This window comes from Mesoplodon mirus, assembly GCF_964341445.2.
Source record: "Mesoplodon mirus genome assembly, chromosome: 18".
NCBI lineage: Eukaryota > Metazoa > Chordata > Mammalia > Artiodactyla > Ziphiidae > Mesoplodon > Mesoplodon mirus.
Genome location: NC_138994.1, coordinates 42,210,777 through 42,354,955, shown reverse-complemented (window position 1 = coordinate 42,354,955; position 144,179 = coordinate 42,210,777).

The following is a 144,179-nucleotide window of genomic DNA, read 5'->3' as shown; positions in this document are numbered from 1 at the left end:
AGAATTTCTGTACCTAGGAAATTGTACGCTTTGTCTTCTCCATTTAATAGTCATTTACCCACCATCCTTTCAGATGTTTATTTACTTTGGGGCACAGTAAGTTTATTTACTTATTGTGGGGCTTGGGCATGGCTTTAAAACAAAACCACCGACGAGAATTTCACAGAGCTTACTTGATGATCAGGTAAATCTTTCCCAGTCAGAACCGTACAGCCAATAGGAAAGAGTTTTGCACAATTTGGACTTAAATATTTGTTTATGGAATAGCTAAGTGAAATCACCTGTGGCATATAACATAAAATGTGACATGAGTAGGTTACCATTTTCTGAAAACAATGTATTCTTTTTTCCTTTTCATCTTCCCCACCTCCCACCTCAACCCCTTGGGTCAGTTTTCTTACATTTCTCCTACTCTCAGAGAAGAAAGAGAGATGCTTTGATAAACTGCTAGGCTACATGGTAAGGGCAAGTCTCTGCAATCAACCTGAGAAAAGCCGCCTTGCCATTGCAGGCATGGAGTGATTGCCCCCAGCCCAGCGCTGCCTGGGTGTAGGTCAGTCAGGCTGCCTATGTGTGTCAGTTCTTGTATGCCAGGGCATCCCTGGCCTGCACAGTGGCTGCTTTTGCAGAGTCCAGTGTTGGTCCTCTCCCGTGCACTGCGGATTCTGTTCCTTGACCTCTCTGAGTCTTTGAGGCTACCAAGCCTTTCCTCCTTAATCTCACCTCTGCTGCTTTCACGACACTTGCTCCCCTAGACAGGCACCCCATCTCTGACTTGTCCTGTGTCCCACACTGATGTCTATCTCCCTGCTTCTTGCTATGGAAAGTCCCCAGGGTTGTGTTCTCAGCCTCCTGCTGTTCTGCCTTTTCTCTCAGAAGACCCACGGCTCTGTGCTCATCCTCATTCTTTAAGAAGCCTAAATCAGAACCAAAAGCTCTTACATCCTGGAGTCTCAGCCTGCCATGTCCAAATGGACACTTCACCTGGAAGAATCACTGTGATTTTAAACTTAATGTACCATGATCAGAGGTTACCACCTGCTACTGCAGCAGTCAGTCTGAGTGCATTATCCAGGCCCTGTCAGAGGGGCAGAGGCACTAGGCGGGGATAGAAGAAGGGGTTCATTACGGGGATTTGACTTCAGCACACGGTGAAAGCTGGGTAAGCAGTCTGTGGACGTCAGTTGCTTCTGTCTCTGGTGTTGGAGCTTGAACTCAGTAGAGCAAGCAGTTGGGAAGGAATGATGGATGGTGAAGTGTGAGGAAGAGGGGGCAATGATTGACAGGCTGGAGCCCTGTGCCATGATCTAAACACACAGCTGGTCCAGCAGTTACAAAAGCTGCAGGAGGAGACGTAGCCATGTGCGTTCAGCTGCCACAAGCCCCTGGAGCAGCCAGTCATAAACACGGGTGCTGCATCATTTCTGCCTTCCAGATCTCACCCAGGACTCTCCCATGGCATCGCACTGGGAAGAGAATTCTGAGAAACATAGTTCTAGCTTAGTCTTGTTGACACAGTACAGACACTCCCCCCGGTCCCCCAAGGGCTATTACTGTCACGTCTACATCATGTGTCACCCTTCTACCAGGTTGACTTTTTGGAATGTTGAGTTTTTATTTAACCACCATGCTATTTAAGAACTTCCAATGGCTTGGCACTGCCCAGAGTGGTGGTGTTTTCCCTTTTTGAGGGATTTTAGGTGTTCTGGGGTAGGCGCACTGGGGGTCTCAGCAGAGTAAGCTCTGGGTTCTCATCCCGGCTTCAACCAGAGCAGTTTTGCCTTTATCTGCTGTAAGTATTGGACTTCTCAGTGAGATTTCATTTGTAGAAAACCTACCTGTTGGTGTTAAAGAAAAAGAAAAAAAAAAGGGAGAGAGAGAGAGACAGAGAGAGAAGGAAGGAATGAAGGAAAGAATGATCAAGTTTTGACCCTCCAACTGCAATTCTTATTTACCCAACTTTTACTACTGCCAATGGGAACCATCTTCTTTAATGTGACTGGGTCCCTTAGCCATCTCTCAAAAGACTGTGATCATTACCAATTTTGTGCGTTGACTCGTACTTTTTTTTTTTTTGGCTAGATTGACCCAAATCTCTTGGCTTTTCCTTAAGCAACTGTAGGCCAGTGTTGTCTCTGAGTCAAGATAGAGACGTGCAGACTTGTCTCCTAGGAAACAGGGGAGGATGCTGGTGGTGGTGCCATTTCATGTAAACACACACACATATGCACTATGCATCAGCATAAATAATATACATAATTTTATTTTAAGAATTTTGTGTAAATGACTGTATCTATAAATTTATATGTAAATGACTATATCATCAAAGAAGATAAATATATGTGAAAAACCATTTAGAAGAAAAGAGTAATGTTAGTAACATCTATTAAGTGCCTCCTATGTACTAGGTCTCATAATTTTTCCCTCATTTAATTTTCAGAGTGACCGTAAGATGTAGGAGTCGTGAGCCTTGTATAACCGGTTTCTCGAGGACTCTAAACTTTGTGGGACAAGCATGAGACAGTTTTATTTTTTCTAATAACCTCCCCAACCACATTCTCTATTCTGGGCAGCGAGGATGTTTAATGACATCTCAGATTCCATGCTTTTCAGTCTCTTTTGGGTTTTGAAGTGTCTCATTTGAGTTCTGAAGAATCAGTCCTGTTTATTTAAAGCCTTCAATCTAATGCCTACTAACCTCTGTCTTTTGCCTCCTGCCTGGGTGGGCTAAGCCTGTGGGCTGCAGGGGCTTAGGCAAGAGAAGGGACGGGCCCAGTGGTCTGCTCTCACGCAGCTCCCCTTCCCTCTCTTTCCCCTGCCCTCCTCCTTCCTCTCCAATTGTGGTTGGAAGGAAAGAGAGAAAAGACAGAAGTCTTTTTTACTGAATGCTCTTAATGAGGTCAGAGTCCCTGTCATGGATAATTATGTATGCCGGGTTTTTTTAAATTTTTAATTTATTTATTTTTGGCTGCACTGGATCTTTGTTGCTGTGCGCAGCAAGCGGGCTGCTCTTTGTTGTGGTGCGTGGGCTCTAGGTGCATGAGCTTCAGTAATTGTGGCACATGTGCTTAGTAGTTGTGGCTTGCAGGCTCTAGAGCGCAGGCTCAGTAGTTGTGGCCCACGGGCTTAGTTGCTCCGCAGCATGTGGCATCTTCCCAGACCAGGGCTCGAACCCGTGTCCCCTGCATTGACAGGTGGATTCTGAACCACTGCGCCACCAGGGAAGCCCATTATATATGCTGTTTTAACACTTTGCTTTAGACTCTACATTTATGAGTGATGGCTCCAACATGCCTATTTGACAAGGAACTCATCCCAGGCAATTCTCTTATGTATTTATGGTTGCTTCTAATGAGAAAAAGGGGGATGGAATGAGGTGTTGGCATTTACTGCCCTCTATAACAGTATACCACTGGGTCAGCGACGGAGTTTGCTGAGTCATTTAACAAATATTTATTAAACATGTATATAGGATGTATATCATTCTAATATCAGGTGTTAAATAATGCCGAAAATAAAAACCTTACCGGTATGCAGAGAGGTAGAAAATTTGAAAACCCCACGACTCAGATTTCAGATATACAAAAAAGGGTAGTTGTTTTTGTTTTCTATAACTGATAGAATTTTCTAATAAGCCCCTACCTGCTATCTTCTGGCTGGAGCCAGAGGGTGGTATCTAAACTTACCAATTAATATTTCAGGATTTGGGGACTTAACGTCTTTTTATACTTAATCAGATCTTTTGGGGGTAAATGCTTAGTCTGTCAGTTTCATCTCCCCTCCCCCACTTCTGTCCATACATATGGGGACACTTATATGACCTCCTGGCAATGACAGGAGGAGCCTGAGAGCTGTGTGCTGACCTCGCACCAGGCTGGTCTAATCTATTGATGAGGACTGATCATTTGTGGTACCTCGTGGGGACCCATAGCTGCAGCACATGATCTTGGTTCTTAACCTCTGGTAACTAATTTCCGATGTTCTGTGTCTCCATTTCATATCCAGTGGACCTCAGTCCCCTGATGCTTTTGGCATGTTGACATCATCGTTGGGGATGCAGAAACATCCGGATTCCCTGCCCACCGTATCTAGAACATGGGCTCCTTTCAATAGTGGTAGCTCAAGTCCATTTTTCTAATTGTTTCCATCCATCAATGCTGCACCTTTGATGATGGCTCCCCTAGAAACTTATGGTCTTCTGCAGAGCACAGTGGGAAAAGCAGGGCCCTAATCTTGACCTTCCAGGGTTCCCTACACTTTTTTTTATTTGACCACACCACATGGCATGCAGGATCTTAGTTCCCTGACCAGGGATGGAACCCGCACCCCCTGCAGTGGAAGCGTGGTGTCCTAACTGCTGTACTGCTAGGGAAGTCCCTCCCCACACTTACATGGACGTTTCTACAACCTCCCCTCCTTATGAATCAGCCCCAAGCGAGTGGAGGACTGGCTTTATGTCTCATTTCCTCCCCCTACCTCATTGGTCTTTTACTTCCCATATTCCTACCTCACATCCTTCTTATTCCTGGGGACAGTGGGCTCCGTGACTCAGCGGGATGATGTGGTACAGGAAAAGAGACCAGCTTACTGATAAAAAGGGACAGGTTAGCTGAGATTTCTTAAAATGTTGCTCTTCTTTCTCATTATAAAGAACTTTTCATGTATGATCTCATTTGCAGGTCTTTAAGACTTCAAGAAAATACCAGTGAGTTTAATAAAAAGAATTTTGGAAAGGAAGACAGATTTAAGTTTTTGTAAATTCTGTGTACTAACACTTCAGCCAACTCTGGAGAAGACCTAATATCTCAAACCAGTGAAGCACTAAGTTAGATGTGTTGCTTCTTCCTGATACCCAAACACAGATGCTTGCACACTCTTAGTGCAGAAATCTATCCCGAGATGCGTTTGAACCTTCCTTTTTGAAATTAAAATTTACAGGTGGTTCAATAAGAATTCCAATGAAGAACAAATTCAAGAGGTTGTATAAACAGGAATTCAAAGTATATCCTTAGGTAGTAAATGGTTAAATAAAGGCACAGTTTTCTTTCTGTGTGTGAGATAGAGACAGAAATCCATTATTAACAGTGTATGCTACTCCTTTTATACAACAGCTAAAATTATGGATTAAAACGGAGGGATGGAAACTTCATATTTAAAGGTTTACACTATTCACATGAACTAGGATTAAGAGATTGATAATGAGCCAGGTTTAACAAATCCCAGAAAATTGATGTTACAGTGAATTTACATGCTTGAAAGACTAAACTTACTCTTTGTAAGTATCCGTTACTTACAAAGGTGTGGTTTGCTTATGGCTGGTAGGAATTCAGTTAAATTCTGAGATCAGCTTCCTTACCGACACTGGAAATATAAATACAAATGCTTCTGTGTAGTTTTATTATGTAATAGTATTTGCTATGTGTTGCCATAGTTCCTGTCCTAGAGGAATTTCCAAACTTAAGGAAGAGACAAGTTGTTCAACCAAGAAACTGTTAAATCACATATTTTGACTATTGCATGCCTTATGCTGGTTTCTGAGGGTTCTATGGGGCTGGGTCATCAAGGGCTTCCAAGAGTGTGGCATCTTAGATTCACTAAGAGCAAGGTTTGTTTGGGAGACATTATTCTAGATGGCTGTTTTAATAATGGAGATAAAACTACCTGCTAAAAATGGGAGAGGGTGAAACTGAGTGCCAATATTTTGTGTCAGTGAATGAGAGGAGAGGAAGATGTGAAACCCTGTCCTGTGATTAAGACCCTGGATAGGAATAGGGAGAAAGTTTCAAAGAACACACTGCAGTGGACAGTGTGATGGGCCAGTGTGGAGAAGCTCTGAAGTACAGGTCAGTATCTATTGTAGTGTCTGCTTGACATATCAAAGGCATTCCAAAAGAAAAAACTCTGGAAAGATGCCAGCGTTTTTCATTTCGGGTTTGTCACAGATGCTGCCAATTTTCATGCAAACATTTTTGACCTAAATTTTATTCTATTCTGGCTGCTACTAACTTCAATAAAAAGCACGCTAGTTCAAAGATATAAAAATCTAACTAGAAATGTCATGCAATTCTTAGCAGGACACTGGACTAGTGTGGGGAGTTTGGTTGTAACTGAGGTGAGCAAAGGGGTAAATTGGGAGGCGTTTCAAAGGCAAAGTGTCCGGTCTTAGAGGACAGAGAGCATATAGGGAATAAAGAAAGCATATTGAGTTTTCGAATAACACTACAACTCCAAAGCTGTGTGAAAGGCATAAGAGAAAGAAAATTTGGGTTGTGGGACAGATTTTAGGGGGAAGAGAAGATGAGCTGGTCTGGGACTTTTCATACGAAGTGATGTCAGCGTCAACTTGGGATGTATGGTTGATGACATGAACCGGGAAGTAAGGGGTCAGGACTAAAAAACAGATTTGGCTCCTAAGGCTCTGCGGTAGGCTGAATAATGACCCTTAAGATGTTTACATCCTCATCCTTGGAACCTGAGAATATTACCTTATGTAGCAAAAGGGACTTTGCAGGTGGGATTAACTTATGGGTCTTGAGATGCTTTATCCTAGTGCGCTCAGTATAATCATAGGGGTCCTACAAGGGGGATAAAGGAGATCAGAGGGAAGTAAGAGATAAATGATGGAAGCAAAAGATTGAGTCACGTGAGGAAGGAGTCAGAAGACAATGAATGCAGGCAGCCTCCAGAAGCTCACAAAGGTGAGGGAGCAGATACCCCCTTAAAGCCTCGGGGGAGAACCAGCCTTGTTAATGTCTTGACTTTAGCTCAGTGAAACTGACTTCAGTCTTCTAACCTCTGGAACCGTAAAATAATAAAGGTGTGTTGTTTTAAGCCACCAAGTTAGTGGTCATTTGTTACAGCAGTCACAGGAAGCTTATATAAGATCCTAGTTAACCGTAGAGTGAGAAGACCCTAGAGCTGAAAAATGTCCTTTCCAAGACTTGGAGAATCTTTTGGTTTCTGTTTCAAGAACCCACAATGAAGTGGGGAGCCATGTAATCCCACTAAGGTGACCCAAATGCAAAACCATACACAGGCTTCGTAAGAACACAGAAGACCTTCTGTGATCCTCTTTCTCTTTTTGGAGACCAGGGCAGTCCTTAAAGAGCTTTGTAAGGGCTTCCCTAGTGGCGCAGTGGTTGAGAGTCCGCCTGCCTATGCAGGGGACACGGGTTTGTGCCCCGGTCCGGGAAGATCCCACATGCCGCAGAGCGGCTGGGCCCGTGAGCCATGGCCACTGGGCCTGCGCGTCCGGAGCCTGTGCTCTGCAAAGGGACAGGCCACAGCAGTGAGAGGCCCGCGTAATGCAAAAAAAAAAGAGCTTTGTAGGCCCAGGGCCTGTTATGGTATCTGTTACATAGAGAACATTTAATACAACAGCAGTTTCTCAAACTAAAGAGACTTTTTAACATTTTCTGTTGTCCATTTCATTAAAATATTAGAAAATATTTTTACCCATTTAAAAATGAAAGTTATTTCTATTTTGCATTGATTATTCTGCATTATAAGATATTTTCATAGAATCACATTTTAAGTTCTTAAGTCAGTGTTTCCCAAACTTGTCCATGTATATCCCTAGATGTGTCTGTGGACATATTCTTGGGAGTTTTAAAGAGGTTTTACATTTTTCAGGTTTGAAGGACATTGAAATATGTGCACATTAAATGAACAAAGGGATGAGGAATACGTGTTTCGGAAACAACAATCAGGTAGTGAATTCAGTGGGAAAAAATGTACAGCAGGTTGCCTGGTGATGTGGAAATCAAAGACTTAATGGGCATATTTAATTTTCTCCATCTCAAACTGTGGCAATTATGTGGCCATGGCCTTGTAACACTTTTTCTTCTTTTCTCTTCTGAGTCTCTTTGACTATACAAAGTGCAGGGCAGCCGCGAGGACTAATATCCCAGCACCAGACGACATCTTGCACCTATTATCTGTCCTGGCTGACAGCAAGGAGTGAATGGCGGCATCTCCCTTCAGGCCCCTAATAGATAGCACAGTGCTGTTTGAGAACACCTGAAAGAATGCCTGGGTGCCTCTCCCCGCACCTGACAAGGCAGGGGTGGAGGGCCCAAGAATAATTGCCTTGTCACTGGCATGTGATTTATTGCAATGCTTAATTATGTCTACAGGGCACCATCTGGAGACCCAATTTGGGTTCTTTACCAACAAAAATTAAAGTCAAAATGTTCCTTCTTCTGAGCTCAACTGAGTCCCACTTTGGACTTCTCACACCTGGAGAATATTACCCTATGCTCAGTCCCCAAACCACATCCTGACTTTTCCAGTCTAGAGGGTCCCAGCCACACAGAGCAACTCTCACTGTGAAGACTATGGGCTTCCCTTTCTTAGACCATGCTATCCAAGGGATAAACATGTGGAATGTTCTGTATTATACCAAAAACTCAACAGTAGAGTGAAATCACCTTCAGTGTGTTTCTGAATGGTTATTGGCCATCGGCCAAAAGCAGTATTGCATTTATTGCCATTTGATTGTTTTTTTTTCTAATTACCAGTTGGCTGGTAATTGTCCCCAAAATATTTGTTTAAAAAGGATGCTACCACATTACACGGGGAGATCAGCTCGGTGCTTTGTGACCACCTAGAGGGGTGGGATAGGGAGGGTGGGAGGGAGATGCAAGAGGGAGGAGATATGGGGATATATGTATACGTATAGCTGACTCACTTTGTTATAAAGCAGAAACTAACACACCATTGTAAAGCAATTATACTCCAATAAAGATGTTAAAATAAATAAAAAGGATGCTAGCAAATCAGTACTCAGTGATGAAGATTGTTTTTTAATATTACTCAGTTTTCAAATAAATGTTGAATCTACTCTAGGAATATTTTTTTAAAGAAACATATTACTGTGAAGAGTTGATTTAAGAAATGCTTATTCCTTTCAATTAAAACCCAGAGCATTAATCAAATGTTTGACACTGTAAATGTTTCCAATTAACATCTAGCTTAAAACCACATGTGTTCCAGTGAAATTCAAAAGATCTATCTGTACAGGTGACCTCAGAGAAACCATTAACACATGGCTAGAGATAGCAAGAAATATTCTCCATTTGTGAGACTGAGATGAAAAATCAGTTTATGACTGATTATTACTTCAAACATCCCTTTCAGATGTGGGCTTCCTCACTAGAAGTTGGGTATTTCTCATGGCGTTAAAAAGAAGAAGGAAGTAAAAAAAAAATATGTGTGTGTGTATACAGAGAGAGAGAGACAGAGACAGAGAGAAATGGGATTAGAAACAAACAGTCCCATCTGGATGAATAGCTAGTATCTAAGACAGTGGTTGGTCACAACATGAACCTCATCGATAATCTTACAGCCAAGAGAAATTTTCCAAGCAGTTCTTTGTTGCTTTCTGCTGCAGAGGTAGCAAACTCAAATATTTCCAGGGCCCAAGCAGATAGCAGAAATGGAAGAAATGGGGTGTCAGGTTGTAGTGGCGATCCCAGTAACCTGGAGGGCATGCCTCCCGTCTACACGTGAGAGCTACCACCCAGCTCCAGCTAAGTACTGTCTGTGCAAATGGAAGCCAGGTTGGACCAAACATACTGATATTTCAAGAGAAGCCAGAACTGAAGCTTTTAAATATGATCACGTGAATTTTACATGATGGCTATTAATTCAATTGAAAACAATAACATAGACCTCTTTGCAGCCAATTTGTAACCTTCGTGTCTGCTGCATACAGCATGGTCAGAGACAGTAAAGGGCACAATTGAGAGGAAAGCGAATCCGTTTCAGAAATATGTCAGCACATCACCAGCCTTGGAGAGTGGGCTCTGGCTTGCTCACTGTTGAATCCACCAGCTCCTGGCAGAAGAAGAGAGAGTGCATACTTTGCCAATAATTTCTCAACTGATAGGTCAAACTTAGTTAAATTATTTCAGGTGTACTATGCAGGAGGTTATTATGACCATAAGGAAAATGGTAACATTAAGACATGCCCATTTGCCCAGGGTCCTGATGAATTGCATTCTCTCTCTCTTGTCTTCCCTGCAGCCTATCAACAGCTGGGGTTGTCAATCGAACTGTGAGGGCTGCCAGCAAACACCTAGGGCTAGTCTGCGGTGGATGGAAAGGTACATATTTCTCTCTCTTTTTTGTTCTTCAAATATGTTTCCAAAAGAAAAAAATCAGAAGGCAGAAGATGACCATAATAAGATAAATGCCTGGCAGGTTACAGAGTGAAATATTTGACATTCAGAAACAATTGCAAGATCCAAAGAGCCGTTACATTCACGCTTGTGCAATGATTTTTTTTTCCTATAAAACACAAAACCAAGGTTTGTCTGTCTTTGGTGGAAACTGTTCAATGGCTTTAGAAATAAGAAAAGATGATAATTTTACCTTATCAAAGAGACAGTTCAGTTCGTAACTAGAGCCAGAAGACGCGGATTCTAGTTCTTTGTTTTGCTTCCTAACTAGCTAAGTGACTGTTGAGTAAATTGCATTGAAAGGATCCAGAATAAGCCACTGTGGCACGATTATTTTGAACTGAAGGCGTTTGAGTTCCTGAAATCCCTTATCTGCCTGAGAGCAGAGACCCCCAGAAGAACTCAATTGTCATAAATCCCCTTTTTTGGGAGCAAGTCTAATTTTCTCTTCTCTGAGAGAAGAAGTCAGTATCACACCCAAACAGACATTGTTACAAAACTAACATATCTCCCACTTGTTCTCCTAAGGGCTCCTTTATTTTCCCAGTAAGTCATTTGTTTTCTCAGAAGTGCCCTTCTCACCCTCTTCCTAACCTATTGCGATGGTATACAAGCCCCCATTTCTAACTGCCCTTTTGAGTCACATTTTTCTGTGAACTCCTGCGTTTATACGCGTGTGAACAAAAGTGTCCTTTCCCTTGCCAATCTGTCTTTTGTCAGTTTAGTTTGCAGGACACCAAGGACCAATCTAAGAAACAGCATCCTTTTTCTCATCGTGTTTTTTTGTTTGTTTGTTTTTAGCATCTTTATTGGAGTATAATTGCTTTACAATGTTGTGTTAGTTTCTGCTATATAACAAAGTGAATCAGCTATACGTATACATATATCCCCATATCCCCTCCCTCTTGCGTCTCCCTCCCACCCTCCCTATCCCACCTCTCCAGGTGGTCACAGAGCACTGAGCTGATCTCCCTGTGCTATGCAGCTACTTCCCACTGCCTATCTATTTTACTACTCTCAATGCTACTCTCTCACTTTGTCCCAGCTTACCCTTCCCCCTCCCTGTGTCCTCAAGTTCATTCTCTATGTCTGCGTCTTTATTCCTGTCCTGCCCCTAGGTTCATCAGAAACATTTTCTTTTAGATTGCATATATATTTGTTAGCATACGGTATTTGTTTTTCTCTTTCTGACTTACTTCATTCTGTATGAGAGACTCTAGGTCCATCCATCTCACTACAAATAACTCAATTTCGTTTCTTTTTATGGCTGAGTAATACTCCATTCTCATTGTGGTTTTGATATGCATTCTCCTAACGATTAGTAATGTTAAGCAGCTTTTCCCTTGGCTCACTGGCCATTGCCTATCTTCTTTGGAGAAATATTTAAATACTTTGCTCATTTTTAATTGGGTTATTTGTCTTTTTTTTTTTTTTTTTTTTTTTTTTTTGCGGTACGCGAGAGCCTCTCACTGTTGTGGCCTCTCCCGTTGTGGAGCACAGGCTCTGGACGTGCAGGCTCAGCGGCCATGGCTCACAGACCCAGCCGCTCCACGGCATGTGGGATCTTCCCGGACCGGGGCATGAACCCGCGTCCCCTGCATCGGCAGGTGGACTCTTAACCACTGTGCCACCAGGGAAGCCCCTGTTATTTGTCTTTTTATTGTAAGAGTTCTTTATACATTCTGGATATGAGACCCTTATTAGATACATTATTTGAAAATATTTTGTCCTATTATTTAGGTTGTTTTTTCACTTTCTTGATAGTGTCCTCTGAAGCATGAAAGTTTTTATTTTGGATGAGATTGTTGGGAGGAAAACTTTTCCTCTTACAACTTGGGCCCAGTGGTCTGGGGTATGCAAATTAGCTAACAGTAGATTAGCAGGAGGAAAATCAAGGTTTTTTTAATGCTCTCAGTGGAGAGTAACTCCCTCAATAGCCAGAGGTAAAAGTGTTGTAAGCAGAAGTTAACAAAGATTTGTTTGTTTGTTTGTTCTTGTATTTGCTTTTAGGGCTTCAGTGGGAAGGTATGAAAGGTTCTCTTGGACTTTTAAGTGCTAATGGAATGGGGTAGTCTGTCTGCATCTCAGCTGAACTCACAGGAAATGCCCTAAGAGTGGGGCAAATGGCAGCTGTATTTTCTGGAGGGTCTGCTTCAGTCAGATAAGGTAAGTTCAGATAAAATTTCTTTCTGCGTCTTCTTAGCTCAAATGCTTTCACTTACAAATAATTTTTATACTCTGAGTGGGTCCCCATGAGGTTCAATTTATCTTTTTTTATTTTTTATGTTTTGGTTGTTTGTGCTTTTGACGTGATGCTTTTGATGTGATATTGTTACCAAACCAAACTGGGGTCTGCTCTCCCGTGCCCAGTAAAGCCAATCTACTGACACTGGGTTGTGGTGAAGGAAAGTGCAGTGTTTATTGCAGGTGCCAAGGAAGAAGGAGTGTAGGCAGCTAATGCTTGAAAGACCTGGCATTGACCCACGGTGCTTTTGACTTTTGTGGTAAAGAAAACAATGTACTTGTATTGGCAAGTTGAGACCTCTCTGGTAAGTAACAGAGCTCATATGTGACACCAGGGTATTCTTCCCTAGTGCACTAGCTTTGCCTATGGCAGAGCATTGGTTGGGGTTCTCCCTTTTGGACTCAAGCTTGGTCATTTGGCTTTGTCTGTGATGAAGCATTGTTTGGAAATTTCCCTTTTGGGGGCTAGGGAACTGTGACCCTGGGAGATGATTTTGCATTGCATTGGTTTGTTTTCTAGGTATTTGACAACATGGGCTGTGAATAATTAAGTATGGGTGATCAGAGGTCTGTTCTATCTGGTAGTCCCCTACGGTGTATTTTATAAAATTGGTAAATTTTCAGCTGTGTTCCTATGAAAAGAAAGAAAGATGGATTTGAGATGATTATATGTCTCCCATCTTCCCGGTGGGCACCTCCTTGACTGATAAACCTTCCTCTGCGCCAAACTCTATTGTTTCAGTTTGTCTGGGCTCACTGTGTGTTGGGCACATGAACTTGGATTTGACAACAATATCTACGAAAACATTGCTTAATCCAAGACTTTCACCTGTTTTCTTACAAGAGTTTTTACGATTTTAGCTCTTACCGCTAAGTCTTTGATCTGTTTTTAGTTAATTTTTGCATATAGCATGAAGTAGGGGTTCAGCTTCATTGTTTTATTGTAAAGTCTATTCTCTCCTCGTTGAATTACCTTAAGGCCATTGTTAAAACCAAGTGACCATAAATGCATGAGTTTATTTCTGGACTCTCAATTCTCCTCCATGGATCTCTAGGTCAAGCTTTATGCCAGTACCACACAGTATTGATTAGTCTCTTTTTCTGTTTATATTTTTCAAATACTGCTACAGTGAACATTTGCAATAAAAATTCTAAAAGTCGTTATAATAATACAGTGAATCTCTTGAAATATGTTAGTTCAGAAAGAAGTAGCGTAACAGGGCTTTCCTTTCCAAAAGGCTACCAGCTGGGAAAATCATCATGTAAGTTATTTCACACAACATGCTTCAGTCTGAGAAGGAAGTAAATCTTGAGAAGCCCTTTATGTTCATGGACAGTGATGCTCACTCAGGGATCCTTTTCTTAGTCTTTCTTCACCTGAGCCAAGCACATCCACCTTCTGCTTGAGTAGACTGATTTCTCAGCTGGGAGCACATAGGTGTATTTACAAGATGACAGCAGTGCTTAGAATGAGACTTGGACGGATTTTCAGAGAATGGGTGATCATTGTTCTGTAGCTAGTGGCATTTGAATGGATCTTAGCTTAGAAGGGATGAGGGACCCTTCAACGTCCTGACTACACAAATGGCAATAATTCTGATGAGAAGGAAAACAGAAGGGTGTCTAAAGAAACCAGTGCTTGTCCAAGCATCGTTTTCAGTTTTGTAAAGATGGTGACCAAATTTGTCTTGCCTATCACTATATTTACATGGCTAGCAGAGACCCTGGCATAGAAGGCATAGAATTAGTGCTGATAAGTATTTGTTAAACAATGAGCCTACATTTTAATAATAGTTCTCTCTCTCTCTCTCTCTCTCTATCTCTATCTATCTATCTATCTATCTATCTATCTATATATATATATAAAATCAGATGGAAAGAAATGAGTATAAAGTAGAAGGGGAAAGAGGAGGCATTGAATAATTGGAAGAAAATAACTCAGAACAAGATACTAGAAAATATTAAATGAAAATTAAATAAATATTTGTTGGAAACAGAAGACTATCACAAAAGAAGTGGTCCCACTCATACTACCCGTTGGTCATGGGTCGATAGGTATTTTGCTCCACAGTCACTCAGGGACCCAGGCTGATGGAGGCTCGGCATCGTACACCTGCATCATTTGGACCACGCAGCCTCATCAGTCACTGTGGCTGTAAGAGATAACTTGGGAAGTACATGCAGGCTCCTGAAGGCTTCTGCTCAGCAGTGACACGTGACCCCACTGCACTGCAAGGAGCTGGGAAATAGGAGCAGACACCCACAGCCTAATCAATGTTTTATTTAATCTTTTATACATTGTAAATTTTTCAGCCGTACATTGCTTTATCTTCAGCCTAAAGGATAATATCTAGGAAATCATGGGTTTGGTCTGCTATTACATTTTCTCTAATACATATTAAAATGAATGACTTTTAGAAATATGGAAGTTCATTCACCTAAAATTATTTCACATATTACAAAATGTGTCCCTTTTAGAGACAGATGAGCTTGTTGCATGCAATCAACTGCAGTAAAGGGAAGAAGGGAACACAGCCTATATGGGGGGGACAGTGCACAGTGGCTGTGAAATGCTACAGGATTCCTGAGTGATCAAACTGAAGAACAACTATAACAATGGTGCCCCCAGACGAGGACTATTATTCTGACTTGGAAATATTGAACAAGATGGAAATGCATAAGAATTAAGCCGTAGGAGATTAATAATAATAGTAGTAATGAAATGCAACATAATGCAAACCCTCCACACTTGCTTTTTTTTTTTTTTGGTGACTTGTGTTAGTCATTTAATGACTTATTTGAAGGAAAAGTAAACTGGTTCCCTTAAAAATCACTTTGCTTTGATAATTGCAATCACTGGTATTGTTACCGCCTGCTGTGCTAAATGCTTTCCTCACCTTATCTCACTTAATCTTTTCAACAACTATACAAATTGGATTCTATTAATATTCCCATTTTTAGGACATCTGAGGCTAATTTACGTTAAGATACTTGCCCCAGATCACAGAGCCAAAACTGAAACCCAGGTCTTCATCTAAAATCCAAACCTTTGAAATCAATTCTTATTTTCCATCTTGTCTTAGGGTCCTTCTTCTTAATTCTTCTGTCATTTCTTTGTCTCTTACTATTCTTCTTAGAGGTAGGCAAGGTGTAAAAAACAATAGTTCAAAGAGGACTGTTAGATAGATTTTCTGAGTAGTTATTGTCTCGTTTTCTTACTTTCATATTTCTTTCCTCATCCTTCTGCTTCTTTTTAACAACTTTCCCAGTCCAAAGGCCAGAATCAACAGGATCAAAAATCAAACAAAAATCTTGAGCTTCCCTAAGGACACACATGGGGGATTTGGGAATCTCAGCTGTGCAAATATGACGCCATCTTTAGACAAACTGTCTGGAAGGATAGGGGGGACCAGTCCCTGTGTGTTGCATGCAGATGTCATGTAGCCATGCCTCTAGCCAGCTTTATTATCTGACAGATACAGAGCACAAATATTGACTTTTGCTATTTTTACTGTAACTGCGGCCATAAACGTTGATTACTGCAGGAGAGAGCAGACTGGGAAGAAAGCAGCAGTGTCTTCACAGCCCAAGAGAGCTTTTGTCTTTGCCTCAGGACGGAAAAAAGTAGGAGATGAATAAGGTCCTCATGGAATGATTCAATACAGGAATAATAAAATGGTGATGATGTGAAAGATCCCACAGCTTTGACGGACTTGGAAAAAAAAAATCCCTATTGATTCCGCACTGTCATCTGTGTTCGTTTAGTCCAGGCAAATTCTGAAAATAGGAAGGACAGGAACTTAAGAGAACTCAGCCAGCCTCCCTCCCAATGCTTTACACTCTTATCTAGTGGGACTTCTTCTTCCCATGGCAGTACACAATCACTGATAACGACACTTTCCAATCTCTTCCCATCCATATCCCAATGTGGCATGGCAAGGGAAATAACCAACACAAAGCATTTCCTTGGTCTTTTGTAGGAAATGAAGAGATTCCTCTTTTGGTGGCAATCTGTTCATTTGGCAAATGCACAAAAGCAAGGGGATTTTCTGATTTAGGGCTTGTTGTTGTTGTTTTTTAGATCCATATGTAAAACTTAGCTCGCCAGTGTAGAGTAACTTAGATTTCCTGTTTGATTAGATTTATGTGCATTGCATGAGCTTCGGGAACCAGCAAGATCAGAGTACTCATTAAAGACATTGACACGATGGAGGCACAGGCTGCCCTAAACCTGGGAGTGGGTACAGATGACTGGCTTCCAGATGCGAGAAAACGGGACTCGGCAGCTCAGCCAGGCACTCAAAGGCGTGGCGTAGTTCAAGGCTTCAGAGTCTCCACCTCGAGGTTCATCTGTCTCATGCCAGCCTCTCACCCCAGGCACAGATCAGCCCCAAGCAAACAGATCTGTGCCTTCTTGAGAGTTTCAGGGATGTAGAAATAAAATCCACCGAGTCACTGTCAGGGGTCAAAAATCACTCAAACAGATGCAGAGGAACAAAGTAATGAATGTGGTCTGGAGGTGGAGGGGTGCCTGTGTGTTGAAGGCGGGAGTCTATGTTTGTGCATGCTAAGGACAGACCAAATCCTATTTTCCCTTTAGAGTCACCGTCAGGAGACATAACGCATTAGTCCATCGCAGCAGCGCCTTCCATGGTCAAAGGCTGCTGGTATCTCCCTTGAAGAGTCATTCATTAATTGATCTAATGAGCTTGACTGAGGGGTTTCTACCCATGAGAGGTGGGGCAGAACATGTCACATCAAGGAAAGAACGTGGTTTTCAGAGTCAGACAGAGTTGGATGCAATTCTAGGTCCCAGACACATACATACACTTTGTGTGATTTTGTGAAAGTTTCTTGGGTGTTTCTGGGCTTTCTTTTCATTTTCTATTAAACAGAAACATGGCCTGGTTATTGGGAGTCTGAAAATAAATGACATCTGTACAGTGTTTGGCATATAAGCTTACCCCTCTTTATTACCATCCCCCACCCCATAAGAAATACCAATCAGGAGAATATAGAATGTTCTCTATCAAGAAGTTTATAGTATAATGCAGAACTGAGCATCAGTTCAGGGGAATTCAGTGGGACCAGTATCTTAGAAAACTGGCTGATATGTCCTATCTGGAGAGCAGGCTGCAGAAGTACACTTGTCTAAAATTCACATAAAATATTAATCTCCTGTCCACCTTTGTATGTACCTTATAGAACACCTTTTCTTTCAAGCTTTTTTGTAAGAAGAGTGAGGAGTGCCATTGATTTAGAGTCCTTCTCCACCACCCGGTTGTTTAAGCCATTATAATGGGAAGGTCTTTGCAAATCCCCAGCCTTTAGAGGTCTTCTCTCATTTCACACTTGGTGACATGAGCTTGTTCTCTGATCATCAGTTAAGTTTTTTTTTTTAACAAATTGTAATCTCCAGGATTTTCAGGTGAGATTGCATAACACCGTTAATCATCCTAGATCTACATTTTATGTCCCCTCTTAGAATCATGAAGTTCTCGAAGACCAAAACACATAAATCCCCATTCATTGTTATAAATACAAAGCAAGCCTCTCATTTTTCTTTACCAACATCCACCAAACTCCCTCATTTTGGATAATTATTATCCGATGACAGTAAAACCATTTTTGTGTTCACATTATATTTTATTTATATATTCATTTTGTTGATCAGACAACAAAAATGATGGCTGTTTTTAGTAGTTTGTGGAGTAACGTTGACATCAATCATTAGGTCAGTTGGTTGTAGTGAAAATACGTTTTTCTCTAGTCCTGCTCTTGACAAAATCAAAGTAACATAATGTGGTATCCTTTGATTAGATGGGCAGATGGAGGGGCCAGGCCAGTGCCAGGATATATAATAAACTTACATAAGCTCAGCCAGTAAGGAACCAGGACAAGGGCCCACCCTAGCAGGGAACATGCTGGCATAGGACAGTCATGAAGGCTGCTTGGACATGCAGTTCATAGGATTCTTGGGCCTAAGTTCATGTTCAGCTTTATAGAACAGGAAACGATTCATAGACCCTTTCACTCCAGCGGGGAAAGAGGTATTGTTTGTATTATTTCAGGGTCTAGCAGGCAAGTATAACCCTATTATGGTGGCTTGACTAGGATAGTTGTGTCCTAACACTAATACAGGGCTATTTAAATAATCAGGGAATAAACACTGCATTTGAAATCACAGTATCTGCCTCTATGTCATGTTCAACTATCTGAGCGACCTCAGCCAAGTCACAGCTCACTCAGCTTTGGTTCACTTATCCATAAAGTGGGGAAGGACATTTCCACTTCACAATGTCGATAGGATTAGGTTAAATTATGTATGGGAGTAGACCTAAATTAATAGTACAACAAAACATCCATTTCTCTGTTCTCACCCTTCTTACCTTCACCCACTTTTACTAAACATTCAGAAGTCTTTGATGACTTTCTGGTAAAGCCAAAGACATGAGCCTGTCATTTAGGGCCTCTACCTGCCTGCTGTAATTCCCCACTATTTCCTTATACACATTTTTAGCCCACAGCAGCAGATCTATTTTCCCCTACATGAGTCCATTGTAGTTGCAAGATCTCACTGGGACATCCAGTTGTCCAATTTAGCAGGACATCTCATCTGGTAGCATTACCAGAAAGAGAGGATTATTGGTTTTTAGGCATGGAAACTTCATTGTCAGAATCCTGGCCCAATCCCTGGGCTTGGGGTCGTGCTCAGAAGTTCACAAGAGCCAGAATGCCAGCTTATTAATTACCAAGTATTAATTGCCAACTGTTTATATTATGCTAGAACAACATCTTCATAGAATGTCACATTATAGTCATAGGTTTGCTGGATGACTGTGAAATCAGAGCAGGAGGAATTCATTTGATTAAATTATTAATGAGGGTGTCATTAATGCAAAGAGGTCCAGATCCCAGTGAAAAATAAGGTTGTGGGCACCCCGGAGAGGCTTGGGCTCTCCTGCAGACCTCATGGAGGTGCACGGTTGTAGCTGGGTGATGGGGCATGAATTCGTGGGACCTGGACCTGTTCTCAGAGGCAGGGTCTGGTGGACAAGGGGAACGCCTGAAATTTAGTGAGTGTGTCTGCAGAGGCTCTTACTAACCCATCCAGCGGCTGACTTGTATTGGAGAGAGATCAGCGTTATACTTAGTGGGCAATTATAGAAATGGAGGCTGGGAGAAATCCATGCAGACCTTTCCTCGGTTAGCTCATGAGTCATTTTCCCCCAATAAAGAAGAACCCCATCTAAAATAAATTAGATCACCTTGCTTTTCTTAGCAGCATGTCGTATGTTTTCTTCCCCTCTTGCCCATGTTCTGTCAACGATGAGAAATGGTCTTGCAGAGTCCCTGACAAAGCAGAGCTCACAGTAGAACCAGCCTGACCCAATAAGCTGACCCGGAAACCTCGTGGGAGATTCTTCTTGAAACATCCCAGCCCCGTTTCAGGACCTCTGTGGTTAATCTTCAGATAACAGGCTCAGCTCCTTACAGCATGTCCATCACCTCATCTATAGTGTTTGCCATTCTTAGTTTGTATCAAACTCTAAAGAGTTGGGGGAAAAGAAACATTTTCGGGCAAGCAGTTCAAAAGTCAAGGTGATTGGTGACTTCAGCTCTTTCGCACATGACACACCAGAGAACTCAACTCAAAATAGCAACGTGTACAAAAAGAAAATCACACCATCCCAGCTCCCTTACTGTGCTGAGTAACCATGGGGAATCTTGTAGGATTTTCCCATTAATTCTCAGGAATGGCCCACTCTAGCCTTCCTGATGAGTTTATCAGTCTGTATTTTATTAGCAGTCCTGTTATGTGTGCTCCAGTACTCTAAAATGCAGCTGTGTGATTATCAGTGTATGTGGAATATAAATGTCTAGTCACCTCTGAGCCAGAGACTAGAATATTCCCCAGGCATGCCTCGCTGCTGGGTAAAAGGGGCATCCCTACGTGGAGGGAGAGCTGTCTGCTATGTCCAACAAGCAGGGGCCGGGGAAGAGCAGTGTAGGGGGGTTGGGGTGGGGAGTGTAGTCTGAACGGTGTATTTCATGCTGCAATTGCTTATTTGTTTTCATTTGTAACAATTATTTTGAAATCTCAAATAACACTAAAAAAGAACTCAATGTCTTATATTTCCAAAGGAAGGCAGAACTTTAAATGGCTGGGAAATACAAGTCTAAACTAGTCTCAGAGCAAATACAGAGACAAGTCTTATACAAGTGCTTTACCAATAAACAGCCCTATAACAGAGAGAGTATAATGATAATAAGATACAGAACATGGAGTTTTAAACAGGAAAAGCTCACCGATATGCTCAAGGTCCTTTTTAATTTTTTTAACTTTATTGAGGAATAATTGACAAATCTAATTGTATATATTTAAAGTGTACAATGTGATGCTTTGATATACATATTCATTGTGGAATGATTACTAAGATCAGGATAGTAAACACATTCAAGGTCCTTTTTACTTTGACCATTTTTGTATTAATGCCCCACAAAGGAGTACTCTAGATTTTTAAATACGCCTATGAAAGAGCCTGAAACTTCCACTGTATTTTTTAAAATTATTTATTTATTTTTTACTTTATTTATTTTTGGCTGCATTGGGTCTTTGTTGTTGTGCGTGGGCTTTCTCTAGTTGCAGCGGCTTCTCTTGTTGCGGAGCACGGGATCTAGTGCACGGGCTTCATTGTTGTGGCACATGGGCTCGGTAGTTGTGGCACGCGGGCTCTAGAGCACAGGCTCAGTAGTTGTGGCACACGGGCTTCGTTGCTCTGCAGCATGTGGGATCTTCCCAGACCAGGGCTCAAACCCATGTCCCCTGCACTGGCAGGCGGATTCTTCTCCACTGCGCCACACCAGGGAAGCCCCCTTCCACTGTATTAACAGTAGTTTCCTCCGGGGAGGAAGCAGAAGACTTAAGAGGAAGTTTATTTTTAGACTATTGGACTATTTGTTAAATATTATCCTGTTAGAATGTATTCATGTGTTGCTTGCAGAAATTGAATATTAATAAAAGTTTAAAAAATTGTACGATAATCAGATGACCTCCCGGTAGTGCTCAGCCTGCCTTAGTTGAATACTTGAGGGCATTTCCTCAAGGTTTCTGGAGGCGGTTTCTCATCAGAAGGAGATGGTGCTTGGTCAAGATGAAGGAATTCCTCTCAGGGTCTGTGCTTTCCCTGGGCTGTCAGCCGAGACTCAGTGTCTGGGAATAGAGGGACAAGGAGGTACAGGAAGCCCAGAGAGAAAACTGAGTGAGTGAGTGAGTGAGTGAGTGAGTGAGTGAGTGAGTGTGTGTGTGTGTGTGTGTGTGTGTGTGTGTGTGTGTGGTGGTCCAAGACCCCAGCCCCGTTCAAATCCTTCCCAAGGGGAATTCCTGGATGTCCTTCTACATTAAGCCAAGTTTGAAAAATGCAGGGCTAAATAATTCTCTACTGATAATTCTAGTTCTACAAAAAGCCCAAACCAAACCAGATAGCCAGTAGGAGGAGCTTCTAGATCCACAGGTCGTGTGCTCTGAGCTGGAAGGTGCGACATGCATGGAAGGTGCATGGAAGCACTCAGCTCACATCTGGGCCACGTTCGGCCTGTTGAAGCCGGTGGCAAAGAAAGTGAAGGGAACCTCTGTGTCCAGCCACCCTCTTCCTGGTTCCTCACACCACCAGGCTGTGGGGCCTGTGCAGGTCTCATCCCGACGTGTTGTGATTCTTTAGTTTTAAAATTCAAATTTAGCACTTTTTTTTTTATCAGTTGGAACTCTTCCCGTGGCAAATGATAGAAAACCCAAGGAACTTTACAAACAATAAAAAGGATGGTGTTTTTTCATGTACCTGAGAAGCTGAAGGTTTTAGGCTAAGATGGGTCTGGCGCCTCAGGTGATGTAACTGGTTTCGTCTCATCTCCATGCTTCCTGTTGTCCTGTTCTCAGGTTCCAGGTGGTGACCAGGTGGTTGCCTCTCAGGTTCAATGCAGCATAAGACAGATCATCCCTTTCTGGTCTTCCCTCTCTGGTCACACCCATGAAAGTCCAGGATGTACTGATTGGGCCAGCTTTAGTCGTTGGTCCTGTAGATCCCAGTCACTGGGGAGGGGAGATTTGGTGCTCTGACTTAGGGCACCATTTCCTGACGTGTAGAAAAAACAATAGGTCTGCTGGTAACATCTCTGCTGGCTCCTCTGACTACTTAAACACAAAGTTCTGAAGACAGTAGGAAATATGGTGCCTTGGGTGACCCCTCCTGCAGCCTTGTCTGTCCTTCGTGAGTCTAAAGAAAGAATCAGGGACAAATGTCACCTCTCTGCAGCTTAAGTTTTCTAACATAACTTAATTGTAACCAAGGTTTTTTTTAAGCAATACACCTTTTTATTTAAATGTCAAATATTTTCAAATCATGCAGAAATATATCAATAATGTCTTTAGAAAACCCACATAAGCAAGCCCTGAAGACAGCAGAGGCTGCAGATTGAATCTCAAGTAGAATAAGAAGAGAATCAGTGACTCAGGGAGTTACTGCATGAAAAATCACACAATGGAAACCTCTAAGCATGTTATCCTTAACAAAGTGATTTTATTAAGCAAAGTCCGTCTCTATTTAGCACAAGGAACGCATTATTTTAGTTCATTAATAATCCCAAAAGTGTCTTTTTAATATTTTGACAGTAATTTCAAATGGAAACACTTTCATATGCATACATAGAAATGACTGTTTCAAAAGGTATATACACACACACACACACACACACACACACACACACTCGTACACACATAATTATTATTACTAGTTGAATCATAGCCTGAGATAATGAGGAAAGAAAAGGTCAGTCTTCCAAACACAAAACACATGCATGTTGAGAGCACCATAAGCTGAGAGGAAAAAACAAATTGATTCTCATATTTTTCATCAAGTTTTTTAGAGTCACGAATAGCAGAAACCCTTCTGATTGATTAAATTTCATAATTCTGAATTTGATCAAATCATAAAACACCAGTCAGACTGTAGTTTTTATAACCATTATAGATAATGAGGGAAAGATGGAATTAATAAGAGTTCACTAAGAGTATTAAATTATCCCATCTTTATCTTGTTAAGAAAAATTAGAAATTGTGCATGCATGTGTGTGTTTTCAATCACAAAGAAGGCTTTCTTCTTCTAAACTCGCAGAAGCCGTTTCCCAGCAATCTGAGGCAGCATAGTTACAGGCGAGAAGGATATACTCTCTTTTCCATGTGTTATGGAAACACATGTGTTATGCCCTCCTGGAGGACAGGGCTGTGTTTCCCTATTGACTCTCTGAAGAGTCCAGACCAAGCCAAGACCTTCCTCACATCCTTGGGCTCAGACCTGAAGAGTTTCCCTGAAGTGGTACTCAAATTCCTGCTGGCAGTCTCCTAAGAAATGCTAAAATCTTCTTAGGAATTTAAATTAACCAGCTCTTAGAGACGTGTCTAGCTCCAGCTGTGAACTTCTCAGCTTTACTCAAAGCCTCATCAGTGCAACAGGGGAGAGATTCAGCCGAGTTCCAGAGGGTCTTAGTGCTCTTTGCAGAACCAGCAGGGGGAGCCAGAGCTTAAAGTTATATCTTAGGCATTCAGACTTTAAAAATTGATTGTGTCTTTGGATGGATGATACACAGCATAGGTTACATAACTTGCGGCACACCACAAATGAAATCAGTGCCATTAACACGAGATTCTGGGATGAACATTTGGGTAAAGGTGGCTGTCTTTACATTCCCATTTATGTGACTAAGAACAAATAGAGAAAAATCTTCACCAATCTGCTGATGGTTGCCATCGATATGTCAGAAATCTTAAAGTGCTTTTTACAGCACAGATTGGAGAGGAGAATTTATTGGCTTGTGGACTTCACTGCTTGCAGCCTGGCTGAAGAATATGCTAGGACTCCCTGAAAGGACCCCATGTATCTGGGAGTCATGCGTGCTCATCCACCTGGACAGGTTAGCATCAGGGAAAGATGAGCTTTGTTTCTACCTTTGATGAGCTCAAAGCACCCAGAATCATATGGGGCAGAGAAACCAGCTGTGATTATTTTTTTTGACCTACAGTAGCAGGGATGGTACTAGTCATGAAGGCAGGCGCCGATCCAGCTGATTTCTGGTTTTACAACAAACCCAGAAGTACAACCTGAGGCCCGAAGGCCGTGTTGCCGCTGGCTGTTTCCTACTCCTTACAGAAAAGTGGACCTCAATTTCAGCAAAGCAAACCTAGATTTTTCATTTTTCCTTTTCCTAAGTCTGAAAGAGTTAAACTATTGTAGTTAAAGTGGTTCAAACTAAACCCCTGTCAGGTAGACTCACTTCTATAAATGTGAGCAAACAGAGGGAAACACACACACACACACACACACACACACACACACACACACACACACGATTCTGCCAAAGAAGAGAAACAATCTGAAAAATCCAGCCTGTGAAATGAAATTCCTACATGAGATAGAATAAAGTGTATGAAAATCTCTAATTGGTATTCTGACCAATTTCGAGAGGCAGTGGCATCTGTGGACCTAGAGGAGGTTAGTCATGAAAAGGTACAGATCTGAAGTCAGGCAGATTGTTTACAGACAAAAAGCCAGCTGGTTAAATGTTAAAACTTCATGAAAGAAGTGAAAGGAAGATCACTGCCATGGAACACTGAAGTGCTCCAGTTGAAGGAGGTTTAAGACAGTCTCTCAGAATTCAGAGGAAAAGCATATTGACACTAAATGGATGAAGAAAAGAAAAGAAACGTGTTTTGTGCATCATGAGTTCTAAAAGTATACAACAGAACAGATTAGGGAGAAGAAATCACCAAAACAGTGATGGAAGAGAAAGTTGCTAAAATGAGTAAGGGTTACCATCTTATTTAAAAGTTTTAGCAAATCCCAGGAAAGATTTATTTAATAAAGCCACTCATTGGATGAAAATGATCAAGCACATTTATATATTAGCTCTTAGCAAGGAAAAAAAAAATTAAACAGAATAGGCATGGTCCCTCTTCCAATAGAGCTGAGTCTACTTAGGCAAATCACAATCAGTGGTGTAAAGCATGGAAAGTGCTGGGACAGAGGTGACACGCTTACAAGAGGTGAACTTTAACTGGTTTAAAGGGATCAGGGTTGACTTTCCAGAAGAAGTGATATTTTAGCAGACTTGAGGAATATGTAGGCATTATCTGATTGAATAAAAAAGGTCTTAGTAGGGGAGCAGGAATGTAATCAACCTGGTTAAGGTCTTGAAACTGAAAGAGAGCATGGCACATTCGAATAACTAAAAAATTCCTGTAAGCCTGGAAAGTCAAAGAAAAGATGAATTAGTGAGGCTGATGGAAAAACAGGCAGTGTTACAAATGATCTTGTCTGTATGACTCACTTTAACCCTTTTGCTACGACTAAGGATGTAACAAAAAGATAAGGACTTTTGGTAAATAATGATTGCATGTGTATTTTCAAAAGGGTTCTCTAGGGACTTCCCTGGTGGTCCAGTAGTAAAGAATCCACCTTGCAATGCAGGGGACACGGGTTTGATCCCTGGTCAGGGAACTAAGATCCCATATGCTGTGGGGCAACTAAACACATGTGCCACAACTACTGAGCTTGCGTTCCTCAACTAGAGCCCACGTGCTGCAAACCACAGAGCCCACGTGCCCTGGAACCTGCATGCCGCAACTAGAGAGAGAAAACCTGCATGCCACAACTAGAGAGAAACCCGAGTGCCACAACGAAGAACCCGTGCACCACAATGAAAGATCTCGCATGCCTCAACTAAGACCCAACACAGCCAAAAATAAATAAATCTTTAAAAAAAAAAAAAACGGGTTCTTTAGTGATGAAGTGAAGAATGAGCAGCAGAAGAGCCAGACGAATAGTTGGGAGACCAGTTAGGAGGCCGTCACGGAAATTTAAGGAGGGAAAGGGAATCTAAACTAGGGGAGTGGCCAATGCAAATGGAGAGAAGTAGGTAGATGCAAGAAGTTTTTAAGAGGTAGAATCAACCTTAAATTAATTGCATGTGGGCATCAGGAAGAAGGAGTCAAGGATGACAGGTGTCCTGAGATGGGAACTTTCGTAAAAGGTTGTATTATTTGTTCCACTTTGAACTTGCTGAGTTGATGTGTCAATGAGACATTAAAGAGGCAATTAGATCTAGAAATGGGAAGAGGGATCTAGGCTGGAGGTAGGGCCTTGGGAGCGCTTGGTGTATAAATGGTAAATGGTGCCATGGGAGAGGATGACACTGCTTACGAGAGTGGAGAGTAAGAGAATGATATTCAGAATGGAAGAGAAATTCATTCTCAACATCATTCTTTTCTTGCTCCCCCACCCCGCCTCTTTACCAATGTCATCCTCTCCCACAGCATCATTTACCATTTATACACCGAGCTCTCATAGGCCCTCCACTAAAAGGATGCACATGATCCCTGCAACTGGAGTCTTAGGGAAGGCTCTGCACCTATTTTTCAGCAGTGAGGGGGTCACAACCAGGAGACTAGGCAGATGGTAGCTGCCAGGATGTGGTTGAAAAATTGAGGCTTTAAATGACATGTAGTAAAGTTTGCCTCCCTGCCCCCAACCCAAGTATTTGGAAAAACAGCAGGGAAGGGTGTTCTAAGGGGAGAACTACGTTTCAAACATGGCATGAAGGTGAAGTGACAGAGGATTTAGAAGAGCCCATTTCTCATTGAAGAGGAGCTCCAACTGGCAAAGTAGAAATTCCTTGGAAGAAAGGGGAGAGATTTAAGAGAAAGTATAAAGAAGTACGTGGAAGGGAGGTGATTAATGAATGGCAAAGTGTTACATCTCATGCCTTGAAAAGAGATATGAGATAGGAGACATGATGGAGAAAAAGGAGAACCACGTTGAGTTATATTATAGATATATATATTAAAACGTCGTATTTTGTAGAAAAAATACAGTAAGTATCTAAAAAGAAGGAGATCAACAACTAAAATGAGAGCTAAAAGCAGTTTGTCACCAGATGGTGACTCCAAGTATCAGACAACTGTGGGGAAACACTGTTACAGATTTTGAGATGGAAAGATTGTGAGACCAGAATTTTATACCCAGCTGTTGTTTATGTGAGAGGGTGCTTAAAAATTCTCAGATATGCAAGGATGCAGAAAATATAGCAACCAACATACACTTCTTGTGAATGTACTCTGAGAACTCTAATAAATTAAGAAATATTAGGAACATAGCTTCTATACCAAGATGGGAGACTAAGCATGTATATATCTCTCCATTTTCTCTTCAAATCCCAGGAAAAGGACTAAAGAAGGATAAGAATGTGGTTAAATCTTCAGCAGTCCTGGAAAACAGAGACAGTTTTATCTGCAGAAATTTTAAGGAATTTTGGAAAATTATAAAGTAGACTGGTTTGACAGGGAAAATAGAGCCAAGAAAATCACAAACAAATAGAGACATCTGCAATGGATCACTGAAGAAGCGAGTACCAGTCTTCCCCACAGAGCCCTGGAAAAACTCCAAGGTCATCAACAAGAGCTGGAAATATTTGTTGAATGATGTTGAATGAATGGGCAGCCTGTGTGGCAATTAGCAGCATAATTAATTGAAGGGTTGCCAGCCCAGCTGGACTGGTCCTCAGTTCTAGTACACAGAGGGCTGGCTGTGGTCTTTTCTCCTAGGAGGTAGCAGATGAGATGAATTCTGTAAATAAAGGGGAGGCTCTGTCTCCCAGAAAGGGAAAAATAAAAGGAAAGCAGCTCTGTAGATGAGTGAAATGCCCTAAAGCTTTCTGCTCCCAGAGGAATATCTGCTTGGCTTGCTCTGATTTATTGAGATGAGTCCTTAACCTGCGCATGTGCTCTCTGCTTGCCCAACCTGAAAAGAAGTCCGTTTGTGGGAACATCACCTCCCATCCACCCAAAGAGGACTGAAGCACGCTCCCATTCAGGGCAGAGGCCTGGGATAGGAATGGTCCCTCCACAATTGCTGGGGAAAGTCAGTGGAGTGACCAACAGTGGTCACTCTCATCTTTCAATAACAATTATAGGTGGACAAGCAGGCATTGAGGAAAAGCAAACCATTAAAGAGAAGCATCTATAGGCACAGTGGAGCAGATGGTCTCTGAGAGATTAACAAAGGCACCAGAGGATAACTTAGCTACTCAACTGGAATCATCAAAAATACATGATAGAATACTGAATAGATAGATAGATGATAGATGGATAATAGATGGATAAATAGATGGATGGATAGAAAGAAAAGCTTCTTTTGAAAATGAATCAAATGATGAATAAGAATTTGAGAACTTTTAAAAATTAATTTAAAAATTGCTTAAATTGTTAAAATCATATGTATGCCACTAAGAGCTGAACCTAGTAAATGTGGATAATTTTCCCTTCCTGCACAACTTTTTACATTACCTGGAATCAATAATTATCTTTTTGTTCATTTGTTTGCTCAGTTTTCCATGTATTTATCACCAATTTGATTCATATTCTCCAGCAATTATCTGGATCTTTTCTCAATAAATACGTTCACACTAGGTATTCTAATACTTTCATCTTTTTAAAGAAGTTTCTCCATGACTTGTTGCAGTGTGGAAAGGTTTTCGTCTGCAAGGGTTATCCTAGCGTCTCTGATCTTCTTCACTCTTCTGGGGATTTTTATTCACTTCTCTCTTGAGCTGGATACCCTGTTTCTTCGATCTCATGTCTTCTTTCTGGGTTTACTCCTTTGTTTTGGTGGAGCATGTCTTCTGGTGACTTTCCTTGGAAGGATATATAAAAGGTAAATTTTTTGAGACCTTCAATTTCTGAGACTATTTTTATTTTTGCCTGACACTTGATTGACAGTTAAGCTAGGTATCTAGTTTTAAGAATAGAAATAGGAACAGGAAAATATTTTTTGCATTTCTTCTAGTTTTCAATATTTGCTATTAAGAAATCTGAAGCCACTGGAATTCCTGATGTGTTGTATAAAACTTGTTTTTCATTTTTTTTTTCCTGTCTGGGAGACTGTAGGATTTCCTCTTTGTTCCCAGTCTTTTGAAACCACACAGTGAAAAGCCTTGATGTGTGTCTCTTTTCATTCTCTTTCCTGGTCACTCAGATGATAGTTCCTTTGGATCTGGAAACTTATGTACTCTGTTTTGCCAATGTTCTTGAATTATTTTGTTGATAATCTCCTCCCCTCTATTTTATCTGTTCTTTCTTTCTAGAATTCTCATCATTTGATTATTGGACCTCTTGGACTGTTTTTCTCAATTCCTTATTATTTTTCAATTCTTATTACTTTGTCTTTTCCATCTTTTTTCTAGGAGACTATCTCAACTTTATCTTCCTTTCTTTCTATTGATTTTTTAAATACTATTTTTAATTTCACAGAACTTTTTTTCTGAATATTTATTTTTATAGCCTTTTTAATGATTGCAATATGTTCTCTTATCTATGTGAGGATATTATGATAATTTTTGAAGATTTATTTTTTTCTATGTGGTCTCAGTTTCTCCAGTTACTTTTGTCCATCTGTCTGTTTTGGTGTTTAGTGTTCATCCTAGGCTCACATTTGAGTGGGAAGCTTACAAGTTGATTGGAAGCTCTGAGCTAGATACCCTGTTTTATTGAAAATCTCCAATATCTTTCCTCTTGAACTAGCCAAGCTCTTTAACAAAGACTCTGGCAAGTTTTGAGGCCCAGGGTGATGGAAGAGGAAGAGGTTGTGTCTCTCAGAATTTTCTGTGTAAGTGCTTACTTAATCCATCTCTCCATAGTCCAGAAGTTTCATTTATATTCCATTGCCCTGAGACTCTCTGGTTTACTGTCTTCAGAACATAACCCTCTAGTCCTCCACCAGAGAAGAGAAGAGCATTTGCCGAGTCACAATGAATAGAAACTAATTTCTAAAATGCTTTCAGGGAATTCCCTGAGGTCCAGTGGTTAAGACTCTGTGATTTCACTGCCGGGGGCCCAGGTTCAATCCCTGGTCGGGGAACTAAGATCCTACAAGCCACGTGGCACAGCAAATTAATTAATTAATTAATTAAATCAAATGCTTTCAACCCAGCCTTTTTATTTTAGCCTCCTCCCCTCCCTTTACATCCACTTCCAGAGTAGCCGGTTTGCATGCTCACTTAGACTTTTGAGGATTCTGTGTTATAACCTCAGTTTTCTCTACTGCTGGCTTAGATTCAGCCTTCTTAAGTAATATGTCCCTCAATACTTATCCACCTGCTTTTCAGATTCCAAAATTTTGTTGCTATTGTCCCCGCTGCTATATCCTTGTGAGTGTATGTCTTATAAAATCTCCCTTTATTTGCCCTTAAAATTTTTTTTGTATGTTTTCTTTTATCCACAGATGCAAATGGTTTAAAGAATTATGGGATATGTTATTGTTACCAGAATTAGATGCCATTGTTTTAACTAATCAAAACGATGTTTTGATTAGATAACGGGAAACGATGTTTCCCCGTTGTATTCTTGATTCTCTTTCTGTTTGGAACAAGTTACTCTCTTTGCCTTTTAATGGGGTTTCAGGAGGGAAGAAAAGTACATACTTACGTTAAATATGTCATCTTTACCTGGAAGTTGATTTTTTAGCATATTTGCTAATTGCAATAATTATGCAATATTGTACCTGATTATATCTAACTCTCTAAATAGTTGAAGTCTTGAGCATCTATTTTATTTAAAAAATTTTTTTCATCTTTATTGGAGTATAATTGCTTTACAATGTTGTGTTAGTTTCTGCTGTACAACAAAGTGAATCAGCTTATATGTATACATATGTCTGCGTCTTTATTTCTTCCCTGCCAATAGGTTCATCAGTACCGGGTTTTTAGATTCCAGATATAGGCGTTAGCATATGGTATTTGTTTTTCTCTCTCTGGCCTACTTCACTCTGTATGACAGACTCTAGGTCCACCCACCTCATTACAAATAACTCAATTTCGTTCCTTTTCATGGCTGATTAATATTCCATTGTATATATGTGCCACATCTTTTTTATCCATTCATCTGTCGATGGACACTTAGGTTGCTTCCGTGTCCTGGCTGTTGTAAATAGAGCTGCAATGAACATGTTGGTACATGACTCTTTTTGAATTATGGTTTTCTCAGGGTATATGCCCAGGAGTGGGATTGCTGGGTCGTATGGTAGTTCTATTTTTAGTTTTTTAAGGAACCTCTATACTGTTCTCCATAGTGGCTGTATCAATTCACACTCCCACCAGTGCAAGAGGGTTTGAGCATCTATTTTAATCAATAGAGGCTGATAATGTGCTACAACCATAGCAACCTCAAAACTTGAGTGGCTTAACAGAACAAAAGTTTGATTCTCGCTTTGTTGAATGTCCATCATGAGTAGGGGGTGGTTCTTCCCCACAGTCCCTGGGGTTGACAGAGGCGCAACCATCTTGGGGTTGAATGATCTGAAGCATACAGCCTTCTTCATTCTCATAGTAGAGACAGAGAGAGAAGGAGAATCTCACAGTAGCAAATGAATATTCCAGCTTAAAAGTGATATGCTCACATTTTGTTGGCCAGAAGGTTTCATGATCTTGATTTACTGAAATATCTAGGGAAATATAAGCCCCACTAGTGTTTGAAAGGAAGAGAGATTAAGGGAGCACAAGAAGTCTCCACCCTGGCACCAACTACACATTTTAGATAAATGTTGATGTAAGAAGGCATATTGGTTAGGATAATACCAGACTGTTATAAAAAGTAGATCCAACCCCCAACCCAATTCAGTGGCTTAAAAGAAAACATGGTTTGTCTATCTCTACTGTAACACATCAAGGTGAGCATCCAGTGTTGGTAGGTGGCTGTGCTCCATACCAGACGCTTTCCTGTGTTAGTACCTTTCTGCTCCTAGGACTCAGAGAAGTAATGTAACACGCCAAGAGTCCCTTCCATTTTGAGTAGGAAGTGTAGTGACAGAATTCTTACACTAATGGCTGGTAAGTGTGAAAGATTCTAACACTAAGTCCCAAACCTTTCCTCTGACACCTTTCCACCCTTCTTCCACGGGGAGATGTGCCACTATATTTGAAAACACCAGAAAAGGTGTTTATGGAAAAGAAATGAAAGCTGCTAGTAAGGGACAAGACAGAACATTGTAGAAGCCTAGTCATGGAAAAGATAAAAAAGATTGCATCACGAACTGTGATGCTTCTGTGATTACATTAGTGGGAACTTTGACTCAGTGTAGTGAAGGCTTGAGGGCTTTATGCTTAGTGCATGTTGCTTTCAAAGAATGTGATCAGTGGGCCATTTCTGCAAGCAGAAATTGCTTAACCATGAAATAAACATCACGTGATTTCAAATAATGTACAATAAATGGGAATTTTTCTTATTGGTGTTGCTAAATTCATTTTCTTTCAAAAAGCATCACCTTAGAGGCAATAAGCAAGCTTCTAAATGTATGGAGGCTAAAAGATGAAATCTTAAAATCCTGAAATACAGAAATGTTAGGGAAAATAACAAGAGGCAAGATATTTCCACACTGTCATCCAACTTCCCCTGCTGCCACAGTGCTCCCTAGTATATCCTGATAATCTTTAATATTTACTCAATTCTAATTCCCCATCGATTATAAGAAGCACCATAGGGTGGGGAAACAAACCCTATTAAATATAATCTCAGGGCTTCCCTGATGGCGCAGTGGTTGGGAGTCCGCCTGCTGATGCAGGGGACGTGGGTTCGTGCCCCGGTCTGGGAGGATCCCACGTGCCGTGGAGCGGCTGGGCCTGTGAGCCATGGCCGCTGAGCCTGCGTGTCCAGAGCCTGTGCTCCGCAACAGGAGAGACCACAACAGTGAGAGGCCCGCTTACCGCAAAAAAAAAAAAAATATATATATATATATATGTGTGTGTGTATATATATATATATATATATATATATGTGTGTGTGTGTGTGTATATATATATATATATATAATCGCAGGTTACAAGATGCTTAAAGTTTAAGGTCAGAAATCTTATAAGAAAATGTTAATTTTAAGATAGAATGAAGCATATTAAACGGATGATCATCACTAATATTGGGAGGTTATTATTGGTTGATTAATGATGAGCCAGCTGGAAATATTTTGGCACAATGTGGAATGGAAAACACTTCTGGGTAAGCAAGAGCTATAGATCAAAAGGGATATATTTTCCTGGGAAGGCGGAGGATGTTGTAGGAGTGAAAGAGGAATCATTTCTGCAGAAGTTGGGGGTGGACTTGGAGACATAAGGAAATGGGTTCTCAAATGTAGCCCAGACTGAGAGAAGGAAATAGCAGCTGGATGAGAGTGATTGTTCCTTCAGTCAGGAGAACAGGATTTTGATTAGAGTTTAAAATATCATGATATGAAAAAGAAATCCCAGATTTCTTTGAGAGCTAAAATCTGGGTCCTTTAGAGGGTTCCCATTATGTTCATAATTACTATTTTTTGGTCTTTATAACAAACTGGAAAACACAGTTGCTTTCATTGTTGAAAACAAAAATAGCTTCAGAAATTCAGGAAAACCAGTCACTTGTTCAGAGTAATTACTGGGCTTAGGTGTCTGAGTCCACCCTGATCAAAATTGAAGAGATGACACAATGGTACCCTCACTTCCTCTGCCATTGTCTCCATCCTCTTCTTCACCCAGGCACCCCACCTCAAAGGTTATCACACCTCCCAAGCTAATCCTAGGCAAGGCATGAACTCATATGCTTATTGATAGGACAGCTTCCAGACTATGAGTAAATTTCAAAAGAAAAGAGACTTCAGAAAAAGAAATGGCAAGACAGGCCTTTGGTCTAAGGTTGAATGATGTGTGTTCATCCAAAGTGTGGAATGAATTAAGAAATCAGACATTAGAGGGACTCCTGGGCGAATACTAAGAGTGGCCTGCACCCAATCATTGAGGGCCAACACCACATCAAGCATCATTTTATTTCACACTTAAAAAAAAACCTGAGATAGGTGTATTGCATCCTCTGTGTCACAGATGATCAAAGTCTATGGTGCAGGGACGCTGTTGTTTATTTAAGGCCATGTAGGAAGTGAGGTGGCCCAGTTCAGACTTGCCGTGCGTGTTGCCTGACGGCTGAGCTCATGTTCTTCCTTCTCCACAAGAGACTTGGGGTTATAGCACACAGCAGAGGCCAGCACCAGGCACCTTGTGACAGGCGCCATCCCCTGATGGTCAAGGTTGGCCTGGGCTGATCCTCATTAGACTGAGGAATTCTGTGATATTCTGAAGCATCATATTCCAACTGGAATCCAACAACAACTAATACTTTCTGCTGATTAAACCTATTTCTAAAAAAATTAAAAAGTAGAGTTCCCTCCTGACTATAGTTGATATTTTGTAGGCAGGAGGTCAGCCGCATTCTACACATCCTCCCCGTCCTCTTCCTGGCCCCACCAGAAACTGCCTGCGTCCATGGCCAAACAGAGATCTCAGAGCTGAGAATGGTCTGTGGAGGCTGGTCATGGAAGCCAAACTCTACAACTGTTCTCTGTACTTGTCTGTGTGATGGAAGTTTCCCCACAATGTCCCCTCTCGTCTGGGAAATAATTTCTGTTCTTAGCAAGAACACTGATTCTGGAGTGGATTACAGGTCACTTGCCATGAAAAGGGTAGGAGATGAGAGGAAAAGGACATGCATGCTTCTTTGCTACGTAACCCCATGAAGATGTGCAAGGCTTTGTGCGGTGGTTCCAACAATATCTTAAGAGAACCTCCTTGACCTGTCCAAGTACTTCCTCCGCTTGAAATCAACTTAGGGCAGGAAGGTCAGCTTTGGTCCCTCTCACGTGACACCGAGTAGTGAATGAGAGTCATCCAAGGACTTGCTGATATAAATACATGTGAAAATATTTTTTGTTTTACCATGAAGCCAATTAATATCTGTGACAGCACTTTGGACACTTTAAAGCACTGCTCAAGAGTGAGGTGGAGATGTGATTGTTTTCTTTATCTCTCTTTCAAAGGCCTGCATCCATTGGTTGGCCTCAATCGTATGTCCATCTTAAATTAATGTTCCTTTCTTATTCCAGTTTGGTAAGGTATTGACAAAGCCAGCACTGTAATTTTAGCAAGCCAGGGTAATTGCATAAGGATCAGCCCTTTGGAAGATCCCAGCTTTGCTAACTGATAGGTAATATCTCAGAAAAGTGACTCGCCAGCTAAGGCTGAAAAATCTTTGGGTTTCACGCAACCTGAGGAGTGGGATGGAGAAGTAGCCCCCAACATCGCCACCAACCTAGCTTTCACAGCTGGACCTCAATACTATTATTTTTTAATACATTTATTTATTTATTTTTGGCTGTGTTGGGTCTTTGCTACGCACGGGCTTTCTCTAGTTGTGGTGACGGGGGCTACTCTTCGTTGAGGTGTGTGGGCTTCTCATTGCGGTGGCTTCTCTTGTTGTGGAGCATGGGCTTAAGGCGCATGGGCTTCAGTAGTTGTGGCACGTGGGCTCAGTAGTTGTGGCTCACGGGCTCTAGAGCGCAGGCTCAGTAGTTGTAGTGCACTGGCTTAGTTGCTCCGCGGCATGTGGGATCCTCCCGGATCAGGGCTCGAACGTGTATAGACCTCAATATTATTATAAGCTCATCTGATGTTCACAGCAGGGCATTTTGTTTACCTGCAGCACATAATTTCATGGAACACCAACCTCAGACAAGGTTACCTTAGACCATGATAAAAAGAAACAAAACAAGGCCACTTCATAATTTTGTATTAGCATAGATAATAAAAAGGTCGCAGTGACACTTGCAAGATACCCAGTCGTAGAATCAATTGCCCCACTCTCTGACAACATCCAAGCTAGAAGGAACCTCTGAATCTTTAGAACATTCCCTGAATCACTCAACCAAAGCTCAGTTCCTGTAATGGGTTCTTTCTAACACCCTTCTACTGAGATACCTCCAGTTTTCTGTGATGCGTGTTCTCCCTTGTGTAATGAGACATAAACCCAATTCTTTCAACTCCAGGTGTTTTCTTATTGGACATGGCTCAGGGCATTGACAAACCTTATAGTTAGCCCACAACTCCACCACTTCCGAGCCAGAGTAATTGTCTCCCTCTCATCATCCTCCTTCATCCCCATCCAATGCCTGTGCTATTCACAGGTGGAAAGGTTGAGAGGTGGAACATACAATTTCCCCTGCACTCCTGAGGACAGCAGTTTTCTGCATCCTGCGGGTCATTTTAAACCTTTAAATCTTTCAAGCAGGCAGATGGTCAGGTGCCTTGCTTACCAATGTGGAGTGCAGGATCTCTCCCTTGCCTGTCATGGGGGCTCTCGTGTGGGCCTTGAGAATCATGTTCATTCCAGAAGGCATATATAGCCCCCTCTAGACTCCATGATGAAGGGTTTGTACACAGCTGGCTAGTGGAATAATGGGGGTACAGGCTATCCAGGTGCTTCACACACGTATAAATGTGTGTGTAGTTGGGCTCAGGGTTAGAAATTCAGTCATTGCAGGGGCAAAGCTACAGGTATGTGCATGAGGGAGACTGGCCAGGTCTAAAGCAGTACAAAGTCATGGAGTGTTTGGCAAACTGGCAAGGGTGTGTTCTTTCTAAAGAGGGGGCAATTTAATTGCTGTTCATTGTAGCCATAAGGCAATGGGGTCCCAGTGTGGCCAGACCTTTTGATTCTTCATGTGAAGTGAAAATGCAGATTTAAAATCATGAAGTCTCCTGGTTTTCCGATGCTGGCATTAAATTCAAATGTTTAAAAATACTGTGAAGTATTTTAAAAACTATATAGCAAAGCAAATTCAGCTTATTTGTTTCTGGTTTGTGACGCTGTGGTATCACTTTCTCCTCTTTTACAGAGTGAGAATAAATCATAATAAGAACACTTGAATGGTTATTTTTACCAAATCTTTTTTTTTCTCTTTCTTTCTTTCTTTTTTTTTTTTTGTGCTACAGAAGTAAGTTATTCTTTGTGGGTTTTTCTAAGAAAATAAAATTTTAAATATTTGGCTTTCCTTATAAATATATGCAATTCTTAATGATAATTACTTCCATCAGGCTAATCTGCATAAGCAATTCTATGATAACAAACCAGGATCTAAGGGAACTGAGCAGAATCACTACTTCTTAGATTGGAGACTGCAGTAACCAAAGGGATATATTTTGTAACCAAAGGGATATACTTTGTTTTAAAACTATTAAAAATATCAAAATCATATCCTTTGTTCAGTCAGGCCCTTTAATAAAGTTATTTGTTTCACAAGAATAAATCCTGTGAATTTATTTACAAAACATAAATTTATAAATTAAAGGAAACTATACAACTATAAAGTAATGATTTATGAACATCTCTTATATAATAAAATGCAACAAAAAGAGTTTTTTTCTGTTCCATCATGATGTTTATCTCTTAAGGTTATGACGCTGTCTGATGATGAGTCGAGATTTTGCTGACTTGATTGTCAAATCCTATAATCCTCTCATATTTCTTTTAGGAGTTTCTCTCTTTTATTTGGAACTAATTGTTTAGAACTTGGCAAAACTTCAGTGCCCCAAGGATTCAAGGAAGAACAATCTAGCCATAAATATCAACCCACTGTTTTATATGCTAAAAGTGGGGAAGGGTCTCTAGAATATAAAAATACATTACATAGCACTTGCCCTATAAGGGCTTATAATTAAGACTCAAACAATCTTATAAAGAGAACAGCTGTAATGACCATTAAGTTCAACTCCAGTGTCTGAGCAACTATCACCCAGTCTATTCTTAGCTCCTTCCAGTAACATACAAATCCCAACCCCTAGTTTATCTTGAATAGCTATAATAGAAAGTCCTCTCTTACATGGACTGACATATCTCATTATTTTGAACTAGTTTTTCACTTGAGCCATAAAAGTTAAGTACAGTCCTCCTTCCACATGGCCACCCTTTTAAATTGTTGAAGACAGGTTTCATGTTCTCTACTGGCTACACAAAACACCTGAGTTCTACAGCATCTTGGCATTATGCTTCCTTCAAACATATGCTCTGGTATTTGGGAGTCATCACTGTATAGTAGTACTGAGCCATTAGACTGGATGAGTGAGCTTACACAAAGAACAGAGATCTGAGGACTGAGCCTTAGGATCCTCTCTTCCTTAAGAGATAAAGGAGACTAGAAGGAACCAGAGAGAGAGAGGCAGAAGAGCTGTCTTTAAAGTAGGATGAGAACCAGGAGAGTAAAGTGTTCTAAAACCCAAGTGAAGCAAGTGTTTCAAAGAGTATGTCAGATGTTAGTGCTAAGACAAGTATAAGAGAGGGAAAAGATGATGCCTGAAAATTAGCATTGAATACAGCAACAAGGAGATTATTGATCTTGATGAATAATTCTGGTGGAATAGTGGTGGTGAAATTCTACTGGAGTAAGTTTTGGAGAGAATGAGAAGAGCCAGGTATTGGAGAAAGTCAGTTTAGACAGCTCCCTTGAAGAAATTTGCTGTTAAAGGGGGCCAGAAGATAGGATGGTGGTGATTAGTGTGATTAGAGAGAGGTTTTTTTTAAACGATGGGAGAAATAACAGCAAGTTTGTGTGCTGATTGTCATGCTCTCACAGAGAGAAAATCATCAGTGGAGAAAGAAAAATTACTGAAGCAATGAGTGTGAATAGGAAAAGCAGAATAGGTTGCTGTTTGTCTGCTTGTTTACATGCAGCAGAGTTTGCCTTAGAAAAGGAGCTTGGTCAGCTTATCTGTAGTTAGAGTAGTAAAAAACAAACAAACAAAAAAACACATAAGCTCTGTTTTCACCCTTCCGGTCATCCTTCCTTCTTTGTGCTCTAACAATGATGAAACCAGTAAAGAGTGAGACTGTGGCCTCAATTTTACTTCTGTATATCCAGCATAAGGTTGTATTAACTGTTTTAATGCCACTCACCAATAGTCGACTAAAACTCATAAGAATTTCCACTTACGTTATGTTCTGTTTCCAAGACGCACCTAAATGATGCTGCGTTTGTAAAATAAGTCCCTTGGATCCAAAGAGAGGATCTTAGCTCTAGCCCTGGTGAGTTTCATCTCGTTAGTCTTGAAACACTCAAAAGTGTTGCTTGGAGCTTAGAGCTTAGAGCTTTGTCTTCAGAAGGAATATAATGTCATGCTAGAAATTAATTTGTTTATGAAAGCCCCGCTTTTGAAACACCTAAATTTTTCATACTCTTGCTATTTTTCTCTTTCTACTCACCTTACACGTGGGAGGTTTTTGTTTGTCTTGCATTCAGAATTAAGGGACATTCATTTAAAAACTTGCATGAGTCTCTCTTCAAATATTGAAGGTCCAGATAAAGACAGTACCCTTTTGCACTGTTGGTGGGAATGTAAATTGATACAGCCACTATGGAGAACAGTATGGGGGTTCCTTAAAAAACGAAAAACAGAACTACTATATGACCCAGCAATCCCACTAATGGGCATATACCCTGAGAAAATCATAATTTGAAAGGACACATGTACCCCAATGTTCATTGCAGCACTATTTACAATAGCCAGGACGTGGAAACAACCTAAATATCCAACGACAGATGAATGGATAAAGAAGATGTGGTACATATATACAATGGAATATTACTCAGCCATAAAAAGGAGTGAAATTGGGTCATTTGTAGAGATGTGAATGGACCTAGAGTCTGTCATACAGAGTGAAGTAAGCCAGAAAGAGAAAAACAAATATTGTATATTATCGCATATATGTGGAATCTGGAAAAATGGTACAGATGAACCTATTTGCAGGGCAAGAATAGAAACAGACGTAGAGAACATACATGTGGACACAGGGGGGATGGGGAAGGTGGGATGAATTGGGAGATTAGGATTGACATATATATACTACCATGCGTAAAATAGATAGCTAATGGGAACATGCTATAAAACACAGGAAGCTCAGCTTGGTGCTCTGTGACAACCTAGTTGGGTGGGATGGGGGGGTGGGAGGGAAGTCCAAGAGGGAGGGGATATAGGTATACATATAGCTGATTCACTTCATTGTACAGCAGAAACTAATACAACATTGTAAAGCAATTATACTCCAATTAAAAAAAAAAAAAAAGACAGTAGGAAAGTTCGGACTTCTGCTAGCTTTGCTTTGCCAGATGAGGGTATCATCTGTGTGTGAGGAGTCAGAATGGAGCTACAGCTGGAGCCAGCTGTAGGATATCACCGCAGTGACAAATAGCTGATTTCCTTTGTTTGTTGTAGCAATGTGGACTGAGCTGGGACAGTGCCTGTGGTTGCTAACCAGCAGGACTTCCAGGGATTCTGAAACATTCCATGGCCTTCGAGAGTGTTCAGGATCCCCAGTGCTACTGAATTGCTCTCTGCATCAGTGGGTACCTTCTCTTATTTCTAGAAAACCTCCCTTTGGTGATGCACCTCTCATCTCAGCTTTGGTTTGGGAGAGTTTTCACTTGAGCCTCTAAAGTATATTCCTTGAGTTCTGAGAATCAGTTCCTATTGGTGTATCAAACTCTCATTAAGAAGCTTTGTTTATTATTATTTATCCTTGTTTAAGATTGAGTACCAAATGTGCTATTTGAAAGGAGCAGGACAGAAGAAAATAACAACAGTATCAAATGTACTGCGATAAGGAGACATAATCTAACCATGTAGAATAGTTAATTATTAAAATGATATGTTGCGGAGAGGGAGTCATTAACTAAGCAGTGGGAGATAAACACTTTCTGACAGCACTGTAGAAGAACAAATTTTGGTCATGGATCAGGACTGTACTAGAAAAACATCCTGGCATTTGGAGCTCATCTGAGATCTGGTTCAACTCTCAGTTCCTTGGGGAAGATGATCACCCTGACACCCCAGCTCAGCAAGGCTTGGTCCATGGACAGATTTACACTGTCTTGAGTCCTAGGCACACAGAATCTGTTGTGAGATACCTTTTCTTAGAACTGAAGGGATCTGACACACTGATCAATTGTGCTGACGGACAGCTGGGCTCCTCTTCAAAGTGCTATGCAACTATCAGCCTCCATGTGTTAGAGATTTTAAGATATAAGCTCTTCTTTTTTTCTGGGGCAGTTAGGCCAGCTATGATATTCTTATCGAAGGGAGACATAATCCATGGTGAGCCGTTCTCACACTCCACCCCGTAATAGTCCCACCTCAGGGACTAAGATATTTGACTTTGAATCAAACCAGGTGTTCTGGAGCCCAGAGAAGAGCTGTTATCTGAGAATTCAGAAACCAAAATAATATCTTGTAAATGAGAAGACGATTTTCTTCTGGTCAAACAGTACTAGTTTAACTTTAGGGAAAGTCAGATATTTAGTACTAATATCTTGAAGCCATGGCAAAGGCTTGGGTTTGTGTTGTTGGTTTTTTTTTTGAAATATAGAAATATTTATTTTGGCGAGTACACGTATGAAGCTGAATACAAAAGGCTAACATGAAAAGGTGAAATTAGTGCAGTAAAGGGAGGAAAAGAAAAACAAAATCTTACTTGAAAAAATATGAGCAGTGAAATAAACTTCTATGATTGAAGACAAAAGTAGAAAAACAAAAATATCTGTAAAGAGAAAGGAGCTATAATCACAAATAGTAATAATAATAGCAATAATAGTAATACTCTTAACACTCTAAGAGCATTTTTTTGTGTACCAGGCTCTGTTCTGGTTTTTTAAATATATTAAGTCTTTCAATCCTCAAAACAATTCTATGATATAAGTGTTATTCTTCTTATAGGTGAAGAAATAACATATAGAAATATAAAATACTTCTTATTTTATAGGTAAACTCACCAAGAGGTTACATTAATATCTCATGGTTTTAATGCCGATACATTTCTAGTCTTAGATACAAATACTTGTTTCAGGACTTACCACAGTTCTGCTGCTTTGATTTGTATCTTTCCTTCAACGACCGTGTCTGAGATCTCAATAAGTCCTGCAAGTTCTACCTCCAAAATATATGCTAAATCTGTCCCTTCTTTCCATCTCTCCCACTGCTATCCTAGGCTAAAGCACCATTATTTCATCTAGATGATACAACCACATCCTAACTGGTCTTCCCCTTGCTGCTCTTTCACTCACAATCTATTCAGCAATTAAAATACACTTGTGAAATAAATCAGATCCTATTTCTTTCTTGTTTCAAACTTTCCAGTGGTTCCTCATTGTACTTAGAGAACATTTAAAACTCTTTAGCATGATTTATAATTCTTTATATGATTTGGCCTCAACCTACCTCTCCAACATCATTTCATTCCATTCTCTTTCACTTTCTTAGTGGTAGAGAGTTCAAGTTCCTATAACTTGTCCTTTACCTTAGGAGAAATATATCCATGTGCCCACAGCATTGGATCTGTACAAGGGTTCTGGGTACTTGTTACTTGCTGCACACCATGACTGATTAGCACGATATCAGCATGGTGAATCAACATGCTGTTCTATAAAATGTCAAGACAGTCAAGGTCCCTGAGATGATGTTATGGCAGAGAGCAAGAGAGTAAACATGTACTGCTCTCCTTCTCAGATAAAAGCAAATTGCTTTTTCAGCACTATTCACAATGGCCAAAACATGGAAACAACCTAAATGTCCATCAACAGATGAATGGATAAAGAAGATGTGGTGTGTGTGTATGTGTGTGTATACACACACATGTATACATACACACACACACACACACACACAAAATGGAATACTACTCAGCCGTAAAAAAGAACAAAATAATGCCATGTGCAGCAACATGGATGGACCTAGAGATGATCACACTAAGTGAAGGTGAAGTAAGTCACAAAGACAAATATCATATGATATCACTTATATGTGGAATCTAAAATATGACACAGATGAACTTATCTACGAACCAGAAACATACTCACAGATGTAGAGAAGAGACTTGTGGTTGCCAAGGGGAAGGGGTGGGGGGGAGGGATGGACTGGGAGTTTGGGATTAGCAGATGCAAACTATTATATATAGAATGGATAGACAACTAGGTCCTACTGTATAGCACAGGGAACTATATTCAATATCCTGTAATAAACCGTAATGGAAAAGAATACCTTAAAATGTATATACATGTATAACTGATGCACTTTGCTGTGCAGCAGAAATTAACACTGCATTTTAGATCAGCTATACTTCAGTTAAAAAAGAACTGAATAAAAGCAAATTGCTTTTTATTTTTTTTTTACTGAGGGATATTAAAAAGGACACATTCACCAAGTTAATAACCCACATACCAAATGCTAGAAGCTGTGTTGCTCTGTCCCAGTAAAGCTCTCTCGTCTGGCATGGCAGCTGGAACTGGGGCTGATTTTAGGTTTACAGCAGTCCACTTTCATCCACTATGATTCATTTGGTGTTTGCTGGGGCCAGACAGTTTAATTAAAAGGGAAGGGGATGAGACCACCAGCCCTGCCTCTTTCAGTGTCTTTGATGTTGGTAATAAGCGCTTCAGTTTTTCCTAGAATGCAGTATTCCTCTGATTTACAGTCTTTGCTGGGGTACTAGGGCTTGGGTAATTTCTGGGTCTTTTACTAGTTCTATTATAATATGACTTTCATTGCATAACTCAGAGAACCAGTGTGAGAGTTTTGCTAGTTGCTAAATATATTTATCCCAGTTAAGCACTTGGGGATTAGAAAACCACTGAGGACTCATTGCAGGATTCCATTTATATCAGGCTTTCATATGTGCTGGAAAATACTTTAATTGGAGGCCCATACTGGCACTTAAGGTTCCCTGATGTCAACATCAGTTAAGACTCCTTATTCAACTGTCCTTTTAAAATCTGGGTATTTTCCTTTCCCCAGCATACAGTTACTCTGTTGAATGGCTGCAGTTTATTTGGGGGAAGTATTAGGGAATGTTTACTGAACATGCTTTTGGTGATGTTGTAAAATTCTTCCTCAAGGTTGGTATTCACTTTAACACATGATTCTGGGTTTGTGATCTGACTTAGTCTGGAAGCTGGGTAAGGGATTGCAGTTTTCCATTGCAGCTGATGTCGTACTTCTTTTCAACACTCATTTATTTTCATTTTCCTTTTCCAATTTAAGTAAATTTTCTGGTTGGCAGTCTATGTATCTTGTCCCTCTAGTCATCATGGTCTGCTAGCAATTGGCAGAGATGGGCACTCTTGTTGCCACTCTTCCCTTGCTGCCCACTACAGTAATACCATTCACCTTGTCTCTGACAGCTCAGCACCGTTATTACCTGGTGCTGCCGTTATGGAAGCCTGTCATCCCCATTGACACAGAGGGCCAAGCCTGTTGTCAGCTCTCATGACAAAGGACTGACTCGCCTCTCATGGCCTAGAGATGGAAGTGTCCTCTGAACCCCCTGGAGTATATTTTCAGTTGGTGAACTTTCTGACCTCATACAGTGACTTTGCCCTAACATTTCCACTTCCCTGCTCCTTCTGATATCTTCTTTAACAGCATTTTAAGGCAGTTCTAGAATCTCTGCTTCGTATGTTGTAGGTAATTTTTTTGACCAAGTTTCATAGAGTCTTCTAGGATGTTAAAACTGACTCGCAGGAGAGCACACCCATGTTAATAATTTCCCCTACCTGGTCTTACATTGCACTACCTGCTTCCCCAGGCAACCCTCTGAGGATCTGCTCTCACCAGTTCTCCCCCAGTTCTTGCTGGTGGGTATTAACCAAGTGCTCTAATTGCTTCGTTCACTTCCTGCAGGAAGCAGGAACTGCGGCAATCTTGTTGAAGATGCTGAGCACTGACACTTGTTAAATATAAGCCTAGAGGCAATAAGAGATATTAAGTGCAGATCTTGAACTAGACAAGCATTATCCTGCGAGACACCTGCCTCAGGTGATGTCTTTGCAGAATTGCTGTCAGTGGGGTTTATTATCTAGGAAAGGAGACTAAGAACTTCTTCTGTCAGCCTGTGGGTTTTAGAGGAATCTAGAAGTTTGATCAGTTTAGGCTTAAGCGTCCTGTGTCTTAGGGTCCTGTTCTTTTCCTCTCAGGAAATCCATTCAGAGAGACTTCAGCTTTCTACAAATAGAATAAGAGAGACCAGATTTACCTGTTTGTCCCCCCCCCCCAAAAAAAGACAAAGTATATGAAACAATGATATTCAAAGCACTGTAAATCAGGCAATAAAGTAGAGTGGTTACAGAGAAAAGGGAACAAGGGTCCAGCCCTATAATTTCCTGGCTTGCTGCTTTGAGAGGGTTTTCAGGTTATAGCACAGGGAGTAGGACCAAAGAGTAGCCTGGTAGACTCTCTGAGTTGAGAAAGTGAAAATAAGTTCATGAAAACCAAGACAGCTAGAATTTGCCACACAAAGTACAAGAGCAATGGACAGTATGATTTTGCATTTTAAAAATATCATTTTGAATAGCATCAAAAATATGAAATGGTTAGGGATAAATCTGAAAAACGATGTGAAAGACTTGTACACTGAAAATTGTAAAACTCTGTTGAAAGAAGATCTAAATAAATGATAGATACATCATGTTCATTGGCTGGAAAATTCAATATCACTATGATGTCAGTTCTTTTAAAATCAATTCTAGATTCAGTGCACTCCCAAACAAAATTCCATCAAGCTTTCTTGTAGAAATTGATAAGGTGATTCTAGAAGAGGCAAATCAACTTTAAAAAAGAACAAATTTGAAGGACTACATTGATTTTAAGACCTCTTATAAAGTTAAATTAACTGATCCATGCAGTATTGGAGGCAAAATTAACAAATGGATCAATAGAACAAAAACAGAAAGTCTAGAATTAGACCCATATAAATATGGACAACTTGTTTTTGCCCCAAGTCAGTTTGGCAAAGAAAGGATCATCTTTTCAGCAAACTGGAATAATTGAATAACCATATGCAAAAATTACACTTGGATCTATACCTCACACCATATAAAAAATTAACTCAAGGGCTTCCCTGGTGGTGCAGTGGTTGAGAGTCTGCCTGCCGATGCAGGGGACACGGGTTCATGCCCCCGGTCGGGAGGATCCCAAATGCTGCGGAGCAGCTGGGCCCGTGAGCCATGGCCACTGAGCCTGAGCGTCTGGAGCCTGTGCTCCACAATGGGAGAGGCCACAAGAGTGAGAGGCCCATGTACCACAAAAAAGAAAAAAAATTAACTCAAAATGGATCATAGATTTAAATGTAAAATGCGAAACTGTAAAACTTCTAGAAAAACATAGAAAAAAAATCTTAGAAACCCTGGTATAGGCTGAGATTACTTAGAAATGACATCAAATGTACTATTCATAAAAATATAAATTCGGAAATTGAACTTCATCAAAATTAAGAACTTCTGCTCTCCAAAATACAACATTAAAAGAATGAAAAGACAAGCCACAGACCAGAAGAAAATATTTGCATATCATATATCTAAAAGAGACTTTTTTCAAAAAATATAAAAAACTCTCAAAAACCCAATAATAAGAAAACAGTTCTATTAATAAATGAACAAAAGATTTGCATAGACACAGCACCCAAGAACATATAAGAGGGCAATTAGTCACATAAAAACATAGTCAACATAATTTACCATCAGGAAAATGCAAATTAAAGCCATACTGGGATACCATTACACATCTGTTATAATAATTAAAGCTTAAAAAAAGATTGCTCACATCAAGTGTTGATGAGGGTGTGGTGCACCTGGAACTCATACTGTGTTGGTGGGAGTGGAAAATCATACGTTTACTTTGGAAAAGAGTTTGTCAGTTTCTTAAAAAGGTAAACATATCCCTACCATATGATGCAGCCATTCTATCTACATATATTTACCCAAGACAAATTACAGCATATATCCATACAAAAACTTTTAAAAGCTTGTATGCTTTTGCCTTTCACATATAAGTGTATAATCCATGTGATTTAACTTTTGTACATGGTGTGAATTATGGGTCAAATCTATGTTTTTTCAACAGTGATACCCAGTTGTCCCAGCACAATTTATTGAAAAGGCTGTTGTTTTCTCATTGTTCTGCAGTGCCATTTTTGTCATTAATCAAGTGTTAGATATCCGTGGGCCCCTTTCTAGGCTCTTTGTTATGATTTTTGGGGGTCTGTTTTTTCCATCTTTGCACTAATACCATACCATGTATACCGCATTTCTGTAAACATTTTAGAATCATCCTACCAGGTTTCACAAAACAGAGTTTTAATTTTCATTGGGATTGCACTGAAGCTATAATTAATTTGGAAAGAATTAACTTTTTTGCAATATTGAATTTTCCAGTTAATAATCATGATATATTGTTTATACATTTAGGTACCATTTATTTTTTCTTAATAGGACTTTGTAATTTTCTGCATTGAAGTCTTGCACATCTTTTGTTAAATTTATTCCCAGTTATTTGATTACTTCTGATGATAAGGTAATTTTTTTTAAAATTCAGTTTCTAATTATTGGTATATAGAAACTTAATCAATATCTTACTGTTGACTTTGTATCTAGCAACCTTGCTGAAACTATATTATTAATTTTAATGGTTTATTTGTAGGGTTTTTTTTTTTAGATAATTCGTATTGTATTGAAAGGTGGACTCAACTAGATGTGCACACTTGAAACCTAATTTCAAGATGTTTTTATCAAACAGAAAAGAATGCATAGAATAGAAATATATCTTTCATAACTCAGGGACACCTATGACATTTAGATCTAGTTTCTGAATTGTGGCCCTAGTGAAGTTCTCCACTAACAAACAAAATAAAACAAGAATAAACAATAATAGAAGACTGGGCATTCTTAGAGCAGAGATAATTTTCGTATTTTGAATATCTTGTTGCTAGGGAGAAAAGATTATTTCTTAAGTTCAGAGATGATGTTAAAAAGGACCAAGACATCAAATTAAAAGGTGTTTCCACTGGTCAATTTGTGACAATTTGAGTGTCACTAGAAAATTAAAGCAAAAATTATAGTTAATTAGACAAGCTTAATTTGTAAAACATGAACTAGTCATGGTTCTCAAAAGAAAATTTAGTATTGTTTCAATTAGCTAGTACCATATTCAAGTTAATTTGTTTAGGAAAATATGTTTATGTAAAAAGCTGACTATCAATGGAATACTTCTAAAGGAGTTAATCCTCAAATTTAAAACGTCCTTATCTGAATAGCAATAGGGCACATACTTTATAGGACAGATTTCAATAAAAATATATGAAGCTTTACAGAATCAACAACACTGTGACTGCTCATGTCACTCAGAATTAGATGAATCATTAAAACCTGCAAGTGGAACTCTTTTTTTTTTTTTTTTTTTTTAACTGAGGCCTTGAGACTTTCTGTTAAAACCAGTCATATTCTTACAAGGACAGTCATCTATTAAATAATATTTAACTCTTTATAAATCCATTATGAGCTATGTTAAGACATTCTATTAAAAAATACTCCAAATGAATGGAGTCATGATCTGCATTGTGCCTTGGAGAATAACTCTATCTCAGATTTCACCCCTGCCCAAGGAAAATGCTTTCAGTCCCCAACTTGTCATCTTCATGGGCTGCTCAACTCTCTGCCAGACTTTTACTGGACAAATCTCTCAAGGTGTTTCGTATCCCAGCATCTTCACGTCCATTTCTGACTGACCAGGATGACATTTACCACTTGATCTTAAACTGGAGCAACTGTGCTGATCACCCATTTTCTGCCAGGAGAAAAACAACTGAAATGCTTTTTATCATCTGAGGGATGGAATCTTCCTTAAAACCTACCCAGTAACCCTGTGACAGAGTGACTGCACTAAGAATTTTTCTTTTCATAGTGAAAGGACCTATAAATTATAATCACTCAAAAGCTTAGTGGCCACCACATTGACAACCTCTGAAGACTGTACCCAATGTCCCAGATAGTAGGTAAAGAGTGAATCTAAATTCTAAGGAGGGAAATTTATCACACACACACAAGAAATGGACAAATTCTTAGAAAAGCACAACCTTCCGAGATGGAACCGGGAAGAAATAGAAAATATAAACAGACCAATCACAAGCACTGAAATTGAAATTGTGATTAAAAATCTTCCACCAAACAAAAGCCCAGGACCAGATGGCTTCATAGACGAATTCTATCAAACATTTAGAGAAGAGCTAACACCTATCCTATTCAAACTCTTCCAAAATACAGCAGTGGGAGGAACACTCCCAAACTCATTCTATGAGGCCACCATCACCCTGATACCAAAACCAGACAAAGATGTCACACACAAAAAAGCTACAGACCAATATCACTGATGCACATAGATGCAAAAATCCTCAACAAAATACTAGCAAACAGAATCCAACAGCACATTAAAAGTATCATATACCATGATCAAGTGGGGCTTATCTGAGGAATGCAAGGATTCTTCAATATACGCAAATCAATCAGTGTGATACACTATATTAACAAACTGAAGGATAGAAACCATATGATCTCAATATATGCAGAAAAAGCTTTCAGTAAAATTCAACACCCATTTATGATAAAAACTCTCCAGAGAGTAGGCACAGAGGGAACCTACCTGAACATAATAAAGGCCGTATATGACAAACCCACAGCCACCATCATTCTCAATGGTGAAAAACTGAAACCATTTCCTCTAAGATCAGGAAGGAGACAAGATTGCCCACTCTCATCACTATTATTCAACATAGTTTTGGACATTTTAGCCACAGCAATCAGAGAAGAAAAAGAAATAAAAGGAATCCAAATCAGAAAAGAAAAAGTAAAGCTGTCACTGTTTACAGATGACATGATACTGTACATAGAGAATCCTAAAGATGCTACCAGAAAACTACTAGAGCTAATCAATGAATTTGGTAAAGTAGCAGGATACAAAATTAATGCACAGAAATCTCTTGCATTCCTATACACTAATGATGAAAAATCTGAAAGGGAAATTAAGGAAATTAATTAATGGGAAATTAATCCCATTTACCACTGCAACAAAAAAGAATAGAATACCTTGGAATATAGCTATGTAAGGAGACAAAAGATCTGTATGCAGAAAACTATAAGACACTGATGAAAGAAATTAAAGACGATACAAACAGATGGAGAGATATACCATGTTCATGGATTGGAAGAATCAACATTGTGAAAATGACTGTACTTCCCAAAGCAATCTACAGATTCAATGCAATCCCTATCAAACTACCAATGGCATTTTTCACAGAACTAGAACGAAAAATTTCGCAATTTGTATGGAGACATAAAAGACCCTGAATAGCCAAAGCAATCTTGAGAAGAAAAACGGAGCTGGAGGAATCAGGCTCCCTGACTTCAGACTATACTATAAATCTACAGTATTCAAGACAGTATGGTACTGGCACAAAAACAGAAATATAGATCAATGGAACAGGATAGAAAGCCCAGAGATAAACCCATGCACATGTGGTCACTTTCTCTTTGACAAAGGAAGCAAGAATATACAATGGAGAAAAGATAGCCTCTTCAATAAGTGGTGCTGGGTAAACTGGACAGCTACATGTAAAAGAATGAAATTAGAACACTCCCTAACACCATACACAAAAATAAACTCAAAATCGATTAAAGACCTAAATGTAAGGCCAGACACTATAAAGCTCTTAGAAGAAAACATAGGCAGAATACTCTATGACGTAAATCACAGCAAGATCCTTTTTGACCCATCTCCTAGAGAAATGGGAATAAAACCAAAAATAAACAAATGGGACCTAATGAAACTTAAAATCTTTTGCACAGCAAAGGAAACCATAAACAAGATGAAAGCCCTCAGAATGGGAGAAAATATTTGCAAATGAAGCAGCTGACAAAGGATTAATCTCCAAAACTTACTTATAGGCAGTTCATGCAGCTCAATATCAGAAAAACAAACAAGCCAATCCAAAAATGGGCAGAAATCCTAAAAAGACATTTCTCCAGAGAAGATATATAGATTGCCAACAAACACATGAAAGGGTACTCACCATAGCTAATCATTAGAGAAATTCAAATCAAAACTACAATGAGGTATCACCTCACACTGGTCAGAATGGCTATCATAAAAAAATCTACAAACAATAAATGCTGGAGAGGGTGTGGAGAAAAGGGAACCCTCTTGCACCCTTGGTGGCAATGTAAATTGATAGAGCCACTATGGAGAACAGTATGGAGGTTCCTTAAAACACTACAAATAGAACTACCATATGACCCAGCAATCCCACTACTGGGCATATACCCTGAGAAAACCATAATTCAAAGAGTCATGTACCACATTGCAGCTCTATTTACAATAGCCAGGACATGGAAGCAACCTAAGTGTCCATTGACAGATGAATGGATAAAGAAGATGTGGCACATATATACAATGGAATATTACTCAGCCATAAAAAGAAACGAAATTGAGTGATTTGTAGTGAGGTGGATGGACCTAGAGTCTGTCATACAGAGTGAAGTAAGTCAGAAAGAGAAAAACAAATACTGTATGCTAACACATATATATGGAATCTAAAAAAAATGGTTCTGATGAACCTAGGGGCAGGACAGGAATAAAGACCTAGATGTAGAGAATGGACTTTAGGACATGGGGAAGGGTAAGAGTAAGCTGGGCCGAAGTGAGAGAGTGGCATGGACATATATACACTACCAAATGTAAAATAGATAGCTAGTGGGAAGCAGCTGCATAGCACAGGGAGATCAGCTTGGTGCTTTGTGATGACCTAGAAGGGTGGGACAGGGAGGGAGGGAGGGAGACACAAGAGGGAGGGGATATGGGGATATATGTATACATATAGCTGATTCACTTTGTTTTACAGCAGAAACTAACACAACATTGTAAAGCAGTTATACTCCAATAAAGATGTTAAAAAAGTAAAATAAAAAACCTAAGAGGCTCCACATGCCAGTATGTAGAATAAGTAATCATAACATTAGTAAAAATAGAATTGGAAATAAATTGAGAAGAAAATTATAAAACTTGTACAGATTCAGGTTTTTGAGGAGATGGTGCATATGGGGGAAACACCAAAATCAGGAAATGGGAGGTCAAAATATATTTTCCTTTCTTTCAGAAAGAAAACATAATATCAGAAATACAGGTTTCTACTTTAAGATGCCAGTTTTTAATTAGTAAATTCCTTTTTATTTGTTTGTTTATTTACTTAATTATCTAATCTGTCTCTGTAGTTTACAGTTTTTTAACTTCCTGGTACCCAAGGAAAAAAAGATGAGAACTTTTTTCATCAAATTTAGGAATTCTTTGATTATTTATTTCCTCAACTATTCCTTATGTCCCTTTCTCTTTTTTTTTCCTTCTGGGACTCCCATTATGAGTGTGTCGGTCCATATAATGGTGTCCCACAGTTCTCTGAGACATTATTCATTTCTCTTCATTCTTTTTCCACAGACTGGATAGTCTCAATTGACCTGTCTTCAAGTTTTCTGATACATTCTTCTGATTACTCAAACCTGCTCTTGATCCTGTGGTAGGCAGAATAATGGTCCCCCAAAATGTCCATGTTCTACTCCAGAATTTGTGACTATATTGTTACATTGCAAGGAGGGATTAAGATTGCAGATGGGAATAAGAATGCTAATAAGCTGACTTTATGATAAGGGGATTATCCTGGGTTTTCTGGTGGGCCCATTGTAAGTACAAGAGTCCTTAAATGGGGGGAAAGAGGCAGAACAGTTAGAACGAGAGATAGCATCATGAGAGAGATTTGAACTGCATTGTTGTCTTTGAAGATGAAAAGGGGTGATGAGTGAATGAATGTGGGTAGCCTCTGGAAGCTGGAAAAGGCAAGAAAATAGATTCTTCCTTAGAGCCTCCAGAAAGGAAAACAACCCTGCCGGTACCTTTTATTATGATTTTAAATTAGTGAGAACCATTTCTGACTTCTACCTCAGAAACTATAAGTAACAAACGTTTATTGTTTTAAACTACTGAATTTGTGGCAGTTTGTTATAACAGCAACAGGAAACTAATACAAAGCACTTCTGTTGGGGTTTTCATTTCAGTTACTAAACTTTTCAACTCCAGAATCTCTATTTGATTATTTTCAAAAAAGTAATTTCTATATCCTTACTTATAATGCTATAATTGCTGAGACATCATTCTCATTCTTTCCATTGGTTATTTAGGTATGGCCCTCTTTAGTTCTTTTAATGTATTTAAAATACCTGATTTAGAGTCTTTGTCTAGTAAGTGCAACATCTGTGCGTCTTCAGGACTGTGTTTCTGTTGATTTATTTTTTCCTGGCTATGGGTCATACTGTCTTTTCTTTTTTTTATATACCGTATTTTTTTGTTAAAAACTGAACATTTTAAGTAATAATAATGTAGTTACATGTAGCTATGTTGGATATTAGATTCTGCTCCCTCTCCTTCTTCAGCTTTGCTGATGTGGCTGTTTTTGCTGTTGTTATTATTATTGATTGTTTGTTTAATGAGTTTTCTAAAGTAATTCTATATAATCTTCATTCTTCGTCATGTGTGGCCTCTAAAGTCTTGCTTGATAACCTTAGTGGTTGGCTAATGATGGAACAGAGATTTCCTGAAATGCCTGTGACCAATAAATCTCCCTGTGTTTGCTATTGTGTCCTGTGTGTGTGTTGCGGGCACAGTTTACAACTGTGTCTTAGTCTTCCCTGCCTGCTTGCACAGATCCTCAAGGTTGTCCAGAGGTGAGGTCTTAGGGCCTTCTCAATTCTTTCCTAAGAATGTTCACAGTCTGCCCATGTACACAACCCAATGCATGCAAGTGGCCTTTCTGACTCCCAACAGTATGCAAGAGCTTTTCTAAACCCCGCTCTGGACAGTTTATTCGGTAGCTTTTCCTTTTAAACTTTTTGGTTGGTCTATTGTGTGCCTCAACTAGTATTGACCTTAGTCAGTCACAATGTTAAACAATTGTTTATGATTGTTTTCAACAAGTTCCTCTGGGCACAAAAGCCATTAATACTGGAAGAGCTCTGAGTTAGGTCGAATAAAAACAATCTTTCAAGTGGAGTCTTCCAGGGAACCACCAGGCAGGGAATGGGGTTTTGAACAAGTTCCTACCCTGATCAGCTATTTTTTGTGGCTGCCAGGCTGTTGGCTTCCACTGTGATTGTAGTCTCTTGATTTTCAGGGCTACTACAAAGCTGGAGAGAAGCGATGGGAACATGAATAGCTGAAATTCTACAAAGCTTGCTGTTCTTAGCAAGAGTCAGCCATTTTTCTTGAATACTCCATTGATTTGCTGAAAGCTTTTGTTAATTGTCAGCGTTGTAACAAAGTTAATTCTGACAACTTTGTAAGTGTTCTCATTGCTTTTATGGGGAGAAGTTTTGGAGGTCTTGACATCACTTTAAATTAGTTTTATGGTTTGAAAATCATTAAGTGAAAAATCTCAAAACGATGTCTAACCTAAAAATTAGTCATGGTTCCAAAAGGTACTAGTAAACATAAATAGCACAGCAATAAAAGTTTTCTAAATTAAAAGTTTATTTTCAAAGTAGTAAATGAAAACTTTTCATGGTTAAGATGAGCAACTCCCATTTTTCTCTTCCTGTGACTTCTATGTTTTTTGATGCCTAAATATAACTTAAGTGTTTTTGTTTTATTGATTATTGCTATACCTAGCAAATCTACATCTTGGTATTTACCCCAGAGAAATACTCACCCTTGTCTGAAAGAGCTGAATCCAAGGATTTACAAAGAGAAAATTTTGGTGACAAGTTGAATTTCTATCGATATGAGGACTAGTTAAATAATTCGTGAATAGCTACAATGGAATATTATGCAGCTGTTAAAAGATTTACTGAAACTTTGTGTGCCAATATGGAAAAATATTCATGACACAGTTTTAAGCAAAGAAAGGTAAATAATTGTACATATGTATGTTTGATAATAATTATGTTTAAAAAACAGTAAGATAAAACATAACTATTTCTACATGTGCATATATATTTGCAATTATTCATAAAACATCTGGAAATATACATATAAAGTAAACACAATTGGTTATTTCTAGCAGTAATTGTGAAATCAAGGTGGGGTCTGGGTTAGGGTGGGGGAGGGAGGATACAGGGAAGAGATGGATTGTACAAGAATATTAAACTTTGATATGTTCAAAATCTATCATAGGTGTCATTATGTTAATATAAATTAAATCTAACATAGATACAACTAAAAAAAACTTTATGTGTGAACATATATCAGACTTTTGCGGCAAAATCTAATAGTAGTTATCTTGGTGGTCCTGGGAGATTAAGTATAGATTTAATTTTCTTATGTGGACTTTGCTATTTTTCCATATTTTTCTATAATAAACACATATTACTTTGGAATAAGAAAACTTTTAAAGTTGATACAGGTAAATATAGATAATAAAGAGTAAATAAGGAATTTCTAAATATTCTTTTACTATCTTAATGACATTAATAGTTGGACAAAAATTGTAATTTTGATTCAAAATCAAACAGCAGTGCCTATTACATCTTGTGAAAATGTATAACACTTGGAGAAGCCTATGTGTATGGTTCTAGAAACTAAAATCTATTATCATCAATTAAATAATAGGCCAAAAGTTTTTCCTCTTCCCTTTGTCTTATAATGTGACAGAATTTCTTAGAGATTCCCAGAAGGTTCTCCTTGAAAATTATATCTCTAAATAACCCTAGCACATGTTAAAATTCCACCATGGGCCTGGAAAATAATATATACTTTAATTGAATATATGTGGTTAAGTCCCATAAGATGAACAGAAGTTTATTCAACTTTCCATCATAAGTCCCTAAGCCCTTTGAAGTTATAGATTGAAATGCATTTTATATCCACATGACAGATGTGACCCAAGAAATGCCATTGAATTTTTATAAATTTCCGAATTCATTGCTCTACTTCCCCAAAGCAATCTCTTATAGGTTTGTATTTTGTTCTTGCTTTCGAAATGCTGTTATTCTGCATACAAAAATCACCGTAGTCACAAGAGTGGCATCAAAGAGTTTCTAAAAATGTCTTGAAATGAAACAATCTCATTACACAGTCTGTTCTCTAATGCTTCTTGATGTGTCCTGGTCATTACACCCCCCACAGCCCTGCTGACAGAAGATGGCAGCACCACCTCTTCCTGCCCCAGGAGAACCCCAAGTTGATCTAAATGTTTGGGTGTCCCAACTCTGTCACCCTCTTCATCCCCTGATGAAGTAGTGTGAATTAATGACAACTCCCTTCCTGGGGTTGTAGAAAAGAAAATGTGATCCGAATGAATAAAGTATTGCAAATGTCAAAATAAATTTCAGCTAAAAATGATATTTTTCAAGGAGATCTAATGAGAAAACTGTTCAAAAGGCAGAGTTAGAGTTTCCTGGTTCCACATTTAATTAACTCAATCTGACTTTTGTTATGCTTTATATTATGTGTTTCCCTGTTCGGTAAACAAACAGCAGAAAATTAAACTAGGGCAACTGCCAACGAGCAGTAAATTTAATTGAAAAATAATGAATTGCCACAGGGTACCACAGAGTTTTGTGAAGATAAACTTATTTTTCCTGGAAGGTTTCCACTTGCATTTGTCACAACTTGATATATAAAGGGAACAAAAGAAGTGAAATATGGTACTTGATGCTAGATACATAAGAGGGGAATGGCCTTGGAGAATAATTTAAAGGCTGGTTTCTGGGACTTTCAACAGATGAGCCGTGTTTCCTCCTGAAGAACAGAGTGGGCTTCCAGAGGAGTTCTAACTCTGCCCTCTGGATCTGCAGAACCTGCCAAAACTCTGCCCTATCAGCTTTCAGTCAAAGAAAGCTCATTGTGGAAGAAGCAGAGTGACCCTGAAAATGAGGAGTGTACGTGGTTTAGGGAAAAGGGAGACTTCAGACAAAAAAGGATACTCCCAAATAATTCTATGCCATGTGACCAATAACTGCTTAAGTCATTCAAGCTTGATATGAATCAAAGGTATTTCTAAACATTTGGCTATTTATTTTCTTTCCTTGATCTCTTTTCCTGATGTATTGGTACTAGTCTAATGATTCTCTATGTCCAGGCAGGAGAAGGTTTGAATTAAATCAGGAGAAAAATAAGGTCTTTCTGAGTGATATGAAAATGACCACATCTGGTTCTCAATCTCACAGTGTGAAGGGCAGGTGTCTGTTTATCTGCTTGTAGATGCAGTCTTCCAGGTTCAAGTGCTGGGAGCTCAACAAAACTCCCACTCCATCCCCCAAACCCCGAGAGCAGGAGTGGAATTGCTGGGTTCTCTACACGTCTACTCTTTCCTTCTTGCCGCTGAAGAAGATATTACTCAGTTATTCTCCCAGATTTGCAGCAACAGTTCCCATGATGAACTATGATCCTTTTGGGCTTCTCTCGGAGGTTATTTGACACAAAATAATCCACTGTTTGATGTCAGATATTTGTTTGGACTCCCTACCCACTCCTTACTGGTTAGATAGACTTTGAAGAGTCATTCATTTATTTAATAAATATTTTCTGAGCACCAACTATGTGACTGGCACTATTCTAGCTACCAGGGCTTTAAAAACAGAACAAACCAAAACAAAAAATCGCTAACTTCATAAAGCTTACATCTTTGGAGGAGAAAGACAGACAAAATAAGTGACTGTGTCATAAAGTGATGCTTCCTAAGGAGAGATACATGGAATTCCAGAAGGCAGCAGCTGGTTACGGCGAACCTCCCAAGGAAGATATCAGTTGAGAAAAGACCTGAAAGAAAGGAGAGCATGACTTGAGGGTATCTGAGGGCAGAATGTTCAGGCAGAAATAAAAAACTGATTGCTCCTTGACAGGGTTCTGGGCAAGAGTGTGCCTAGGGTGTCCTTGGAAAAGTACAGAGGCCAGTGCAGCAGAAATGAAGGTGCCAGGAAACGGGTCAGGGAGGTAACAGGGGCCAAATGGTGCAGGGTCTTTGCAACCACTGTATGGATTCTTAACTCTAAGCAAGGTGACAAGCTACAAAAGGGCCTTGGGTAGAAGTGACAAGACCTCACTCTGACTTCAGTGTGGGAAGAGGCTAGAGGATGCAAGAGAGGACACAGGCAAACCCATTAGACTCTCTGCAGCCGTGTGGGGGAGCCAGGGTGGCTTGGACGTGGGTGTTCAGCCTGGGAAGTGAAGAGCTTCTGGAACAACCTAACATCTTTAGCCAATTTAGCCAATGAGAAGACAAGACTTGTACTTGGTTATCTTAAAACTTGAAATAATGGAGGTCAAGGTCTATTGCCATATAATAGGGGATCAATAAATGTTCATTCTTTTCTGTTTTGAAGCTTCTCACCTAAAAAGTGGTGCATGAAACCATGAGAACCACAGGTTTTGCAAACTTTGTACTTATAAATTCAACTCAAAGAAAGAGTTGGAGGCTGTAATTATAATTCATCTATGATTGTTAAAAAACATCTACAAGGAACAATACTGACAGCCATAGAGCATTAGTGAAAATGTTTATGTACATGAAGTTTGAAATAGTGCTGGAGTTTATAAACCAAACTTCTGATAATTGTTGCTGTAGCAAGGCAGAGAAAGAAAATGGACTAGAAATAGTGCTTAAAAGGAATTGTAACCTTTTCTTTATTTTGAAAGCAGTTAAGAGAAAAATATCCATAGTTGCTAAGTCCTGATGGTATTAACAAGGATGTTTTTATTAATTTTTGATTTGTTTGTAATATTTAAAACTTTAAAAATTTTCATTGTAATTTAAAAATTAAAACAGAAAAATAGAAGAAGGTAAGGAAGAAAGAAGAGAGAAGGGAAAGAGGAAAGGAGAGAGGGACAGAACAGAGAATCAGTCAGATTTACCATAGTCTACCTTAAGCAGATTTTATTTCAGTTTGAAATATGGCTTTTAAAACATTCATCAACAGCTAGATGTTAACTGAAAATTATCTGCGTAAGTAGTAACAGCTCTGACTGATGCCAGAATAGCACTTTATAGATTGTAATACCCTTTCGTAGAACTTAGTGCATTTAGTTCTCAAAACAATGGTAAACGATAATGTGGTAGTTATGGAATTTCCATTTTTTCCAGGTGAGGAAATTAGCATCCTGAGTTGCTAAATGATTTTCCCAAGGTCTCATGGAATAGATGCTGCAGAGCCAGGCTTAGGACCCCAAATTTGGGGTCTTAGGATTCAAATAGCTACTCTCTTCTTAAGCCTCCATAAACATGTAATTGTGAATTTTCAATTTCATAGTAATTTTGTTCTTTTTATTTCATGAGAAACATATGGATTCTGTTTTTGCTCTAAAAACCCAAACACTAAGGGAAGCTAAGCACTCCCTTGATTTTCTGGCACCTCTTCCTAAGCTCTATGACCTACCTCAAGAGCATTGACCTCAGAGGCAACCATTGATCCTTGTGAACCCATTCCTGTACAAGTCCATACATATATTTGTACCTTTAGAGATATAATTTCATTTTGTTTTTGATATTAGTAGGATGAAATTATATCTCATTCTATAATAAATATTTCTGAATTTTCTTCCAAAATGACTAAACTAATGTTAACAGTATATATGAATTGATTGCTTCAGACCCCCCAATACTGGCTATTAATTGCCTCTTTTATTTTACCAATCTAAGAGGGAAAAATTCCATGCTATGTTAAGCTGTATTCCCTGAATACAAGAGAAATTGAGCATCTTTTTATGTGTTCATTGACTGTTTGCATTCCCTCTTCTTTTTCCTTTATTAATTTGTCTTTTGGATGGTTTACCTTTTTCTTATTGATTGCAGATTTTCTATATTTATCTGGTTGTTAATTCTTTATGTCTAAATGTATGTCAAGTTGTTTTGTTTTGTTTTGTTTTTGTGGTACGCGGGCCTCTCACTGTTGTGGCCTCTCGCGTTGCGGAGCACAGGCTCCGGACATGCAGGCTCAGCGGCCATGGCTCACGGGCCCAGCCGCTCCGTGGCATGTGGGATCTTCCCGGACCGGGGCACAAACTCACGTCCCCTGCATCGGCAGGCGGACTCTCAACCACTGCGCCACCAGGGAAGCCCTATGTCAAGTATTTTTCCACAGTCTTTCTTTGCTTCTTAACATTCCCTATGGTATCTTTTCTCATATAAATAAATTTTACATGTTAATAGAGTCATATTTTCCATATATGCATTCTCTTTGGGTCATGTTTTAGAAGACCACACCTATCCAGAAATTAATAAGCACACTTACATTTATATGTGATTTTTCTTTTACGTTTAGTTCCTTAACTGCACTTGGAATTTATCTCTGTGGGAACTCAGAGATCAGTTTTATAAACAGAAATACAATAATTTGAGAGCCATTTAAACAAAAGCCCATACTTTCCTCAGTGATCTAAATTGCTGGCTAGATTGTTCTATACCAAAATCCTTATGTAAACTGAATCTATTATGTGCTCTATCCACTTTAGAACTGATACACATAGACTGATGCATTTTAGAATTTACTTGTTGAGTTACATGAAAAATCGTATGTATTTGAAAACTCAAGCAGCTCAGACTGTAGAACTAATAAATACTTCAATTCTTCTTTCACCTATATCCTCCTGCCCTAGCTGTAGGCTCTTCCTCAGAGAAAACCACTATTTTTGGTGTTTATTTTTCAGACCCTTCTCAGTCTTAAAGTACTAAACAATATATGATAGATTCTCTTTGTAAAAAAAATAAAATGCTAAGAAAGGACTCCAGGTGACTTTCATAATCCTTTCCAACACCAACACCCTCCTTTGCAGTAACCACTATGAACAATTTAGGTATTTCTTTCTAGACCATTTTTTAACATGCACTTACATGGATGTAGGCACATAAAAGACACATAAGGCTGACGTTTAACTGGCATACAATCATGTGGTTCTATCAGTTATTAAAATATTGATAAACTTCCGTGCTGTTTGACAGAGAGCTTCTGCCTCTAGTTCCCCAAGTACCCTCCAGTTGCTGGACCACCCCTCACCATCCTAAGCCCCCACCCCCAAGCCCCTGCAGATCCCTCATAATATAGCAACTTGTTATGAGGAAGGTTAATGCCCCCAAGTAACAGTGGGCCCCCAGCACTACAGGAGCATCTATTTTGGTCTGTTGGTCTCCTGCATACTAGTTGTTAAATATCTTAAGTATCATCCCTGACTATATAGTATATATAGCAGATCTCTAAGACTTACAGTTTAGTTTAAAAAGTCAAGTTGGAGAATATGGTAGGCAGAATAACAGTCCCTCTCCCAGAATGTTCATGTCCTAATTCCTAGAGCCTGATCCCATACAACCATATGTTATAGTATATGACAAGGTGGGGGGATTAAGACTGTAGATGAAATTAAGGTTGCTAATCAGCTGATTTTGAGATGGGGAAATAATCTTGGATTATCTGGGTGGACCTGATGTAATCGTAAAAGTCTGTACAAGTGAAAGTGTTAGGAGTGTCAGAATCTGAAAGAAATTAGAAGATTTTGTGCTTCCGGCTTTGAAGATGGAAAGGGCCACCAGCCAAGAAATGTAGGCAGCCTCTAGAAGGCATAAAGGCAAGGAAAGGGATTCTCCCTTAGAGCTTTCAGAAAGAATACAGTGCTGATGAGACCTTGATGTTAGGCCCATGAGACCCATTTCAGACTTCTAACTTCCCAAATTGGTTAAGAAGATAATTCATTTGTGCTATTTTAAGTTACTAAGTTTATGGTAACTTATTAGAGCAATAGGAAACTAATACAGAGAACTGAAAGTACAGTGTACAGTTTATACTACAATACAATTCATTCCGAACCCCTCTAAGCTGCTTCTGATCTCTAAATTCTTAGAAAACTGTCCCTTTAATGGCCTTCTAATTGTGGCACTTAGTGGACTATCTTTGGTTCTCATCTTACTAGATCCTGTGGCACTTGACACTGTAGAGACCTCTTTCCTAGAAAGTCCCTCCTTTCTTGGTTTGTATGGTGCTACTGTTTTTTAAGCTCTCCTCCTGCCTCTTTCACTACTAGCATACCTCATAGCTTATTTATTTATTTATTTGCATTTTGTTGCATCTACAGTATCAGTGTTCTACACATTTTGTTTTCTCTCCTTCTCTACTGAATCTGTATGATTTTCTTTGATAACCTCACCCACACCTGTAGTTCTGCTACTCTGTGCTTACGACTCTTAGATACTTGTCTCTAGTTCAGTTATGAAGATAATCATATCATTTTGATCTTCCTTCTCCTCTCTTATTTATGTTTCTGCAACTTCTACAGGATCAAATAGTACTTACAGTTGGTTCACTGTTATCAAAAGGCTTCATTCCTTCTAAGAAGGTGTGCTGGCTTCACCTCCAGGCTGCTTCCTCAGGTCTCACACTCCACTCAGATCTAGAGGAATAAGATACACTGAATCTCACACTTTCCAGCCTATCATAGAAGCCAACTATGTGTTCATGTCAGGGTTAAGGTGAGACTGCAAATATGAATAAAGCCTGGGAGAACTAATTTCCAAACAGAAGTATGGAAAAGAAGGAAGCCCATCCCCATTGTCATCATCACCATCACCATCATCCTCATCATCATCACCATTATCATCATCATCATCATCTTCAATAGACCAGAAAATCATACTTAAAAGGTATCACATTCTTTTGCTAGCCAGTGGGTAGAGTTTTTAAGAAAGATTGGATCTATCTGAGAGAACAAAGAAACTCCATTTTCTTTGCCCATTTGAACTGTATTGTAACTTGTGTCATTCTGTGATTCTACTAAATGAAGGGCCTGCCTAAGAGATAACAGAATCAGAGTATAGCTTGTAATTGGCATCACACACTGATTACAAACTAAAAAGACTAAAATTAAAAAGACAAGTTTTATTGAGACCAGGGCAGGACCCAGAGAGGTGGGGAGAGAGTGCGGGGAAGGGAAAGAGAAAGAGAGAGGAAGATAATTTATAGAGGCAAATATAGAAAAGGCATCAGATGAAAGGGCAGGAAGAGATAAGGAAAGGTATCATTTAAACCTCCCACGGGCTCTGCAGTTTTGGAAGGACTAAAAGTAAAAAGCCTGGTTCTAATATCAGCTGCTCCAGGTCATAACTGCAGTGGCTAGATGTAACTGGGGAGACTGTGCTTCTGTGCTTTATAGAGAAAGTTTCGGTTTCATAACTAGTCCAGGAAGAGAACACTCGATTAGTAAGACCAGGTCGAAGGCCATGTTGAAAGATCCTGATAGGAGAGAGAGAAGATCCTTGCTGACCTCCCAAGTAGCTCAGCAGCTCCTGCTTCCCCATCAGGTTAGACAGTTGAAGTTGCAGAATAGAAAGTGGCAGTGGGAGAAGAAATCATGGAGGGACCCTGGGGTTGGAGTGCACCCATATCTGCTGTAAGCTTTCAGTGGGGACAGCTGCTCACTTCTTGTTTATTTCAGTGCAAGGGAAGTGTTGGCTGCACCTAGGGGCTCTGGAAGTTGAGCTTCCAAAGTGGGTTCTGAAGGTCAGTTCTAAGAAGGAGCCATATCTTAGAGGAATGAGAAACAACCCTTATTCTAGGAGATCTCTGAGATTTCCCACCAATACCCACTTAACCTAAACATGTAGAGAGCCTGGGGGATAAACCAACCACAGATTCTAGTTGGAGACCTCAGTTCTTCTACTGTACAGTGGAGTGTGCTCTTAGGCAGAAGTATGTGCCTTTGAGGGGTCGTGAAGCCTCACTAGGAAGAGGTGAAGTGTAACAGACAAAGTTGTTCTGAAAAATCATATTGGATCTCTTCTGCACTTCTGCGTCCAAATCCTTCTCCTTGACCAATTCCAAAAATAACCATCTACCTTTGAGTTAGGGGTGGGATGTAGGTGATTATTTCTGTAAGGACACAAAAGAGAATGAAAGAGTTCCAGTTTGAGTATCCAAACTAGGATTTTGGAGTAAAATAATGAGTTGGAAAGCCAGGTGATCAAGCCCACCCGGAACATTTTTCCTCAATGCAGGGATTATACCCCTTCAGCTTGGAGAAGGGACTGCAGCTCCTGCCTGCCTTGTTAAACCCCTTCTTATCAGAGACAAAAGCAGTGAATCAGTGGACTCCATATTTTATTGTCATTCTGCTGCTCAGTGCTCAGGCTGGAAACTGGTGCTTTCATTGCCCGGTATCTCTCCCTCCTCCTGGGAGTAGCCACCCTTCTCTTTTGCAGTGTTGATACCCCACCCCATTCACCCTGCTCTAACGTAGGGTCAGGGTGGTAACTGAGCTTCTGCATGGACTTCCCGCTGGAGCCACAGTGATTGGAGGAAAGAGCAGAAAACTCAGCTAAGCCAATAAGAGTCCTTCCTTGAGATCTTTTGAACCACACCAAGTAACTAAGTAGCATCTTTTCAAGGTGAAGCTCATCTGAGTAACATCCCTCCCATCTTCCCACCGTCACTCAGCCATCCCTGAGGACACCAGGATTCTGCCCTTCCTGCAGCTTAGCTATGTGAATCAATACATTTTCCTGCTTCACAAGCTTATTTAAGTTTGGTCTCATTTGCTTGTAATTAAAGCGTTCTGATCCTGCAGTGCTCTTGTGAGTATCTGAATTAGAACAGTATTGAATGAAAACACTCTCCCTCTCTCTTTCAATCCTACAATACCATATAAAAGTATTCCTAATACATTCAGATACTTCCTAGAAAAGTTTGCCAATGTTTGTCCACGTGTTAAAATTTTTAAATAGCTTTCTCTTTCACATCCCTTTGCAAACAATACTAACTCCTTTTGGAATGAACAGACAAAAGGAAGAACAGTTCTTCAGAGACGTGAGATGCTACGATGTAATTTGTCTGGCCTTTATGTTGGAAATGATTTTGCTTCATTTCTGTTAATTTTTCAGTGGTCAGATAAAAAAGGAACACATTATTTTCCTTTTTTTGTGTATTATAAATGAATATAATTGCCAAAAATTCAACAAAGACTTCTGATGTAAAAGTGTATCAGTTTCAGCTAAGCCCCTTCAAACGCCATCACATACCTAAGGACCTGGGTATCGGGATCTATTTTCACAGTTCCTTCCAATTCTAATGAGCTCTGAAGAAGTTTATTTCAAAATAATCCTTCTGTATTAAGCTCTGGCTTATTGACAGGTCCCCTTTTGTCATAATTGTGTGAAGTTTATTTTCCAAATGAAGGTTTATTTTCGCATGGAATTCTGAGGTTTTTCACTGTGTATGTGAGACAATTAGTTTGGGATTTTTGGAATTTATTTTAGACCAGACAGATGTCTTCAATTTACACACTCTAGGAGGTGACAAACCCTATTAACATTCAAAAGCTATCAATTTACTTTATCTTTGTTCTTCAGCATTCTCAGCTATGATCCAAGCTAACTCTCTTTTTGTTTGCTTGATTTTATGGTCGTGTGTTTTTATGTAGACAGAAGCAGAAATTTAAGAAAAAGATGGAAGATAGCTTTAGTAATTTTATCACTGTCAAAATCTGGTGGGTTACTTTAAGAACCTTGAATTTTACCTTTATTAGGAATGCATTTTCGCTAACTAAAATTCTTCCCCCTTAGCAGTCATGGTTTATGCATATACACACACATGCTAGTTGCTTATCTTTGTGTTATTCTTTACCTTGTTGGTGGCCCCTGAGTTAAATCTGGTACTATACTGCCTTTGCCTATATTTTCTTTTTTTAGTTATTGGCTGTTTTTACACAGGTAATATAAACATATCTCTAAATCGTACATGCTTAAGCATGAATTCAGTTATTCTTCAATTCATTGGTCAAATCCCTTGTAGATCAAAAGTAATGGCACTTCTGTTGTGTGCAAAGTTAAATCCTGGACTGCTGATTTAGGACAGTCTGGGGATGGGGGAGTGGTCAGTGACATTGTCCCATTCATTTTTATTCTGAAATTGAAGGCCGCATACTGTTACATCTTTTTCAGGTGCACTCTGCAGCCACTAGATGGCTCAGTGGATATGCTCAGGTCTTTTCCAGAGTGATTATTTCAGAATGTAACAACCTAAATTGCTATTCATTTCTCACATTGAAGTCCAAAACTGCACCCGGATTGCGATTATAGGATTAAAAAAATGAGGGCATGACAGTCCCAGGACTCAATCTGAACAAACCCAGCCCACTGTCGTCCAATCTTGTTTACATGTTTGCCTTTTATTATGGCCGCCATATTTTATTTTAGGTGAATGTGTATTCTCGCTGGCAAGGAGAAGATTATGGACTAACAGATGTCATTGGTAGTGTCAGATCTAGATCAGATGTAGAATGATTATACATCCTGACACAGTTGTTTTTGAAATCAAAAATAATCATGATGTACAGGATGTCTGACTGGTTTTGGTGACATTGTACTTGACTTTGAACTCATTCTGTTTCCTTTATCTTGGATTAAGTTATTTACCTATGAGTCCAATAGAGCTTAAACCACTTAGAACTAAGATTAAAAGGATACTTCCTTAACATAACTACTTCAAACCACTTCAAATATATATACTGAAATATACTTAATGCTGATATATCATAGGTATTCTTATTAAAATAAAGATCAGTGTGCTTCCCATCATAATTTAAAAGTTTTTTTCCTGGACATTCTAGGTAATGCAGCAAGTCAAGAAAAATAAAAAAGATATTACTATTGGAAAAGGAGAGACAAAATCTTTGTTGTGTGTAAATCATATTATTTTCACTGATTAAGGAAGTTTTGATGTTGGTCAGTTACTGAAAAATTATACAAAAATCATTAAATTAAAAAACTAATTGTACAAAAAAATCAATTTCCCTATATGCAGCAATTACCAATTAAAATAAAATAAAAATATATTCCATTTAAAACAGTATGCAGGAATGCTTAAACAAAATGCATATGACCATATGGCAAATACTACAAAAATTTCTTTTTTTAAAAATTAATTAATTTTATTTTTGGCTGTGTTGGGTCTTCGTTGCTGCTTGCGGGCTTTCTCTAGTTGTGGTGAGCGGGGGCTAATCTTTGTTGTGGTGCACGGGCTTCTCTTTGCAGTGGCTTCTCTTGTTGCGGAGCATGGGCTCTAGGTGTGCAGGCTTCAGTAGTTATGGCACATGTACTCAATAGTTGTGGCTCTCAGACTCCAGAGCGCAGGCTCAGTAGTTGTGGAGTACAGGCTTAGCTGCTCCGTGGCATGTGGGATCTTCCCGGACCAGGGCTTGAACCTGTGTCCCCTGCATTGGCAGGTGGGTTCTTAACCACTGCGCCACCAAAGAAGTCCTAAAAAACTTTCTTGAATGACATAAAAATACATTAAAAAAAAAAGAAAAGATTACTCCGTTTCTGGGTGGGGACAGAAATATAAATGTTCTTCCCCCTAATTAATTTAAAATTTTAATGATAGTTCAACAAATGTCACCCCAGGATTATTTTCTTTTCAAATTTGATGTGAAGACTCAGTGGAAGAAAAGGGGCAATAAAATAAGAGAGACTCATTGTTAAGTACTTTGTTTATAATTTATCATGAACCTACAGGAATCACAAAAGTTTAGCACTAACTACTCAAGGAGAGTAATAAGAATTCACATATAATATGATATATTATTAACTAAAGACTAACGCATATATTATAGTATTTATATATTCATGTACAATACTATACTATAAGATACTATTATAGGTATAAATTAGTATTTAATAAGGTAGCTCTTCAAGTTATTAGATGAAGAATGGATTTACTCAAAAAACTATGGTTATTTCATATTTCTAAAATAATTAACATAGTTTCCTACCGTGAACTCTACTGCAAAATATAATCCAGGTGGATTATAGAGAGAAATGATGAAATATATATGAAAACCAAAAGTATTAATTGAACATTTACATAATAAGGTAAAGAAAGCTTTTAAGCAATTAAAGGGGGAAGTATTCATATATATGATTACCTAAAAATAAATGTTTTTTCCCCCAAACTATAAAAATGATAAATTATCAATAAGGAAAGATTTTTTTGGTGGAGATTAATGAAAAAATGCTATTATTCTCAATATATTGAGTTCTTACAAATCAATAAGAAGAAAAAAAACACAGTACAGTAGTTTTAAGGGCAAAGACATGAACTGGCAAGTCTCCAATGAAGAAATATAAATGACAAGTGAACAAGCTGAAAACATTTTCAACTACACTAGTAGCCAAAGAAATGAAAATTACAACAACCGTGAAATACTGTTTTTGTCTCAAATTGGCAATGAGTAAAAGGAATAATTATAGTGCTGGGCAGGGTACAGAGAAATGGACACTCATATTCCAATGGTGGGTACGTAAATTGGAACAACATTTCTGGAGGGCAGCTTGGCAGTGCATTTCAAACACATTAAAATGTGCATATCTTTTCACCAAGGAATGCCACATTTAGGAATTGATTAGATGTATATAAAAATAAAAATATCTGTGCAAGAATGATCACTACCCTATGTCTCATTACCTTGAAGATTTGGGCCAAATTTAAATGTTCAGAAATACCAGAGAGATTAAATAAATTATAGTATGTACATAGAATTCTTTTATCTATACATTCGGCAAATATTTATTTACAATAATATGATATGTACTCGTTAGAGATCTAAAACACAAAGGACTAGGAAATGTTCACAGGATATTGCTGGGTGATAAAAGCAAGCCATGAAGCAATACACATGGGAGATCCCATTTTTATGAAACCTGGATGCCCCGACCCTCAGGAGAGTGAGAACACAAAGGAACATATAGCAATGCTGGCACCCATATTATGCACCCCATGAACATAACTGTGGGATTTTAGATCCCTTCTCAAAATTTCCCCCAGTTATTATTCTTCAATTCACATAACACTGACTCAAGCCTATTCTGTCATATCTGGTGTGTAACAGTGTTCTCCAGAGAAAGAGACAAATAGGAGATTATATATTTATATTTACATGTAGTCTATATGTAATTCCTTTATTATAAGGAATTGGCTTGTGCAATATGTAGGCTGAGAAGTCCCAGTATTTGCCCTCTGGAAGATGAAGGTGCAGGAAAGCCAGTGGTGTAGACCCATCTGAGTCTGAAGGCTTGAGAACCAAGGGGGCTAATGATGTGAGTCCCAATCCTGTCTGATGGCAGGAGAAGACTGATTTCCATGTCAAGCAGTCAAAGAAAGCACATTCTCCTCTCTCTGTGGTTTGGTTCTGTTCAGGCACTAAAAGGACTGGATGATACCTACCTACACTGAGGAGGGCCATCTGCTCCACTGAGTCCACTGATTCAGATGGTAATCTCTTCCAGAAATGCCCTCACAGACACACTCAGAAATAACATCTAACCAGATCCCATGGTCAGGTCAAATAGACACATAAAATGAACCATCACACAATGGGAGGTTGCAAACCATCCTGCGTTCCTGAGAATTTTAGGGATTTAACTTTTCATGCTATTCTCCCTACCCAAAGCCAGCCTAGATATAGAATTTTTCACTCTCCAAGTTTTAAGTAAACATCTCATCTAAAATTACCTAAGGCCTCATCCACCAGAAGGCAGACAGCAGAAGCAAGAAGAACTACAATCCAGCAGCCTGTGGAACAAAAACCACATTCACAGAAAGATAGACAAAATGAAAAGGCAGAGAACTAAGTGCCAGATGAAGGAACAAGATAAAACCCCAGAAAAACAACTAAATTAAGTGGAGATAGGCAACCTTCCAGAAAAAGAATTCAGAATAATGATAGTGAAGATGATCCAGGATCTCGGAAAAAGAATGGAGGCAAAAAGATCAAGAAGATGCAAGAAATATTTAACAAAGACTAGAAGAATTAAAGAACAAACACCTAGAAGAATTAAAGAAAAAGCAAACAGAGATGAACAGTATAATAACTGAAATGAAATATACACTAAAAGGAATCAATAGCAGAATAACTGAGGCAGAAGAATGGATAAGTGACCTGGAAGACGATGGTGGAATTCACTGCCACAGAACAGAATAAAGAAAAAAGAATGAAAAGAAATGAAGACAGCCTGAGAGACCTCTGGGACAACATTAAATGCACCAACATTTGCATAAGGGGTCCTAGAAGGAGAAGAGAGAGAGAGGACACAAGAAAATATTTGAAGAGACTATAGTCAAAAACTTCCCTAACATGGGAAAGGAAATAGCCACCTAAGTCCAGGATGTGCAGAGAGTCCCAGGCAGGAAAAACCCAAGGAGAAACATGCCGAGACACATAGTAATCAAACTGACAAAAATTAAACACAAAGAAAAATTATTAAAAGCAACAAGGGAAAAATGACATAACAACATACAAGGGAACTCCCATAAGGTTAACAGCTGATTTCTCAGCAGAAACTCTTCAAGCCAGAAGGAAGTGGCATGACATATTTAAAGGAATGAAAGGGAAGAAGCTACAACGAAGATTACTCTCCCTGGCAAGAATCTCATTCACATTTAATGGAGAAATCAAAAGCTTTACAGACAAGCGAAAGCTAAGAGAATTCAGCACCACCAAACCAGCTCTACAGCAAATGCTAAAGGAACTTCTCCAAGTGGGAAATATGAGAGAAGAAAAGAACCTACAAAAACAAACCCAAAACAATTAAGAAAATTGTAATAGGAACATACATATCAATAATTACCTTAAATGTGAATGGATTAAATGCTTCAACTAAAAGACACAGGCTTGCTGAATGGATACAAAAACAAGACCCATATATATGCTGTCTACAAGAGACCCACTTCAGACCTAGGGACACATACACACTGAAAGTGAGAGGATGGAAAAAGATATTCCATGCAAATGGAAATCAAAAGAAAGCTGGAGTAGCAATACTCATATCAGATAAAATGGACTTTAAAATAAAGACTGTTACAAGAGTTAAGGAAGGACACTACATAATGATCAAGGGATCAATCCAAGAAGAAGATATAACAATTATAAATATATATGCACCTAACATAGGAGAACCTCAATACATAAGGCAAATGCGAACAGCTATAAAAGAGGAAATTGAGGGTAACACAATAATAGTGGGGGACTTTAACACCTCACTTAACCAATGGACAGATCATCTAGACAGAAAATTAATAAGGAAAAACAGGCTTTAAATGGCACAATAGACCAGATAGATTTAATTGATATTTATAGGACATTTCATCCGAAAACAGCAGATTACACTTTCTTCTCAAGTGCATACAGAACATTCTCCAGGATAGATCACATCTTGGGTCACAAATCAAGCCTCGGTAAATTTAAGAAAATTGAAATCATATCAAGTATCTTTTCTGACCACAGCGCTATGAGATTAGAAATCAATTATAGGGAAAAAAAACATAAAAACACCAATACATGGATGTTAAACAATACGTTACTGAATAACCAAGAGATCACTGAAGAAATCAAAGAGGAAATAAAAAAATACCTAGAGACAAATGACAGTGAAAACACGATGATCCAAAACCTATGGGATGCAGCAAAAGCAGTTCTAAGAGGGAAGTTTATAGCAATACAGTCTCACCTCAAGAAACAAGAAAAATCTCAAACAATCTAAGCTTACACCTAAAGGAATTAGAGAAAGAACAAACAAAACCCAAAGTTAGTAGAAGGAAAGAAATCATAAAGATCAGAGCAGAAATAAATGAAATAGAAACAAAGAAATCAATAGCAAAGATCAACAAAACTAGAAGATGGTTCTTTGAGAAGATAAACGAAATTGATAAAGCTTTAGCCAGACTCATCAAGAAAAAGAGGGAGAGGACTCAATAATATTAGAAATGAAAAAGGAAAAGTTACAACGGACACCGCAGAAATACAAAGTATCATAAGAGACTACTACAAGCAGCTCTATGCCAATAAAATGGACAACCTGGAAGAAATGGACAAATTCTTAGAAATGTATAACCTTCCAAGTCTGAACCAGGAAGAAATAGAAAATATGAATAGACCAATCACAAGTAATGAAATTGAAACTGTGATTAAAAATCTTCCAACAAACAAAAGTCCATGACCAGATGGCTTCACAGGTGAATTCTATCAAACATTTAGAGAAGAGCTGACACCCATCCTTCTCAAACTCTTCCAAAAAGTTGCAGAGGAAGGAACACTCCCAAATCCATTCTACAAGGTCACCATCACCTGATAACAAAACCAGAGAAAGATACTATAAGAAAAGAAAATTACAGACCAATATCACTAATGAATATAGATGCAAAAGTCCTCAACAAAATACTAGCAAACAGAATCCAACAACACGTTAAAAGGATCATACACCATGATCAAGTGGGATTTATCTCAGGGATGCAAGGATTCTTCAGTGTATGCAAATCAAACAATGTGATGCACCATATTAACAAATTGAAGAAAAACCCATATGATCATCTCAGTAGATGCAGAAAAAGCTTTCAACAAAAGTTAACACCCATTTATGATAAAAACTCTCCAGAAAGTGGGCATAGAGGGAACCTACCTCAACATAATAAAGGCCATATGTGACAAACCCACAGCAAACATCATTCTCAATGGTGAAAAACTGAAAGCATTTCCTCTGAGATCAGGAACAAGACAAGGCTGCCCACTCTCACCATTATTATTCAACATAGTTTTGCAAGTTTTAGCCACAGCAATCAGAGAAGAAAAGAAATAAAAGGAATCCAAATAGGAAAAGAAGAAGTAAAACTGTCATTGTTTGCAGATGACATGATACTATACATAGAGAATCCTAAAGATGCCACCAGAAAACTATTAGAGCTAATCAGTGAATTTGGTAAAGTTGCAGAATACAAAATTAATGCACAGAAATCTCTTGCATTCCTATACACTAAGAATGAAAGATCAGAAAGAGAAATTAAGGAAACAATCTTATTCACCATTGCAACAAAAATAATAAAATACCTAGGAATAAACCTACCTAAGGAGGTAAAAGACCTGTACTCAGAAAACTATAAGATGAAAGAAATTAAAGATGATACCAGCAGATGGAGAGATGGTATACCATGTTCTTGGATTGGAAGAATCAATATTGGAAAATGACTATACTGCCCAAAGCAATCTTTCAATGCAATCCTTGTCAAATTACCAATGGCATTTTTTACAGAACTAGAACAAAAAATCTTAAAATTTGTATGGAGACACAAAAGACCCTGAATACCCAAAGCAATCTTGAGGGGAAAAAAACAGCTGGAGGAATCAGACTCCCTGACTTCAGACTATACTATAAAGCTACGTTAATCAAGACAATATGGTACTGGCACAGAAACAGCAATAACGATCAATGGAACAGGATAGAAAGACCAGAGACCAACCCACGCACCTATGGTCAACTAATCTATGACGAAGAGGCAAGGATATATAATGGCGAAAAGACAGTCTCTTCCATAAGTGGTGCTGGGAAAACTGGACAGCTACGTGTAAAAGAATGAAATTAGAACACTCCCTAACACCATGCACAAAAATAAACTCAAAATGGATTAGAGACCTAACTTTAAGACCGGACACTATAAAACTCTTAGAGGAAAATATAGGAAGAACACTCTTTGACATAAACCACAGCAGGATCTTTTTTGACCCACCTCCTAGAGTAAGGGAAATAAAAATAAACAAATGGGACCTAATGAAACTTCAAAGTTTTTGCACAGCAAAGGAAACTATAAACAAGATGAAGAGACAACCCTCAGAATGGGAGGAAAGATTTACAAATGAATCAACGGACAAAGGATTAATCTCCAAAATATATAAACAGCTCATGAAGCTCAATATTTAAAAGACAACCCAATCCAAAAATGGGCAGAAGATCTAAATAGACATTTATCCAAAGAAGACATACAGATGGCCAAGAGGCACATGAAAAGCTGCTCAACATCACCAATTATTAGAGAAATGCAAATCAAAACTACAGTGAGGTGTCACCTCACACTGGTTAGAATGGGCATCCTCAGAAAATCTACAAACAACAAATGGCAGGAGATGGTGTGGAGAAAAGGGAATCCTCTTGCACTGTTGGGGGGAATGTAAATTGATGCAGCCACTATGGAGAACGGTATGGAGTTTCCTTAAAAAACTAAAAATAGAATTACCATATGACCCAGCAATCCCACTAATGGGCATATACCCTGAGAAAACCATAATTCAAAGACACATGCACCCCAATGTTCATTGCAGCACTATTTACAATAGCCAGGTCATGGAAGCAACCTTAATGCCCATCGACAGACGAATGGATAAAGAAGCTATGGTACATATATACAATGGAATATTACTCAGCCATAAAAAGGAACGAAATTGGGTCATTTGTAGAGACGTGGATGGACCTAGAGACTGCATACAGAGTGAAGTAAGTCAGAAAGAGAAAAACAAATATTGTATATTAACGCACATGTGGAATCTAGAAAAATGGTACAGATGAACCAGTTTGCAGGGCAGAAATAGAGACACAGATGCAGAGAACAAACGTATGGGCACCAAGGGGGGGGAAAGTGGTGGGGGGCAGGTGGTGGTGCTGTGATGAATTGCGAGATTGAGATTGACATATATACACTAATATGTATAAACTAGACAACTAATAAGGACCTGCTGTATACAAAAAAATAAAAGAAAACTCAAAAAAAAAAAAAAAAAAACCTTTACAGCAACATCCAGACTGGTCTTCGACCGAACAGCTGAGCCCTGCAGCCTAGCTAAACTGACACACAAATTAAATCATCTTGCCTCTCTATCTCCCTCCTTTCTCTGTGCTTTCCATTCCATATTCCTGATACATTCTTATGTAGAGTGGTTTAATTTCGTCAAACTGAATCTTTTCAAATAGGCCATAACCTGGAGCTCTTCATTTTTTATTCCCTTCAAAATCTCAGGAATCTCCTATTTACTAAATTCTAGAGTGATTTCTATAGGTGGAGAAGCACCTATTTTCTCTTGTAGCCTCAAATATTAAATAACAACAACAAATCTCCCAGTTTATATACATGTATGTATATTATTCTGTATGAAGAATGACAGATGGCAGATTTTGTTTTTTGTGTTGTTCTTTACTTTCTCAGCACTCTTGTATGTTTTCACTGCTTCCAGCAGTATATACTTTTGTAATGGGGAGAAGTTACAGAAATGTATTCAGTTAGCAGGTATCTATCTGTTTGTCCTTTATTTATTGCTTATTTACAAAATGGACCTGCAGGGGACTTAGAGTAATTTACATTTAACTAACATATTGCATCTTAGTTCTGTTATTTTCTTTCGCATTATTTATTTTATTTCATTTCCTACAGCCCTGTGAAGTAAGCAGGGAAATTATTATAGTTGTCATTGTACGTATGTGAGCATAAGGCGATAAGAAATGTCCATGCTGAGAACAATTATAGGTCTTCTGATTCTGGGGTTGTGATTTTACCATTTACAACCATCCCTGAATTAATATGGGCAGAGCTGGTCCATATGACACTCACCTGTTTGCTGCCACACATACCATACAGGGGAAACCACAGAAATGTGTTCTGTTTCACTGTGCCTTTTTCTTAGGGGTACTCCCAGTTTTCACTCGTGTATCCTATGCTCTGGACCCTACTGATAAACCTGTTTGTGCTTCCCTTTCTTAGCTAGCTCTTTAGTGCTTTGCTATGTGCTTACCATACAAGCACATTCAGCAGCATCCTCTGGTCTTACTAGACTTTCTCTTCACTAGCCACACTCCCGGCCTTAGTTTCTCATAGATGGACCCATCTGGAGGGCCTAGGGAAAGTTTTCCTGTTCCTTCCAATCAAACACGTGGCAAATTATAAAACAGTTTTCACTGCATTGACTTATTCCTGGGACAAAAAAGTTAATCAATAGGAAAATAGGCCCCAGAAAGCCATTTGTTTTCGCATTGGGTCTTAACGAGAAATGGCATCCCCAGTGGAAGAAAACATCTAAAAGACTTCAATTGCAAGGTGATCATTAAGCTAAAAACTTAAACTTTGAAATGTAAACTAATTGAACCATTTTTTAACTATAATAAAACTATTTTAGCTATTTGTGATGTATGTAGTATAGATACACGGTTTTAGAACTTGTATATAATGCCTATTTAATAATTTCTATGTGGAAGGCTCTGTTTTCAATACTTTAACAAAAAAAATTTGTTTAATTTTCATAATAATCATCACATAGGATGATTCCCATTTTTCTAGATAGAGACACTGTAGCATGGAGAAGCTAAGGTAAATGGCCAAGGTCACACAGCTGGTAGATGGCAGAGATGGGAGTCCAGTCCCAAGATCATTTTCTTACCCTACGCTGTGGGTTTCATACACATCACAGGGGTCACTGCTCTACGTAGATTTATTGAACACCTACTGTGCACCACATACTGTTCTAGACATCTCATGTGTTACTCGTTGCTTCCAAAAAAACATTTTTATACTGATGAAGAAAATAAGACCCAGGGAGGCAGGTGTTCAGTCACTTCCTTACTGGCAAAACTTGGATTCAAAGCTATATCCATTGGCTCTGGATTCTCATATCTGTCTGATTCCAAAACGTGTGCTGAATTGAGTATTCAATATTACCCTGTGATTACTGAGTGTGAAATTTTAAGTTAAGTAATGAAACCCCTGATTTTTTTTCTTTGCGAAGATGTTTAACAGTGTTCCATGGGAGTGCCAATGGCAGAATTATCAAAGTGGCTAAAATAAAGGAACTGGGGAGGGACAGTACTGATCTATCCTACCCATAATTGTCCCCCTACCTTTCTAGGTTCTTGACTGAGATCCCTCCTGTAATAAAAGATTAACAGGAGAAAGACAAACAGAAGTTGAATAACATGTATACCTCCTTATTCCTGACTGCGACTTCCCCAAATCTTTAGAATTTCCTAATTCATAAGAGCAATGGGGTCATCTTTTGTCATAATATTTGGTCTTTTGTCTTCAGTTCCTGAAATGGCCATGACCTGGAGCCATTTAACAGGGAATCAAGTCACAGTAATAATTTGGTCTAACCCTCCCTAACTACAGTGTCAGTTATTCTGATTTATTATTACCTAGAAAGTACCAACAGATAGAAATTTAAAGTCATAATCCATATGCTGCCCCGAAGAGAGTTCACTCTGGAGAGAAAGAGCTCAGGTTCTGGAGTCATAATGCTTTGGCTCAAATCTTGCCATATCTCCGCCACTTCCTAGCTTTTTGGTTCGGGGCCAATTAATTCACTTCTCAGTTCTTCCATCTGCAAAATAATAGTTCCAGCTCCTTCAAACTGCCTTGAAGATTAACTGAGTTGATTAAATGAGTTAATTTACATCAGGAACGTTGAAGAGGACTTGTCACATAGCAAGGACTCAATAGCTATTATTATTATAGGAAGAATAGATTGCTGTGGAAGTGTCATAGTATTTATGTACATTCTATTAACTATGTTTATGTAACCTATATCAGAGACCATCTCTCACAATTCTTGGGACTGTAGTCTTTAGGGAAGTGTATTGTCACATTCAAAATATGTAATAACCTGTAACATTCAGGCACTAACCAGTCATAGAGGGCAGACACTGCTCTAAAGGGGCATCTAGTGTTAACTTTGTAGGTGCCAGATTGTGAAAGGCTTGGGAAGGGGCCCCTGACTGCTGGCATGGTGGGGCAGCAGAGGCTGGGGCTCGGGCGCTTTGGGAAGCATCTCTTTACCAGCCTGTAAAAAGGTCTTTCATTATTTTCCCCACTGGCAAACTGGATGTTAGCCTGGCTTCACAACTACCATATGAATCATGTTCTTTCTTACTATCCTAATCCGTAATGAAGCAGGAAATAAATATAATTATAAAACAGCGAATATCTTTTACCCTCCACCCAGTTCCAGAGGAATTAAAGACTTTTTCCCTTTAGTGAAAAAAAATGTAATGCAGAACTGTGTTTAGATTTTGTGTATCTATTACATTCTCCCAAAAGGGTAAATGGACCAGAACCTGGGTAAATGGCCCTGAACTAACCAGTCGCCTCAGCTTGCTCAGCTGTATAGCATGAGTATGTTAGACTAGGTGATAGTTTACATCCTTTCATTTCTTTAAACTCTGTTCCTTTTTCTTCTTTAATTACACAACTCCAGCCTGAGGTCTAGCCCAGGGCTCCTGAGTGTAGCCTGAATCCAAAAAAGTTAGGAATGCTACAATAAATCCACTGGGTAGAAAAATGCACCCAACCCACAGAGTGATTCATTGGCCCCTGAAAAGGGTTTTGCTGCTACAAATTTTTGTCCAAAACATTTGATCCAGCAGTAGTTCAGTCTAGACACAAAGTGGCCAACATGCTTTGAACAAATCTGCTTTTAATGTGCAGAGTGCTCTTGTTTCCAGTTATTATTCTGAGTGATTAAACAAACTGCCAAGCTTTTCCTGCTGCAGTCACCATTTATTACTGAGATACTTATTGGGGATTTAATAGTACTCCATTTGAGACAATATCTTGAGACTGACGAACTCAAAAGAAAAGAGATGTATTTTTGGCACAAATTGATAGAGTTTCAAGATTTCTGTAATAGATACATACACAATCATATTGTTGAATCGAAAGAAATGTGTTTCCAATAAGCAGTATTTACTGGGGTTTAACGACGATATAATAGTTACCTGTCTGTTACGTGGTAGTCAAAGCTAAAGAAATGTGTTTCTAATAATCAATTGGCATTTCAAATAATATAACTGCCATATGATATCAGATCCTAGATACGACCTGCATTTTAGACTTGTTTTGGGAGCCTCATTCACGAAATCAAGGTATCAGTGATTGGCCATTATAAAAAAGCATATTATCATCTAAGGGCTAGAATTTTTACTTTTTTCTCTTACATTTTCTCAGCTTTTCTTTTTTCATTATTCCTTTTCCTTTTCCTTTTCCTTTTCCTTTTCCTTCTACTTAGCATGTATTTCCTTACACCTCGTATTATAGCTAGTTGAGATTGAATTTTGCCTATATAAAGGAGAGGGATCCTTCCTTCCAAGTGGGAAACAAAGAAAGTAACTGAAAACATGCTCATTTAATCCACGCCTGGAGAAGCAGACAGGACAAATCTGAAAGTGGCAGTGATGTCTATGTGGTGACACACTCCCTTGGGAATAACTCTGCCTGTCACTTTGCAATCATAATTTCATGAGTTATTATGCTGTACACCTTAAGCTTATTCCGTGTTACAGGTCGGTTACATCTCAGTAAAACTGGGGGGAAGAATTTTTAGCTACTCTCTCTCCCTGGGCCACTCTGAAAGCAGCCCATTCTCCCACACGTACACAGACTTTGACTCGTTCATTCATTCATTTGGCAAATATTCATAAGGCACTTATCTTATGCTAAATTGGTCTACTAGGTACGAGTGCCACAAAAACAAAAGGCAGAGCATCCACTTTCAAAGAACTCTCCGTCAAAAGGAGAAGGGGGGAAAGACAACCCCTAGTGATACGCTGCAAGGTAAACAAAGGACACCATCCATATGAGCACAGGGCTGGGGGTGGTGATCACCCATCATAGGCCCAGGCCGCTTTCTTGTCCGAAGGGTGCAGGATAAGGACCGTCCAAAAGATAATGGTGCTGTAAGACGTTACTTTCCGATGCCTTACGGTTTATAAAACACCTCCTGACACAGTCCTTCCCTTACAGAAGCTTCTCCCTGGCACTGTGTACATCTCACCTCTCTGTCTGGAATGCTCCTTTTTAAATTCTCTCCATGGCTGCACCCTGCTCACCCACCACATCTCAACTCACCTCTACAGGATCTTCCTGCCTACCTTCTCGTAAGTGCTGTTCCTAACGCCCAGACCCCCTGTGTTTTCATATCACCTCTGTTTTCTTCAAATACTAAGCACACTCCATAAAGATGCTGTTGATGTAATGGCTTGTTATCTGTCTCCTGGTAGAATGCAGTCTCTGCAAGGTGCCAACCGCAGCCCTGTTGACACTGCAGCCCATACAGGTACAATAGACAGAAGAGTCTCTGACAGTCGTGGGCCCTTATCCTCATGGCTTGAATGAATGAAGTTACAAACCTATCGTGCCCTTAAACTTCAGAACTGTAGCCACCCAGGCAGCCACTGGTTGAGACTTTTGGGATGAGGGAATGCTCCCTCCTTGAGGAAATAACACAATGTTCAGGGTGTGACACAGAAGGCTAGCTCTCACGTGTGACCTGGTGCCCATCAGAGGCTGGCTCTGTTGCTGCCCAGCCAGCACTTCTTCTGCAGAAGACACTCGGAGTGCCCACTCCAGGAAGGGTCCCTGGACTTTGTTCTGAGCATTGCCTGTTCTCCGCCCCAACCAAGCCCTGGCAACGAGACACCCAGGGTCTCCAGCCAGACGTGGCATCTCTGCCTGTAGCTAACTGCAGCCTCCAGCGCCTGGAGAGCAGGGCAGATAGCAGGAGGAAGCACGTGGCAGGACAAAGGTTCCTGTGATGACAAAGCCTCTTCGGAATGAGAGCTCGTTAAAAGCCTGTGCCTCTGCTCCCCACGTCTGCCAAGTGCGGACCTTCCTTATAGGGCTCCGGGCGGAGGTCAGCTGCAGAACGTGGTGAGTCCGGGCGGAGGTGGGACTTCCCCCGGAAGCTGCAGAGGGCTGGGTTGCGCAACTGCGGGCGGACTTGTCAGACCAGGAGCTTTCAAGGGATTCATCCACTCCAACACGTGCACGTTTTGAAAAGCAGGGATCTGCTGAGAGTTGATTCATTCCTCCGTGGGGTCTCCTAATCCCACCTCCCGCCATTCCTAGACTGCCCTCCCCCCTTTTCTTTGCTGCCCTTTTGGAATGATGAGACCCCCATGTTAGGAAGTGTCCTTTGCTGCTTGAGATTAGTGTGTTTTGGAAGAAATCTATTCCAATAATACTACTAATATAATGAATTTGTACTATCCTTTGACAAAGGAAGATTATTGTTTCTAAAGGTACTTTGAAAAATGTTGCTATACAAATATCTCACTTTGAGTTTTCAGCCTATTAAAAATTGTGAGAGAGTAACATTCCGATTTTGAGTGACAGTAAATTGAGACTCAGAGAGGTTGAACAGTTTACCCAAGGTCACACAGCTGAGGATGGGCAGAGAGGGGAACAAAGCTTCTATTTTCTCTACCATTCCATCTCAGTGCAGATCTCTTGGTAATTTCCCTCCAAAACATGGTTTAGAGGGACAGAAATTGAAAAATTGCTTCCTAGTTTGGGAGGTTTCCTTTTTGATCTAAAAGAAAATAATAGCATATTTACAGATAAACTGTGAGATTAAATATATCAGCAAACATTCATGTATAAGCATGCGTAATGTGGCTTACACCATGAGTTGTATGTAGTTTTCTGAAACATTTTTAATATTTCAGAATATGTCCCTAAGGATGAACTTTCTGCAAATACACACTCAAACTTCTCTCTCTTTAAAAAGGGCCACAATTTTGTAATTTGATACTTGAAAGGAAGTGGCATATAATTTTTAAACAATTTACAGTTTTACTTGGCATTAAAATTATTGCTTGATATTTTAGGCTTTTATGAATAGTGATCCCATTTCATTAGTTTTATGAATGCACATAAAAACAATTTTTTATGAACCCTACTAATTTGAAATTCATGACCATTCAAACATAGACCTTTACCTTTGTTTGGCTAATGGTGAAAACCTGTAGGCAACCAGAAAATGTAAACTCTAAGTGTTTGATATACTTAAGAAAATATATTTTTCAATCTCTTTAGAACCAGATGCTTGCGTTGTATGCACATCTTACTCATTTATTCATTAAGACCAATCCCCAAGGGCTTCTATGAGCCAACAATTATTGGCTTAAGTATTATGTCTGGTATAGTCTTGAAAGTAATAGTTATAATTCATTTTTCTTAAACCTTATTTGCAGAGCTTTACTGATTCAGCCTACTAGTCCATATTAGTAATATTTAATAGCAGTGGAAAGAACACAGAGTTTGGAGCCAGACAGACCTGGTTTGAATTCCAGTGCTGCCACTTTTTAGTTGATTATCCTTGAACAAATGAATTAATCCTTCTGTGTTTCATAGTCATCCAAACCAGGGCACTTCTAAGAATAAAAGAGAGCGTTGTTAGTAATTACTCTGGAAAAACAAACAGAGTCAGGGACTCGCCTAGGCAAACCAGACATACGTACGGTTACTCTATCAAAATGTGATTCATCTTCCAAATTTCTGGTCTGTGGCTTATCTAAGTTGGTGTCTTGTTTCAATTTGTCTATCATTGCTTCAACTCTATGGACTCAACTCTCCTATCTAAGCCTCATGATGTCATCTTGAATATGACACATTCACTTGTAAGAATAGTCTTGTTAAGGTTATTAAGTCACATGTTCATGGGTAGAAAAGTCCTAAAATCAAGTTTAGAACTTCTTATGTAATTCAAAACTTTTCCACTCCCTAATAATCAGGTCTGACTCTGGCCCTTGGGAACAGAAGAGGGAAGGGGTATATTCTGCTCCATTTCTCTTTATTCTTTTAATCCTTCTCCCTCTCCTCAATCCAGTGCTCTGGCTCCCCAAGGTCCAGGCAGGGGAAAGCAGGATTATAGGAAAACAGCCCGTTCCACCCGCCCTAGGCTTCCTTGGGCAGCATGCCCGCTGTGCACCGTGTGCTTTATCAAAAATCTGTGCCACTTGTGGCTTGAATTTGCAGGCCTTTGTCTGACAGTGATGTTGAATATATTTTTACTTGTACTTCTCTTCTGTAGATTACCTATTCATATCCTTGGCCAATGTCTCTTTCTTGACTTTTTGTAATAATATTTTCTTTCATTTTCTTAAAATAAAAAGAATAAGAAAAACCATCTCCATGCCTAAAAATGATGATGATTAACATTTTATAGTATTTTCTGTATCTGCTTTTAATAGAAGAAATAAAACACTGCAGGTAAAATTGAAGTACACTTTTTAACTACAGTACCCATGAGCTCTAAGTAGTATATTATTCATGTGTGTGTGTTTTAAATTTATATAAGTGATAAAATACCATACCCATATTCTGTAATTTGCTTCTTTACTCAACAATATGCTTTTTAGAGCTTTCCATTATATATGTTAAATATATATATTTAAAATTTCTTTTAACTGCTGTATAATATTCCACATGTGTACTTGATTATTGAAAACCCCATAATTGCCAAATAATGTTCTATCACGTTTCTAAGGTTTGACTATTACAAGCAATGCCTGTAAACATCCTTGTACCTGTCTCTCCATGTTTGTGTGCAAATATTTCTGGAAGATGTTTACTGAAAGTGGAGTTTCTGAGTGGTAAGATATGTGCATTTTAATTTTACAAGCTACTGACAAAATGCCCTTTGGTTGGTCATACCACTTTATACTCCTGCCAGCAAGGCCTGGTACAACCCATTTTTCCACTTTCTTACCAGCAAGTGATATTGCAGAACATTAGAATTTTTATCAGTCTTATGAATGAGATATAAAGTTATGTTTTAATTTGTAATCATCTGATTTCCTTTCTGCGTCACATCTTTCAGTTAATATGGAGTGTGAACATTTTTTATGCATAACGGCAAGTTCTGTTTCTTCATCTGTAAATTCCCCATTTGTATTCTCTGCCCATTTTTCTTTTGGGATAATAGTTTTTATTTGTGTCTTATTAGAAGTATATTTACTAAAGATTTTAGCCTTGATTTTGTTCCTGCTTATATTTTACTTTTAAGTTTTCTTTTGGGGTTTTGGACACTTAGAAACATTAAGTTTTTGTGCAGTTATAAATTAGCCTTTTCCTTAATAATTTTCCTATTCATTGGATACTTACTTTATTTGGATGTGTGGATATAGGTTAATATGACTACAAAGCTGTTTTCAGGGGAAGAGGGACTTTTATAAAGGAACACATAGTGAATAACTTTAATATTCTTAAATGGAATAGGAGGCAAAAATGTATGTGAAAGGTAATACTTAATGTGGGAAAAAATATTGCCTGAATTTTTAAGAACATACGTAATTTTGTTTTGATAGGGTGAGATAGCATTTTATAAGCACAGCTTCTTAACCTTCTATGTCTTTCTCAGGCACCAGGACAGTCCCTGTCGAATGAACTCCAAGACCATGCTTCTCGTGGTGATTATTTATTTCTGGACGTCATGTCAAAACCAATAAAATATTTCTTTGAGAACCGTTTGTGACATTGTGGAGTTGAGTAGCATAATCCTTTTAGTGTCTAGATAATCAGCAAAATAAGATTTCTCCAGGAGTAATCTGACCTAAACGCAACATAAAGAGAAGGGAAATTATCACGTAGACAAACAACAAACATAAACATAATCAGCCTCTTCTAACAAGTGACACTTGAAGTTCCTGGGTCAGCAAAGTGAACCTTCCTGATCTTACACAGAGACATTCTCTGATGGACATTTCCTGTGTGTAAATTCTGTTCCGTCTGTAATTGTCGGAATTGATTATTTAAGAGTTGGCCGGATGCTGTGCTTTTCTGGACCTGGCATGTGTCTGAGTCACTGCCTCCCAGGATATTACCCTTCAGGCAGCATGTGCTGATATTCTGTGTCCTTCCAGGACTGGATACCTGAAAAGAAACCTAAGATTCATGTCACAGATTTGTATGGGGTGGTACCTGGTATGGAGAAAACACCAATCGACTACTGGACCCTCTATGGATAAAAGTTAGAAGTAAATTATATACTCTCCAGCGACTGGCCTGGAAAAATAGGGAGACAGAAATTCTAATTCACAGTTACAAATATTAAAGTGGCTCCAAACTCAAGTCATTAAAACTCCTCACATTAGGGGCACTCTGCCTCAGATGGAAACAAGCTCCAAATTCAACAGGAATCTTCATGGCCACGGCAACTTACCTGCCACTAATCATCTTTAGATCTACACGTTTAATACCTTCTGCTATATTGGGGGCAGCCTCATTATCTTATTTCCACTGGTCCTTGGAATGAAGATTATTTTCCCAGTTTTCTCTGTAGCTGTTGGAATAATGTAATCCCTTTTGCTTCATAGAGAATTCCCTTCTTTCTTTTTTTAAAATATTTTATTTATTTATATTTTATCTTTGGCTGTGTTGGGTCTTAGGTGCAACATGCAGGATATTTGATGTGGCATGCGGGATCTTTTGCTGCAGCGCGCAGGCTCTTCGTTGCGGCGCACGGGCTTCTCTCTAGTTGTGGCCTGGGGGCTCCAGAGTGTGTGGGCTCTGTAGTTTGCGGCTCGTGGGCTCTCTGGTTGCGGTGCCTGGGCTTAATTACTCCTGGGCATATGGGATCTTAGTTCCCTGACCAGGGCTCAAACCGGCATCCCCAGCATTGCAAGGCGGATTCTTTACCACTGGACCACCAGGGAAGTCCCGAGAATTCCCTTCTGTAGCTGTTGGCAGAAGCCTTCCTATCCCCTAGATGTAGATGGGACGGAGCATTCCTGAAACACAGACAGTGTCATGTGCTCAGCCGGGAGCTGAGTGTTTTTAATGCAATCTGTTATTTCATCCTCATCAAAGCCCTACAAGTGTGACGTAATGGCCCACAATTTTTACAGAGCAGGCTACTGATACAGAACGAGTCCAGTTATCCAGTTTGTATGTGGGAGTCGAGGATTCAAACCCATGCTTTGTTGTTCGTTTGTTTTGTTTTTTGTTTGTTTGTTTTTGACTGAACTGCGCAGCCTGTGGGATCTTATCTCCCCAACCAGGGAGATAAGATGGAAACATCTTATCTCCCCACGCCCTCAGCAGTGAAAATGCAGAGTCCTAACCATTGGACTGCCAGGGAATTCCCTAAAACCCATGTTTATTGGACAATAAAACACTTCTCTTTTTACTGTGCCACTCATTGTACTTGTTTGATGCCATCATTTAAAAAAAAGTAATAACTGGGTGATCTTGGCCAAGCCATATCATCTTTCTTACTTCATGGGGCATAAAATGAGAGGGAAGAACTAAGTAATCGTAAACATTCTTTTTATCTCATAAGTCTTCCAATTTCATAAAAGAGGAATAGAAATGGCAATGTCATTTTTTATAACAGTAATTGTTATAAAGAAGTGAATGACTACCAAAATGAGACAAAGCATTCAGAAAATACACTTGGGTATGATTTCCCTCCATATTAAATAAAACTTCCCTATTTTTTTTATTTTATAGTAGAGTTACTGGAACATTTATAGTGGGATTTTCACGTCAGGTTTTAAAAAATTTGTAAGTTTATTATCCAGTCAATTTTGTTTTTCCTTCAAAAGTTTGTTTAGTTTTATGATGTATTAGGATCAAAATATCCAACAATAAATTGGCATTTCAAAAGCAAGAAAATCTATAAAAATATCCAGGAAGTAACTTAATGAGAAATATGTGGGCTTTATGACTGGACAGAAAAGAAAACTTGAATAAGTACATGGAAATATTTCCTTGGAAGGAAAGGTTTACTGTAGAAAAGTGATCAATTCTCTTGGAATTAACATAAATTTAATGAAATGTCAATTAAAAATTCAACATGGTTTTTGGGGAAACTTAATATAAGGATTTTAATGTTTACTTGATGGAATAAAGTCCTAAGAAAAGGGAATTTAAAAAAATTAAATGGTGTTATGGAAGGACTCTTACCAGATTTCCAGTTGCATTATGAATTTTGGTAATTAAAACTATAAGCAAAGTTTTGATGAAAAAGGTAGAGAATCGATATTCTAGCTTAGCCAGCGTATCAGCTTAGCCTTCTAAAAATGTAAATGAGGTATCAAGGATTCTGGTCATGGTTTGTTTAGAGTGTAAAGGATGATATTAGACCTCTTAAGACAAAGGGTGAAGGCAGGGTTGTGATTTATTGGCTGCCTTACCCTGACACAAACATTAGATGTAGTTATAATTAGGTAGGAGGTTACATTATTGAAGGTAGAATTCAGCTTTAAGCATACAGCCCAGAGAAGTAGGAAGAGCCCTCTGCTGCAAACTATTCTATCTTATTCCAGGTCACATCTTGTCATCCCGAGAATATGGCCCTCATCCTTTTGATCCAAGATGGTGGCCTCTACATTCTAGGCAGTAAGATGTAAAAAGAGACTGAGAAGAAGGAGAGGGCAAAGCTCATAGGCCAACAGCCCTAAAGGAAGGTTCTGGAAATTTGCCTTCTTCTTACATCACATGGACCAAAACTGTGTCACTTTTTAGTCACATGGGTACATGAGTACCAGGAATTTTGTCTTCTGAGGAACCTGGTGCCCAGCTAAAATTCTACTATCCTGGATGGAATGGATTCTAGGAGACAAGCAGCAGACTCCACCACAAAGGGATGGAGAATTAGAGGGAGGAGATCTGGGCGGGTATTATAATGTGAGATTTGGAAATATCTTTGTGAAATCTTCTCTGACATAAACATATAAGGGGATATTCCTTGACTCCTTTGGTGTGAGTGTGATCATGATACAAACTAAAATCTCCTAACATCCTGCCAACCGGAGTCACAGCCCCCTATAGTGTTCATTTATGTTATGCCAGAACCTAAACAACACAACTTTAGGAAAAAGAGGTTCTTGTTTTAGAAAATGAAAAGAAAAAATAATAATTTATAGACCTATGAAATCATGCTGTACAAAATATTTAAATCTGTATTAAGGCTTAAAATTTTGATAATAATGTTTGGAACAGTAACCAGTGTAAAGTGAGAAACTCTCAATCTTTCTGAATCATTATGTTTTTAATGCCTGATGGCATTTCACCATAATTCATTTTACCAATTCAATTGGATTACCACGTACATGTAGCTTCGTCATTGTAGGTAAAGCATACCCTAGCTTAACCTGATTTAAGGACCACGAGAATGCCCCATAGCATCAAAGTCAAACAAACAACTGCTCAGCTTCTCCAGAACGTGTTTAGCTTAAGCCTCTGGTCCGTCTTCCCAGTATCAACTGTCCTGGTAAACCGTTAATCCCAGTTGCTCACTTGGCTTTGAACGATTTTTTTTTCCATTTCCCTTTAATCAGTGCAACCAAAGGAAACCACAAGTAACTTTGACTCTCAGGTATCAAAAGCTGTCTCCCAGGTTTATGACAGGTTGAATTGAATGTGTACAACAGGGGATGCAGGTCTGCTGCCCAGATGGCTGACCCACTCTTGTTTTTTGATTGAGCCAGTTTACAACAATCAGGATATTTCACATAAACATCTAGTGTTCTGGCTTTTCTTTCATTTTTTTTTTCTAAAGATTTTTTGATGTGGACCATTTTTTTAAAACCCTTTATTGAATTTGTTACAATATTGCTTCTGTTTTATGTTTTGTTTTTTGGCCGTGAGGCCTGTGGGATCTTAGCTCCCTGACCAGGGATCGAACCCACACTCTGTGCATTGGAAGGTGAAGTCTTAACCACTGGACCGCCAGGGAAGTCCCTGGCTTTTCTTAAAATATTGGTAGATGTGACAGTTCCTGACCACCCCCATCCCCCAACACATGACAACAGAGTAGGAACTGAGCAGTAACTGTCCCCTTTACAACATGCACCCTAGTTCCCCTCAGACTTCACCACTTTGTATTATCTCCTCCATCCTGAGAACAAGTGCGGGTTGCTTTGTAAGCACCCATAGAGTGTTGGTTTTCTTACCCTTCTCTTTGACCCTGTCTCTATCAAAATGGAGAAAGTGAGACATAAACTAAGAGGGTCACCTTCTTCAGGAAAAACGTGAGAGAGCACATTGCTTTGTGGAAATTCAAGATTCTTAAATAATAGCATGTCATATTAGGTCTCTTCTGCTATTACCTTCCTGGCCCTGTTAGGTCTTTGGGTCTGAGATCTCTGGAATACATCTTACTCCTGAAATATTTACGCAATGAAAAATCTGATGTAAAGTTTCATCTCATAAGGGAAACCATCTCTGTAACTTTATCCATCCCATTCTCCATCTTAACATAGCCCCGCGTCTAGATGACTATCTTATACCTCTCGCCGTGCTCATGCTCTTGGCCACGCTCGACACCTGGGAGCTTTGCTTCCAACGCTAAGCCCATCTGTTTTTCATATCTCTCTGCCATTTCTGCTCAGATCTCATTAGCTATAAAGAAAATTGTTACTTCTCTTAGCTACTGCTGTTTCTTCCTTTTATTGCCCAGATTCTAAAGCAGATAGTGTGTGGTCGCTGACTCAATCTTTATATCACCCAAACCATCTGCTACACTTACCTCAAGCCAACCTTCACTCACGCATCGTGGGGTCCTTTCCAACAACTTCCCCCATAATTCTCTCATCAAGATGACCAATGGTCTCCTTCTAACCACTTCCAGTTACTTTATATTTTTAAATTAAAAAAAAATTTTTGGCCATGCCACACGGCATGTGGGATCTCGTGTTTCCCGACCAGGGATTGAACCTGGGCCCCCTGCACTGGAAGGTGAAGTCTTAACCACTGGACCACCAGGGAAGTCCCCAGTTACTTTACTTTAATTAAACTTTCTGGGCCTTTTGGAAACATTCATTCTTCCATGCTTTCTTGGGATTTGGCTGTCGTTGGATTCTGTGACAATATAGGCTGCAGATTTTCCCACCCCCTAACTGCAACTGAATTTCTTGCTTCTTTATTTTTTCTCTATACTACACACACTAAATTTTCTCCTATGAAGAGTTCAGATATTTATGGCTTTGTTATTCCATATATTTCTCTCTTTTTCTAAGGATTTGTTTATCTTATACCTGGAAGTTTGTACCCTTGACCACCTTCACCCATTTTTGTTCAACCCTCACCCCACCGCTGGCAGCCACCAGTCAGCTTTCTGTATCTGTGAGTTCATTTGTTTGTTTGTTGTTTACTTTTAGATTCCACATATCAGTAAGATAGCACAGTATTTGTCTTCCTCTGTCTGACTTATTTCACTTAGCATAATGCCCTCAAGGTCCATCCATGTTGTTGTACACAACAGGATCTCCTTCTTTATATGGCTAAATAATATTCCATTGCATATCCACTTGTTTCTTATGCCCCCAAGATACACATCTTCACAAAATCTTTTACCCAATTATGTGTATAGCCTTTTAGATTTTGAAAAGTTCTCTTCACTTACAATTAACCCAGTGACTCATGCATCATCTTCTCAACAACGCTAATGTTGATATTGTTATTATTATTCCCACGTTTAGAATAAACTCCAGAGAAGTTAATAGGCACCTGCTCATGACTGATTGGGAATTAGTTCAAGTTCCAGTTTACTGGCTGGAGGACCTTGGTGCTGGGGTAGGTGGCAGCTGACAAAGGTGACTGGGCACGATGAATTAATAGTAGGAAGTCCATCTGGTGATGGAGACAGAGAATCTTAGCCTAAGTACCAGCTCTGTCACTTAACTAAGTTACATGACTTTATTAGCTATGTTAACTAATTGCTCTGACCTGTTTTCTTATCTTTAAAATGAAAAATACAGTAATAACTAAATTACTTGAAGCTGGTATCTGGAACACAATTCTTGCTTTAGGCATGAAGGCATGTTTGTTGTGCCCACACCACTGGGATTTTCTCCCTTTCTGTACCCGCAGCGCCCCCCATGCAGCCTTGTCCTGAGTGCGGTAGAGCCCTAGCACACTGCCTGCTGCTTACAACTCCTGCTGGGAGCGTAGACTCTCCTCGCCTCCCTGGAAGGTGAGTGGTTCACTGCTCAGCAGGAACCATGATGAAGTGTCCTGTCTCCACCAGTGTCTGTCACTCTACACACTCCTGTAGCTACAGCCCATCATCACAGAGAACTCCTTTGGGGACTGAAACTACTTCCTCATTATACCCGAGTTCACTGGCTGTGGTGGTCACTTCAGAATTTCTACACACGAGGGCCCTGAGGTCAGCTTTTTGCTTGGAGGGAGCTTGTATATATAGGGGCCTTTCCTTAAAACTGCATATGGGGACTTCCCTGGTGGTGCAGTGGTTAAGAATCCACCTGCCAATGCAGGGGACGTGGGTTCAAGCCCTGGTCCAGGAAGATCCCACATGCCGCGGAGCAACTAAGCCCGTGCACCACAACTACTGAGCCTGCGCTCTAGAGCCCACGAGCCACAACAAGAGAAGCCACCGCAATGAGAAGCCCGCGCACTGCCACCAAGAGTAGCCCCCACTCGCCGCAACCAGAGAAAGCCCACATGCAGCAACGAAGACCCAACGCAGCCAAAAAAACCCCAAACAAACAAAAAACTGCATATAGATAGCAAGTATATTGTTTCTACATAAATTGCTTGTGTCTGTTTCTTCTTTGGAAGAAGACCTGCCACCAAGCAACTGCGAAATATTAGCCACTTTCCTCTTTGTCGGGGGGTGACACAACCCTGCAGTTAGGCTGTTACCGCTAATCCTGGCCCTGGTTTATCCACCTTCTTCCCTTCCTATACATCCCCTTATTGATGGTTCCTGAGTACCTACTCACTCTCCTGAGATGTGACATGTTCTCCTAGGAACAATCCTCCTCCCATCCAGAATCATTCATCTGTCAGCTACACAGGCTCTTTTCTCTTCTTCACTAAATAGGTCAAGCCATTCATGAAATCCAGTAGAGTTGTCCCTTGTAATTCTTTTTGTCCATGGGATCAATAACGATCACACTTCTTTCTTTTCTGATATTTGTAACCTGTATCTTTGATCTTTTATTTTATTTTTAAAACCTGTCTTAAAAATTTTTTTGATGTGGACCATTTTTTTTTTTTTTTTTGCGGTACACGGGCCTCTCACTGTTGTGGCCTCTCCTGTTGCAGAGCACAGGCTCTGGACGCGCAGGCTCAGCGGCCATGGCTCGTGGGCCTAGCTGCTCCGCGGCATGTGGGATCTTCCCAGACTGGGGCACAAACCAGTGTCCCCTGCATCAGCAGGCAGACTCTGAACCACTGTGCCACCAGGGAAGCCCTGATCTAATTTTTAATACCTCTTTTCTTCTGCTTGTTTTAGGTCTAATTGATTTTCTGTATCTAATTTCCTGAGATGGAAGCTTAAATGATTGATTTCTGATATAAGCCTTTGATGTTATAAGTTGGCCTCTAAGCTCTACTTTTGCTGCATCACATAAGTTTTGATAAGTTGTATTTTCATTTGGTTCAAAGTATTGTTAAAAATTTATATTGAGACTTTTTCTTTGATCCATATGTTATTTAGAAGTGTGTAGTTTAATCTAAAAAATTTGAGGATTTTCCTAATATTTTTCTGTTAGTGATTTCTGATTTAATTTTCATCATGGTCTAAGAGCATTCTTTGCAGGATTTCTATTCTTTTAAATTTGTTAAGATGTGTCTTATGGCCCAGAATTTGGTTTATTTTGGTGAATGTTCCATGCAAGCTAAAGAAGAATGTGTATTCTTCTGTTGCTGGGTAGGATAGTCTATAAATGTCACTTAGAATGATTTGATTGATAGTGCTTTCAGGTCAGCTATATCCTTACTGATTTTCTGCCAGCTTGATTTATCAATTAATGATAGGAAGGTGTTGAAGTCTCCAACCATAGTAGTGCTTATCTGTTTTTCCTTGTAGTTTTTGCCTCACATATTTTGATGCTTTGTGTTAGGTGCATGTGGATTTAGGATTAATTGAGCTGGAGAATTAACCCTTTCATCACTGTATAATGTCTCTCTTTATCCCTCATAATTCTCCTTGATCTGAAATTTGCTTGTCTGAAATTAATGTAGCTACTCCAGCTTTCTTTTGATTGGTGTTAACATAGTATATCTTTCTCCATCTTCTTACTTTTAATCTATACATGTGTCTTCATATTTAAAGTGGGTTTCTTATAAATAACATCTGACTGGGCCTTGTTTTTTATCCACTCTGACAATCTCTGTCTTTTTAATAGTGAGTTTAGATCATTCACATTTATGGTGATTATCGATATAGTTGGATTGATAATTAGCACATTTGTAAATGTTTTCTCTTCATTGTATTTGCTCTTCTTATTTTTTTTCTATTTTACCCCTCTTTTTCTGCCTAGAGAAGGCATTTTATATGCTTCCATTTTTATCTCCTCTCCTGGCATATAAATTATACTTTTTTAAACCTTTTTTTTTTTAGTGGTTGCCCTAGAATTTCCAAGATATATTTTAAATTAATCTAAATCTACCTTCAGATAACACCATACTGCTTCACATGTATTACAGATAACTTGTAACTGAGTACAGTTGACCCTTGAACAATATGGGTGTTAGGGATACCAGCCCACCGTGCAGTCAAAAATCCATGTATAACTTTACAGCTGGCCCTCCTTTTCCACAGTTCCACAACTGTGATTCAATCAACCACAGATGGTGTATTACTATAGTATGTATTTAGTGAAAAAAATCCACATATAAGTGGATCCATGCAGTTCAGATTCGTCTTGTTCAAGGGTCAACTGTATTCCCAATTCCTCCCTCTGTTCCTCATGACTTCTTGTTATTCATTTCACTTATCCACATGCTATAATAACTGAAAATATTATTTCATTAATACATTACTTAAACAGATAGCTTTTTTTTTTTTTTTTTTTTGCGGTATGCGGGCCTCTCACTGTTGTGGCCTCTCCCATTGTGGAGCACAGGCTCCGGACGCACAGGCTCAGCGGCCATGGCTCACGGGCCCAGCCGCTCTGCAGCACGTGGGATCCTCCCGGACCGGGGCACGAACCTGCGTCTCCTGCATCGGCAGGCGGACTCTCAACCACTGCGCCACCAGGGAAGCCCCAGATAGCTTTAAGTTCAATTAAGAATAAGAAAAATATTTTCTTTTATTTCATACAATCCTTCTCTGATGCTCTTCCTTTCTTTTTTTTTTTTTTTTTTTTTTTTTAATAAATTTATTTATTTATTTATTTATTTTTGGCTGCGTTAGGTCTTTGTTGCTCCACACGGGCTTTCTTTAGTTGTGGCAAATGGGAGCTATTCTTTGTTTTAGTGCACGGGCTTCTCATTGCGGTGACTTCTCTTGTTGCAGAGCACGGGCTCTAGGTGTGCAGACTTCAGCAGTTGTGGCACGCGGGCTTCAGTAGTTGTGGCTTACAGGCTCTAGAGCTCAGGCTCAGTAGTTGCAGCACATGGGCCTAGTTGCTCCACGGCACGTGGGATCTTCATGGACCACGGCTCAAACCTGTGTCCCCTGCACTGGCAGGAGGATTCTTAACCACCAGAGAAGCCCCTCTTCCTTTTTTTCTGTATATCTTAGTTTCTGACCTGTGTCCTTCTGCCTTTACATACCATTCTTATATGCTTCTTATACCATTTCTTGCAAGACAGGCCTTGTGGTGATGAATTTCCTCAGTTTTTGTTCGTCAGAGAAGGACTTGATTTCCCCTTCACCTTTGAAAAATAATTTTGCTGGATTTAGAATTTTTAGGCTGTTGTTTTTGTTTATGTTTACTTTTAATACTTTAAATATTTCACTCCAGTCTCTTCTTGCTTGCATGGTTTTTGATAAGCTCATCATAATTCTTAGCCTTGTGCCGCTATAGAAAAAGTACCCACCCCCAAGTTGCTTCAAGGTTTTCAATTTGTCTTTGGTTTTCTGCAGTTTGAACATGATATGCCTGGGTGTTGATTTTTTGGTGTTTATCTTCCTTGGTATTTTCTGAACTTCCTGAATCTATGATTGTCAATATCTTTGGAAAATATTTTGCCATTATTATTTCAAATATTCTTTTGCTTTGTTCTTTTCCTCCTTCTGGTATTATAATTATGCATATTTACATGTTTTGAAATTGTCCCATAATTCTTGGATGTTCTGTTCTGTTTTTTCATTTTTTGAAATCTGCATTTCAGTGTAGGATGTTCGACTGACATGTCTTCATACTCACTGATTCTTTCCTAGGCTGTGTCCAGTCTATTGAGGAGCCCATCAAAGAGATTCTTCATTCTGGTACAGTGTTTTTGATTTCTAGCATCTCCTTTTGATTCTTAATGTTTCCATCTATGTATTAATTTATTGATATTAATCACAACTATATTAAATTCTCAGTCTGATAATTCCAAATTCTGTTTCCATACCTTAGTCTGGTTCTGATGCTTGTATAGTGTCTTCATGCTGTGTTTTTTCTTGATTTTTAGCATGTCAAGTAATTTTTATGTTCAAAGCAAGACTGATAATAAGAATGGAGATAATAGGAACAGAAGCAAGTAGGTTTTTATTGTAAAGTGTTAAGTTAATCTGGCTACATACTGAGCTGTTAATGATTGCTGTACCCTCAGATGCTAGAGGTTTCAGTCTCCTCCTCTAGGTTCTTGTTTTTGTCTCCCCTGTTGACTTTCCTAAGAACTCTTACTTAGATAGACTATGTGTCTTGCAGCTCTTTTAGTTGTGACCCACTGCTATTATACCAGAGCCCAATTGGCGTGGTGTCACAATGTGGGTGAAGGAAAGTGTTCTATGATCCTGTGATTAAATTCCATCCTTCTGGTATGCTTCCGTCCTTAGGCTGTGATCTTTAGTGTCATGGTTTTTTCTAGCTTCTTCCCTCCTCCCTGAGGCTAGAGTGGCAGAAATGCCCACGCCCAGGTGGGATTAGGATGTGGTAAAGTCTTTCCTTTTGAGATTGAGCCTTTGTTATAGAGACTGCTTGGGTTTATTGGACAATAGTTACTCTTTCCCTCTCCCTGCCTGGGACACCAAAGGGGCTCTTTTATGACTCTTCATTCTGGACTATGACTTTAGAATGTGTCTCTCCAGATTTGGGGGTTTTCTCTGTGACCTCAGCTCTCTCAAAGAGTCCATAAAAGTCCATGAAAAGGCATCAATTTTCAGCTTATCCAGGTTTTTCTTGTAAGGATGGGAGTGACAACATTCAAATTCTTTGTATGTCAGTGCTGAAGTTGGAAGCTTTTAACGCTTTGAATCACTTCTGATTCTCATGTGTTCCATATTACTCCCATTTATGCCCTGATTATTCTTTATCCAGGGATTCCTAGGAATCTCCTAACTTCCCATTCTGCCACAAACCTCTTATTTTTCCTGACATCCAAAACATCACTTCCATTATGTCATTGTCCTGCTCATCAGCTGTCAGTGACGACGGATTACTTACTTACACAAATCAAAAGTTTTTATCTTGACATTCAAGGCTGTTTGCAGTATTTGTCCATAACTTTCCTTTGGCTACTTCCCAACAAGAAAGCAATGGTTCAGGTTAGGAATACTGTCTCATTATCCTTCTAACCTATGTACATTGATGTCTGGAATATTCAATAGACTTTGTCAAATAAGTTCTCCATTTAAAAAACAATTCAGATACTTTATTAAGTTCCATATTCTCTGTGAAACATTTTCCTACTACCCTTTGTGCCATACATTTTTACATGGATGGAAAAAATAATGTGCCTAGAAGACTTCTGATTCATTGGATAGGTGAAGAAACTAGTGGGCTGAGTTGAAGGGGCTTTTTCAAGGGCACACAGCTAGTTAAGGTCAAAACTGAACTTAAAACCTACCTCTCATTTTCTTTCCTCAATTTCAGGTCTCCTGGAGTAGTGATTATCAAATGTCAGGGGGCATATAGTCTCCAGGGAATTCGTCTTTGTTTATTTATTTATTTTTTTTTAATGTTTCTGGGACACACCCCCTGAGATTCTGACTTAGTAGGCTAGAGCTGGGGCTCAGGAAACTGCATTTAGAGCAAAGGATTCTGAAGCTGGTGGTTCAATAATTCACTCTGAAAAACACCATCATAGAGGACATTTACAGAATATAGAACAGTGGTCAGCATTCAGAGAGTGCCTGGGTAACCGAACCGGTAAAAGCAGAGAGCTAGAGGAAGCAGTGTCCGTCTGGCTCTGTTAGGTTTTCCCAGAAATTAAAAAGTTCTGCTGTTGAACTTCTGGACCTTCAACTACAAATAAAAATCTTGATAGCTTTCTTAAACATGCACAGCATTAGTCATCAGGGAAATGGGAAAATGGCTCAATGTAATTCAGTATTGCCTCAAAATGTATTTATTCATTATTATAGATAAACTTCTACTCTCACCCTCCACTTAGGTAGAGGTGAAATATATACTTACTGAGAAATTCTGGGAAATACTGAAAAATATAAGAATACCCAAGATACTGTTTATTGAACTTGCTCTGTGACAGTGCACTATGGCTCTTTATTATGAATTATCTCATTTGATTCTTATAATTACTCCTGACATAGATTTTTACATTTTAATTATGTTTTAAAATTTTCATTTTATAGCTGAAAAAGTGAAACTTAGAGAGGTTAAGTGACTTGCCCAAGGATACATAGCAAGTTAAACAGCAAAGTCAGGATTTAAATACTGCAGGTCATATTCTGAAGCCTATGTAGGCTTTTAAACGCTAGACTCTATTCTGTGAAAATCCCATTAGTGCCGATTGTGTTGACCACAGGCAAACCCTGTTAGTTCTCTGTGCAGTTCCTTCCAGCCGTTCAGGAGGCATACGAGTAAAATATTGAAAACTGCTCTTTGGAGACAAAATGAGCTTGGTTCTATTTCTGGTTTTGACACTAACCTTATGAATTTGAGTAAGTTTTTTAAAAAATATTTCTCTAGTCTCAGTTCTCCCAGCTGTAAAATGGTGAGAATAATATTTAATATGACTGAGAACAATTTAATAAGATAATGGTTGCAAAGCACTTAGCACTGTGCCTAGCTGATTCTAAGCACTCAGTAAATGTTATTATAAATATGCATATGATTTAAATTTTATATATTTAAAATTTGCAGTCATACTGAAAATTATTATGTGCTATGTATTCTGCTTACATTTATGATCTAGTCCAGACAAGTGCCCAAATGTCTGTATTGCCCACACCCGTCTTGAGAAAATCCATCCTACCCGTCGACCCTAATATTTAGATCACTCCTCCACCCCTCACCCCTGCTGATTAGAACTGGGGAAGGCATCTGATACAAAGAGGGACAATATGGACAAATAGAAAAGACAACTGAGAAGTGCTAAAAAACCTGACCAGGATCTGCAATGAAAGAACAAAAATGTTGTGAGACCAGGACAGCCATGGGGAGTAACTACTAAAGCCAGAAGGGAAGAGGGGAGGCCAAAGAGGATGAAGAGAGAGAGAGAGAGAGAGAGAGAGAGAGAGAGAGAAGAAGGGGAAGGAGAAGGGGAAGGAGAAGGGGAAGGAGAAGGGAGGGAGGGAGGGAGGAAGGGAGGAAGAACATGAGTCCCAAAGCTTTATCTGCTTCCAGCTCAGATTCCATTTCCAGAAAGAGGGGGTTTTACTTGGAATTTCCAACATGATTCTTAAGTTGGAGCAATAAACACTCAGAAATAACTAAAAGTGAGTAATGAAGAAGGTCTTTCCCTGTCAGTTAGAAGGTATGCATTAAAAGAGTGAGATAGCGTATCTGCAGACAGACTGATGGATGGGGCAGCACGTGAAGTCCCGAAACACATGATGAGCACAGGAAAGTTATGATGTAATAAAGGGGGCATTTAATTCAATGGGGAAGGGATGGATGTGCCAATACCTGATACTGAAGTAAATTGGCTCACCAATTTGAAAAGTACAAAGCCAGCTCTTTCTTCACTTCTTTTACCAGCATAAATTCCAGAGGGGTTAATGATTTAGACTTAGAAAAGAAAACCATACAAGCTTAATATGAAAAGACAGGGGATTATTTACATAATCTAGGGCAGCTGAAGAGTTTTCTATGGACAATATTAATGGTATTGATCATAAAGGAAAATAGAGTAGATTTAACTACATACATATAAAACATTTGCATGTAAAAAAGGTTTAACCAATAAAAACTAATTAAAAATTGGAAAAATGTTGCAACATACATAACTAACAAAGGATTCAACCTCTTAATATGTAAAGGACTCATAAATAGCTAAGAAAATATATTGGAAAAATGAGAAATGGATACTGTATATGCAACGTGGTCTACTTTTTGTGATCTACACATGTATATGTGTGTATTTATATGTATAAACATGCTTTTTGTAAAAATACATATTTCTGTTAAGAAAGAAAATTAACATATTAGACAGTTAAATAAAAATAACTGAAGAGATCTACCCCAAATTGTAAAAGAATCATGGGATCATGGGTCATTTTTATTTGTTTCTCTTTTATCTTTCTGTATCTTCTGAATTTTTCAGCAGTAAATGGATTTTGCTTCTGGAATGAGAAAAAAAAATGTGTAGAAATTAGGAGGATTATGAACAGTGGGATGAATTGCTACCTAATTTTGTTCGCTTTCTCTGGCTTTCTGAAGACGCTTTAATTTGAGGGGGAGCAGAACTGTCAGTACTCTGACTGAAGGCCCTCGGAGTGGTTCCTTGGCCTCTAGGTTTGGATGTTTCACACAGGGGATGGTATTGTGGGAACCGGGCTTGCTGGCCCAGCCTGCCTCCACAGGGTGTGTTCCTGGGCCCAAACAGAGCACAATGAAGAAAGATGAGAAAACAGCCATAGGCTTATATCCCAATAAAGAGAGAGCATGACTCCAAGAACTTTCCAGGGTGTTTCCAATTTGACATTTCCTTCTTGACCTTTTAGCTACTCACTTTGCTTCACATACACTGGCCTGGAGCTAGATTTAGCATTATCGTTAGAAAAAGGCTGTTTCCCCAAGAACTCAAACTACAGATCTCTGAACCCAAGAAGGAAGATTCAAAGATAGCCTTGCATGGGGCTTGTCTGACACAGAGTGACATAACCTTGGAATAGTTTCTGCCTGGCTGAGGAGAGTGAGCAGGTGGCTTTCCAAACTTGAACGGGCTTGGGTATTCAGTGGTCTTTCACCTGTACAAATGTCATGCTATATCAGACTGTTCATGCAGCCTCATAATCACATCATTTTGCAATTTCACTTCATTGGTTTCCCTTGACCTGCCTCCAAACATAAAGAAAAAGATGCTGCTTTGGCTTCTGATACGGATGACAACCTTGACATTCGGGGTGATGTGGGTTGTTGTAGGGGTCAGCAAGGAGAGTCAGATCGTTATGGCTTTGAACCTGCCGATTGGTCCAGCATCGAGCCCCACCACTCCCTGCCCCTGTGTTTCCATCACACGCAATCGCTTGGGTCCTCCGAGCAACTCATGTGCTTTGAAACTCTCCGGTCTCCGTCTTGGGACATTGGCCCCACCTCACCTTCTCCCCCTTGTTCATTTCCTAAGCAAACCATGGCTGACCCTTAGCCCCGTTCAGAGACTTTGCGAGCATCCCTTGAGCCAAGACGTCATGTTCCTCTGGCCTGCTTACTCCTCTGGTTCCCCTGTTCCTCACCTGCCACATAAAACCCAGGTGGCAACACACAGACCAGCATCTGCACTCGGGCATCAAAAGTCCTGGGTTCAGACCTCCGTTCCCGACCTGTGTGATTAGCTCTGTGTTAGGCAGTCGACTCAACTCTACTCTCTCTTCTCTCTTTTGTTAAATGTGGGTGATGATAATGATGCCTAGCTTATAAGCTTGGAGTGAGGTAGTGCCTGTGGATGACTCAGCCTAGTGTGTGGTTACCTAGACAACAGTATAACAGTTGGTCAATATAGTTAGCCAGTATTCTTGTCAGCATACAGCATAGTAAGAGCCATTCATATACAAAGAGCTATTCATATTTCTGTCTTGCCAATCTCCGCCCCCCCACTAGCTTTATCTGGCCAGGTTGGCCTATGTATTCCCCAAATATGAACTCTTCCCTGCCTCAGGGCCTTTGCACTAGCTGTTGCCCATGCCTGGAGCATATTTCCCTGACTCTTGCCCTGTGTGTCTGGTTTCTGCTCTTTCTTCCTATTTTCAGCTCAATTACCATCTCCTCCTGAAGGTTTTTGGCCTTATCCTAGGTGAAGTAGATAACCTTACCTCCTGTTTAATCTCCTGTCACAGTGCTAGTTTACCTCTCCCTAAGTTACTTATTTACTTCCCGATTGCCTGTTCCTCTCACCAGCCTATAAACCCTCTGAGAGTAGAGGCTCATTTTCTTTTCTCTTGGTACCTTCAGCATCTATGCAGTATCTGGCACAATCCTCAGTAAGTATTTGTTGAATGAATAAGTGAATAGATCAATAAGTGGGCTAAAGGAATGCGCTTCTCTTACAAAATGAAACAGAGAACACGAAAAGGCTTAGCAGGAAATCCAAGTGCTCCTTGATAGTCAGTTGCTAGAAGAGAAGTCTGTCTCCATTTTCCCTTATCAAGACCCACAAAACTATGCAGAGTCCTTTGAGCTTCTTAGCGGGGAAAAGCAATGCATCAATACAAAAGATAATCTTGTTTCTTTCTATGAATTCGAAATAATTTTTGAAAAGGAACAGGCCCTCTCAAAGCATTATGCCCACACAATCTTTCCTTTAAGTAGCAAAAAAACCCAAATAGTTTTATGATCTCTAATGTAATGCAGATGTAGAGGGTAAGAATTTGATGGTCAATTAATTTAGAAAATATCCAGGGCCTTGCAGAGGTTCAACTTATGGACTTTGAAATTTAACTCATGATTACAACACCCTTCCCCCTACTCCTCTCCCCAGCCCTAGATACAAAAAGAAAGGAACACTTGTAATATTGCTTATGGAATGTTCTAGAGGGTTAGTTAAGCTGCTCTTCATAAAAACTCTTGGATCAAGTTTTCCTGGCCTTTTCCAGTTGGGACTGTTCCTGAGCATTGAAGTGAAGCAATATTAAACTGGCAGGCTGCTGAGAGCCGATTATTGTGGGGAGTTGAAAGGAAAGAGCTGGCATCTTTGTGCTTCATTAATCTTTGAAGGAAAGAAAGCTCTGGCCACTGGACCAAAGGTCCACATGTCAGAGCTTGATTTCCTGTTCTTCTGGGTTTCGGTTTGAATGTAAAGCAAATGTTTCAGGGAACTCCAGGCGGCTAGAAGGTATGCTCTTCTCTCCTGTGACCAAGACTTGATTTCATGAATTAATATCCAACTCCAAGAAAGCCAAGAGCTGTTGAGGCTAGAGGCAGTTTGGTGCTGAGAGCGAGATGTAGGCGCAGTGAGCCATCAGTCCATCCATCAGTCAGTTAGCAAATGGTTATCGAGCTTCCCTGAAACTTTTTTTTCCCCGTAGCTGCAAGCTTTAGGGTTAGTTTTTTTTTTTTAATTAGTTTTTATTGGAGTATAGTTGATTTACAATGTTGTGTTAGTTTCAGGTGTACAGCAATGTGAATCAGTTACATACATATATCCACTCTTTTTTTTTTTAATATACATCTTTATTGGAGTATAATTGCTTCACAATGCTGTGTTAGTTTCTGTTGTACAACAAAGTGAATCAGCCGTATGCATACATATATCCCCATATACCCTCCCTCTTGCATCTCCCTCCCTCCCTCCCTATCCCACCCCTCTAGGTCATCACAAAGCACAGAGCTGATCTCCCGGTGCTATGCTGCTGCTTCCCACTAGCTATCTGTTTTACATTTGGTAGTGTATATATGTCCATGCCACTCTCTCACTTCGTCCCAGCTTCCCCTTTTCCCCACCCCCATGTCCTCAAGTCCATTCTCTATGTCTGTGTCTTTATTCCTGCCCTGCCACTAGGTTCATCAGTACCATTTTTTTTTAGATTCTATATATATGCATTAGCATAGAGTATTTGTTTTTCTCTTTCTGACTTACTTCACTCTGTATGACAGACTCTAGGTCCATCCACCTCACCACAGATATCTCAGTTTCGTTTCTTTTTATGGCTGAGTAAGATTCCATTGTATATTGTATATCCATTGTATATTCCATGTATATTCCATGTGCCACATCTTCTTTATCCATTCACCTATCATTGGACATTTAGGTTGCTTCCATGTCCTGGCTATTGTAATCAGTGCTGCAATGACTCTTTTTTAGATTCTTTTCCCATATAGGTCATTCCAGAGTATTGAGTAGACTTCCCTGCGCTACACAGTAGGTCCTTATTAGTTATCTATTTTATATATAGTAGTGTGTGTATGTTAATCCCAATCTCCCAATTTATCACTTCCCCCCACGATTCCCCTTTGGTAACTGTAAGTTTGATTTTGAGATCTATGAGTCTGTTTCTGTTTTGTAAATAAGTTCTTTTGTATCATATCATTTTAAAAATTAGATTCCACATATAAGCGATATCGTATGATTTCATCTTTCTCTGTCTGACCTACTTCACTCAGTATGACAATCTCTAGGTCCATCCACGTTGCTGCAAATGGCACTCTTGAACAAAATAACGTCCTCTTTTTCTTTGTATCCAAAGTTCTTCAAACACACCCCCAACATTACACTTTCCACCCTTTATTGCATCTGAATACAATATTTTCCTCAAGAGAGAATAAACTACATAACAGCATTTTTGGTAACTGTTATATTGAGACATAATTGATGAATCAAACAATTCATCCATTAAAGTATACAATTTGATGGTTTTGTATTATCCACAGAGTCGTGCAACCATCAACATAATTTTTAAACATTTTTATCACCCCAAAAAGGACCCTCCCATATCCTTTATCTCTGAGTCCATCTAACTCTATGTCACTCTTCTCCAAACCCTAGGCAGTCACTGGCCTACTCTCTGTCTCTAGATTTGCCAAGTCTGGATATTTCATATAAATAGAATTATACAATATGTGGTCTTTTATGACTGGCTGTAATAGCATTTTATGTATGACATTTATCCTTGTGTCAAGCACAAAAAAATGTTCTCAGTAAATACAGGTATTTGAATGAATGATTGTCCTTCTACTATCAATTCACCGCTGTGCAGTCACTGTGTGGAAGGAATAAGACATGAATACTGACCACAAGTTATATTCAATCCAGATGACAAGAGAGGATTGATCTAAAATAAGAAAACTAGCTAAAACACTCAATTAAGAGGTACATAGACTGGAAGAAAAAGATGACATATCATAAGGTACTGTTTTAGAGTCAGTTTTAGGACAAAATATCTTAAGTAATACAGATGTAGTTTGGGATTGATCAAAAAGGGTTATTTATACCTTGTATTCTAGTTTAACTTATCCAAACATTTATCCTGGCCCCTCCACCTATATCTAAATGTCTGTGTATCTATATCATCTATTTCTACTTCTACATCTCAATTTCTTTCAGTATCATCTGTATCATGTTTTTGGAGAAGCATGATGAAACTTTAGATTCTTGCGGGCATTGCCATGGTTTCTTCTCCTGAAAAATGAATATGGAAACCTACACTTTGATTGATGAATACTAGGTAACCTCAAATGAAATAATCCTTCCACGCTCCCCATTACTCTTTCCTCCTCTTGTTCCGTGACTGGGCATTGTCCAAATCTCGTCTTCAGTTTGCTTGTTGACTGTGCAGCACTGTAACTTTCTCTGAAGCAGGAGCTCCATTCTCTACAAGCCTTTCCCACTTGGTTAGTCCATCCTACTTCAAACTCCATGAGTTTTTTTATACCAGCCTTCTCTATTTCGATGAAGCCACACATGATTGAAACCCGAGAGTCATATTTCCTTCTTCCCAGTTCTTCATGCTCTTGGTTCAATTAATCATCAAAGTCTGTTAATGTTTGCCATGGATGGTGTTTCATGAGTTATTTATTTTTGCTTGTGCCAAGCTCCCTAGTTGCAAAATGTAGATAAAGATTTCCAACCCCACAAGGGAAACTATGAGGAATAAAAAGCACAGGCATTCAGTTCTTCCCTTTAAAGTAGAGAATGCACATTCTTAATCAAGATCCCGGACTCTGGGGTCTGCCTGAATGTGACCCTGTGGCCTTGGAGAAGTAACTTAGCTTCTCTGTGTCTTGTAAAATAGGAACATCTTATATGAGTAATAGCATGGGAGGTGGTCAGGATTAAATGAGGTGATCTATGTAAAGTGCTTAGAAAGATGCCTGGAGCAGAGTAAGAACTCAGAAAAGGTGCCTCTTGGTAGATATACATGTTGTGTTTGTTTTGCTTTGGCAGAAGTAGAGGACCCCAAAGTTCCCGTCATGGGCTGTCCTGTACCCAGGTAGACTGGCATATAGTCCCACCTGCACTCACCTCATCATGAATTTACCCAGATGTGTGTCTGTGCCTTTGTTTTTGCTCTGGCCAGTAAGAGAGAGGTGGGGCTTGGTGCTTATGAACTTTTCTGAGACTTATCAGAGCTGTATGCTAATGAAAAGATAAATATTTATAAGGATTTAATGCTTTCCTTGCTTTAGATTTTTTTTAAGGATACAATTTGAAGCTTGCTATGACATAGTGAGTCCTGACTGATGCTGAATGAGCTTCAACTGGCTACTTTAAACCAACAAACCTACTTCGCCTTGAGCCAATTTCTAACTAAAGGACCAACCTCAAACTTCCGCAGCCAAGTTAAGACACAACCATGCACTAAATCATCTCATGGCACTGTAGTTACATCTCACACGACTCTCTCATTCTTTTTCCATTTTCCTTTTCATTCTTCAGTCTATAAGAGAAGTATGCCTTTTAGTTCCCCACCCTATTCACCATTGTAGTTCTGAGTGATGTTTGATTCTTTTCGAAAGAAGGTGTCGCAGACTCAGGAGCCATGCCCACAGAGGGCTCCAGAAAGGACATGAGCATGGTTCTTTTAAGTGTTCAGCTTCCCAAGGACCCTACACTTAAGATTCGTGAACTCACTTATGCTCATAATGTCTGGTATGTTTGATAAAAGAAATCAGAATCATTACCTACCTAAATTTGGGGGGAAAAAACCCATCCAATCTCATTATCTTTGAATAAAATCAACCTGTATTTATCCTGGTACACAGCCATCTCCAAAATCTATTTTCTTTGGCTGTTGATTTTATGCATGTTCACAAGGAAAATCTAAAAAGCCCATTCAGCAGGAATGCAAATGTGGCTTGGGAAGGAGTGAGAGTTCTTATAAAGTTCTCCAAAAAGGGCCAACTCGCTATTGGATTCTCAAATCCTTCCTCCACTGTGAATATCAGTTACAAATGCAGCGAGGAGCCTCATGGTTTTACCATCTTCTCCAAGCACAAACAGCCAACATCATCACACAGAGATTTGCACAGGCACATTGCAGTCGACCAGCCTTTGGCTCTCTCGTGACAAAGAGGCGCCATCCTCTGAAGCAACAGCACATTTTCTCCCCAGAGGTCTGGGCAGCAAAGAATGCGTGCGAAGACCGCGAGGCTGTAGATATCAGACTTCCCCATTCTGTGTTCCAAATGGCAAGGAGGTGGCCGTCATTAAAAAGAGATCATCCCTAATAGCATATTTAGAAAATTCAGCCAACAGCCTGCTTTCCTTTTTTAGCCCTCATGAAAGAGTAACGTAAACCAGCCCAGCGGCTTTGGAACTACTTTAAAATAATGCCACGTACTCCCCAACAACAGCCCAAGAAAGAGGATAAGTGTTGTTTTTAGACAACTATCCCCTTTGACACTTTTCTCTTTCTTTTAATATTTCAATAAGTATTTAGTGGTTGTCTGCTATGTACCAGAAACCGGTGAGCAAGATGGCCATCGTACCCACCCTCAAAGGGCTTACAGTCTGGTGGGGGAAACAGAAGGAAAGTGCTACCAAAAGATGCATAAGGGCAAGGGCTGTAGGAGCACACAGAGAAGCATTTGATCTAACTGTGAGGGGGTCAAGGACAGCTGGCTAGAGTAAGTGCAGCCTAAATGGTGACTTGAAAGATGGAAAGGAGAGAGCCCAGGAAGTAAGAACAGCCCAGGTACAGGAAAGCTTGCGCATGAATATGAATGTGAGACAGGACATGGCACATTGGAAACACTGGACTATGGGAAAGGGAAAAGAGGGAGCAGGCTCATTAGGTTATATGAAGGCATGTTAAGGAATCTGGGGTCTGTGTGTGTGTGTGTTGTCAGGGGCTACATGGAAGAGTGAACTTACTAGATTTGTATTTCAGGCAAAGCACTATGACTGCAGCATGCAGAATGGGTGGGAGAGTACAGGACTGCAGGCGGGGACGTTTGGGTGGCTGGCACCCAAACCTAGACAGGAAGATGTTGTCTGAACGAAATTAGCAGCAGTTTGATGAACAGACATAGCAGGGTCCATGGTGTCCAACATCACTGCCAGATGTTAACAGCATCCTAGTTGCAAGAAGATTCCTCTGCAGAGGCTGGATCTATACTATTGACGGGGCTGCTGAAATCCAGATCACGTGTTACTAGAGATGCGTCACTGTGGATGGTAATGCCCAATTAGCAATTGAACAGGTCTACCTTGTGATCCTCTAATGGAAAAAAGTGACAGGTTAGGGTGGCTGAGATTTAGGAGATACCACAGGCATTGAGCTACTTGTTTTTATGCCAGTATCACACTTTCCTGAATACTGTAGCTTTAAGACAAATGTCGAAGTTGAGTAGCACTAGCTCTTTTTTTTTTTCAGAATTGTTTTGGTTGCTTTTTGTGTTTCCTATGGGTTTTAGAGTGATCCTGTCAAGTAAAAAATACTGCTAGGAGTTTCATTGTGATTGCATGGTGGCAAATAATAAGGATTCTAGGTATGCAAAGATGAAGAAAATTTGCCTTTCATGTACCATTCTGAGGAAATTATTTGAGGATTTACACCAGCAAAAATAGGGAGGGATCAAAGAGAGGATATTGTGGAATGCACGAAACGCTGATAGACCCCAGTTGCATCCATGAAGCCTAGAAAGCATCTGGTCTGGGTGGTGGCAAGAGGTCAGGGGGTGGTGAATGTCCTCAGGAAGAAAGTGGATTCCATGCAGTATTCGACCACATAATGGAAAGGCTGAAATGTTTTGAAGATATAATGGGGGCAGATTACATTTTTGAGAAGAAGAAAAGAAAAAAGGAAGGCATTTAGAGACTCTGGCAAGGTGAGGAGAAAACTATACAGGAAATCTGTGGTCAGAATGTGAAACGAAATTTGAAAATGACATTTTAATAAAAGCTATTGTTAGAACATAAGAAAAGGAAATTTATTTAACTTTGATGCAAGAAGAATTCTACTTTATGTGGTCCTGAGATCATTGTACTGATGCAGTAAAGAAAGAAATGTAATGCTTGCACATGCCTGGGGTTAGCAGTGAAGAATAACTAACATATGAGTTTTTAACATGTACCATGGGTTAGTTACATAACCCTCGCAACAACCTCAAAAGATGGATATCATTTTCCTCTTTTTCCTCTTCTTAGAGGTAAACAACTAAGATGAGAAGAAGTTAAGTGGCTTGTCCAAGATCACAAAGTAAGTGGCGAAGCAAGATTCTTAAACATTATTATATGCTGTCTGTGTTAAAATATATATATGTAATATTATACATATATTTAAATACATACACATATATAGTATTTCTGGTTTGTGATATTTAGAATCAATTTATGGATAAATCATGGAATAACGTTCTAGAACAGAATGCTAATGCTAGCAATCTCACATGTACAAACACATCTTTGGCTAATGGAACTTGATAGGTGGGATGGGGAAGACGAATGACGAGGTAAGGAGGGTAATATTCTTATCTTGCATAGTGGGTAATAATGAGATAATGTGTAAATTTGATGAACCAGACATAGAGGTATAAGCTTTTGTTTTAAATTAGAAATGCAATCAATAGAAAAAAACCCATTAATAATTATATCACTACCCAAAGTGGGGAGCCTAGGGAAAGGAGAAGATGGGAGTTGTACAAGTATACTAAATCTTCATTTCTCATAATGAACCATCTCAAATGGGTAAGTCAAGCAATTACTGGGTAAATATGTAACTCAGTGATTCTTAACTCTCAAGATGCATCAAAATTACCTATTGGGCATTAAACATAATACCACTGCCTGAGTTCCAACTCAGGGATCCAGCTCAATTAATGCTGGAGAAAGACTAGTATATGGGGAACTTCAGGAAACTCCTGGCTAATTTTCATGTGAAGTCAGAAATGAGAACCTCTGATTTAAAATAGGAAGATCCACCAGAAGTATCTAAAACAGAAACTGTTAAAAGTGGAGGATGTGGGTTGGGAAAGATTGGAGTGGGAGATTTTGTGCTTTTTTAGCGTAAACCATTTGTATAATTAGATTTTTTATTATATGCATAACTAAATTTCATTAAATACCAAAGAAATGCATACCAATAATTTTGTAAAATAATATTTAGATGTAGATAATAGATTACAAAGGAACCAGTACAAACAGTATCATCCCAGACTTGTGAGAAATATATCCATTTCACACAAACATGTTTGAAAATGTTAACAGTGGTCGTCTCAGAATTTGTCTTCTCATTTATATTTTCTGAATTTCTCTTGAAAGCGTTCTCTTGAAAGCGTGGTAGAATCCTATCTTCTTATACTTTCAAAGAAGTAACAAAACATTTATAACATATCTCAGAGAATATGCCAATGGACCTGTAAGGGTACACATTTCTCAGCTTGGGAAATAATTACTTAATGATACTAAAGTCTCATTCTCTGAAAATATCTTCCTGCTATAAATTATCAGTGTAAAACATTTGTTCACAGTAATTATATAATAGAATATCAACATGAGACGCCTGACCTTGGATCCCAAAAGCTAATAAAAATATAATAAATCCCAAGTATCCTGACTCCAAAATCAAGATCCAGGGATCACCAAAAGTTTGCAAATTAAGTTCTGCCAGCATTAGCCCATCACTCAACCTGAGGGTGTAGACGAGTTGACATGGAGGAAAACGGGCAAGAAAATTGCTTCGGAGACAATTGTGAAAATGGTGGCAATTATCCTTTTTCCTTTTCTTTCCCCACGTTGGCGAGGAGGAGGGTGTCTCCCCTGCACCTTAAGGCAAGTAAAAATACTTAAAGACTTGCCTGTGTGTTCTCAGACATTGGAGACACAGAGTCCAGTGTTGTCACAAGCCTGAGAAGATGCAGCTGACAGAAAAGAAGAGAGATGAATGCACTGGGCGGGGCACGCATTTCTACTGTTGGCAGAGGCAACAACACAGGTTTTCCTTGGGATTAGGTATGGATACAATGGAAGGGAGACAACCCTAGTGTCGTCTTTTAAAGGATTCGTATCCGACAGGATGTCTGGGGTGGAGAATTCCAATAAAGAGCTGGGCTACATGAAGCCCAGGCTACCTAAATCTATGGGAAACCACAGCTGGAAGACCCCAGAGGAGGCTCTGTGGAAGACCCACAAATAATGCCACGCTGGGGAACCAGGCTGTGGAATCTGCCCCAGCTAGAGGGCACCAAGACACACCCTACCTGTGCCGTCCAGGTCCTAGGAAAGAACCTCCCCCTTCTTCCCTCCTCCTGGGTCCAGCACTGCAGGGGCCAAGAGCTGCTGCTGAGAAATGGGAGGAGGGGTGGAGCTGGACCCAGTGAAGAAACCCACTACCCATCCCCACCTCCCCACCCCACCCTCTGTTCTGGGCTCTGGGCCTGAAGCAACCCGAGCTGAGGGAGGAGAAAAGTTTTTAACATGAATGGAATTCGGGGTTTTAAAATTACTCTGAATGGGAATTATGTGTTTATTAAAAGAGATTGGGTTCTTTATTTTTATGAGAGTGACAGAAAAGAGCCATATGAGATGAGAGCAAGGGGTAGATTAAGAACTTTTCCACAGAATAAGTTTAATGGAAAGTGGTGTAAAAGAATACAGTGGGTTTCAGCCTACACTCCATTGAGCCCAGTCCGTTCAATTGACAGGATAATTTTCTTGAGTTATTGTTGTTCATTTAAGTTTTTTTTTTTTTTAATTAACTTGAGGGTAGTTTTTGTGCATGGAAGAGACCATAGAGAAGTTCATTTAGTTTCTAAAATTAATATTAGATACATTACAGTTACAAAGCTAAAACCTAGTTCTTCCCCATGCTTTTAAGTTCTACTTATAAATGGTATTATTCTCTTAGCAAATTTTAACAGTTGCTTTTAAAGTTCTTTTCATTAATGCTTGGTCTCGATTATAAACTTAACTAATTTAATTCCTTCAAATATTTTAGACCGCATATTTAAATTTGACATGTTTGATTTCCTTCTTAAGTGCTTTAATTATCTAACTTAACAAACCATTCTTTATAAATCTAATAAGCAAACATAAATATAATGAACTTTGAATCCTCTTAAATGTCCCAATAGAGGATATATACTTGGAAAGATTTAAAAATAAACTCACAAGAGTACATTAAATATCTAACACATTTTAATTTTCAGTTACTGGGCTGTCACTCTAATTGGCCAAATTTTCCTAAACATGAAAAAAGTCCTAAAATACCAAATATTAAAACCCTGGTATTCCTTTTCCTGCACATTTAAAGGCTGAATTCTAACTCTCCTAGGGGTTATGAGATGCTTACCACTAAGGAAGATATTTACCACTTCAAGTACCTGATGTGAATTTTGACAGGCGATTTCTGATGAGTGTGAGATGCATTCAGGACAACTGTTTCTGCCAATTAAGGACACTATTATATTATGCCACATATAACATGGGTTGCTTTCTCAGCATGTCTGGGGTTGCAAAAAGAAAAACTTCAGCCAGGATGCTGACTGCATTTTGTCAGCAGCTTTTTGATGTGATGCATTATCTTGTATTGGTGATTGTTTATGTCAATGACTCTATAACTCAAAGGAGGTTTTCACATGGCACAAGACCTCTTGATTCATATCTCACACATTACCTAATTCTTTTTTCTACTCACAAACATCTGCAACTTGAACCTAGGTTGATTACCTCATTCGATTTTCTATTTCCTTGGATCTTAAGTTATGTAGGTGTATTTTCTCTCTACTGCTAAACAACTTTGAACTTGATGGAAGCCTGCATTCTTTCATCATCCTGGACCACCCAACTCTTGCAGGTATTAAAATGATAACCAATTGCATTTTGAATAAAAATGATAGGAAAAAAAAGAAAACATGAATGCAGACCTCCATTTTGGACTCTGCTGAAACGTTTGTTTTTTTCCATTTAACAGTCATAGGAAGTAGGCTGCGCAAATATTTCTATTTTAATAGATGAATACATTCGAATATAAAGAGGCTAGATAACTTATCCCAAAACATGTAGATAATAAGGGTCAGAATTATGACCCAAGCCCAGTTCTGATTGCAAGTGTGCTATGCATTCTACTGTAACTCCCTGCCTCTCCTTAAAAGTTCAGCAAAGGCAGACTAAAAGAATAAACATTGAGAGAAAGTTTTCCAATATTTTTTGAACTTCATTAAAAAAAAATAGAGAAACAGCTTTTTAAAAAGGGTGTGGGGGCTTCCCTGGTGGCGCAGTGGTTGAGAGTCCGCCTGCCAATGCAGGACACACGGGTTCGAGCCCTGGTCTGGGAGGATCCCACGTGCCACGGAGCGGCTGGCCCCATGAGCCACAATTACTGAGCCTGCGCGTCTGGAGCCTGTGCTCCGCAACAGGAGAGGCCGCGATAGTGAGAGGCCCGCACAGCGCGATGAGGAGTGGCCCCACTTGCCACAACTAGAGAAAACCCTCGCACAGAAACGAAGACCCAAGACAGCCATAAATAAATAAATAAAATTTAAAAAAAAATAAAAAATAAAAAGGGTGTGTATTATCCTTGTGAAGTCTTTCGGACCAATTTCCATTCTTCAGGATCATGTAATGACGATAAATGCTGTAGGAGAAAAAGGCCTCTCTTACAAGTCTCATTGATTATCTCTTTCAAGGGGACTCAGCTGGTAATTTGTATAGTCGGGGGAACTGGCATTTTTCTTTGTTATATTTCAAACCTTGTAGAAACTTCTCAAAGCAGAGTCACAGAGGCTTCTGCTAGAAATCCATCCCATGCCACAAGTTGGTGTTGAATGCCACTGCCCCCACTAGGATGGAACAAAAACCTGTAAGGCAAAGTGTCCTATCATAGATCTGATTTTCAGATCTCCCTCACCTTTTTTTTGTTTTTTAAAAGCAGGGGGAACTGTTTCTTCCTACTAGATCTTATGTAGGAAGCTGATATTTAAAGAGATAAAACCAGGGAGGCTCTAGTTTAAATACAAATTAGAGATCTGAATTCTTTGCCCCTCTACCCTTCCACGAAGGCCCTTAAACACCTCAGCACCCATAATGGTCCATGGAGAAGTTTCAATACCATTCTCATGGAAAGCGCATGACAGCCTAAGCATAGCATTCCTCTTTAAAAAAAAGTCTACAGAGGACACTTCTTAGAAGATTTCTCTCTTGGCCCCAAGGAGGAAGGAACTTGAACACAGTGTCTACAGAGGCAGATGTCATTCTGACCCCCTCATTACCAGCTAATATTAGAAACAATGACATTACTGTTCCAGCCATACAGAAGCCTCAAGTGATGTTTGCCAGATGCATGCCATCTCCATCATTTTGTCTAAGGCAAATAGATACATATACATTTGTCAGAGAGTAATTAGTAAGTAAGGCTGCTAGAGCCAGTTCTCTGTGGGAGACATTCTGCCCCCCCCGCCCCCATTTAATCTCATCCCAAATATGGTCTTTGCAAGTTAGGGGAGTTTATCAAAATCAAGCTTTTCCAGGAAAGGGGGTGAGTCCAGCGATGCCCTATTTCTGCTTTTCCCACCAAATCTTCTTAATGGGCTCCTGGGCATCAGACAGAGAAATAATGAAACAGGAGGAAAATGTGTTCAGGCCAAACTAGTCAGCTCACATTGGCCTTCTGGATACCCAGACTCTGCAGTGCTCGAATGCTCCATCCACGTGTAATTTATATTACAGTTATTGATTGCTTCTGCTACCTCAGAATTACGGAAACAGGCTTGGAAGTCATCAAGAAAAAAGGTAGAGGCTATTATTATAGTGCTTATACTCTCCAATAGTTTGTGGTTTTCCTTTCACATAAACTTGGGAGTTGAAATGCAAGGCCAAGTGGGAATCATAGCCATAAAAAACACGGGCATCTATTTTATTCCCTCAAACAATTTTGAAGAGTTTTGACTATATTACCCACCCCCAAACCCCTCCCCCCCAAATTTCAACCCCAAATCCCCTTAAAAGATTAACAAGCTGACAAACTTTGCTAATGTCAGGGAGAGGAAAACAGCTCCCTGCTAGCTGCCGGAAATGGACTCCAGACTTCCTCTTTCTTCAGCTGAGGACACTATGTAACTGTTCAAAAATGCGAAGGTTTCTTAAAGCATGATGACTATTACAGGACTGAGAGGCAGGCTTCTCCTGGAGCCAGGTAGCAGCATTCAGCCAATGAATCAGACCCCAGTCTGGCCTGATGCTCAACAAGATGATTTATAATGGGATACAGGGGCAGCCGGCAGATACAGCTCAGAGGTTGGATAATCCAGACCAGCTGGGTATAGACAGTGACATTTCACCCTACCCCACCAGCCCAATATCATATGCTCCCTGCAGAACATGGGAGAGCAGGACTTTGAGACGGCAGCTTGCAGATACTCAGTGCACAAAGATGCAGGCTTATCAAGAACTGGTTTCACTATGTCTTTCTAAAGCCAATGTCAGTCTAGAGGAAATATCCCAGCAGGGTTTAGGTTCAATGGAAATCTGGAAATTGTAAGAAAGTCATAGTAAATATAAAGATTGTTACCTCCTCTGTGTGTGTCTGTGCATGTGTGTGTGTGCGCGCGTGTGTGTGTGTGTGAGGGGGAGAAGTGGCTGAGTTCACAGGAAGAGCATCATTTATATTTATCTCAAAAAGTTATTATTTCTACAGCATACAATATACTTTGGACCACAACAATTGTATTATTTTTGGTTCTGCAGATATACAATAATGTCTTATATTTACCTATCATAAATATAAAAGGTCTTCACTAGCATAGCAATATAACAAATGGCATGTAATATTATTACACCAATAAACAAGTACATTTAAATAATATGCAAAGGTTATTCTAAAACATGAAGCCTCTAGACATAAATTAGAATATGAAAGACAACGTTCATGAAATGGTAAAATACACATATTTTCAGAAACATTTCTAGACCGATTTCCATAGGAAATAAATATTATGAAATTTTATTGGGATCTTCCTTTCAGCACTTTAACTGGAACTAAACTCATAAACTGATTAAAAATGGGTCCAGCAATTGTAGCCTCTCATCTCCACCATGTTTCCTTGTTCTCTACTCTCTGCTACCCTCCCCCTCTCTCCTTTCCTGTTTACTACAAGTTCCATGGCAGAAAACTTCCTTTCCTAAACTATACTACAATTTCTATCACAGTCCTACTCCATCCTTTGAGAAAATCTCTCTAAACTGGTTTTTCTTGATTTTTATGATGTTATCAGTTAAAATCTAAATTAAACTTTTACAATTAAAATTATAAAGTTCATAAGGAGGGTGGGCAGCTAATTATATAAAGGGACTTATCTAGTAAATTCTTTTGCAGAGAAAATGAGGACTAGACAGGGCTGAGATCTCTCTTTTATAACATTAAATGCTTGAAGACATTGGAGAAATCTGTAAAGAATTTTGAGAAGAAAATTTAGTAACCTCCAAATTCCTGGACAAAATGTTATTCATGTGTGAAGATAATGGAAAGAGTTTCCAGATATGCAAAAACTCAAAGTATTCAACCCACATATCTATTCAGAAAAATGTTACCCAAAGCTGAACCCAAATGTAATCAGAAACTGTAACAATTTTTAAAAACTCAGACTCTGTAATGAGGAAGTAGAATAAAAGACTAGAGGTAAAATTTGAAATTGTTTAAATATATAAGTCAATAAATTTAAAAGAAAGTTGCAAAGCACTATGAAAATTTCATAAGTAATTTTGAAAGACTAAAAGTCTTAAAAATGAGTAAAACAATAATAACCACCTTCTAAAATCTCATAAACAAAATAGAAAGTGGAAAAAGAGAAGGAATTTTCTTCTCTGAACTGAAGGGAATCAGTAGATATTATTTCTTAAGGTTGATAATTAAAGAGCTAAAGGATGCATTTTTTTAAAAAAATCAAAATTAAACTGTAATTGAATTAAAAACAGGATTTATAATTCCCTGGAGAAAATAAAGAAATTCACATAACCCATGTAACAAAAGATAGGGAAAGAAAACCAATGTACAAACATATAGAAGAAAGAATAAAGCAAGATGACATGTGGACAATAAATGTAAATTGGAAACTAGTTAAACATAAAAAGACAAAACCCAGCAGCTTGTAGTATATAATAGAAGTTAACTGTGTTCTGTTTACAAGAACTCACTGAAAGCAAAGGAAGCTAGAAAAGTTCACATTCAAAGGATATAAAAACCTATCAGACAAATGCAAACTAAAAGAAACCATGTACCACAATATTAACATCACAAAACATAGTATTCAGAATATTAATAGTTAAAATATAGTAATTGGAAAGAATTCCAAGCCAAAAATATTGTTTCAGTTGCGACTGTACACTGGGCTCAGTTCCCAATGAAAATGACCAAATCAGTGTATTAGAGAAGATTCTATATCATGGCCAGAACTTATAGAGGGATGTCAGGCACCTAACATTTATAGAAGCACAGCAATAAATGGTGAGAGCAAGGGCAAACAGGGAGGTGTGGTGAGGACTCCCCAACAAGGGAGAATGATCAGACAAAGAGGTGTGGAATTCCTGCTACAACTGTGTGTAAATGGTCTATTAAAAATAGCACACCAGAAAATGAAACCAATGGAGAATAACTGCTAATCAAAAAGAATTATTTTACACATTACTAAGGTCAGAAGGCAGCAGAACATCTTTAAAGTTCTGAAAAAAAAAACCCTCAGAATTCTATATTTTTAAAATATCCTTTAAAAATGAGGGTGAAATAAAGACAAATGAAAACTAAGGGAATTTGTTACAAAAGACCTGAACTACAAGATAGACTAAATTATGCTCTTTGGGTTGAAGGGAAATGATACCAGATGCTAAACTGCATGTACAAGAAGGTAAAAAGAGCACCAATAATAGTAAGTATGTGGGAAAATAAAAGACAACTGACTATAATTATGTAGAGGTAAAATATATGTCAGTAGCACAGAAGAAAGGGGAAAAATGGAAGTATACTGTTACAAGTTTCTTACACAGTTTATGGTGGTACAATATTAATTTTAAATAGGCTGTGATGAATTAAGGAAGGACTCTGTAATCCTTAGAGCAAGTACAAAATAACACAACAACAATACAAAAGTACAGCTAAAGAATAAACAAAATGAAATATTAAAAATATTCAATTGGCCCCGAATGACAGGATAAAACGAACATAGAAGAATAAAAAAAACAACAGATGGAAAAAACAGGAAAAAAAAACATTTAATAAGATTCAGATTAAATCCAGTCATACCAATAGCTACATTAAACGTAAATGGACAAAGAAGTCCAATTAATAGGTAGAAATTACCAGTTTAGATAACAAGCAAGACTCAATTCTGTACTGCCTGTAAGAGATGCATTTTAAGTGTTAAAGAACAGATAGGTTAAACCAAAGGATGGAAGAAAAAAGATTATAATATGCAAACTTTAAGCATATGAGAGCTGGAGTGACTATATTGATGTCAAAGTGTATTTCAGATGGGGAATATTACCAGTGATGTATAGGGACAGTTCATCATGATAAATAACATAAGTCATCAGGTTGACTTTCTAATCCCAGATGCATATAAATCTAGTAACAGTTTTAATGTGGATTGTGTCTCAATAAAGATGCTAAAAATACATGAAAAAAAACCTATATAATAAAATTAAAAGGAAGATACACAAATATACAGTGACAGTTAGAAATTTTAATATTCTCTCCATAGGTATTAAATTTCTCAGCAATGGATAAGCCTAATTAGAGAAAAAATCAGCAAGGATGAAGAAGACTGGAAAAGCTTGTTTGTTCTAATTGACAATTTAAAAGTACTATATGCAACAACTGTTGATTGTACTCTTTTCAAATGCATATACGATGCTTATGAAGATAAGCCATATGCTAGGCCATGAAATAAATCTCAATAAATTTTAAAAGATTATAATCTTACAAATAACATTTTATGATCTAAGTGGAATTAAATTAGAATTGGTAACAATTAGGTACCCAAGGAAAGTTTCAAAATATTTAGAAATTAAACACACACACTTTTAAGTAATTCATGGGTCACAGAAGAAATCACAAGAGAAATTAGAAAACATTTCAAAGTAAATTACATTACAAACATGACATATCAGTTTGTGGGATGCAGTTAAAGCGGTGTTTAAAGAGAAATTTATAGGCGCAGTGGTTGAGAGTCTGCCTGCCGATGCAGGGGACGCGGGTTCGTGCCCCAGTCTGGGAGGATCCCGCATGCTGTGGAGCGGCTGGGCCCGAGAGCCATGGCTGCTGAGCCTGCGCGTCCGGAGCCTGTGCTCCGCAATGGGAGAGGCCACAACAGTGAGAGGCCCGCGTATGGCAGAAAAAAAAAAAGAGAGAAATTTATAGATTTAAAGTTTTATATTCGAAGAGAATCAAGATCTAAAACCATGAATCTAGATCTATCATAAAAAACTATGAAAAGGAGAACAAATTCCACCCTAAATAAGTTGTAAGAATAAAATAATTAAGACAAAAATCAATAAAATAGAAAAAATACAGAAAATCAAACACTTGGTTCTTTGAAAAGATTAAATAATATAGCCTCTGAGAAGACTAATCAGGAAAAAGTAGAGAAGACACGAATAATATCAGAAATGACAGAGGTGATATTGTTACACAACCTATGGATATTAAAAAGGATATTATGGGGGAAATTATGAACAACTTTATGCCAATATAAATGATGACTTAAATGAAATAGACCCATTCTTTTAAAAATACAATTTACCAAAACTGACACAGGAAGAGATAGAAAATCTGAATAGTTTTAACTCTATTAAAGATATTTAAATAATAATCAAAGACCTTCCCACCAAAAGAAACTCCATTTGTATCAAACATTTAAGGAAAAAGTAATACCAATATTACATGAACTCTTTTTTAAAATTATTTATTAATTTATTTATTTTTTACAACTTTATTGGAGTATAATTGCTTCACAATGGTGTGTTAGTTTCTGCTTTACACCAAAGTGACTCAGTTATACATATACATCTGTTCCCATACCCCTTCACTCTTGCATCTCCTTCCCTCCCACCCTCCCTATCCCACCCATCCAGGTGGTCACAAAGCACCGATCTGATGTCCTTGTGCTATGTGGCTGCTTCCCACTAGCTATTTACCTTACGTTTGGTAGTGTACATATGTCCATGCCTCTCTCTCGCTTTGTCACAGCTTACCCTTCCCCCTCCCCATATCCTCAAGTCCATTCTCAAGTAGGTCTGTGTCTTTATTCCTGTTTTACTCCTAGGTTCTTCATGACATTTTTTTTCTTAAATTCCATATATATGTGTTAGCATATGGTATTTATCTTTCTCTTTCTGACTTACTTCACTCTGTATGACAGACTCTAGGTCCATCCACCTCATTACAAATAGCTCAATTTCGTTTCTTTTTATGGCTGAGTAATATTCCATTGTATATATGAGCCACATCTTCTTTATCCATTCATCCGATGATGGATACTTAGGTTGTTTCCATCTCCGGGCTATTGTAAATAGCTCTACTTACAATAGAGCAATGAATATTTTGGTACATGACTCTTTTTGAATTATGGTTTTCTCAGGGTATATGCCCAGTAGTGGAATTGCTGGGTCATATGGTAGTTCTATTCTTAGTTTTTTAAGGAACCTCCATACTGTTCTCCATAGTGGCTGTACCAATTCACATTCCCACCAGCAGTGCAAAAGTGTTCCCTTTTCTCCACACCCTCTCCAGCATTTATTTTTTGTAGATTTTTTGATGATGGCCACTCTGACTGGTGTGAGATATCTCATTGTAGTTTTGATTTGCATTTCTCTAATGATTAATGATGTTGAGCATTCTTTCATGTGTTCTGTATATCTTATTTGGAGAAATGTCTATTTAGGTCTTCTGCCCATTTTTGGATTGGGTTGTTTGTTTTTTTGTTATTGAGCTGCATGAGCTGCTTATAAATTTTGGAGATTAATCCTTTGTCAGTTGCTTCATTTGCAAATATTTTCTCCCATTCTGAGGGTTGTCTTTTGGTCTTGTTTATGGTTACCTTTGCTGTGCAAAAGCTTTGAAGTTTCATTAGGTCCCATTTGTTTATTTTTCTTTTTACTTCCATTTCTCTAGGAGGTGGGTCAAAAAGGATCTTGCTGTGATTTATGTCATAGAGTGTTCTGCCTATGTTTTCCTCTAAGAGTTTGATAGTGTCTGGCCTTACATTTAGATCTTTAATCCATTTTGAGCTTATTTTTGTGTATGGTGTTAGGGAGTGATCTAATCTTATACTTTTACATGTCCCTGTCCAGTTTTCCCAGCACCACTTATTGAAGAAGCTGTCCTTTCTCCACTGTACATTCCTGCCTGCTTTATCAAAGATAAGGTGACCATATATGCGTGGCTTTATCTCTGGGCTTTCTATCCTGTTCCATTGATCTATTTTTCTGGTTTTGTGCCAGTACCATACTGTCTTGATTACTGTAGCTTTGCAGTATAGTCTGAAGACAGGGAGCCTGATTTCTCCAGCTCCGTTTTTCTTTCTAACGATTGCTTTGGCTATTTGGGGTCTTTTGTGTTTCCATACAAATTGTGAAATTTTTTGTTCTAGTTCTGTGAAAAATGCCAGTGGTAATTTGATAGGGATTGCACTGAATCTGTAGATTGCTTTGGGTAGTAGAGTCATTTTCACAATGTTGATTCTTCCAATCCAAGAACATGGTATATCTCTCCATCTATTTGTATCATCTTTAATTTCTTTTATCAGTGTCTTATAATTTTCTGCATACAGGTCTTTTGTCTTTTAGGTAGGTATATTCCTAGATATATTTTTCTTTTTGTTGCAATGGTAAATGGGAGTGTTTTCTTGATTTCACTTTCAGATTTTTCATCATTAGTGTATAGGAATGCAAGAGATTTCTGTGCATTAATTTTGTATCCTGCTACTTTACCAAATTCATTGATTAGCTCTAGTAGTTTTCTGGTAGCATCTTTAGGATTCTCTATGTATAGTATCATGTCATCTGCAAACAGTGACCGCTTTACTTCTTCTTTTCCAATTTGGATTCCTTTTATTTCCTTTTCTTCTCTGATTGCTGTGGCTAAAACTTCCAAAACTATATTGAATAAGAGTGGTGAGAGTGGGCAACCTTGTCTTGTTCCTGATCTTAGTGGAAATGGTTTCAGGTTTTTCACCATTGAGGACGATGTTGGCTATGGGTTTGTCATACGTGGCCTTTATTATGTTGAAGAAAGTTCCCTCTATGCCTACTTTCTGCAGGGTTTTTATCATAAATGGGTGTTGAATTTTGTTGAAAGCTTTCTCTGCATCTATTGAGATGATCATATGGTTTTTCTCCTTCAATTTGTTAATATGATGTATCACGTTAATTGATTTGTGTATATTGAAGAATCCTTGCATTCCTGGGATAAACCCCACTGGATCATGGTGTATGATCCTTTTAATGTGCTGTTGGATTCTGTTTGCTAGTATTTTGTTGAGGATTTTTGCATCTGTGTTCGTCAGTGATATTGGCCTGTAGTTTTCTTTCTTTGTGACATCCTTGTCTGGTTTTGGTATCAGGGTGATGGTGGCCTCGTAGAATGAGTTTGGGAGTGTTCCTCCCTCTGCTATATTTTGGAAGAGTTTGAGAAGGATAGTAGTTAGCTCTTCTCTAAATGTTTGATAGAGTTGGCCTGTGAAGCCATCTGGTCCTGGGCTTTTGTTTGTTGGAAGATTTTGTATCACAGTTTCAATTTCACTGCTTGTGATTGGTCTGTTCATATTTCTATTTCCTCCTGGTTCAGTCTCAGCAGGTTGTTCATTTGTAAGAATTTGTCCATTTCTTCCAGGTTGTCCATTTTATTGGCATAGAGTTGCTTGTAGTAATCTTTCATGATCCTTTGTATTTCTGCAGTGTCGGTTTTTACTTCTCCTTTGTCATTTCTAATTCTATTGATTTGAGTCTTCTCCCTTTTTTTCTTGATGAGTCTGGCTAATGGTTTATCAATTTTGTTTATCTTCTCAAAGAACCAGCTTTTAGTTTTACTGATCTTTGCTATCGTTTCCTTCATTTCTTTTTCATTTATTTCTGATCTGATATTTATGATTTCTTTCCTTCTGCTAACCTTGGGGTTTTTTTGTCCTTCTTTCTCTAGTTGCTTTAGGTGCAAGGTCAGGTTGTTTATTCGAGATGTTTCCTGTTTCTTAAGGTAGGATTGTATTGCTATAAACTTCCCTCTTAGAACTACTTTTGCTGCATCCCATAGGTGTTGGGTCGTCGTGTCTCCATTGTCATTTGTTTCTAGGTATTTTTTGATTTCCTCTTTGATTTCATCAGTGATCACTTCATTATTAAGTAGTGTATTTTTTAGCCTCCATGTGTTTGTATTTTTTACAGATCTTTTCCTGTAATTGATATCTAGTCTCATAGCGTTGTGGTTGAAAAAGATACTGGATACAATTTCCATTTTCTTAAATTTACCAAGGCTTGATTTGTGACCCAAGGTATGATCTATCCTGGAGAATGTTTCATGAGCACTTGAGAAAAATGTGTATTCTGTTGTTTTTGGATGGAATGTCCTATAAATATCAATTAAGTCCAACTTGTTTAATGTATCATTTAAAGCTTGTGTTTCCTTATTTATTTACATTTTGGATGATCTGTCCATTGGTTAAGGTGGGGTGTTAAAGTCCCGTACTATGATTGTGTTACTGTCAACTTCCCCTTTTATGGCTATTAGCATTTGCCTTATGTATTGAGGTGCTCCTATGTTGGGTGCATAAATATTTACAATTGTTATATCTTCTTCTTGGATCGATCCTTTATCATTATGTAGTGTCCTTCTTTGTCTCTTCTAATAGTCTTTATTTTAAAGTCTATTTTGTCTGATATGAGAATTGCTACTCCAGCTTTCTTTTGATTTCCATTTGCATGGAATATCTTTTTCCATCCCCTTACTTTCAATGTGTATGTGTCTCTAGGTCTGAAGTGGGTCTCTTGTAGACAGCATATATATGGGTCTTAGTTTTGTATCCATTCAGCCAATCTGTGTCTTTTGGTGGGAGCATTTAATCCATTTACATTTAAGGTAATTATTGATATGTATGTTCCTATTCCCATTTTCTTAATTGTTTTGGGTTCGTTATTGTAGGTATTTTCCTTCTGTTGTGTTTCTTGCCTAGAGAAGTTCCTTTAGCATTTGTTGTAAAGCTGGTTTGGTGGTGCTGAACTCTCTCAGCTTTTGCTTGTCTGTAAAGGTTTTAATTTCTCCATCAAATCTGAATGAGAACCTTGCTGGGTAGAGGAATCTTGGTTGCAGGTTTTTCTCTTTCATCACTTTAAATATGTCCTGCCAGTCCCTTCTGGCTTGCAGAGGTTCTGCTGAAAGATCAGCTGTTAACCTGATGGGGATTCCCTTGTGTGTTATTTGTTGTTTTTCCCTTGCTGCTTTTAATATGTTTTCTTTGTATTTAATTTTTGACAGTTTGAGTAATATGTGTCTTGGCGTATTTTTCCTTGGATTTATTCTGTATGGGACTCTCTGTGCCTCCTGGACTTGATTAACTATTTCCTTTCCCATATTAGAGAAGTTTTCAACTATAATCTTTTCAAACATTTTCTCAGTCCCTTTCTTTTTCTCTTCTTCTGGAACCCCTATAATTCGAATGTTGGTTCATTTAATGTTGTCCCAGAGGTCTCTGAGAATGTCCTCAGTTCTTTTCATTCTTTTTTCTGTATTCTGCTCTGAAGTAGTTATTTCCACTATTTCATCTTCCACGTCACTTATCCATTCTTCTGCCTCAGTTATTCTACTATTGATCCCATCTAGAGTATTTTTAATTTCATTTATTGTGTTTCTAATCATTGCTTGATTCATCTTTAGTTCTTCTAGGTCCTTGTTAACTGTTGCATTTTGTCTATTGTATTTCCAAGATTTTGGATCATCTTTCCTATCATTATTCTGAATTCTTTTTCAGGTAGACTTCCTATTTCCTCTTCATTTGTTAGGTCTGGTGGGTTTTTATGTTGCTCCTTCACCTGCTGTGTGTTTTTCTGTCTTCTCATTTTGCTTATCTTACTGTGTTTAGGGTCTCCTTTTTGCAGGCTGCAGGTTCGTCGTTCCCATTGTTTTTGGTGTCTTTCCCCAGTGGCTAAGGTTGGTTCAGTGGGTTGTGTAGGCTTCCTGATGGAGGGGACTAGTGCCTGTGTTCTGGTGGATGAGTCTGGATCTTGTCTTTCTGGTGGGCAGGTCCACGTCTGGTGGTGTGTTTTGGGGTGTCTGTGGACTTATTATGATTTTAGGCAGCCTCTGTGCTAATGGGTGGGGTTGTGTTCCTGTCTTGCTAGTTGTTTGGCATAGGGTGTCCAGCACTGTAACTTGCTGGTCGTTGAGTGAAGCTGGGTGCTGGTGTTGAGATGGAGATCTCTGGGTGATTTTCGCCGTTTGATAATATGTGGAGCTGGGAGGTCTCTTGTGGACCAGTGTCGTGAAGTTGGCTCTCCCACCTCAGAGGCACAGCACTGACTCCTGGCTGCAACACCAAGAACCTTTTATCCACACGGCTCAGACTCCTCAATTTGGGATGATGTGTTGTCTTTTCATGTATTCCACAGATGCAGGGTACATCAAGTTGATTGTGGAGCTTTAATCCACTGCTCCTGAGGCTGCTGGGAGAGATTTCCCTTTCTCTTCTTTGTTCTCACAGCTCCCGGGTCTCAGCTTTGGATTTGGCCCCGCCTCTGCGTGTAGGTCACCGGAGGGCATCTGTTCTTTGCTCAGACAGGAAGGGGATAAAGGAGCAGCCGCTTCGGGGACTCTGGCTCATTCAGGCCAGGGGGAGGGAGGGGCACGGAGTGCGGGGCGAGCCTTTTGGGAGGTCTGAGGTCTTCTGCCAGCGTTCAGTAGGTGTTCTGTAGGAGTTGTTCCACGTGTAGATGTATTTTTGGTGTATCTGTGGGGAGGAAGGTGATCTCCACGTCTTACTCTTCCACCATCTTCCCTGGAAGTCTCTTCTGGTTTTAATCACAGTTTTTGGATCATCAAATGCTACCCCAGGAACATATCTGAGATGCCAATGCCTTGCTGGGGATGGTTCCTTCTTGGCTCCTCTAGCTCAGGATTAGATGCCAGTGTTTAGCACCACCAGCCCGAGAGGCCTGTCCGCTCACCCACCAGGACGGGTCGCGGCTGGGAGCTGAGGCTCGGGCCTCGGAGGTCGGATCCCAGGGAGAGGACTGGGGTCGGCAGCGCGAACACAGCCTGAAGGCGGCCAGTGCGCCACAGCTAGCCAGGAGGAGGTCTGGGAAAAAGTCTGGAGCAGCCGAAGAGGAAAGACACCTCCTCTGGCCTGTTTGCTGGTGCGCGAGGAGAAGGGATCAAGAGCGCCACCTAAAGGAGCTTCAGAAACGGGCACGAGCCGCGGCCATCAGCGCGGACCGCAGAGACGGGCATGAGATGCTCAGGCCGCTGCTGCCGCCACCAAGAAGCCTGCGCGCGAGCACAAGTCACCCTCCACACCTCCCCTCCTGGGAGCCTGTGGACCCCGCCACTGCCAGGGTCCCGTGATCTACGGACAACTTCCCCGGGAGAACACACGGCGCACCTCACGCCGGCGCAACGTCACGCCGGCACAACCCAATCTTACATGAACTCTTAAAAAATAGAGGAGGGAGGAATGCTTCCTAATTCATTTTATGAGGCCAGCATAATGCAAATACTAAAGCCAGACAAAAGTATTATTAGAACATAAAAATGCTGAACAATATCACTTATGAACATGAAAGGAAAATCTTCAATTTAATATTAGCTAATAAAATCAGCAATATATGAAAAGGATAGTATCATATGGGTTCACTGTAGGAATGCATAGCCAGTTTAACACTTGAAAATCAATCAGTGCAATTAATCACATTAACAGAATAGAGGGAAAAAGCTATCAGGTCATCTCAGTAGCGTAAAATAAATTTGTCAAAACACCCATATGTGATCCTTTTTAAGTGCAGCAAACTAGAAATAGATGGAAGCTTCTTCAATATGATAAAGAATATTTTTGAAAAACCTACAGCTAATATACTCAATGGTGACACTTTGAACGCTTTCTGCCAAAGATCAGTGATAAGACAAGGATATCCACACTCATCACTTCTACTCAACATCGTATTGGAGGTTTTAACCAGTGCCATAAGGCAAGAAAAATAAAAGGCATACATATTGGATACAAAGAAGTAAAGTTGTCTTTATTCACAAATGAATTTATTGTCTATGTAGAAAATCCTAAAAAAAGGCATCTGCTACAGTTGATAAGTAACAAGGTCACAGGAAACAAAGTCAATATACTAAAATAAATTATATTTCTACTTACCAGCAACAAAAACTTTGGAAAATGAAATTAAAACATACCATTTATAATTGCCCTAAAATAGAAAGTATTTAGAGGTATCTTTAACAAAATACATGCAAAACCTGCACACTTAAAATGAGAAACAATGTTAAAAAATTGAGAGACATTAAAGAAGACCTAAATAATGGACAGTTATGACTTATTCATTGGTTTGGAAATATCAATATTGTTAAGATGTTCATTTCCCTCAAAATTATCCATAGATTCATTACAGTGACAATCAGGATCACAACAGGCTTTTGTGTGTGTGTGTGTAGAAGTTGACAGGTGATTCTAAAATTTAATGGAACGAAAAAGACCTTTAATAACCCAAACAAGTCTGAAACAGAAAAAGAGTTGGAGGACTTAAAGTACCTGATTTTGAAATGTATTATAAAGTGGGAATATTAAAACAGTGTGGTGTTGCTGTAAAAAAGGATAACTAGAAGCATGGAACAGAATAGAGTCCAGAAATAGACACTCACGCAGTCAATTGTTTATGACAAGGTACCAAATAATTTCAGTGGGGGTAAAAGATCTTTTTAGCAAAGAATGCTGGAATAACTGGCTATTCCTTTGGGGAAGAAATGAGCTTTCACATTTTCTTCATCCTATACACACAAGTTAGTTTAAAATGGATCATAGACTTAAGACATTAAAGGCAAAACTCTAAAGGTTCTAGCAGAAAATGTAGAATGTCTTTATGACTTTTTGGGGTAAGCAAAGATTTCTTTGAGAAGATGTAGAAAACATTAGCCATAAATAATTTATAATATGAATTCAGCGAAATTAGATCTGCTCATAAAAAGACATTATCAAGGAAAGCCAGAGACTAGGAGAAGATATTCACAATACTTTCATATCTCAAAGACGTATATAGAATTATTAATTGTTAATAATAAGATACTCAAATTTAAAAATGGGCAGGGCTTCCCTGGTGGCGCAGTGGTTGAGAGTCCGCCTACCGATGCAGGGGACAGGGGTTCGTGCTCCGGTCCGGGAAGATCACACATGCCGCGGAGCGGCTGGGCCCGTGAGCCATGGCTGCGTGAGCCTGCGCGTCCGGAGCCTGTGCTCCACAATGGGAGAGGCCACAACAGTGAGAGGCCCGCGTACTGAAAAAAATAAATAAATAAAAAGAAAAAAATAAAAAATAAAAATGGGCAAAAACCATGAAGAAAACTCTACAAAAGAAGACATAAGATTATCAGGAAAATACAAACTAAACCTGCAGTGGGATATCACTTTATATCCGCTAGAATAGTTAATATTAAAATGAATGTCAACCACATATGTTGGTGAAGAAGTGAAGCAACTGAAACTCTGATGCTTACTGGTGGGGGTGTAAAATGGTAAAACTAACTCAGAAAATGTGTTTTAAGTCTTACATCTAACCTGTGACCCAGCAATCTGGCTCTGAGGTATTTACCCAAGAGATGTCAAAACATACGTCCACAAAAAGACTCTACCAGGTCAAGGAACTCTTCCTGCATCTGCTGTTAGTGTTGGTGGCTGATGGCTCACAGCTGCTCCCTCTCAAGAGAACTGTCCTCAGCTGACAGGTGCCGCCTCATTCAAGAAGTTATACCCTCACCTTCAGAATGGGTCAGCATGACAGATGACTGATACAGCATACAGAAGGCAGCCCCCCTCCCCTCAAGGGTAACCCAAGACTTGACCTAGGACCTCATCCTTACTCTGCTTCGTCCCTCCCTATAGGTTTCTCCTGAGAGCACTCCTGAAATAAATTATCTCCACCGAGATCCAGGTATCAGGCTCTGCTTCCAGGACCTAACCTGGAGTAAGGGGTCACAACTCTGAGAATTTCTTGTACAAGAATGTTTATAGAAGTTTTATTTGTATAAACCCAAAACTGGGAGGGGAAAGACCCACAAATGTCCATTACTGCAGACTGGATAAACAAACTGTGGTATATCTTAGAATTGAATTGAGTTCTACAGAGTAGAATAGGGTAGAATTGAATTGGATTGGATTGAATTGAATTGAATTCCACTTACAGAAATGAATACGACTCAGCCATCAAAATGAATGAACTACTGATACATGCAACAGCATGGATGATTCTCAGAGACAAAAACACTGCAACAAATCAGTGTTTCATAGGACATAAGGTTAGTCCACAGCTAGGAAATGTATCAATTTAATGCCCCCCAAAGAAAAGCTCTTGTGATCATCTCAATAGTTTACACGTATATTCGTGATTAAAAATGCACTGGTAAAATAAGAATAGGTGATACTGAATTCTTCTCTCTTCTTCCTTCCTGATGAATATATATACATGTATATAATGTATATGTTCCATAATTGTATTTGTGGTCTGGCTAAGTTTTCAACTTTTTCTTTTTTTCTTTTTTATTGAAGTATAGTTGATTTACAATGTTGTGTTAGTTTCACGTGTACAGCACAGTGATTCATTTATATATATGTATTCTTTTTCAGATTCTTTTCCCTTATAGGTTATTACAAAATATAGTTCCCTGTGCTATGCAGTAGGTCCTTGTTGGTTATCTGTTTTATATACAGTAGTGTATATATGTTAATTCCAACCTCCAAATTTATCCCTCTCCCATCCCTTTCCTCTTTGGTAACCATAAGTTTGTTATCTATGTTTCAACTTTTTCTTGAGTAAATTTTCATAATGTATTTTTTTTCACTCATCTGTTTCATTGAGCTTTAATTTTTTCTTCATTGTGAGTGTTCCACTCATACTCTTTCAGTATATTATCCATTTTATTTGATTTTAATATTTAAAATCTTTTCTATATTTATTCCTATGGTTACTTCCTCTTTCTTACTAGTAATTCTATTTCTCTTTTTTTGGTTTTTGATTAGAATAAGCAGAGCTTTACCAATTTTATTTACTTTTTTAAAGAACCAGCCTTAAATTATTGATTTTATTTCCTTTTTAAAAAAATTATTTTTCTGATTTTATATTTACTAATTTCTTTCTCCTGAATTTTGTAGTTTCATTGCCCAATTTCCATCTTATTGACTTGATCATTTAATTGAGTTTTCCTTGTTCTTTTTTGAAATGAAAGCATTAAATCTATAATTTGCCTCTGACTATGGTTTTGGCTAAATTCTGAGGTTTTATGTGTAATGTTTTTGCTTAAATGTTTTGTCATTGAATTCTTATTATCCTTTCTGCACAATACTTGTAGGACAGTGTTAGGTTCTTTTTCCCCCCATTTTTAAGTATTTAAGATTTTGTTTCTGTTGTTGTTTTAAGTTTTGTCAATTTCTAGTTTTAGTGCATTGTAACCACATAAGATAGCCTATACATTCTTTCCTTTTAGAAATCTTTGAAGGTTTTTTGTATCATAGATTATGATCAATTTTTAGATTTCCCCTGGGGCTTTGTAAAGAATATGTATTCTCTGTTGGATAAAAAGTTTGACATGTCTAGTAAATCAACCTTATTTCTTTTATTATCCAATTATGCATGTTATGTCTACTTGACCAAATGTGGTGTGTTAAAATCATCAACATTCATATTTCTGTTAATGCTGTCTACACTTACAAGAATTTTTACTTTGTATATTGTGAAGACAGTTCATTTGATGGATAAAGTTTCGTGCAATTATATCTTTATTGAGGTTAGTAATTATTATCAAACTGAAATTATTTCCCCTTTAACACATTTTACCTGGTATTTAATGCTAATGGTAATGTTGTCACTTTGTTTTCTTTCTTGCTTAAACTTACCTAATATGTAATATATATAAACATACATATTATATTACCATTAGTATTAAATATTTTTATATATACACATATACATATATGTATGTGTGTGCATGTGTGTGTATAATTTTTTGTGTGACACTTTGTTTTGGGTATGTGTTTGTTACATTCATCACATAGCTGAAATTCTGAAAGTATGCTTGTGATTTAAAAAATGTTTTGAAATAATTTTAGATTAACAGAAGATTTCAAAGAGGTTACAGAGAGTTCCTACGCATTCTTCACCCAGCTTCCCGTAATCTTACCATCTTATGTAACCATGGTTGATACAACACTATTAACTAAATTAATATTTCATGAGAGTTTCACCAGTTCTTCCACTAATGTTCTTTTCCTGTTTCTGGATCTTATCCAGGATACTTCATTACACTTAGTTGTCATGTTGCCTTGGTCTCCCCAAATCTGTGACCATTTCTTCATCTTTCCTTGTTTTTCATGTCAGCACCTTTGAAGAGTTCTCTTCAGATATTTTGTAGAATATCCCTCAATTTAGGTTTGTCTCCTGTTTTCTGATGATTCTACTGGGGTTATACATTTTGGGGGGATAGTATTACAGAGAAAGTGTCTACTCATTACATGCTATCAAGAAGTACATGGCATCAACATGACGTAGTTGGTGATCTTATACTTGGTAACTTGCTGAAGATGGTGTCTGCCAAGTTCTGCCCTATAAACCATTATTTTCCCTTTCTAGTTGCTATTTATCAGAAGGAGTCACTAAATCCAGCTTAAATTCAAGGGAGAAGGAAATGAAGTTTCATCTCTTGGAGGGAGGAGTCCTAGATCATTTGCAGACATATGTTAAAGCCACCACAGTAATTAATAAATACAATGGGAAAACTTGGAGGTTATGCAAATATCTTGTTTAAAAAAATGTCCTTAAAGTTTCACCCACTAATTTTAGCATTCATCCGTGGATCTTGCCTCCAGCAATTATTACTGTGGTATTCTAATGGTGATATTTTAATTCCCTCATTCCTTCTAGATTTATTAATTGGAATTCTTCTATAAGGAATATTTGTTCCTTCTCCTCTAATTGTTCATTTATTCATTTGGCCCTTTATATGAGTATGGACTTGTGGATATTTATTTTATTCTTGGGGTTGTAATCCAACACTTAATGCTATCATTTATTTTGTTATTCCTCTTGTTCCACCTTGGCCATTGGGATCTCTTTTGGGTTAATTCTTATGTCTTTTTGACCTGCCTTTATCTGTCTACCTACCTACCTACCTACCTATCTATCCATTCATTTATCTATCTATCTGTCTATCTACCTATCTATCCATCCATCCATCCATCCTTTTGTCTGCTTGCACTTCACTGCTTTCTGGCACTACATCACCCTCCAGGCTCTTCTTGTATTTCCTCTGGTTCAGCCTTAGAATCAGCCCCCTACCCCTGGCTTCTGTAATAGTAGGAAGATGCAAATCAAGACTGAAATCAGCTATTGTTCCAGCAGTTTTCAAGTGGTCCCTTAGGTACAGCCGTTCCTTCTGAAAACCCCAATAAATACCAGGGAGCTAAATCTGCCACTGTTGACATCATCCAGCTGAATTTATACAAACTGGAGCTGATAACCATGGCTAAAATTAGGGTAGTTGTAACCGACATTGCTGATGTCAGACGGAGGCAGTAAGTGCCCCTTAATCTGAGGACTTGGTGGAAAGCTGGCTGGTCTTTTGGTCTCATTACAACAGCTGAGTCAACATCAGTGCAAAACACTGGTTGGAAAGTGGTGGTGAGGCAGGCACTCTATCCCCAGGTAGACACTGTAGAGACAGGGCACTTCAGAGAGTCGGCCAGGATGGCCGTGTTTGTACGTGTGAGCCTGTGTGTCCCCCCCAGCACTGCCAAGCTCCACCCTTACACTCTCCTGTAGGTCATCTTTGCCCATCCGCCAGCCCCCAGCATGCTGGTCCTGACCCCAAAACTCAGGATGCACTATGAATTCCAGGTTTGAAAGGGAGAGTGATGCTGGTAGGAGATTTTGATGGAGGCTGCTGGTTACATGCCACAGGGTCTTTCTAGAGTGGGAGTGAGTGGATAAATTTCATCGTGCACACAAGGGAACTTTTGATCCACAGCCTCAAGACGCGCAGGTCCTTCTCAGCTCCTCCAGTTTGGGGAGCTCGGGGCACCCAAATCTCAGCTTCCTCAAAGCACACCTGGAAGCTTTTATTGCATTTGTTTACGACCCTGGTATATGCCCCCACAGGAGACTGCTTTGTTGTCAGAAAGTCTGGATTTGGGTCCTGGAGCTTCCTCTATGAGGTGTGGGCACATTCTTCCATTTCTTCAACTATACAACAGCATTACCCTGGTCCTGCCTCCATAAAGGGGTGCTCGGAGGCTCGCGTGGTAAACAGAACATGCCCATGTGTGGAAAGTGGCATTGCCATTCACCTGTCCACCACTGTGTGACAGGGTGAGGCACCAGTTTAGGAAATAGCTTCTGGACTCAGATCACTAGGATAGGAATCCCAGCATTGACCCTCAGCAGGTGTGGACTTGCAAGGCTGCTTGATCACTGTTTCTCAGTTCCCTGGGAAAGGGATGCTGCCAGTCCTTGCCCTAAAGCTGTGTTGTAAAGTTAATGCATGTGAAGCATATTTCTCTGTGCCTGGCGTAGAGCAAGCATAACAGGCCCTATTGGAGCTGTTATCCAGCCCGATAGGGTTCCCGCATCTATTGAACCACTTGAACTTTCAGAATGGTCTTATTCCTGGATCTTTCCAGACTAATTGGAAGAAAGCCACAAAACCGCCCTCTGTCTCCCTATGAAATGTGTATCTTCATGGATTCCACCTTATTTTCTGTTCCACGTAGGCATCCCACAGCTTGTTTGTAATCACAGATAGTAGTGTTTTAAAACTGAAAAGGGTATTTAAGCTCCTTCAGTCCAAATCCATCCTTTTGTAGAGAAGGAAATTGAGTTAGAAAGTTCAGACAACTTGACATAGAACAAAATTAATGCTGGAGCCGGCCTTCTCACCCTGAGGCCAGTGTTCCTTCCACTAAACCTTGACATGTCCCTGTAAATTCACAGGATTATAATGCCCCTTAATTTAGAAAAGACTGGCCTGAAGATTCTTCTCACAACTTGTGCAAAGTCCCTAAGAGGAACTTTTCTGAGAATTCCCTGAGAGCTTCGGTTCTTCTTTCCTCATGAGTTGGTTTCATCCAGGAGTGGCCTTCCTGCCTTGCATTACACTGACCTTCTTTCAGGCTGCGCGCTGACCGCTTCAGGTTCATTTCATTTTCAAATTCAGTTTTCTTTCTGGCTCCAATTCAGTTTCCAAGTTCAAAAGTGAGGTCCCAGTTCCTGCATTTTCTCTTGCTGATTCCTTTCTTCTGTCTTTTAAAGCAGGCATTAAGAAACACAAAAACAAATTCTTCCCATTTTCTCATGCAGAGCAATTCAACTCTCAAACTCAGTTCTGGGCCACCTCCCTTTGCCACTAAATCTTAGAAATTACTAGTGGTAACTTGTAAGGAATTGGATTAAGCTTGTCGACCAGGAAATCCTCCTCACTGTGTTGTGCAAAGTGGCTGCTGTGGACCCCTCTATCACAAATATCTCCTTAGCGGTTCCAGCTGGAAGAGTTTCTTTTTTTAAAAATTCTTATTGGAGTATAGTTGATTCAAAGTGTTGTGTTCATTTCTGCTGTACAACAAACTGAACCAGTTATACATATACGTATATCCACACTTTTAAATATTCTTTTCCCATATAGGTCATTACAGAGTATTGAGTAGAGTTCCCTGTGCTATACAGTAGGTCCTTATTAGTTATCTATTTTATATACAGTAGTGTGTATATGTCAATCCCAATCTCCCAATTTATCCCTTCCCCCCCCTTCCCCCTTGTTAACCATAAGTTTGTTTTCTACATCTGTGACTCTATTTCTGTTTTGTAAATAAGTTCATTTGTACCATATTTTTACATTCCACATATGATATTTGTCTTTCTCTGTCTGACTTACTTGACTCAGTATGACAATCTCTAGGTCCATCCATGTCCCTGGAAATGGCACTATTTCATTCTTTTTTGTGGCTAAGTAGTATTCTGTTGTATATATGTACCACATCTTCTTTATTCATTCATCTGTTGATGGACATTCAGGTTGCTTCCATGTGCTGGCTATTGTGAATAGTGCTGCAGTGAACATTGGGGTATATGTGTCTTTTCGAATTGTGGTTTTCTGCAGATATATGCCCAGGAGTGGGATTGCTGGGTTGTATGGTAGTTCTATTTTTAGTTTTTTAAGGAACCTCCATACTGTTCTCCATAGTGGCTGCACCAATTTACATTCCTGCCAACAGTGTAGGAGGGTTCCCTTTTCTCCACACCCTTTCTAACATTTATTGTTTGTAGATTTTTTGATGATGGAAGAGTTTCTTAATAGTTCTGGCAGAAAAGCACCAAGGAAGACTCTAATTGTCCTGACTTGGGACAAATGTTTACTCGTAGATGAGAACTTATGGCCAGAGGTGGGGTTTACGCTACCTAGATCTGTGATGGTGGTACTGTGGTGGAAGATAATTCATCCTAGCCATGAGAAAAGTGTTCTTGGCCGGGCAGAGGACTTCTGATACTGGAAGAGGTGGGGCTGGTGTGCTAAACAAACACTAACAATGTCCACCTCAGGTAACATTAAGGCAAGAAGTCCCTTGGCCTGAACCATTCTCCACACTGATGCTCAGTTAATCTTCCTGGCTCACTGCTATTCTGAATTTCTCCCATATTTAACATCTTTCAAAGACCTCCCATTGCTTGATGAATAAAGCTGTGTTGGAGATAGTTCAGGGAAAGCACTCAAGGTCATCTGTGACCTACCCCTAGTTTACCTTTAATTTTGAATTCCATGTTGACGCCTTCCCTCTTTATAAGGACACCCTTTGGGACAGAGAGTCTAGTTCCTGTCCCACAAACACCCTTTCTATGGCCCTGCACCTGGGGCGTTATGCACCACTGAAGTGCCTTCTCCCCTTCATCTATAAAATCCCGACCACCTACAAGGCACTTTCTAACCCCCTCTCTTGTGAGACCTCTCATGACCACCTGCTTCCCACCATCCAGGATAATAACAGACAGGAAATGGGCAGTGGGAGACCATGGCTGTGGACAGAGCCTCCTCTTGTCGGCAGGGAAGATGCCTGGTTGGGGGTGCATCATTGTTACATTTAAAAACCATGAGTCACTTCCACTGTCTGCACCCCAGTTACTCTTTAGCAAAATAAGTGTTGGACTGGATGTAAGGTCCCACCTAACTCCAAAATTCGATAGAAGAGCCTATAAAATTGTTTGAACCTGGCAGTTGTATGGCACCTGTGATTGTTATGATATATAATAAGGAATATGTATTGGTCTTTGTCCTCATTCTTGGCATAAACTTTTGGAATTTCCTAAGTGATAAAAGAGTGATAAAGGTGAGAGGAGTGACTTTTGTTATTCATAGAATAAGACCCTTTCAACCGCACCTGAGTTTATTTTTTATTTTATTTTTTTAATATCTTTATTTGAGTATAATTGCTTTATAATGGTGTGTTAGTTTCTGCTCTATAACAAAGTGAATCAGTTATACATATACATATATCTCCATATCTCTTCCCTCTTGCATCTCCCTCCCACCCTCCCTATCCCACCCCTGTAGGTGGTTACAAAGCACCGAGCTGATCTCCCTGTGCTATGCGGCTGCTTCCCACTAGCTATCTACCTTATGTTTGGTAGTGTATATATGTCCATGCCACTCTCTCACTTTGTCACAGCTTACCCTTCCCCCCTCCATATCCTCAAGTCCATTCTCTAGTAGGTCTGTGTCTTTATTCCCGTCTTACCCCTAGGTTCTTCATGACATTTTTTTCCTTAGATTCCATATATATGTGTTACCATACGGTATTTGTCTTTCTCTTTCTGATGCACCTGAGTTTATATTAATGAGGTGACCTTTGGAAAGCCAGTAAGGATGGGGGCTGGTTGCCAGGGAAACCAACCACATGATTAGAGGGTTGGAACCTTCAGCCTCCACCCACCCCCAGATTTCAGGGAGGGAGCAGGGCTGGAGGTTGAGCTAATCACTGAAGGCCAGTGATCCCATCGGTCATGCCTACATAATGAAACCTCCATAAAAAGCTAATGTAAGGGATTTGGGGAGCTTCTGGGTTTGGGAAGAGGTGGAGGTGCTAGGAGGGTAGTGCACCTGGAGAGGGCGTGGAAGCTCCCGCCCTTCCCCACACACCTCTCCCTGTGCATCTCTCCCATCAGGCTGTTCCTGAGCTGTATTCTTTGATAAGAAACTGGTCATCTAGGAAATGAAACTGCTTTCCTGAGTTCTATGAACCATCCTCACAAATGATCAAACCTGAGGAGGGGGTGGTGGGAACCCTTGGTTTATAGCTGGTTGGTCAGAAGTACAGGAGGCCTGGGACTTGTGACTGGTGTCTGAAGTGGAGCCGTTCTGGTGGGACTGAGCTGTAGGGGAGGAAAAATAAATTTCCTTCTACCCTTTGGATTCTTGGCTGAGAACCCCCCGTGAATTGAAGACAGACTAACAGGAGAAAAACAAGCAGAAGTTTAATAACATGTATGCCTCCGGTATATAGAGGAGATACCCAGGAAAATGAACTCCCCAAAATGGCCCAAGCCATCACCTTAAAGGCAAGAGTAGATGTTGGGAGTGGGAAGTCAGTTATGGGAAGTGACCAGATAAAATACAGTAAACAAGGGTAAGGTTACAAATGGAGATTTCCCTTATACATGTAAATTTTCCTCACAAAAGGGCAACTTTTACTCAGTTTTCAGAGATTCTCCTGTGTTTGCAGCCTCTCAAAAATAATCATCTCAAAAGAATCCTTACCAAGAGGCATATTTTGGGTTGCCATATTCTGTTCCTCTTACCCTGTGGGGTCTGATGCTATCTCCACACACATAGTATCAGATCGAATTGAATTCTAGGACACCAGCAGAATTGGTCAGTGTGGGAAAAACCCACAGGTTTGGTGACTGGTGTGGGGCTCCAAGGACAGTGGTGCTTCAAGGACAAAGGACGACCCTGCCTGAAAAATTTCAGCCTTCCACCCGCTACCGGACTCTTACTTGCCCTCCCCCTCTTCCCCCTCCACCTCCTCCCCATGTTGCCATGGTTACAAAATTCCTGAGCACACCTGGGCGACGCCCACCTGGGCAATGGGACCTGTCCCAAATAAGGAAAGGCCTCTGCCCTGTCCCACTCCCACCCTACAGAAGGAAGGTATATGTGCCTTGACCCATCAGTAAACAAAGTTTTCACCTCCGACCACTGCTTTTGTTTTCTGGCTATAAAAACTGATCAATAGCACATGTTTGGGCTCGACTCTCCCAGACTACTAGGAAGTCAGCCGGCCTGCTGTTCTGGCAGCGACCCTTCCCTCTAATAAGTTCTGTCTTCTTTATATTCTGCCTTGTGCCTGGAAATTCTTTTCCAACCCGCGTTTGGACCACGACAACCGGAAGTGGTGTGGATAGTAAGAGGGGAAAAAAAAAGTTTTCCTGTAGTTGGTGTATAGAAGTTTTCCCTTTCAACACCAATATATAAAATTACTTTGGAAATCAGACCCACTCTGAGAAAGACATGGTGTGCCCCAAATGACGGCCATTCCTCTTTCAGGTGTGGTTTTGCACTTTGTTTTCAAGATATAAATATAAACCTACCTCTCTCAATGTTCACTGCCCCCTTAAAAAATGAATGGAAGAGGCAGATTGAATGCTAGCCTCTTTTTGAAGAAGGGAAATAAAATTCCTTTTGATACATGTCTGTTCTCTCCAGTGGAATCAATCAACCTTTAGAACTACATGTGTTCATCCATTTACTTTCCTAGGGGGTGGGCTGGTGACACATTCTGCCTAGAAAACAAGAAACAAAGTATATTGGATAATAGTACCAGTTTAGAAATTTGCATACAAGGTGATTTTTAAGTTATGGTTTATTAATTATTACATACAAATACATTTCCAAGAAATGAACATAATCATTTTCGCTTCCAACACTTCGTTTTGCAGCCCCGTTTACTTGGAATGACCTGAATGAATATACTTATACACAAGGAAGGAAGATGGGATCGTCTCAGTCTGATCATGGGGAAAAAAGTGAGAGAACACACAGGGTAGATTTCGAGCTGAAGTCTGTGTTTTGTGTTTTTTTCTGTACTCAGATGAATGTCATATTATCTAGTCCCAAGGTATTCCTCCAACTGAAGATGTCATTATATTGTCATCTGCTCTGACAATCATATTAGTAAACATTGGCGCTACATGGCTCGCACATCTCTCCAGCAAATGCTGATGAGTTTATGAATAGCTACAGTATCACCTCGCCGAGGCTGCTTGTTAATCTACATTTACATACAGATGCCCAGTGGTTGATGGAGCTGAAATGCTGCCCTGAGTAGAGTACACAATGGCCCCCAATCAAACTATGTAGCAGAGACAGCAAGCCACTCTCGAGGTTGGAGGTGGAAGGCAGCTCCTTTATTTTACGAATTCACATCTCTGCAGGCTGCTGATAAGGTCTATGCACTCATATTTTTCTGACAAATGATTCTCCTGAAAAAAGCTTAAGAACACCAAACAAATACAATTTTTTTTTCATTACGCCGTAGAACAAATCAGTCCACCCAACGCATACTGCCTGTGGGGTCTTTGACTAGCAAGGTTACTTAAATTCTCAATCTCAGTTTCCGCTTCTGTAAAATGGGGATTCATCTATTTGCCCATCTATTCATTCCCGCCTCCCTAGACTGGAAGGTTCTAGAAAAGTAAGAAATCTATCATCTGTGTTCTTTCTCCATCCCCAGTTCATTCTCCCTGGAAACATGACCACATTCCTGCAGATGTGCCACGTTCTCCTGTGCTGCAGATTACCATTAAGGTAACCATCTCTGATTTTCTCATGGGTGTCACTATACCAGCCCGTTTGCATCCCTGCCACAAAAGGTCACAGTCAGCAGCATTAAGCTTTCTATTATCTTAAGAGTCTGTCCTCCTCAGCCTTGTGATTTGTCCAGGGTCACTAACTGGTATCCCCTTGTTCATACAGAGTACCTCCTGCCTTCCTCATGCCACCTGTCATTAGAACCCACACTGAAAAACATACAAGCCCTGTGTAAGAGGCCACAAGCATTAGCCACAGGGGAGAGAGGTGCAGCTGTGGAGTTAGGAGCATCCAGTCTGGGGCTGGACGCACTACTTAAGAAGCAAGACAGAGCCTCCGTCACAGGCAATGGCTGTTGTAAGATATGTCAGGCCAGAGGGATAAGCAGAAATGGATGCCAGGGCGTGGATGCCAAGCGTGGGAGTGACAGAGATGCTGATGACTAGAAATGAGTCAAAGCACTTAGGGCTGATGAAAATGATAATGACACTGGATTTACTGAAATCTCACCATGTATCAGGCGCTGTGCTAAGTGCTTGTCATGCATCATCTCGTGTAATCCTCCAAACAGCTCCAAAGGGTATTATTACCACCATTTTAGAGATGAGAAAACTATGGTTCCTAGCTAAGTAACTTGACCACAGATACACACACACGTACACACACACAGGCAGTAAGTGGCAGAAGCAAGAGTCACACTCGAGCTCTTCGATGCCAGACCTCAGGCCCTTAAACACATCAGTACAGGCTCTCCCAACCGAGATCAAGAGGAGTGGCAGGAAGAAAGGAACAGAATGATGCTTCAACTCTACTTACCTTGGAAACTTTCACTCTGTGTTTTGCAGCTTAACCTTATCTACCTGAAAAAATTCATTTCTGCTTAAACCTTTTTTCTTTCTAAGGAGTAAAGGAAGAGATATCAGGCTGCTTTGGACTATGAGTTATCAACACTGAACAAAAGTACCATAAGCAATAAGGGCTTTATTCTCTCGTATAACATGTCTAGAGACAGGGAAGTCTGGGGAATTTTAATTCCCTAGCACAGCTGTGTCCTGTTTCCACTATGCCAGCTCAGCATATGGGGCAGTCGCCTCTCAGCTCACAAGATGGCTGCAGCACCTCCAGGCATCACACACAAACTAAAGATGTCCACTAGAGAAATGGAGTATTTCTCCCATGCTTCTCTGTCTAGCAGAGAGGAAAACTTTTACCAAAAGCTTCTCTGGAGAGTTCTTCTTGGGCTTTATGCCCATGGCCATGCCTAAACCAATTACTGTCAAGGAGGATGGAATTGCCATGGGTAGCTTAGACTGATGGTCATTCACTCTTGGATCTGGACTTCCCTTGTCTACCTACATGGGAAAGCAGAGCCCGAAACACAACTGGGAAGGAAGAGATGTGGTGCTTGGGAGGGTGCATAGGGAAGAGGGTGCCTGAGGAAGCAAAAAATAGTGAAGGCCATGCTGGGATGGGAGGAGATTGTTGGATTACCTTGATTCCTTCCTACTTTCCCCAGTAAGGTTAATTATGCAAATAGAGGATAGACATACACCAGCAATAAAGAACCTCAAAGAATCACAATGGGAATTATACCCACGGCACAAATGGTCTCCACTCTATTTGTTCAGTGGATTTATATGGTTGAGAAATCCCTGTGGACCTTTTAAAAACAGGTGGTGTTTTTAACCGTCCCCCAACCAAGGTGACTTTCTTACTCCCAAAGAAGAGGAGTTATGGGGTGTCTTCACTAAGCTGCTGCTGGAGAATATAAAAATAATAATAAAATAATAATGCCACCACCCAGTCACATGCCGATCAAAATCACCCACACCTCTGAGCACATTTTCATCTTGATGAGAATAGTAAGGATCTGGAGCCTATTTTATTTCTCATTTGCAACACAGCACAGGTTAGCTGTTGTGTGTCATGATGACTCCTTCTCAGACCACCTCTTATTATACAAGAGGGGCTAGGAAAATTCGGGTGAGGATGACTTTTAAACATCTCAGATGTACTCTGTCTCCCAGAATGGTTCCAAGGAGAGCTTTTCCATTTGCATGCGAACTGCATGAGACTATGTGTGTGTCCTCCATTTAGTGTCAGGCTAAAAACCAAAGCTAAATGACTCCATAACCATTTGTTTTAGAAATAGAGGCATTTCTACCCCTGAGAGGAATCCTTCAAGTCAGCAGACTATGAAGCTGATGTTAATAAAAACAGAGATGTGAACTCCCCTACTGTCTTTCCCTGCACTTAATTCTAACCACGGACTCCTCATCAGGAAGACTGACCTCTGACATGAATCTCTCAACACCACACCCAACCTCCCACCCTCAAGTCCTTATTGGCTCCTGTTCCCTAAAGGAGTCACGTAAGATTCCAGGGAGGCAGGGGCGGCCTCACGTTCAAGATACCTCATTCTTGGTGTTTCGCATCCCCCCTCGCCCCAGCCATGAGATGTAAGGTTAGTACGGACATCCAACATGGCAGCATGGCATGGGGGAGAATAGAGCAGCTGGAAAACTGGCCCTTGGTAATATAGCCTGTAACCTGATTGGGACATAAATCCTTCTGCCTCTAAATTCTTAACTCTTCCTACTGTATCAACCTCCTTCCCATATTTCAGGACAAGAAGTTTTGATGAGGGAAAGAGGCCAAAAGCAAAAGGATCTGCCAATGATTAAAAGTCCAAAATGCATCCCTCTTTCCTGGCTTCCTCTGACTCTTGCAGAAATGCCGTAAAGGTCAGTGGAAACCAAGCTATTAACAACATGAATTGGTAAACTGTTTATAAAAAGTCTAAGTCTATTATGTTCATTGCCATTTTGAGCCTCGCTTTCCCATGGTGCAGTGGTGTAGTGGTTACTTAACTTACAGAATCCCAGATTCCTCACCGTTCTGGAAACACAGTTTTCTTTCTTGACCAGCCTTCGTCCTGGGACCCCAGCAGTTAATGGTAATAGTGAGTTATAAGCTGTTCCTCTTTGGCCAGACACTCAAATAGGCCTTTCCCTGGAAGCAGGATACACTGAAATTAGCAAAATCCTCTATACAGATTCTGTTCCTTTCCACTAATTGCGGAAAGACTAAGGTGAATGAACAATCACTCACTGTTGAGTATCTGTGATGTGTCAGGCATGTTTCGGGGGCAATTTTGCCTGCCATGTTCTTTAATCTCATAGTAAGCAATGTTCATCGATGCCCATGAGCCCAGAGAAATTAAATGATTTGGTCAAGTTCATTCAGAAGGTGGCAAAGCTGTGTGATGCAAAGCCAGGCTTCTTCCCTTAAGAAGAAGCTTCTTCCCTTCTTCCCTTCCTTTCCCGTTCACACTACATTTTTTTTCATCTGCAGTGACATATAATAGGGGTTGATCTAATGAAATAAAAATGCATATGTGGAACTACTATGTGTGTGATGCCGTGTGGCAGACTAGGAGGCAGGCCTTTTGAGCTGGGATTCAGACAAGAAGGACAGCAGAGAGGTCATCAAGGCTGCAAGAGGAGAAGGAGGTTGGTCCCTGACACCAGAGAGGGTTAGACACCAGCAAGAACATCGACCCAGACAAAGCTTCCATTCAGAAACTCTGCCTCTGTGAGCTTGAATCTGTGGATTCCAAGAGAATCCTTTGGGCTTTTGCTCCCTTTTTACAGAGCTCTGAAGAGCACAGCCCAGGATTCCACCAATATCTGGATATTCCACCAGTATCTGTATTCAACAGATACTGATTGACCAGCTTCCACAGGCCAGACCGTGGGTTCCAGCAGAGAGTAAGACACGCATGGTTCTTGCCCTACGCAAATTACATTCTAGAGAGACAGACAGCAGACACATAAGCAATGATTAAACAACATCACTGATTGTACTGTGAAAGCAGGAAGAAGGAAATGAGTTAGAGACAAACGGGGAGAGGGAAAGAGGCCTCTCTGACTTGGTGACAGATGAATCCTGACGGGCTAAAGGCCACCAGTCCCGCAAACAGAAGACATTCAGCACAAGGAACAGCAGCCCACAGGACCTTAACAGGTGGAGGCACGTGGAAGGGACAGGAAGAAACTGATGTCCTAGAGTCGGTGGGCAGGCGAGATGTGGTTGAAGCCAGAGGAAGGCTGGGACCAGAGCTGGAGTGCGTTTCAGGTCACGTGAAGGAGTCTGGATTTTGTTCTAAGTCTGATTAGAAGCAGGAAAATGACATGATCTGATTCACACCTTTAGAAAGACCCATCTGGCTGTTGGGAAGCAAGCTGGGAGGCAGAGTAAGACGTAAAAATCATATTCACTTGTAGAAAAAGGAAATCCCTTAGAAGAGCCTGAGAAGTGTAGCAATCACATTTCCAATCTCACACTATTTTGCCTTTTCGATATAATCACTGCTTCTTAAATATCTTTCCAGTCTCATAATAGTAATACTAATTATTTTTACAAAATATAAATATTCTGCTTTTTAAAAACTTAATAATATGATCATGTCTTTTAAAATATTTTACCACATGATTTTTGATGGTTGTATAATATTTTAACATTGATTTTTTTTTTTGCAATATAAACTTTCACTATTATAAATAGTCCTTCCAATATATAGTTTTTCCAGTACCGCCAGCCAACTCTCAAATTCTCAGCAGACACTGACCAGGTGTGCCCCAAATTTAACTCAATTCTGACACTACCTGCCTGGAGAGAGTGTCAGATCCCACAGGTTAAGGGCTCAGTCCCACAAGATCACCCCCCTCCACTTCAGATGACAGTTACAAGTCCAGATTGTCACCTGTGCTTCTGACTGACTGGCTCTAGATCAGAGGTTCCCACAACCCCCTCCTTAGGTTTAATGAATTTGCTATAATGGCTCATAGAACTCAGAGAAACATTTTACTCACGAGATTACTGGTTTATTACAATAGGATATAACTCAGGAACAGCCAGATGGGAGACATGCACAGGGCAAGGTATGTGGGAAGGAGCGTGGAGCTTCCATGCTTTCTGGGTCCGTCCCTCTCCCAGCACTTCCAAGTGTTCACCAACCTGGAAGTTCTCTGAACCCTGTCCTTTTGGGGTTTTATGGAGGGTTCATTACACAGGCATGAATGATTAAGTCCTTGGCCATCGGTGATTAAACTCAACCTCCAGCCCCTTCTCCTC